We start from the raw sequence: 134388 nt of genomic DNA, 5'->3' as shown, positions 1-134388 counted from the left end.
GAGTACAATAACAGCTCGAGCTAAATTCCTCCCTCAAAAATGTAAATCCATAAGAATGACTCAAAATATTGGCCGGGGTTCAATGTTTTTCACAAAGGCATTACTGAGAAAATGTGGCGAGGGACATCCCAAGGGCCATAAAACCATTTTCAAACTAAAAAAAAAAACACAAGACAAGACAATGATGTTGTTGTTGTCTCCTTATCAGAATCTAAATCTCTGACTGCAGCCGAGATGATGGGCCATCTTCCACGACTGGAACAGGGATACCGACTGCCTACACCTGTAACCCGGTGCCAGGCAATCTCAAACACACACGCTGCTTTGTTTGGATGTGTTTGTCAGTGACGCTGAGTGTTGTTGATGGTGTTGTTTTCAAATGTCCTGGCCATACTTGGTTCTCGCCCACATGTGCGCTGGATGCAGATTATTAGGCCAGGGCTCAGGTAACCAACATGTTCCTGGGTAAAGGGTAAACAAGCATAAAAAAGACCTTATGACACGCGTGAGTGGAGGGGACACAGAATCTAATACGCTCATGAATAGCTTCATCAGCGTTTGAATGACCCACTGGTCCTGCAGGATCCCTCCCCCCATCCCCTGCCATTGATGAGTAACACTTTAAAACTCATGACTTATGGCAAGGTAAAGCCAACCAACAATGAATACCAAAGTGCTTTCCCTCTCTGGCGTGTCCATCCGTGTGTTGGCCGCACTGGCGAAAACTCAAGTAGACCCCTTAAAACCTAAATAATTGACATTTAAAAGGTAACCCCACTCAATTTAAAAGCTCAAATGTCTTATTTCTGTGGGTTACGGCGGCCAGTTGAGTACTTGTCACTATGAACAGCTCTTTTTTCAATGGTAAACCAAAGAACCACAGCTCCAATTGTGAAGCCATGGATACAGCCTGGAGCGCCTCCAGCCGCAATAAATCGCAGACTATCTTTTGTAGGCTTATTAAGTTCAGAGTTTTACATCCAAATGAGCTCTATTGTTGTGCTAGCAGCCCCAAAACCAGAAAATGTACCATGATCCATGGAAAATATTGTCAGAATTACACCACCTTGGGACAAATATGCCTCTCTTGTCCTCGGCCATAGGAATAGATGAACGTCAGGCTTACTCCCATTTGTAGCTTAACAGATGCCCGTTTGAGTGAATCATAATGTGAAATGTCAGGCTGCAAATATTCAGTCTTTATCAGTTATTTAGAAAACTGAGTGATTGTTCCAGTCTGAGTCACTCTAAACCCCAAGACACATATTCTTTCGTATTTCTGTATTGTGCAAAGCTCAGCATGAAAAAAACAGGCGCTGCATACAAATTAATGACCTGAAAAACTCCTTTCCTTAAATAAAGTGGCATGTAATTTCTCTTTCCCTCCCTCCCTCTCTTTCTTTTTTCCTTTTCTTCTTCTTCTCCTCCTTCCCCTTCTTTGTCTACTTACAATTCTGACTTCGAGACTGTGATGTTTTGATCCTGCATGACTTTCAAGAAGACCTTGTTTATTCTCACGAGTGGCAGTGTGTGCCTCTCTTACTATCATTCTGAGGGTGAAGAGGAAATACCAGGAGTCGCGTGCCAGTCTCAGCTAACCACAAACCCAAGCTGGGTGGAGAGGGGCATTTTTCATATAAATCATGGAATATGGCTGTGGGCGAGCCATTGCCAGGCTGAGTGAACAGCCAGAAATAGATTCCCATTGCATGTAGTGACAGCTATGAGCAACACAAAGGCAGACTGTAGTCACCATCGCCTGTGGTGGCTGGAAAAAAGGACTCGTATTGATTCTGCACACTGCCAAGCTGGTCATAAGATATTAAGAGTCTGTCAAGTTCAAACTATGAATTTTCAGAAGGGGGGGCTTTTGAATCTCCTTTGAATGCTTGAAATGCCCTGAATTTTTATTTCGGTCCTCGCTTCTCAGCCAGCGCTAGAGGGCTTGAAAGTACAAAAAGAAAAAAAAAAAAAAAAAAAAAAAAGCCTTAAAGATCCCCACTTAGGATGTCACGGACCTGCGGCTTCGACACACTTTCAACAAAACACAGCGCACAGACTCAACTCTGTCTAACTCCATCGCCAGGATTGCTTACATCACATGACAGAGTTGGAACTCATGGAAACATATATCTAACGCTATGATGATAGATCCTAAAAATGATGTCGGAGGTGATTAACGACCGCTCCTCCGGTGAGAAAGTATGACAGTACAAAGGCTGCCGGGAGCAGAGATTGATGTGGAATGTAACTAACCGGGAAGTTAAAGCCACTGGGCTAATCGGTTGCAGCGATGCATAAATTACAAAGAGAGCAATAGTCGAGATGGTCAGCACGGTCAGAGACAGTTAACATGAAAAGAAAGAGGGAGAGAGGGAATGGAAGACAGAGAGAGAGAGAGAGAGAGGATCAGTTTAGTGAATGTGTGTGTCTTGCCTGCTGGGTGCCTTATCAGTGCTGCTGGAAAGGTCAAGTCAGGACACAAATCACACCCCCAGGCTGGGCTGCCTGTTCTCAACTTACACAACAGTTGAGCTACATCTGTTTCTCTTTTTCTCTCTTTCCCTCTCTTTCCTTCTCCCTCTTCCTCGGTCCTCCCCCCAAAGTGTGTTGATTTCACAGTCATGTTTGTTGGTCTCAGCGTGGAACAGTTTCGGCCAATATGATGGAGACCAATAATTATCTCAGCATGGATATAAGGGTGGTGGTGGTGGTGGTGGGGGGGTGGGGGGTGGAGGGGGGGTGTCATGTGGCAAATCCAGATCATCCGATAGCTGTCAGCTATAAGACACTCAGTCTCCAGTCTGGACTTCTGCTTGCAGCCGGCAGCCGAACTCAACGGCTGCCGTTTCTTCCGCTGCGTTCCTTGCTTTCACTTTCCTGTACGTGGGGCTTCCATGAAAAAAGAGAATTATTTATGTGGCACCAAATCAAACAAAGGTGAAGCGGTGTGAGATGCCTGCTGCTGGTGCGCTATTGGCTTTGGCGCATGCGGGAGGAATGCAAATAGCGGGAGAATTGCACTTTTTACATGCACAAGGTCATCAAAGGACAGGGTTCATCCTCTGAGTCGCATGAAGGTGCTCTCCAAATTTTCACGGCAATCGCTCAAAAGATATTGAGATATGAAATTTGACATATGGGCCTCGGGGCAGCGCTAATGGGAAGCTAACGGGGTCATCAAAATCCAAAGGAATCCTCCTTTTAGGGAGTACGAGTGTGCTCAACAAATAGCAGGGAAATACACAAATTAGATTTAGTGATATCTCGTGCAAATTTGACATTTTGAGCCGAGGATGATGCGACAAGAAAGATCATGAAGTCACCAAAATTGACAGGCTTCATCATTTGGGGAGCGTGACAGAGCTCGCCAAACGTCATGGTTAAACCGCCCAATAGATTTCAGGGTACGCTGAGTTAGTACATGTTGAACGGATGGACATATAGACGGACCGACTGCAGGCAGGGCAAAAAAGAAACGAGATGTTAATCGGTACTTATAAATCTGTCCGCACAGATTCATATCCCAACCATACTGCTAAATTATGCTTGCATACCCTCAGATTTATAAACTGTCCGCTCAGATTTCCAAATGTGTACTCTCAGATTGAAGTTTAGAGTGAAAAGCACAACAAACACAAGCTGAACTATACAAATCCCCAAAAGGTTTATATACCTTTGTATGTAGATAAAAATCTTAAATCTAGATAAACTGGATTCTCTGGCTGATATTACCATCTGACTTTGGGCGGATTGAAAATCTCAGGATATGGTTGACAAATCCAAGGCGATGGATTTGTAATCTGAGCCTGGGCACAGTTTAAAAATCTGCAGGCATGGTTTACAAATCCAGAAATACGGCTCCCAAATATAAGGGTATGGATTTGTAATTTAAAGGTGTATTTCATGAAACGGCGCATGCAGATTTGTGAATGTTTACAGATTTGCACATTGTTTCTCGACCCCACAGAGATTCCATAAAAAACCTATAAAAATGAGAAGCAACAATAAAAAAAACAAAGATTTCCACATGCTGATGGTCCTTCCCTTTCTAACGTGTGGCATTCAAGCTCAGCTGAGTCTGGCAACCGCCCAGAGGCTATGCATGCACTCTGGCACTTCACTAGTTACAGGTCCCATCGCATGGCTTGGTGTCTTTTGGGCCTTGAGTCTGGCATAGTCTCCCCGGTACTTATTTATGTCACCTCCTTGGCCCTGGGGAACCCCATCACCAACACACACACACACACACACACACACACACACACTGGCAAGTGGGCCTGCATATGCTGAAAAAGTTAAGCACTACTTAGTAAGTGAGATCTTGTGGATCTGTGAATGTGAATCTTCTGTATCCCATAAGATTCTTATTGGGTCGTCCAATAAGAATCCCCGTGAGTTTCGGATAGACATCTCACAGGGATTTGTGCAATCCAAACTCGGCAGGACTTATGTCTAAATCAAATACTACGCTGTTAAGTGGTTTGGAACTATTAAGTAGGAGATGCAAGGATTGCGTCCAGAATGTGATTGATTCCATTTGGATGCGCTCATATTTTTGACCCAGCCCTGCCATTTTTTTTTTCTTCCACTTTTAACATTACAGCCCAGGACTTGATTAAGCTGACTGAACTCTGAGCCCATGAAGCTGTTCACCTCAGATGACCCAGGATCTGCACTGCACTGCATGCAGCTGAGGATAAAAAAAGAAGAGGAAATGATAGCCTGGTTTGTTTTTGTGATAACAAAGTAACCGTAACCTGGACCTCGATTCAACTCTTTAGCAGCCTTTTTAGGACATTTATTAATACTCAGGTTAAATTCTTAAAGCATCAATCCACCACAAATAGACATTCATAGGTGCCGTTGCTGTTCAGGACTGTTAGTATTGCAATAAAATAAATGGTCTTGGGTTGCAAAAGGCCAAACAAGCATTATGAATTAACAGAGTCGGTCTTCAGTTCACTTTTAGTGGAGCAGGACCAAAAAGTGTTGTTTTTTTTTTTTTCATGACATCACAGATTTGAGTATTGGTTACTAGCATATTGAATCTTGCATTCACAAATATTGACTCAACATCAATAGGGGCTTTTTCCTTTAAGTGTTTGATCTCTCCATGTTACAACACCAAAAAGCTGTATGGTCTTCACTCAGCTAGTCACCGGATAAGAGAGAAGTCAGGAGCTGCCATCAGCTCAAAACAGAGGCACATAGTGAACAATTTTGGAAAATGTGGGGGAAAATATGTGAATGCACAAATAAAGCAGAAAATGTGAAGTCTACAGCAAGTTTGTGTCCTCAGAGTACATCTGTGTCCTGACATGGCCCCGGCAGTCAAACCACATTTTGCCTCCTCACACCCAGGAGAACATAAGGATTGCATATGCCTTTGGCAGGAGTCCACACCCACATTCCTCAGCTGTGTGCTCACAAGCGTCCTCTCTGCCCCCCTCTCCCTTTTCCCTCCCTCCCACTTTGCTCTGACACCAAAACCCTGGCCCACACTGCCGTGCAGAGTAAAGAAATGAAAATACTCGCATTTTCCTTGGACACAGAGGGAGGTGAAATGTACAGTACGCCAGTGCTTGAACTCTGTTTTGAGCCCAACCACCTGTCCTCATCACAGGGCTCAACACAGCCCGGCTGAGCTGACTGCCATTCATGCAGACTGTGAAGCATTGGCAGGTTTTTGTGATGGGATTCAACTCAGCTACCTAGTTGCCAGTACGCTTTTCAACAAGAAATTGTTAGATAATGATAGTCAGCCCTGCAGGATCAGTAGGAAGAGAAAAACAGAGACAGTGTAGTTGAGGATAAAGCACAGGAAAAGTGCAAGAGCAAACACGCAGTTAACTTTTCTGGAGGGACACTTCTCACTTGGCGCTTTTTTTTTATGTGACTAGACTCAAGTTTTTCTATAACTTACAAGTCAAAGTCAAAGAGAGTGGGGCCAGAGGGGCTGTGCAGTTTGCTGTCTGGGGTGAGTGGGTTCAAGGGCAGGGGGGTTCATGGTGGGAAGAGGGGCTCTGGTACAGGGAAAAACCAGGAGGACTCATTACGGGGAAGTAACAGGATGCCAGACCTTGAATGACAGCATATGAGTGCAGGATTTTCAGTCTTTTATAAAACATGTCACTGTGCATGTCTTGTATGCCCGTTCTGGGCTCATGTACCTACCTGTAACTAATATGTCTTCTCTTCATTTTAGGACAAAGGAAGAAATCCACAGATATACTCTCTTCCCTTCCTATTTTTCCTAAGGCAGCAATTTTGAGGTTAAGAGCTGGTCTCTGACAAATTTTGATGAGTTTAGCCAAATGAAAAAGCTACTACCTGGCATGCTTTTCTATGACTAGCATGAACAATGTTACTCAATTTTTAAACAATGTTACATCACTCAAGTCCTATAAGATTCAATTGATAGCCCTCCTTAAATTTTCCCAACAGACCTGACATTTATTGTAGGTTTTAGCCCTGTTTGAGGCAGTTTAAATCACCGATGTGACCTCAGGCCAGACAGCCGCCTTATCGGCTCCTGAAATCAACACATTCTCCTCCTCAAGTATTTGTGCATGTATGCACAATCCTAGAAATGTCCAATATCAGGCAAACTGTAGTTAGCTATTGTTAAGAAGCCTGGCCATCTTGCTATTGATGTTAAAAAAAAAAAAAAAAAAAAAAAAAAAAAAAAAAGCAGTTTAACCATGTTAAATTAGCTGAGTCATTCTGCAGAAAGCGGACAGTCTGCATGTGGAGATCCTGACTTTTAAATTCTCATATTCACAATTTTTATACTGCGATGTGACGTACAAATATTGAAAAATGAGATGTAGTCGGCCAGCTGAGGCTCACACAATCTGTAATTTATACTAACTGGAATTTTGTCAGTTTTTCTTATTGGTATTCATTGATGTTCTCAGTGCAAACACAAAGAAAATGCTATATATTCTGAAAACGCATGTGTCCCCTTTCATATCTTATAGTTACAGATATAATATGAGGAAAAAACAGTGTTGCGATTCACTGTAGAATTGCCCTCACTTTGGCCAGTACACATAGTTTAATTGAAAAAAACACTTAAAAACAATGGATGCTTCAATGCTAACAGTTAGCCTCCTGCCGTTTAGGTAGCCGTCTGCTGGGTAATTACATAAAAAATAACCACCTTAATCCACTCATATTGTTCCCTAAACAAAATGCGAGTTTGTAATAGTTTTATAGTAAATAAGAGCTGTCAACGGCCGGACTACTTTCTCATTCTGAGCGCTGTGCTGTGCCTCGGTTACGACGGTGGCAGGTAAAGGTAGGCAGAGGAAGCTAGCCATGACAGCTGTCCTTTCATACTCCAGATAAAGTTGTTATTTTGGTCCTCCAACATACATACACACACATGTTCAATGAAGAAAACAAACAATAGGAAACTCGCGCAAAATCCCACGGAAATGTAATGGCTACCGCGTCTCTCGTGCGGAGGGATACACGAAAAAGTTACTGGATCTTCCTGGATGGTGGATACAAACAGTAATTTCAGCAAAAGTATTGGCTATGTGCATTTTAGTTTGGGAAAACGACACGACACAAGGTGATATCAACCCTCTTTTAGTGGATTAAAGCGATTATTTTTAAGATCGTTAGCCAGGGCGAAGTCCACCTCAACATCACGTAGCAAACAGGAAGCTAGTTCCACTGACCTACATTAACAGCTGGGGGTGTTTTCAAAACAGGTAAACTATCCCGTTAACGCTCCCCTACTGTATACTAAAGTTGAAAATTCTTTCGTTTTCATTGAATAGATTTTGCATGTTAGCTAGCGTAGCTGAAGTTTAAACGAGCAGTACTTGCGTTGCTATGTAAGAAGCTATTTAGGTAAGCTAATAGCGTTTTTCCACTATACAGAGCCGAGCCGTGAAGGCCCGTGCCGGGCTGAGCCCAGCACGGGCCCGTTTGGCCTTGGAGTGTTTCCATTGCTTATGGTACCAGCGGGTCGGCGTCATAGAATTAGAGAGGCGCGCTCGTTGCCATGGAGTTGTTATAGTAACAAGAGGAGCTGTCAGTTGTTACATTAGCTTTTTGCTACTTTTTTTATGGACAATATCTTGTTTGAATAAGTTGCCGGCCAGTGGCTTTTTTATGGGCTTGCCGCAGCACCAGTTGGCGTCAGGCGGGCCGGCCGTGGCACTGGTCGGTGTCAGGCGGGTCGGCCGCGGCACCGGTCGGCAACAGGCAGGCCGGTACCGCGCCCACCCGATGAGGTCTGCCGGATCTGACAGGTGAGCGGCCGGTGCCGCGGCCGACCCGCCTGACGCCGACCGGTGCTGCGGCCGACCCGCCTGATGCCATCATCATCATCATCTTCACAGATGCTCTGCCATCTGTGCTTAGTGGTCACATTTCCATTTCCATTTGTAAGAAAAATGTAAACTAGGCTACACAACAGAAAAACCCAACAAAAAACTCAGCAAGCAAATCAATTTCTTCCATAATCTCTCCAGAAACTAATGTTTGTAATAATAGCCTACTGGCTGAAGGTTTAATGGTTGACACTTGTCAGTTGTCAGTTTGTAGCAGCCTGGTTAACTGACATTCTAACGGACCAATCACGAAGGAGATCATATTTAGGCCCGCCTCCGCGGCCCCGCTCTAACCGGGCCAGCACCAGATGTCCAACCGGGCTGAAATCTTTCACGGTTGGTTCCCGGAACCAAGCGGGCTGGTGCAGTGGGAATGAATGCGGGACCGTGAATTTCACGGCACGGCGCGGCACGGCACTATAGTGGAAAAACGCTATAACTGGCTAGCCTGCTGACCGTCCAAGACCAGGAATACTATAACCATGATTCTAGCATATTCTGTGAGCAGGACTCTTATTGTGGAATAGGACGACATGATAGTTTCATAAATAATATTACTAATTAATGGAATCCCATGATCCCTGTCATTAGGAATGAGCATGCATGGAAAATGGATGGTTTTGCTGATGAAGCTCAAAAAAGAACGCCATCGTTAACACAGAAGTACATTTATTTAAGTCTTAATACATTAATGTTGAACAAGTTACATATCTTATTGATTGCAAATCACACAGCACAATTCCAATTTAATCCTGTACATAAGTTAAATGTAACAGAGTTTATTTCAAAATATGTAATGGGTACTCTTCCTCTTGTTACGAGGAGCACTTTGTTATAAAATGTAAGTAAAAGTGCAATATCTTTCTACTCATAAAATTACAAAAATTGGTCCAGAATCCGCCATCTGAGCAGGACTTATCCGACAGACTAAATATTGTTTTTTTTGTTTTTTTTTTCATTTTAATAATGTAATATATCTTTACATTTTTTCAATAATTTGTTTTTTTGAGCTATTTTTCTAAAAACTGTAGCTAAATAAAAGAAATACAACATTGTCAGTTTACAAAAGCTTAGCATATCAATCACTGCATCATCTATTTTCTAAATAAACTTCATTTTTTTCCCATATAACTATTTGGAACATACAATTTTGACAACAACAACAACACCATAATATCTCACAGCGCTATGATACAATAAAATATCTCTGTCATAAGTTCAAGGAAAATGAAAATATAACAATAGCAACATAAAATTAAGGAGTACAATGCATAGATTCAATCATTTGAAAATGCAGAGATATAATTTACTTAGTACAGCTCTTTTACTTTTCTATGTTTAGAGTGAACCCTGTGACACTGACTACATGGATTCATACAGTTCATCCTGACTTGAGTGACCGGCACAAATATATAATTCTGAACATATCACATGATAAAAATTCTAAACATATCAGTTTGACTTCAAAGGCAAACTTGGCTATAGTACACTATGGCATGTTTGGGTAGATAAAGGCAACACCTGGCACCAAAGCCAAACAGCAGCTTCTTTAACGGCTTCTATGCAGAGCCTTTTGAAATGCAAGAATTTCAGTTTCCTCGTCTGCGCCTCCTCCCATCTTTCTGGCTTTCTGAAGATCGGAGCCAGTGGTGTCCAATCATGTGCCGTCACGGGCCAAAGGTATGCGGGTTTCCATTCCAAACAAACAGCACACAAGCTAATTTCGCAAATGAGCTTTCCCCTCTCTGGTTGAAGGTGTGCTAATTAGTTCTTGTCGTGTTTGGCTTGAATGAGAGTCGTGCATACTTGTGGCCTGCAGCGGCACAAGATCAGAAACACACTGATCTGCATGGGATTTGGATAAATCACACTAGAGACAATGTTTGATAGGCAGTTTCAGTTTGATTTTTTTTTTTTTATCTGCAAGCCAACTAGTCTTTCACCCATCCAGCCAGTCGACTTCATAAGCAGTCAAGTTTACACACCCGATCTTTGCAAAGATCGCCAAAGTGATGTACAGTATTTGTGACTCTGCATAATTAGTCACTAACAGACTCTGACAAGCAAATTGTTAGTAAAGCGATAAGTGGGAGAAGCGCAGAAAATGCACATGTACAAGCTTTATAAGGAACTTAACACTTAGTGGCGCTTTTCAGGTTCAGGGCAACTGTAAAGATAAAGATAAAGATTAAAACAGGATCTATTATTAACAAAAGATGACTGGAGCAATCAAGTCACGAGTTACTGATATATCAAATTGTCAAATGTCACTTTTGGACAACGACAAAACCATGGACAAAGGGATATATATGTAGAGGTAAGAGGGGCACAGTGAGAGCTAAGCCTCTTTAAAGGCAGTAAAGCCAATCATATTGACAGCATCAAAGGGCTCCTCCGATCGAATACGCATCACACCAATATGATTCAATCGCACTTCGCCTATCTTTTGAGACAAAAAAGCAAATGAGGCAAATTTTGAAACTTAACTGGGAACGACCTGGATACTCACAGTGTCTTCAAAGACAATCGGTGGCTGGTGTTGGACTCAGCCGCGGTAGCACTGAGAAGGGCTTTTATCCGCTGACCTGGACTCATATAACATTCATAGGGCTGCAAAGCGCTCAGGAAACCCCGGACAAATTGTGATTAACTCGTGTATCCTCTCTCCTAAATAGTGAAAGCTGGGCACTGAAACTAAAGAATTCACTGTAAATTTCTTCAAGGCTGCTGGATTTTAAGTATCTTCTGGACCATGGACATTTACAATATAAAAACCTTCAAGCCTGCAGTTGTCCACTACTTTGTTAGGCACAATAAATAGGCCCCTGTGGTATTAAGGTTCAGAGTGACAAAGGACTCAAAGAACAATTCTGATGTCTCTATGCAGGTAATGCACCAGCATAAATCTATAGTAACCACAAATAATTTAGGTCTCAAATATATACTAAATCTAGTAAACATCAACTATATCATTTTAATATACATTCTGAATGTATGTACAAGAAATAAGAAAGTGTATTAACATTTTACAGCCTGATTCTGACAGATTTCTCAAGCACTTCGCCATCCACTCCACCACATTTGTCCTCGGTAAAATGATCCAGTTTTCTCTGTGAGCTCGTCTCTGCTGCCTTGATTTTTGTTTTCGTTCTGTAAACACTATGTACAGTCTTAGAAAATACACTACAAGATCGCATTTTACAAATCGTATGATGACATATGTACATTGATTCAGGCAATAACAAAGTGAGTTCGTATGTAACATCATCCAAGAATCCCTTGAGAAGTTTGTCACTTTACACCATTTCAATGAACGCCCCCCCCCCAACTCAGTCCCCACCACCACCAACCCAGTGAGGCATGAAAGCCAGGTTACCTTCATAATCCTGCTGTAGTGGTAATTAATTATCACTACGCTGTACATACAACAAATCGGATTGTGGAAACACAATTAAGAGTAAACAGCATGAAATAAGTTTGTGCAGTTCTACGGATTGTGCCGCTGTTGCTGGGATGTAGTTGGCAGTATCACATGCAGAAATAGCAAACACAACCAATATATCTGTAACCTTGCTGAGTAAACCAGAGAGGTGTGTTTCAGTTTGGCTCTGAAGTTAAGGCAATGAGTTTGGCACTTAGTTTGTACGTGATAATTGATATTTCAAAAAATAATTCTGATTTTGTCTTAACCAGTTCAGGGGACCTACTGCAGATGTGTTCTTAGCAGATCACAGCCATTATCAGTCTGTTGAAGTGATAAGCATTTTTTAAAACTGAATTATTGATGGTAAAGAATCTGCAGGTGATGAGAGTATAAGGATAGGCATCCTAGGATTGTTTGTTTTTTTGTTTCTTTTTTTATCTCAAATGAATTCTGTTTGTGTCCAGACAGCAAAAACAATAAGTCAGTTGAAAGGAGCTTGTTATCTGGCAGGTGGACTCTAGTCTCTACCCTGATACCCAGCTGTGTGTGGTGGTCTTCACCCCATGCGGGAAACCCTGCTGGGTCACCATAGGCTCAAAGTTGAAGTCCAGTGAGTCTCCGTCCATCAGAGTGTCATGGAGGACCGACTCCATGTCACACTCAAACCTTTCGATTGACATGTCGTCCAGGTCGCTGGGCAGCTTCTCCGGGTGCGGGGGCTGGGGCAGGCCTGGCCGGCCGTATCCGTTGGTGTTGAGAGGGCAGAAGCCGCCGGGCATGCCTCCCCCGCTGAGGTGGCTTGAGAGGCCATAAGGCATCTGCATAGGGCTTTTGGCTGTGGGCATACGAGTGTTGCCCCCACTGTGGCTCAGGGACATGAGCAAGCGGCCGTTCATCGTCGCTGATGTCGGAGGGGCTTGGTTGTGTACGTTGTGAGGGTGACTGTGAGAGAGGCCGTGCGGGTGACCGTTTCCTCCTCCCATGAGTTTGGCTCCGTGCTGGCCACTACTGTACGGAGGAAGCATGCAGCCTCCACTGGACTGAGACACCACCGTGTCCACCGAAGGCATGAGGTCTCCATGCTGGTCTGTGTCCGACGTCAGCAGTTCTTTCAGGAGCCCAGCAGGGCAGCTGTACTGGCCCATAGACGGCCCAAAGCTGGGCTTGGTCTCTGGCAGTGACTGCAGCGGCATCGACGACAGGGTGTTCATTCCTGCCTGGCCGTACACACACTTGCGATAGTCCTGCTGAGGCTGGGACCCCATGTTAGGGGAGCTGTAAGGGGGGTACCCAGGGCTGGCCTGCATCATAGGGGAAGGGGAGGACTGGGAGGAACCAGGGGTATTAGCGCCTCCTCCAACCTGGGAATTGTTAGGTGAGAGCAAATTGAGGTTGTCCAGGAGGTTCTCCATGACGTTCTCCGAGCTGTGTCCCATAGAGCTGGTCATCTCTGTTAGGCTGGGCAGCGTGGCCGTCATCTTGGCCCCGGACGCCCCCGGGTAGACCATATGCACATCTCCGTCCCCGAGGTCGTCTTCAGGCATGAAGGGTGAGAGGCGGCCACTCACAGTGCTGGCATTGGAGCTGGTGCGAGGCCTGAAGCTGTTCCAGGCATCAAAGTCATCGTTGCTGTGGGAGTTGGGACTGCCAGGCCACTTGGAGTAAGAGCCGGGGCTGTCTGCTCCTCCGTCATGACCGCCCTGTAGGGACAGCTGTGGGGACGAGGTGGACAAACACAGGGACATAGTCAGTCACTATGCACAATGAATAAAACGGCTGACAATATGTTATGTAATAATATACAGAATATGTATGCCAACATTTTTTACACACAACCTTACATGACTGAAGGTCGACCAACAAGCTCCATGAAACATGACACAGATCTGCTTACATTTATTGAGATGGATAGATGCCAGACTTGGTTCCATTTTTAAACTTACATATTAGCTAGATGCTAGCTAGCTAGCCTTCAGTTCCGTTGATTCAATTGAATCAGTTCCACTGATTTAGTTTAAAAAAACATTCAGTTCAAAAGACGTTCTCTAACTGCAACACTGATACACACTTTCTGTCAATGTCATTTCTATATTTGTGCAAATATCATTTCTGCATGTACAGAAATATAGAAATGGCATGTACAGAAATCTCATTATGAGCATACATTCTTGGTTCTGTGGGTGTCTAAACATTAAAAAGCGTGTTGTTGAGGCCTGCAGCTTGTTTGAGGTAGGACACGTTATCTGCGTTGCCACCAATAACAAAGCATGAAGGGCCACAATGAAACAGCTCAAATGATTGTGATAAAATGACGGTGGGGCGTCAAGTGTGAGGGACAATGCAGCAATTTTCAAAAGTAACCCTGGTGGAAATGAAACCCGTGGACAGAGTACAGAGACAGAAGACAGAAAAGACGTTTTGAGGTTTGCGAGCACACCTGGTCGCAGAAACCACTACATTAAACACTCCCCTATCCATGAAAGATAATAATTTCTTCATTTTATTTACCTTTTTCTTCGCGGCCCTTCCTCTGCTCTTTGTGAACTTGCTGTTGTTGTCCATGGAGGCCGCTCTGCGCCGCGGAGACTTGCCGCTCTTCCCCCCCTCCGGGTTCAACATCCACCACGAGCTTTTCCCGGTTCCCTCGTTCTGAACGCGAACAAAGCGGCTGTGCAGCGACAGGTTGTGTCTGATGGAGTTCTGGAGGGATGAGAGAGAAAGAAAAGATGGGTGAGGAGCAGACGGAGGGAGGGAGATATTTGTCTTTGCCCTTCCCCCCCCCAAAAAACATCTCATTTGACCGGAGATCTGCCTCGGCACACGAGTGCAAATCCAGGGTCAAAGAGAAAAAGTGGATTTAAGGTCCCTCAACAATCGAATGCCACTGGCTATTCATAGAACAAACAATGCACACACACACACGCGCACACACTCTCACAACAGGTGTCAATAAGTTTATTCCATGAGTAATACATCCTGAACAGAGTGAGTATTACTGCACAGACACACTCTTATCTGCAAGCATACTGTACACGTGGGCTTTATTTCCTCCACAAAAACACTGGGGCCCATTGTAAACCGCCATTGTAACAACACTCGGTCCACCTGACTGTGCTTCTTGTACTAAACCGGCACAGAATCAAAGAGAGGAAACAGACTAATCTTTCCTCCTTTACAGAAACATTAATACGCAGCTCTCACGTTGCTTAGTGACGCCCACCGATGGAAAAACTAACTTTCGCGCAGGAAGCAGCGACGCGTTATTAAAACATGGCAAACAAAAGAGCAAGAATATTGGGTCAACATCTGGCGCTGCAGCTCAACCACAAACGCGCGACGCCACTTCTGCCAGTCTGATGAAGCCAATGCGACACCATGCAGGAGGAAAAGCCCCGGTTCCTCCGTTGTTATTCAATATGTGAGACTCGGGTTTGTTTTTCAGGCCCTGTTATGATTTTGAGAAAGACACGACTCTAAATAAGCCCTAACCACTGTTTAAGTGTGACCGTTTCTCCAGAAAGAGTAATTTACACTCGTGTTCGGCGCGTCTAGCCCACTGTTTTGTTTTGTATCCGGGCCATAGATGAAGTAATGTGCCTTGGCCAGACATTACTGTGCATGCGTAAAGCTTGTTGTTTTGGAAGCATGGCTGAAACTCCGGGCACACACACAGAGCTTAGCGTGCATAGCGGCTGACGTCATCAACCCCGTTCCCGCTGTGACTCACTGCCTCACATCTGGTTCGCAGTCTGCCCTCGTCTGCTCCGGCTTCACCCCGCGTTCTCTTCTAATCTGCACTCTCCTTAACTGCACTCGCTTTTTTTTTTTTTTTTTTTTTTTTGTGTGTGTGTGTGTGTGTGTAATTTCTCAGCTCAAAAGTCTTGCCCCGTTCTCCTCTCTGCACTAATCTGCTCTGCTCTCCCAAACTATTTTCTCTTCTTTCACAATCCCTGCTTCTCTGAATTTTTCTCCGATCTGTGCCTGCTTCTGCTTCCTCCCCCCTCCTTGTTTCCTCTCCTCTCGTCTCCTTTGCGCTCAGCCCTCCTTGCTGAGAGCACCTCGGGCTCTAGGGCACATGAGGGCCTGCCTGAACACTGGCCCTTTACAAATGAATGAAATTAACTCCAAATCAAATGACCTGACTCACTCAGCCAATAGTCGCGGGCTAGTTTTGCATGATCTGAGGGACGTGACAGGCCTTCCCTGTTTAGCTTAGCCAATGCGCCCCCCCCTCCTCCTCCTCCTATGCATCGGCCGCTGTGACACAAGGCGAGAGGTAAAGTCTGGTCATGAGCCTCTCTCTCCCATGACCACTAAGAAAGCTGGTAATTTCAGCTGTGCTGCAACACGGAATGATTGCAATGTGAGAGCAGACGCCGGGATGTCCTGTTGCAGCCCTATATCATCCTGATGACAGGAAGGAGAAACTCAAAGCCCAAGTCTCTCCGACTTCGGAGACGGCGTTAAAGGAACAGGTCCCCCAAAATACAAATGAAGACGTTTTCCTGTTTACCTCTCGCGCAATCTATTTATCCAGATAGTTTCTGTGTGAGTTTTTTTTTTACCTCTCTCAACGTTTGTGAAGCTCAAAGTGTCAGAGAGAAATAAATTTTAAAACAGCTCTTTTGATAATAGTGATACGGACACCCGGCATAATCCTATGTGTTTCACTAGGGACTATTTCCTGTGGAAGAACACCAGCAAACTCTATCTATCCGCCTCTAATTCAGACTTGTTAGGTGCAGATTAGTTACTGTTTATCAGTGTTTGGCAGGAAATAGTTCCCAGTGAAACTTTTTGCCCATAAAGGCATGTGTGGATAATGTTTTTATGTATCTGTGTCACTGTTTTGAGGAAGAGCTGCCGCTGCCGGATTTTTCACACGTACATTTTTGGATGCTTGAGTTCCACACTACAAAAACTCAAAATCTTACCAAGATTATTTGTCTTATTTCAAGTCAAAAATGTCTTATTCCTAGTCAAAATATCTCATTACACTTAAAATAAGACATGATCACCTCAGAAGTAACTTGTTTTTAGACAATTGTCTCTTGTTTCAAGTGAAAATTTGCTTGTTTCATTGGCAAAATTTGTTTCTTGTTTCTAGCTAATTTTCACTTATTTCAAGTGAATTTTCACTTTTTCCACTGGCAAACTTTGCCAATGAAACAAGCAAATTTTCACTTGAAACAAGAGACAATTGTCTAAAAACAAGTTACTTCTGAGGTGATCATGTCTTATTTGAAGTGTAATGAGATATTTTGACTAGGAATAATCTTGGTAAGATTTTGCATTTTTGCAGTGCAGAAACAAATACCCATCCTGCCTCATTTGTACCTCCTTTTCCTCCTTTAATAACGCAGCCCCGCGAAGCAACGTGACCCGCTCCAGCCTGAAACCGCAAGTCCACAGACTGGATTTTGTGATGTACGACGGAGCATTTTCAAACCGTTCTGGAGAGCCAGTCTCAAAGCGACAGGGTAAGAGAAAGAGGGCAAGCGAAGGGTCATAAAAAAACGCTATGATGGGAAATACCAGTGCAGAACTCGGTGTGCCGTGTGGGGAGTGTGGCCGAGGGTGTCTGGTTGGGTGAATGGAAAAGCCTCGTCTCCCACTGTGTGTGTGCCTGTGTGTGTGTGTGTGTGTGTGTGTTTGTGTGTGTCCATGCCTGCTCATGTTTTTAAGCAGTGACAATAAGGCAAACAGCGGTACAGTATGGTTTTGATTTTGTCTCTCACTCCACTGCAGCCAATGGTATCGTGGTTTAAAAATGCACGCAAGCCGGGGATGCACGCATGCACACGAACACACACAGAGATGCACCCACAGACATGAACACACACAGACACACGCACCTCTCGAGGTTTGGGTGTTTGGGCAGCCCAAACCACTTGACAGGGCTAAGAGGGTCGCACTTTGTGATAATTAACATCACATATTTCATGTAATCCACACTTTCATTTATAAAGTGCTCGTTTTATATTCCATTTATTTCATTTTTTTTTTTTGGTTTTTGTCTGTTTCTTCTGGGACCTGAGACCGAATGTGACACTATTTGATTTATCTCTGGCCACAGTACACAGGAATCTTAACATTCCAGCTAATCACTGTGTGCAAAGTTCAAACGTAATCACAGCCAACTTGTTAGTATCTCTTAGGAAACAGAAAAGGCAGGATTCCCAGGCAGCCATCACAATCAACATTCCTCTGCAAGGTTACAAAACCCATGATTTCACAGAACTGAACTTTGATTACCGTGGCTGTAGGACACGTCTATCTCGCGCTGTATGAAAATATGACAATAACACCGTTCCACCTCAGAACGAGGACACCGAGCGTGGGTGAATGCAAACTTGTTTTTCTCGACAAAAATGCAACAAAATGTTTGGGACAAGTTTGGTAAAGAAACAAAAGATGATGGCAGAGCAGATTTTGAGAGGTCAGCTGTTGAGCATAATACCAAGACCTAATATTTAACCCCTGTATAGCGTGAATAGAAAGCTCGTAGCATTGAGGAAGTTAATGATAGGTAATAAATAACTTGTTTCCAGCGTCAAACCAAATCAATGTGAGTTCATCCAGGCAGGGATAATACAGTGTTCGCCGTTCTTCCTGAGCCCACCGCACGGAGCACCACCTCCTTTCTCTGAGTCAACAGAACAGAGCGGCGCTGGCAAAACACGAGGAAGTGACCACATGAAAGAGGACTGTGACAGGAAGCAGAGCTGACTTCCTGCCTCACAGGAAACGGCGGTGATGATGGAGAGAAAAAGGCATGGAATGCGAAGCCACGGCGGCCCGGGCCAAGTGGACACCGCAAATTTAGCTTTCGCCCTCCCCCACCCCCCCCTCCGAGGGAGTTTATGTTTAGCAACAGCACTAATCCTGATGTCACACTGCGTTCGCTCAATGAAAGTAATATGACTAGTGTGACTGCTGAAACCAAGCTGCATAGCTGGATATGTTATAACTCAACAAGTGGCCAGCGTATGTGTGTGTGTGTGTGTGTGTGTGAGAGAGAGAGAGAGAGAGTGTGTGTTTGAGCAGAGAGTATTAGAGTAGTAGAGAATGAGGGGTTGTGCAAATTGTGTGCGAGAGAGCGGGCATGGATCAGCAAAGGACACAGTGTGCTGGTTTTAACTCCCTCCCTGGCAGTGCTGCTGAAAGGCCACAGTGTTTGGTCCCATCCCCCCTCTGCCCCGCCGCTCCGAGGGCTTTCTCGTGCAGACGGGAGCCAACTACCTGCAGCAAACCTGGGAGTCGTGCAGACAAGTGCTGGCACACTGACCGAGGTTGCTGACGCTTTCAAAGCTGCTCAAATGTCAACTCTTCTAATGAAAAATCCCCATAAGTGCACACCACCACCTACATGCAGGGCTGCTTTGAATCAAGTGAAGCCGCAAAGTGAAACCTCATCTGCAAAAACCAGTGGAACTAAGTAGAAAGTGTCTGCCGCGACTCCTCTCGCTGTCTGAAAGCTTGCAGCAGCTACAACCTCGAAACGCCGGCAGCGCTCAGCTTCTGCGAGCGAGTTTCACATGAACTTATGAGAGATATGGAACTGATGAAAGTGAAGAAGAAAAAAAATGTGGTTTCTCTGCACTATTTCCATTGAACTCATTAACTAAACGGTGCTGTCCTGAACAGACTTTGCACTTTGCCTAACCCGGGCTTCAGTCATGCCAGTAGTTGTTCAGGCTGAACAATATGGCAAAAGAATCATAGTGCAATTATTTTGACACAATGTGTGATTGCGATATGATTCACAATTTTAGTGGGGATGCTAATTTTTGCATCACAATTTCCATTTTTACTGAAAAGACTATTAAAAATATGATGGTGTGGTTTTTGCTGGAGTCTATGCCAAACCTATGTTATTGTTTGTTGTGTTTATTATTATTATTTTTTGTGTGTCTTTTTCACGTATGCACAGAAAAACATTCTGCACATATGTTTCATGAGACAAGTGCGAAACAGAAAGAAGAGTAGATCAAAAGTTGCAAATAAACTTGCACATAATCTAACTTGCAGTGATACATTTAATGTGACGTTTTGGTACCAGACTACTTTTTGTCTCATGAAGGTCTACTACCGAAATGTTGCATTATTACAGTAATACTCCAATGTTTTGGGCAAAAATACCCTTTTTCCAACTTACCCAGACTGAAACAAGATGTTTGATGCCATTCTCACCTCTGTACGACCAGTGGTTTGGTTTCAATGGGTAGCGTTTTGTGTTAGCTTAGCATAAAGACTTGAAGTCTATGGGAGTCATTAGCCTGGCTCTGTCAAAGTGAAGAAATAAACCTTACTGCCGCTCTGAAGCTGTCTTATTTACACTGTGTGGCATGCGGATTTAAAATACATGTCTTAAAATTTAAAAAAGTGTTTTAGGAGAAGTTAATTAGTGCTGGCTCAGCGGATTCAGCGGGGCGTGGATCGCTGCAATAGACGTAGGGGTAAATGCGTTCAGCGGTTACAGTTCCACCATCTAACTTCTCCTAAAATGACTCTAATTTTATTTTAACAGTCCCAAGATGTGTGTTTCAAACACACTGTGTGAATAAGATAGTTCTGGAGTTGCTGAAAGGTTTATTTTTTCACTTTGATGGAGCTAGGCTAACGACTCCCATAGACTTCAACTCTTTATGCTAAGCTAACATGAAACGCTAACGTCAGGAACCAAACAACAGGATGTGCAGAGACGAAAATGGCATCACACATCTCGTCTCTGTCCGGGCAGGTAAGAAAAAGGGTCCGCTGCCAAAAAAGTGGAAGCATTCCTTTAAATGTGTCACTGCAAATCAGAGTTAGGGTTAGACAGAGACAGAGAGTTTATTTACAACGTTTGGTCTTTTTAATTTATAGTATACAATTTGTAGGCCAGGACATCTCTGTAAAACCACGATACTTGATTTATGATGGTATTTTGCCACACATTTTGCCTTTATCTTTTTTTTTTTTTTATTCATATTTCAACTATTTATACATGACAACAATACACACAGGTCCAGACCTTGACAAATACAAACAAATAACATTAACATATTCACAACAACACCACATAAAGGGGGGATCAGTGCATGCTCATACTTAAATAATCAATCAATTCATTGTCAAAATTGTCTTATACAGGGGTAGATGCAGTTTCAAAATCAGGACATAAGCATTAACTCAGTTTCAGTCAATCAAATCAAATTGAATCACATCAATACTGGCGACGATGATATATGCCCCCTCACCTGCTTCATTTAATGTATCTGTGATTCGCTCCATAGCCTAGAAGATTCAAAAAACTCAAATATCCATGTTTCTATAGAGAAACAGTTTGGTTTGTGAATTTTCCAGTTTGACAAAATCATTCTTTTGGCAGCCAAGAAGGCCAAACCGACTGTCTTCCTTTCTCGTCTTGTTTTTAATTGTACCGCCCCGTGACCCGACAGACACACAGATGGACATGGAGCAACGTTTACATTAATGATCACTGAAATTAACTTACAGACTTCTGTCCAAAATAAAGCCATAACATATGAATCAAATTTCCCACTTGTCCACATTTATGCCAACAAAGATTTGAGGCTCAGTTTTTTTAAAGTCTAGAGGGAGTAATATAAGCTCTATGAAGAATTTTCAGCTGTATTACTCTACCTCCGACTGATTTGGAGGTCGTTTTAATGTCACGCCAAATGTTTTACCTTTATCAAAAATCCGCAGCTCCTGCAATTCCAGTAATATTCTGACTATTTCTTCAACCCAAGGAGCCGTTCACTTGTACAACGAACTAATTTCTGTGTCATGTTTGTCGAGATGATGAGCTCAACCTAAACACGTCCCCCCACCGTTTACTAAGCAGTATTTCTCACCGCCTGCGTAAGTCGCCCTTAAGCTTTCGTTGGCTCACGTCTGGAGCGGTGGGCTTTGTGCTGAGTCGGGCTGAGTCGAGGCGGCGTGGTTAAGGCAGAAAATGTGTAGACCTGTTATTAGCCTAACACCAGCTCAGCAGGTCTCCCTCCTTAACAACAGCATGGGGCTCCAGGTAACACCAAGAGCTGGAGGAATACCACCAACTGGGATCACACACACACACACACACACACACACTCTCTCCCTCGAAGTCAGCAAAAGACACTCTCGCGACGGGTTTTCACCTTCTTGTCAGAAACACTTTTTTATTATTATTATTATTATTATTATTTTTTATGCTGTGATCAAAAGAGACAGATTTCAACTGATTCCATTAGACCTCATGAAAGCGAGGTCTTGCAAATGTGGCGGGCTGACATGATTGGGGAACGAAAGAAAGACGAGGCAGCGAAAACTGACAACACCTTCATCCAGGGGGAGAGAAAGAAAAGCAGGTATCAGCAAGAGTCAGGAGGAGGTAATTATACTGGAGAGGCAGCTCTTCGTGGCGGCAGATAAGTTGGCTCTTAGAGGCTTTTCTGAGTCCCGCAGAGCCAAAATTGCATCAAGCAGCATCCACATCAGACTGTTTTTGCTTTATCAGGCAGGAATAAAGAGTATATTAGTACAGAAAGGAGCATGAAATACAACGCAAACTGCTGCAGGTGATATGCTTGGACTTAAATGTGGGTAGCCATGTACATGAAATGTGACTTAGTTCACTGAGGCATAGATCATTCAGTCATTAGTCTTATGTAACCATGGCTCCCCTAAAGAGGCCAAAGACCTTATCTGGGAAATCCCTGTCTTGGCAACACTCACTGTGAGGTGCAGGAAAGAGACACTGCACCGCCGTGCCGGAGTGCAAACACACTGCAGCTTCAAAGTCTTTTTTTTCTTTTATCGATAATGGTGATCATTTCAGTGCGGTATACGCTTGGAGATAAAGGGAAAGCAATGCGGTGTTCATTTTGACACATTTGAGAATTAAGTCTAGTCTCAGGCGTTTGTCAGTGCGACTAATAGTTTCAGTCACATGTTAGTCATTTCATTTTCACTGAGCTGCTGTAAGTCAATTAAAGCTCTGACTGCGTTAGTCTAATCAGTGTCATTTTAATTTTGTCGCAATTCGGTCGTGCCGTTTACGGGCTTAACACTTTATCGCTTTGCTTGCATTGAGAAACGCGAAACCCGATTTGTGAACAGGTGAGCTCGTATTTGCCGCTGGAATTTGAGGAAGCGTGATTGCGCGGCTGCATGGAAAAGAAAATCAGCGAGAAAGCACATTTGGCAAATGGCAGGGTCACCATTTATGCATCATAAGCTTATTTGTGGTACATGAATACAAACGACATTGACCGAGTTACTGCAGAGCACAAACCTGATTGATGTTTTTGTTTCGCTACGCTGTAAAGCTCCACGATAGGGAATTTAGTTTTAGTTTCGTTTTTTTATTCAAAGTGTTTTATTCCGTCTTCGTCGTCATAATCTGCTTGAAAAATTGATGTTTTTGAGAGCAAGACCATTTTACTCATGATTTTTATTCACTAAATTTTTGTGTTTGTGTCCCATTCTGATTAGACAGATCTATAGTGTGGCCTTATTGATCTTAACATATGGAATATCGTCCCTTGTCCTTTTGTTTCTTTCTCTCCGTTTCTCTCTCATACACACACACACACGCTCATGCACAAACACAATAACATGAGTGAAACACATTCGCATTACCACATCCACGGGTTACATTCTGAATGGCCTATGATGACTTCATATGTTTGTAGTTTGATAGGTTATCATCAGAGCCAATATTGAACTGTCCGGTGATAATCGCTGACCTATTTACCAGAGTCAATACAGCAGTGATCATAAATGGCAGTGGAAATAAAGCGGCGCGCAGGAAATATAAAACCTCGGGGTGGTTTTTATTATTTACACCCTCGGTTTCATTAAAGCAGTCTGGAGAGAAGGAAATGACTGTTGTCCTTTAAGCTGCGAAGCACCGAGCAGCACCAGCGCCATCGCCCCGAGGTTAAACTGCTCGTGAAAGCATAGACGCGACACTGTTGAGCGCAACATAAATAGAAATCTGTTTAGCCATGATTTCTGTTTTTAAAAAAAGTCTCCGATTAAAAATGGAATCTGACCCTAGGATATGGCACAAGCCAGGAATAGGCTCGTCTCTGCCCTCTTCCTCCGTCCCTCCCCCTTCCTTGTCCTTTATTCCTTGTGCTTGTCCTTTTCAGTTTCTCCTCTGGGACATCACGCACGTACAGTACCGGCCACAGCTGATCGCACACTCGTGTTGCAGCAAAAAAGGGACCCTTTCTCACCGACTGACGTCAGCTTCCAATGATTCAATTTGGGAAACAGAGGGAGCGAGGAGGCCTGGACACAGAGCGCCCAGTGTGAAGCTCCTAAATTCACTTTAGAGTTATATGAGAAGGAGCGGCGTTCTCTCTGACTTCCAGGAAAGTACCTCTCTTCAAAATGGTCGCGGGCCCCCGCGCTGAATTTTTACGACTAGCGCAAGGTTACGGATGGGAAAGGGGCGCACTGATGGGAGCGCCGTCAGAAACGCCAAGTCATGCAGCGGCAAATCTGTCTGCAAATGTATTTAATGACGCCATCTTGGCAGGATCTGCTTTTAACAATCCTCTGCAAAGGAATCTGAGCAGAGCAGTGCAAACAATCGCCCCCCACCCACCCCTCCCCTCCCCAACACACAGCTGAACTTGGAAGACCGAGAACCGGGTGACTGGTAAGACTGACCGGTCCCACACACACACACACACACCGGTGATAAATGATAAATAGGGTGAGGGCATATACAGTACGTGAGCGGGGGAATATACCCTGTGACACTGCAGGACCTCTCGCTGCAGTATGATAGTGTGAGAAGAGTGGCAGAGTGGAGGGGCTATTAGCAAACTTCCTGCTCCATTGTATCCGCACAGGAAGAGCTGGCTGGTCCTGATACTGATCCCACTGATGCCTCTGGTTTCTATGCAAAACACCGGAGAGCGAGGCCCTGCTCGGCGCAGTGCAGGGGGACTCGCTGAAGAAACAGCGGGTTCAAGAGCCACTGCTTCCTAATCAAAACTGTGTAGTCTGACTGAGCAAAACAAGAGGAAAAAGGAAAGAGGGGGCCCTTATGCAGGTATTTTTTTTTTTTTTTCTTCAACAGAGTATGATGGAGGATAAAGCTCCACTGTATATCATTATAAACAATTCCCCTCTCAAGATGTGCCCTCGATAAGGCACCAAACCAAGAGAACACGGTGAGAGAGTGATAAATTAGCTGCTATTTCCTCTGGTGCAGCCACGTCTGGCATCGAGGCTAAGCTCTCCAAAACAACAGTTTGCTGAATTAGTGAGCGAGCGAGTGACCGTGCGTTCACATCGTGAGCGACATGATCAACAAGTCACCGGACGTCCATTCATTTCCGATGCAGCTCAACAACACGGGAGCCGCAGGCCGTGTGTGGACAGTCAACAAGCAGAGAAAAAAGTTGGCCATCGGATTTCCAAACTTCCTTGTTTCCCCCGATCGATGTCATTTAATGAACAATAGCTCAGCCTGGCAGGTGCAAAATTGACGAGAAGCCGATAACAGCGATCCAAAAGTTCTCTATGTAGAAGAACACGCATTTAAAACGTCTCAAAAACAACAGCGCTGACGCTGTAAGCCCCGGTGTCGTTTTGTTTGTTGCGTTGGATTTCTTTTAATGCGCTTTATGCCGACTCATGAAAATGCAGCGTCATCAAAAGGCAATAGAAAAGCAGCAACAGGAGCATCTCATACCACCCACAATCAGCCGGAATAAAGGCACTGCAGATGTGGCGCCAGGTGTGGTTGATGCAAGATGTGGTCGCCGGCCGCGATACCTGGTTTGGTGCCAAATCTGATGATGCCGGAGAGATCGAGTGGCCGTACACAAATAACAAAATATGCAGCACAACACCCAGAGATACTTGAAAAAGCCCTGTGATGGAGAGCTTGCGGGTCAGTTCTGCAAAGCTGTGGGTAAAGACGAATGGTCCAGTCAGGTGTTTCCAATTAAAGTCGCTGTGACACAGGAAAACGTCTTAAGCCCTCAGCCTGAGTCAGTGCAGTTAACATGAACATACAGCTGTTTGACATTTTTAGCGAGCCAAAACAGCCAGCGGCATATTTTACAATGCAACCGATGTTAATATTAACACTAATGTCTCAACTAGATGTACACTAGTTGTCAAATCAGATGTGTTAAAAGTAAGACAGTGAAGATTAACAAGTGTATCATGGGTGAAATTAATTAAAACACAGAAATTAGCCATTTTTTCTAGTTTTTTTTTTTTTTTTTAATTTTTTGAAGCGGCCCAATGCAATCAGTTGACCTCCAAAGGTGTGTTACCTCTGTATCAGACAGAGGCTGACTATAATGTACCTGAGGCAAACTGCCACCATGCAACAGCAATTACAGCACAGTGATTGCGTGTTGAGCTCTCTCTCTCTCTCTCTCTCTCTCTCTCTCTCGTGCTCGCTCGCTCGCTTCTTGTCACCGTTCAAGCGCCACGCAAACTCCTGTGCACAGACAGGGCCCGAGTTGTGCCGGCTAAGCTCACCATGGTAAAATATGTGCATGTGTTGCTATGTGCAACACAATGTGGGCCTGTGAGTGTGCACAGAGCGGTATCTGTGGAGCGGGGATATTTTCTGCCTGTGATCAGCCGAGCGTCTGGGCTGGGCTGGGCTCTACACACAGCCGTGGACGGGATAAAGATGCAGTGTGTGGACGACTGCTGGGTGACTGTGTGGTGTGAGTGAGTGTGTGTGTGTGTGTGTGTGTGTGTGTGTATGGGGAGGGTTGCATAGACTTGTTACCCCGGTTCAACCTGGCAAACATGGGGATATCCCGGAGCTGTTTACTACTGGTGGATGTCCATTCTGGTCCCTAAAATAAACCTTCATTCAGGTTCAGGTTGACAGAGCTAGTAGGCGGCTCACAGCTTCGATTAAATGATCCAGTGATTCCTGTGTTGTTTAATGACAGTAAGTGTAAAGCTTAGTAACAATCTGTTTAAAAGGGCTGTATAAATAAAGTTTGTGGTTAAGTAAAGCTCTTACTCACTATAATTAGCTCTATGTGAGCTCCTTTATTGGTAACGTAAAGTGGTGTGTGGGTAGTATCTACAGCGTAATGCGCTCCTTTACCTTACGCATGGCTCAGTGGTTGCCTGTGGATTATAATAACCTGCTAATTTATTACAATCACCTGTTATTTTCCTGGAATACTATGAGTAGTACTCACTTTAGACTAAACTCAGTTCTACTTCGAGGTATTAGCAGCAAAATATGACACAAAATATATGAAAGTTTCTATTTTGCTACTCTCTCGTGCCGACTGACATGATGCAATAGTGATTGAGCCGATATCCCCGTCCAGCTGTTTATACATTTGCATTTACAGCGGTCCCTCGTTTATCGCAGGAGTGACGTTCTAAAAATAACCCGCAATAGGCGAAATCCACGAAGTAGTCAGCTTTATTTTTTACAATTATTCTAGATGTTTTAAGGCTGTAAAACCCCTCAGTACACACTTTATACACTTTTCTCAGACAGGCATGAACATTTTCTCACTTTTCTCTCTTGTTTAAACTCTCAAAGTTCAAACCTTCGTAGAAAAATAAGTCCAGTGTTATAGAATGAACGCATTCTGTACTGTAGGAGATTGATTGACAATGGTCTACAGTCCCTTAGCCAATCAGGACGCAGAACACAATGCACTGTAAAAAAAAAAATTTAAAAAAAGGCAAAATTGCACTAAAAAAAATCCACGAAACTGCCAGGCCGCGAAAGGTGAACCGCGTTATAGCGAGGGACAACTGTACATTACTACTAAAAGTAACATTTACATTTTTATTGAATTAAGGTTATGTAAATTTCATTTACACTGCAGGAAAACCATGTCAGTGTTGGACAATGCAGAGCGCAGAATCACCACAGCCAAGACGGCTCCACACCAAAAATGTCGCCAGAATCACCCAAATAAGATTCTTGCAGGTTAAAGTTAGTAAAGATGGACACTGATGATGAATCTTGACAACCAAGGCAGTCACTGAGGTTGATATTTAATACTATTTACCGAGTTCTTCCTACCAATAAAAAAAAAAAAAAAAAATTCACTGGTGATAATCCCTTCTGTCAGGCATACACCTCTCTTATAATTAGCACAGCTGCCATGGAGCAGGTGTGCCTGCACGTCGGGATGCAGTGCACTTACCTGATTGCCATTTCTAACCTTTGTATGACTCACTATTCCACATAAAACCCTTTTCAGGGAAAGAAATCACAACAGAAACCTTGTGTGAGGTCCCGGAGCCATTATGGACCTTTTACTGCAAAGTTTTTTGTTGCTGATGGACTCATTATAAAAAGGAAATGACAGGAAAATTACACATCACAAACTAAATATGTACTACTATCTCAGAGGAGGGGGGGGGGGTGGTACTCTATTCAAGAGAACCGTGATATAAATCGGTGACAAGGCACAGACGAGTGTGTGCTTTTCACCAACGTCTTTGCCAAAAGTGTTCCGGTAAATTGCATGATTGTGGTATTGACCAGGATTCGCTGAGAGTGTGCTATTAGCGGCACAATGTAATAAAATTCCATCACTGCACATTTTGCATTGCAGAGACACACTTTGCTTTTTGCTTTTGGCTTTTGTCTGTCAAAAGCCAAGCGGTCCTTGTTGCTGCCACAGGGATGACATGACGTGCTCTGTTGACGTAACACGCAATCATGACTGTTGTGGCAAAAAAAAAAAAAAAAAAAAACATGGGCAACTCTGTCTTACAATGTGAAACTAGTTGGTACAAGAGTGGTTGGTTGACTGCTCTCTGACAATACAATACACAGGAGAGAAAGAAATCCCCGGCATTCAAAAAACGTCTCTTACTAATAGTGAAAACACCCTTGGGGTCACGGTGACTCAGGGCTCACATTGTTGTGCGGGGCAGCCGATGACAAATGTGACATTTTTGGGGAGTGCTCCTACTCAGGGCACCAAGGCGTGGGCGTGGCAGGGTCCAAAACCCAGCTGGCACCGGTGCAGGTCAGGACAGGGTTTGGTCATGGGTAAGCAAACCCTTACTCGAACTTTTGCCCTACTTTTTTTTTTTTTTTTTTAAGAATATCGTTGTGATATTTCTGTTACAGGAAAGGACAGTGGGGAGAGAGGCGGCGGCATGTGACAAATGTCGCAATTTTGACCCTATGACAGGCCATTCTGCTGCACGCCTTAGCCCACAGATCCACCAGGACCTTCCGGTTTGGCTCCATTAAACAAAACACTCAGGCTTCAAATGTGTTTTTGGGCTCTTCTCATTTTCAAATTTTAATTATACCTCAGTGACATTAGGCTCAAAACATGTATGTCCCCATCTGTATTCTAAAAAGCTATGGATGTGTCTATGGTAAGCAATAAGCACATCTAAATCTACTTTCTCTCTGAGTAACTGAACTTTGAAAAAAACAAAAAAACAAAACAAAACAAAAAAAAAAGCACCATGAGAAATCTTTATAAGTCTGGATGCTGTGAGAGGAGCGAAAAGGAAGAACGACCAAGCGGAGGAAACGCTGGAAGAGGAAGAAGCCTCCGAAGCGAGTGTCACGGATGGTGTTACTTCCGCTCCTGGTGACATCATGACCAGGGTGCCACATACCTCGCGCGGCTCTCAAAGCACCCGTTTCCTGTCAGTGACGGCTTGAAATTTGCATCTCCACCGCCTCAAAAGGACGGGGGGGGGGGGAAGAGAGTGACTGGTAATAGAAGGCTTGAGCAGAGCAGATAATTCACGCCGTCCCTGCACTTAAATATCACAGCTAATGCACTGTGCAGATGTAGCAGTGGCAGATATCCCACTTTTTTTTTTACTGCAGTCACTTAATGAAACCGTGCATTCCTCGTGTTTTATCAGAGAAGTCATATTGTCTCTGTTTTTGCCATCAGAGGTACCACGGTTATGAAACGAATGATATAAGCAATGGCTACCACCGTATACCATGACACCATGAAGGATACCACAGTAAAAGCCTTCATTTTGCTCGTAAGATTCTCACTGTATTTCTCAATCTTGGGTAAAAGCCAAGGAAACATTAAATGAATGAAACATGAATATGAAACTGAATGGAACACTGTGCTGTTTTTTTTTTTTTTTTTTTTTAAACAGAAATAAGGATTTCATTTGAATTCTTCACACCACAAAAAAAAAAAAAAAAAAAAAAAAAAAAAACTGTGTGAACACAATTTTCCTCACCTCGGTTACCTTTCTTGTGGATCGCTAATTCAACCAGTCATCTGCATAACATGAATGATTCATTGAGAGAAAAATGAGTCCACATGTGGCTGCACGTTTTCCTCTGCCTGACTGGCAGCGCTGCGTCCTTGGAATCCAGCAGGAGAACCCCAGCACGGGAGGCCAAACTGGACTAAACAGATGGCTCCCAGTTTACCTTTTAAATGCCACACACCATGCCCCCCCCCAGCACATCCCCCCCCCCTCCAAAATATGAGCTGCATCCTGTGCCTTGTGAGAAGCTCTGACGTGAACAATCTTGCTGAAACCCTCTCCAGAGACGTACAGTTTTGTAGATCTCAACTATCAGTTACTGAAAAAGATGAGATCACTGCTTGGAGAACACTTGCCATAGATGCTGCCTCCATAATTACAGTTTGGGCTTATTACACTCATCTATAATCAGGTTTTTTTTGTTGTTGTTGTTCTTGTATCTTGCAATACATGCACACAGGGGCACGTCTCAAGCTAAATTTAACTATTTGTCACCTTTCCTCCTCTACGTGTGAAGTCATTTCTCATAAACGCATCGCCCGTGAACTCCATGCAGTGTTGTAACACCAATGCTGCACCTTTTTGACGCACTTTGCCCTCACGCAAGCGACTGAGTTCCCGTGACGACAGAAACGGGGGGATCCTGTCGTCTTGACACGGAGCCGTAAAAAGCGCGTTTCGAATTTACGTCCATTGTCAGTGGAGTCGCGGGCCTGAATGAGGGCGCTTGTGTGCGATAGAAAAGGTTGAATGCATGTGTGACTGTGTCATAATGCTGGGCCAGTCTGACAGGCACCGTGCATAATCGCTTTAGGGCGGGAGTTGCACAACAATGTGGGTCTGGGTAATGCCTGCGGTTTGGGGCCCTCTGCAGAGAGCGGTCCCGTAACACTGTTGCTCTACGCAGCACCCTGTGTGTCTGTACTCAGCTCACACACACACACACACTGACACACACACACTTCTGTTATTGTTAGCAATGAAAAATAGATGGGACACCTAATCTCACACGTGCAAGAATTGTTGAGGCATTTTACTTCTCCTTTATAAGGTGAAATAACAAAAAAAAAACTTCCTCTTCTGACGCCGTAAAAACACAGCTGAGGTCATGCAGCAACCCCCCCCCCGTGATTTTTTTTTCCGACGTGTTTTCCCTGTGATTATGCTGACCAGAAGTTGTGATGGCAAATGTCCATAGAAACCCATTGTCAGAGTCCATGTGATAGGCGACACCACACAGCAGCAGCATATTCTGTACAACAAACTGCACCGGGCGAGCAGCGGGCCCCTGCCTGGGCAGACCCGATGCCAAAAGAGTCCGTCACGTGATCCGGTCCCCGCTACTACCAAGCCTGCACTCCGAAAAACACAACAACATTGTGACTCACTGCAGCCTGACTGCCTCGAAATCATTGTTTACCTGACCGTGGCCCTGGATGTCAGCGCTCTGCTTTTTTCCAGTAAACCGAAGAAAGCAATGTCAAAAACAGAAAGAAAAAGAGGGGAGGAAATAGTCTGCCGCTCTTAAATGAAAACGCTTTTTTTTTTTTGTTGTTTTTTTTTGCTCCTATCACTTATACCTTCTGAGCGAGGGATGATGAGGATATAACAACATGTCCCCTGGTCTGTGGCCAGCAAACAAACGGACAGGAGTGAATTTTAGGACGTCAAGACAGGTGGACGCAAACACTCACAAAGGTTAAAGAGGAACCAAGTAATCCGCGACCCTTTTTAACCTCAGCAGCATCAACAAGTCTCTGACACAGCCACCGGTATTGATCGACACGCTGATAAACAAGCCGGCCCGCCCCTGACGGTGGACTCTCATATGACTGTTTGGTTCGTGGGGCAGTAAAACTTCACTTATTGCCCCTTTAAAACGGTAGATTACATCACATTAACGTATTTTACAGAGGTTTCGGGACGCTGCCGAATTCGAAAATCATTATCTTGGTCTCACAGTCACTGGCTACTGATTTACAACAGACCCGACCGAATCTTGGTGTTTGAACTTGTCTTTGAACTCTAAGCCTCTAACACACAGAACACACACACACACACACACATGGCAAGCCCCTATTTTGCTGCCCATTTTGGACGTGCTGTCAAAGCGGTGACCCAGACTCCGCCGGCACGTGGGACAATTTGTTGATATTTGCCTCAGGTTCGATAAAGGAATGTGACTCGGTCGTATCGGAATGGCTGGAGCCACCGGATAAACAAAACGCGCACGTGTTGAGAGAGAGAGAGAGAGAGAGAGAGAGAGAGAGAGAGAGCGGTATCCCCACACCACATTGACCTGCTTTTCTCTCAGTCTTCCCTTTTTTTTTTTTTTTTTTTAAATTCCAATCTGTTGAGGTTTGCGTCAGTGATTAGCATTCTAAAATATTACCGGGTGAAAGAAGAGAGAGAGAGAGAGACGGAGTCAGACTGGCAGAGAGCGAGAGAGGAAGAAAAAAGAGAAAGAGGCCAGCCCTCCCTCACCGTCACTCGCTCGCCGCGGCGCTGAGAGGTAAACAAACGTGGAGGCAAGCAGGACAGGAGGAAAAACAAGGGGGTTGTGAAATCATCCGTTGGGCTACTAGTATTACTCGCTTGCCTAATCAAATCAGCCTGCATATATTACATCACTTGGAGCAGGACAATATTGTTCACAAATCTGCATATTTTTTTATTATTTTTTTTTTTTTTTGCAGCACTAAACCACAAGGAGCATACCAAAACAGAAAAAGGTAGGCTCCTTCAAGCGCACGCAGCTGCTTTTTTTTTAAAGACTGCTACCTGTGGTGTGCCAGGAATGGTGATTCAGCACATCAAAAAGCACTAAGCGATATGAAAAGAGAAAGGGGGCGGGCGGGGGGACGAGTTGTAAGAAGATACAGGATTAAAATCAGGCGGGGAGAAAGAAAGGAAGAATATCATGCCACAATAAAAAAAAAAAAAAAAAAAAAAAAAAAAAGATATAAAAGCCCGTGCTGGAATGTGCCCTGTGTCGGCTTGTCTGTCTGTCTGCCATCGTGTCTGTACATCTGCCAGCAGCAGGGCTTTAATTATGAGGCCCAGGTTATGTGCATACACAGGAGACCGGCGTCCCACATATCTCCAGCACAGTGCCTCACAGTTCCGCTGACTAACCAGTGGCACCAGACTTTGGCCTGCGGCTCCCTGATTCCGGTAAATGTCTCGTTATGCAACTCTTAATAAGTGTCACCCAGCCTGAACTTGGAGCGTTCCGGGTCTTGGCTGCCTGTTGTTGCTTTCTCTCCCTCTCTCTCCCTCCCTCTCTCTCTCTCCATCGCTTTTTCTCTGAAGACAGCAAGTGGTTTGCTCCTGAGGGAATTGACGGGGTTGTGTGTGTGTGTGTGTGTGTGTGCAAGGGGGGTGGTGTGAGGGATAGTAACTCTCCAAAACAGTGTGTCCCGGTCTGTGCAGAGGCAGAGGCAGAAAACCAGCGACGGAGAGGCAGGCAGGCAGGAAATGGGGGAGGAGGAGGAGGAGGGTGAGGAGGGCTCCTCCAGCGCTCCGCCTGAGAAACACAGCTGCCCCTCATGTCTTGGGGCCGTGCCAGCGTTGGACTCTTCCCGGCTGCCTCGGGGGGCTGGCAGGGAGGTGCGGGCGGGGGGGTCGATCCAGGAGACACAGGAGGACTGCTGTTCTTCTATCCAATACCCTGCCCTACTAGCACACATACAAACCGAGTGAAAAAAAAAAAAAAAGCAGAGCAGAAACCTTGAAGCCTGTCAGGCGGCCCCCGGTGAGTCACACACACACTCTGTAATATGCGCTCAATGCAAACAACTCCATTCTCTTTCTCAGTGTCGATCACCTCCACTTTTAAAAATTGCTATTTTGTCCCACCGTTTTTTTTTTGTTTGTTTTTTTAAAGAGTTGTCACATTGCTCCCTCAGTATTAAACACACATATGAATATGCACCGTGAGACGCCGTGCGTAACGAGACAGGGGCTTTCAGGCCAGACCTCCAGGACCCACACAAATCCCACATACTTGTTGAGCTCTTGTGCGAGCACGCCTTAATTAATCAAGCACTCCGCCAGGCCCCGACCAAGTGAGTCAGACATGCGAGCCGTATAATGGAACAGATATGTGGGGTGTCTGGGGGTCCCGCGGGGCTGGGCTGAACACCCCCTGTGACACAATGAAGCCTTTTCAGACAGGAAGATAAGCTTTGCAGATTTCAGCAATAGAACAATAAAATCCGTCTTGAGCTGATCATAATAATCAACACATGTAGGTATATCAGATTTCAGCTGGCCCACCCTGAAATGCAGGAAATTTATTTTAAAAAGTGAAACATTTTCTGGTGGTGGACTCCCAAGTTTAGATAGATAGATAGATAGATGGATAGATACTTTATTCATCCCGCAGGAAATTCGCAGTTTTTCAGCAGTATCCACAGATTACAGATTAAATAAGTCAATAAAAAAAAAGATAAAAAATAAATAAATAAATAAATAAAGAATAAGATCTAAAAAAAATAAAGAATAAGATCTAATAAAAAAATAAAGAATAAGATCTAAAAAAATAAAGAATAAGATCTAATAAAAAAAATAAAGAATAAGATCTAAAAAAATAAAGAATAAGATCTAATAAAAAAATAAAGAATAAGATCTAAAAAAATAAAGAATAAGATCTAATAAAAAAATAAAGAATAAGATCTAAAAAAAATAAAGAATAAGATCTAATAAAAAAAATAAAGAATAAGATCTAAAAAAATAAAGAATAAGATCTAATAAAAAAAAAAAAAGAATAAGATCTAAAAAAATAAAGAATAAGATCTAGTTTCCCCCAACCAAAAAATTTGTGCCCCCCCCCACCATTCGGGTGTTAGTCAGGCCCCCGCTCTGATGCACGACTTAAAATGGGTCATCTACAGTAAACTTTTCTCCGCTTCTCCTCTCGATACCTGCGGTGTTTACTGTAACACCAAGAGGGGCCTGGGAGTCAGCGGGTGCATTTACATGGTAACGACCTGCGTGTCGCTCGCTGTACAATCTGCTCGACCCCACGTGTTTGTCTGCTCCGGCGCTGTTTGTTTTGAGATCCGTGGGAGTGTTTACCAGCGTAGGCTAAGGAATGTCAGGTCAAGAGAGCACGGCGTCCAGAGAGCACCTACGACCGGATTGATCCCCCGTCCTGACATCAAAGAGCACCTGAGCCGTCCAGCTCCACCGGCTGAAATCAAATATTTATTCTGAGCTGACGTATATTATAGTAGAGAAGTACAAAAAAGAACAGAAATTTGGCAGGTATGTGACTCTGAGTGTGCACGTCCTCTCTGTTGCGCCGTATGAGTGTGTGCTCGTGTGTTTTGTGCCTATTAACTGTGCATCGTGAACTGTATGAGTGAATAACATGTTACAAATGAAATCATGGGAAAGCCTGGGCCAGCAGGAGCGACTGATTCACTCGAGAGCCGAATCTCGCTGAATTTTAAAAGCCGCAGTAAGCGCAGACTGCGAGGCAAAGGGATATATTGGAAGTAAGTAAATAATCAGTGCTGCAATAGAGGGTTTTTTGGTGCTACATAATTTGTGCCATCTGTTCTCCTTCCTGTTGGATGCCGCCTGCTGCCAGGGCCAGTGTCCAGTCCGCTTGGAGAGCTTTCTCCGTGCCGGTCCCACCTGGCACAACTGTCCTCGAAATTCACACCGCCGCAGACGGCCCGAGAAGTGTGGAGGATGTCATGACTCACCGCAAACACGACGAACTGTTGAGGATCAGGAGTGCTGTGAAACTGGCCAGGCTTAAAACCGATTACCGACGAGACAGCCTTAATAGCTTAATGAGAACTTTACATGCTTGAGCCTATCCACTTTCACAGCGGCTGGTCATCTTGGGACAGTCATGTGGACAGAGACATCTAAGTGACTTCAGAGGGATTTAGCCCAAAGTGAATCGTGACTGATTTCATAGTGGTGAACAGTCATTTACGCCTACGAGGAGGCGCAGAATGGTCGGTGGGAATTCATTTATGCCGCGCTAATCTCAGTTACATCGTTATGATCTCAGTTGTGTCTGTCTTACGGCACAAAAGGAGTCACCGCACGTTTGGATTTGAATTTGACAGAACTCCCAGTTGGGCTTTAACCAAGAGGCCTACTTCCACAAACCACACAACATGTACTCGATATCAACGCTGTTTGTGCGCTCGCAGAGTTGAAATCTGATGTTGCACCATTTGAGTGCCTCAGTTAAAATGTCTAGTGTCACTTTGCAAGGCCGATGTCTTTTGAATGAGGTCTACCATGAAATTTACATACTCTCATATTTCCAATCAGTCATGTCACCTCAGCGGAGGCAGACGAAAAAACAAGGCTCGTGCATGTCTGCATGTATGTGGAAACACCAACAATATTTCAAAGGAAATGTGCTAATTTCACACTAAAACCAGGCTTATTTATTCCACCTGATATGCCGTGTGCACTCAAAATAATCTGCTGTTGAAATGTGCGGTGAGGATTTAAACACTGATATAAAACCATGTGGAAATTCAATCTGCATCATTTGCCATCAGAGAAGAAACAGCACAACAGAAAAAAAAGCACATGGCCCGCTGCACAGCCATCACTCACACTGTCATCTGGACCACACGAGCCTCCTCCTCAGCTCCTCTCCAGCACTCGTCCCGGCTTATGAGCAGGCCAGCTCTGCAGAGACAATGTGTGATAGCCCCCCCTGAGTGGAGCCGAGGGAAGCTCTATGAATAACTCGGCCATGAGCAGTGAATGGTACTTTGCTTTCCCGCAGAATTACTCAATCCACACCCCCGACATGGCAGGGCGGGCAGCAGGTCCATGCGGTGGCTGAGTGCTCCTTCTCCGAGGCAGCCTGGACTGCCACTCACACACAACTACTGCTGAGCGGACGCCTACCGCAGGCAGATGGACTGATGCTGAGAGAGTTGACGGTTTGCTTAGGTGTTTCAGTAAAGATAAGCATCTGACACGCAGCAGAAAGAAAGATCTTACTACAATCTTTCTCAGCATTACTGACCACGGCTTTGATTTTATCTGCTACCCAGAAAGTAAATGATCTACCGATGGAGAGAATGTGGCTAGTTTCATATTAAAATAGGGCAGATGACAGCTTAACTCCCAAGCCTCTGTCTTAACTATTCGTTGCTATATAATAATTACATAATTACACTGTAACCAATGTAAGACGGTGACCAAAGCTCTGTTTACTGGCCATCGAGGGGGAGTTACTACTGCTGACATTCATGTGGCCGAGCCAAGCTGCTAAAACGTCTAGAATTTCTACCCGTGTGACTTTTCTTGATAGTTTTCGCACGACTTCAGGCCCACATTGGCCATTACCCATGTATTCGGAGGTGTTTCATTCAGAGTTGTCTTGCCTCAAACTGCCGGTAGACCTCATTCATTTGACCTCATTTTAAATTTCCGACGAAAGGCATCCTCCTCAGTTTTAAACCAGAGTTACTGAGAATTGAAGTTGTTCTCACCGTCTGCTGGAAAGCTAAATCCTCATCCTTTTCATGCAAGTCGATAATGGGCAGCAGGTTCTTGAATAAGCTGTATTTAAATCAATGAGTGTAACAGGACCAATGCATAGGGTCAAACTTCACTCCATACACGCTATTTACATTAGAAACATTGCAGTTTAACTCCAAATCTGTTTTGTGAGTGACTGTTATTTATTTTGTCATCAGAAAGTAAAATTTCAGTTAAATAGGACGCTGCCACAAAATGATAACAAAGCCATACATAATGGGAAAAAGTCTATATGGATAATGTAAAGTATAAATATGATGAGGACTTTAACCAATGACAAAGAAAACCTTGGTGTTGTCTTTAAAGGCGCAAAGCACAGTTGGCTAAAAACACGTTTTCCCACTACGAGCTGTGTTTACAGTGCTCATTTCACAAGACTGGAGGGATTTTTCCACTCTCAACTTTGTTTGACTGACAGGACTACGTGTGATAGCTAAACACGAGTTTTGTGCTTTTTGTAAACACTGAGGTCAAATATATGAATATGAAACAGGGCGTTGCTGAGAAAGCGCATGTGTGCTCAGTCGCCCTGGGTGAATAATTGCTAATAAAGGAACTATTTTGAGCGACATGAAAGTTGTGATTAAGCTATTTTTGTGACTATCGACTGTACGCCTAAATCACATTGGTGTTTTTGATTGCCGTGAGTGTGTCACAACACCACATGACCCAAACACAAGAGCCTGCTCTGCCAAAGGGATGCTATCCTGAGTTAAACCCAACAACTGCGTTTTTAATAGGCGACGCAAAGAGCCAGCACCAGAGGGATGCCATAATAAATCTCTCACTATGTGACTGCAGTCTGAATATGATTCCCTGCAGGGAGAGTGGACTGTCATCAATTTTTTTTGCCAGACACAACTGAAACTATGTGTTTCCAAAGCGAGGTTAACGCCCTTCAATAGCGTTCAGTGGGAGGGCTTGTCACACCACATCAGAAATTTCAAGTCTCCTCTTGTGTAATGTTTTGGACCGCGTCCAGGACACATGAATGCTTCTGGTATCTAACTAGTTTCTTAGCACATGGGAAGCACAACCACTGTCTCATTCAAGGCAGACACTCAGTTGTGGAAAACTGTGATCATTACCCAAATCTAATACTATGTAGTGTTTGAAATAACAGAGGGGAGATTACAGCTGTCTCGATCACATCCAGCTGGAACACACAGCGTTATGAACAGCACATTGAGGGAAGCAATAAGGCAGAGGGGGGAAAATACCCTGTTGAGTCAGCAGACTCGCATATCAAACACATACTGCAGGCACAAGTCAGATGACAGTCTAAGGTCACGGTAGTAATTGGTCAGTTTACTGAATTGCCATGAACTGAGTGGGTAACAATGAAGAGAGACCGTTTCACAACACCATGAATGAAGCGCACAATAAACAAGGGAACAGTCACTAACTCACCACACATGGTCTTTTGTCAAAGTGGAAACCCTCATGAAAAAGGAAGCATGCTACAGGCAAATATCCTCACAAAAGTACGGCAGGCACAGAAGGTGTACCATTGCAGAGAGCAAGACGAGGGCACGACAAACTCACTATCAAGTCTGACAAACAGCAAAACTCCCTACTGGAACATTACTGTGACTTCATGTTAATGGAATAGGAAATGGGCAAAAGTGTGGGCTCATTCATGTATAAATATGCTTGTTGTCTAGCAGTCAGATGTGGGTCTGTTTTAATGGGAGAAGCAACAGGATCCCAACCAATTACCTGTCAAAAGCAACTGGTTCATTAAGCATCAACACCATAAAATGGACATAAAGTGTCATTCATGCTGTGTGCAACCCCCCCACCCCCCCTTCCCCTTCTCATTCTCCCCTGAAACACACACGCACACGCGCGCACACACACACACACACACACACACACACACACACACACACACACACACACACACACACACACACACACACACACTATGCATTTCAAACGTGTTGGTGGTGGGATGGAAAGGACCAAGAGAAACTTACCTTCCACCCAGCAGAGCTATTACTGTCTCCTTTGTCCTTGAAATAAGGCACACTCTTCACCATCCAGTCATAAATCTGGGACAAGGTGAGGCGGTTCTCCGGAGAGCTTTCGATAGCTTTGGTTATGAGGTCTGCATATGACATATTCCCCCATGCGTTTCGCCGGGAGGAGCTGCTCTTCCTCTGGGCAGCGGCGGCAGCGGCAGCCGCGGCCGCCGACGACGAGGAGCCGACCGGGGAGGAGAGCAGAGGCACCTGCTGCTGCTGCTGCTGCTGCTGCTGCTGCTGATGCGGGAGTTGCGGGCTTGGGTGCTGCTGAGGCTGCTGCTGCTGATGTTGTTGTTGTTGTTGTTGCTGCTGCTGATGTTGCTGCTGTGGAGGTTGCTGGTGGACGCAGTTCTCCTGACACTGGAAATCACTGCACAAGATGAGAGGCTTCTGCTCCGGGAAGTCTTCGGTCTCCTCCAGCAAGCTGAGGTTGTTGAGGAACTCATTGTTACCGGCGGGCTCCTGCTTCACTGAAGGGACCGGCGAGGATGTGTTGGAGTCGCCCGGGTTGATGAACTCCGGCCGGGGCAGGGGCCAAGTGCACGACCGGGGCCGCGACAGGGGTTCAAAATCCGGGTCGATTTCCACCAAGTGTGGCTGAGCCGCTTCCGCCATGGTCGAGGGGTGACGGAGCTGGGTGTTACAATGTCATGTAATGTAAGAAACGGGTCGCCAGAAAGTAGCAACTTCGCGTGTGAAACTGTAAGCGAACACAAGATGATTCTGCTCAGGAAAAATACTCCGCCGGGCGCAACTCTACATTGAAAGTCACATCCCAAGCCGGCACAAAAATCAGAAATGACGAAAAGATTTGTTTGTGGAAAGGCCTGTCATTAAAAAAAAAAAAAAGTTTGAGTCTTAAGTGCAGTTTGTTTTGTTGTTATCCAGTCGTGGTGTTAGTCCGCCCGTTCTCTCTACAGCCTGTTGACTCTGTGTTGTACAGCGTGAGAGGACTTACTGGAACTATCATTTGTCAGCTGATACCGCCCATGGGTGATTGACACTACAAAAGCGCCAATGACAGACATGTAAAGTGTGGGATGTAAAAAAAAAATGGTCCCCGCTTTGATTCTTTCACCTAGTAAACATCTTGTGTGGAGAAAAAAATTCAAAACAACTTGGGACGTTTTGCCACCGCCAGTGTTTGGTTCGTAACTCAGAAAAGTAAAGTCGACTATCATTTCATTTCATCATTTCAATTTGCCTTTAACTCATTAAAAACAACCCGATGTGAAGATTTGTAGCCTATAACTATCTGCTGAGAGAACATAGGATTCATTACTGCCTCTAAAACTGCTGGTTGTATCCTTTGTCATCGTCAAACACCAAAATAACTCAACACAAACAGCGTTAATATCATCTGTTTTTATGATGGTTAAAAAAAAAAAAAAAAAAAACAAGTGGTGGGAATATTTCCATCCGGAGGAAATAAACTTTTCTACCATTTATTGTCCAAGCCACATCATTATGACTACTGGAGCACAGACGTAAACACTGATTTGGGATAATACAATCTGTATCTGGCATTTAGAGGCGGCTATAAGAAAAGCATTGTCATTATAGTTATTATGTTTCATTGGTAATGAATTTTATTTCTGAAATTCAAAAAAGTAATTCGATACACTAAGTCCCCTTGTAAGTGTAACAACAACAACAACAACAACAACATATAGTAATCATCACCATCATCATATACAATACACATAAAAACAACTGTTTACAACATTTTATAGAAACCTATAAAAGCAAATAGTCGCAGATCTGTCTTCATTTCATTTGTCTTCATAGATCACACAAGCTCAAAGCTCTTATGAACGAAACTGTGACAGGATAAGTCCACTAATCCATCAATCAACTACAAGTAAAGTCTAGAAAAGGGAGTTCTACGAACTGATAAAAATAAATTATAGGAAGTGTAAGTTCTAAGAAGAGAAGTGTGTGTACCTGGAAAGGCTTTGGAAGGTGTGAAAGACGGCGCATGTCTCAATACAGTCTCACACATCACTCTATAAACTGGATTTTACATTATTGTGGTTAGGCATTGGATCCAGTAAGTACTGGTAATCTCACCTGTAGTAAGCTAAATAAGCTCTGAGGAGAAAAAAAAAACATCCCGACGCTCCTGGAAGTAACAGAACAGAAGGAAAAATATTACTTTGACAGAAAAGTAATTAGAGGAGAGTTGTGCTATGTCGAGATAGGAGTCCAAACATGTCCTAGTTACCAGAAAGTGATGTATATGGCCAGCTATGGAGTGTGTTGACATCTTGTGGGCATTTCAAGGTATTACTCTTTACAGCCAAACATACATTTACACAGATTTGCCAGATATGACTAAGATGAGCGCCACACTGACATACGTGATATATAATAGGCCTATGCTTATTTATCCATTTCCCCATCAAGTAAAATGTGGCGTAACCTTTCAGTAAAAACGTTGTAAACTATATGTATCTTGTATATACCTCAACACCGGCGTCAAGTTAACTCTACTTCAAAAGAGAAGACAGAAAAAAAAAAATCCGGATGTTACTTTCAAAATAAAATGCTCATCTTGACAAACAGGCGTCTTGGGTACGCAAATACAAAAGTGGGAAACATTTTCAGGGGGAATCTACTTTGGTGTTTAAGTGAGAAATTTCCCATTTTTATCTATAATAAATAATAAATGCACAATAGATTCCTACAGCTACAGTGTGAACTTTAACATTTACATAAAGTAGCCTACACCACATATTCAATGCACTGATCCCGCTGAATAGTTTTGATTATTTATTGTCTTCTGCAACATAGACTCGATGGTTTACTATCCCTGCGAGGCTGCGACTAGTTCGACGCTTTTACTTTGAAGACAGAATCGGCTGTCGCGTTATACGCACTATAAAGGCGACTTCTTAAGACCAGACAACTTCTTAAGAAAACGGAAGAAGGCAAGTGATCTCAAGCAAGTGTGAATGGAAAGGTAAATCATCCACCGGGGCGGGTGGCTTTTGCAGGCTGGGGATGCTTCGTGCAAGGTTATTACATGGTAACTCCACAGTGTAGTCCCTCTGAGGTGAGGTTAACACACTTATAACTGCACATTTAGGCATCAGAGTTACATAACGCGCGTCCTGTGCGTAAAGAGAGCTGCAGCCTGTTGACTGTAGAAAGTCAGCACTGCCACGTAGAGAAAAGTCTTCATAATATTTCCACACGGACTTGTAGCAGCCACAGCACTGACTCTGTACCATGGTCACATCATACAGTGACCGTTTTTGGTTATCTCTCCCATAATATTTCCGACTTACTATATTTTGGGCATATTCTGTTTGTTGCATGATTACAAAGTCTGCTTTTCATGAGGGGATTATTTGAATTGAGTGTGATTTAACTGCAGAGTCTACATTCTGCATTCATCAGGTGCACCACATCCGCTGAATCATTATGGCACCAAAGCCCATCATTCAAGCAATCATCGACTTCTCGGCTGGAGCAGTAGGTGGGTCACCCTTCAGCTCGCCCCGCAGAGCACACGGGGGTTCATGTACCTTTGTTTGGTTGGAGTTTCCTCTCTCACCCTCCCCTCCATGTCCTGTGATGCTGTCTGTCCCAAGGCGGCACGGCCTGCGTGCTCAGCGGGCAGCCGTTCGACACCGCCAAGGTGAAGATGCAGACGTTCCCCTCCATGTACCGGGGCTTCGTGCACTGCTTCGTGTGCACCTGCAGACAGGTGGGGCTGCGCGGCCTCTACAAGGGCACCAGCCCGGCCCTCATCGCCAACATCAGCGAGAACGCCGTGCTCTTCCTCAGCTACGGCTTCTGCCAAAACGTGGTCCGCTACGTGATCGGGATGGACAGAGGCGCCGCTCTCAGGTGTGACCCTGCACCTTGTCTACATGTGGAGCTGACTTTTATTTTATTTATTTATTTTTTTCTGATTTGGTCTTTAATCAGCAGTAAAGCCCCAAAGGCTTTACTGGCATGAAAGTTACAAGAACAGTTTTGCCAATGCATCAAAGTACAATTTGTTCAACAGTACATTAAAACATCAAAGAATACATTAAGACATTTCAACAACATTAGGGTTAATACTTGTTAATTATATATACAGTATATCCTATGCATCTCTCTCTCTCTCTCTCAATTCAGGTTGATTAAATTCAAAGGCTTTGCTGTCAGAAATATATACAGAACAGGCCAAAAGTTTGGACACACCTTCTTATTCAATGCGTTTTCTTTATTTTCATGACTATTTACATTGTAGATTCTAACTGAAGGAATCAAAACTATGAATGAACACATGTGGAGTTATCTAAGGTGAAATAACTGAAAACATGTTTTATATTCTAGTTTCTTCAAAATAGCCACCCTTTGCTCTGATTACTGCTTTGCACACTCTTGGCATTCTCTCGATGAGCTTCAAGAAGTGGCATTTATCTGGTCTCTGATCTGAGCTGCTGTTAACTTGCGATTTCTGAGGCTGGTGACTCGGATGAACTTGTCCTCAGAAGCAGAGGTGACTCTTGGTCTTCCTTTCCTGGGTCGGTCCTCATGTGTGCCAGTTTCGTTGTAGCGCTTGATGGTTTTTGCGACTCCACTTGGGGACACATTTAAAGTTTTTGCAATTTTCCGGACTGACTGACCTTCATTTCTTAAAGTAATGATGGCCACTCGTTTTTCTTTAGTTAGCTGATTGGTTCTTGCCATAATATGAATTTTAACAGTTGTCCAATAGGGCTGTCGGCTGTGTAGTAACCTGACTTCTGCACAACACAACTGATGGTCCCAACCCCATTAATAAAGCAAGAAATTCCACTAATTAACCCTGATAAGGCACACCTGTGAAGTGAAAACCATTTCAGGTGACTACCTCTTGAAGCTCATTGAGAGAATGCCAAGAGTGTGCAAAGCAGTAATCAGAGCAAAGGGTGGCTATTTTGAAGAAACTAGAATATAAAACATGTTTTCAGTTATTCCACCTTTTTTTGTTAAGTACATAACTCCACATGTGTTCATTCATAGTTTTGATTCCTTCAGTGAGAATCTACAATGTAAATAGTCATGAAAATAAAGAAAACACATTGAATGAGAAGATGTGTACAAACTTTTGGCCTGTAGTGTATATAAATATATGTACAAACAAGTAAAAAAAAAACTAAAATAAAAAACAGAAAAATGCATGCTTGCAGTTAAAAATGTATATAGACACAAATAAGTCAAAATTATACAAACACTGCAACCTTTCTTTAACAATCTTATTTTAAAGATATTTCTGTAAGTATGTCTATGTACAAAGATCAGTCTCTCTCTATCTCTCTCTGTCTCTCTCTCTGTATACTCTATAACTGGACACTTGAGGGCACTAAATTAACCAATATTTGATGAAATAACAAATATTTATGTGAGACGAGGCTGAGGTAGACTACTTGAATCCATTTTTCGGAGGTCATGGGCTCATCTGGTTGGCTGCCTGCTTCGTCTTGTTTTCTGTCACCATCGGATGTTGACTCAATGTTGAGAAAAAAAAAAATCAGACAGGTTTTTCTTCACATGGTCTATCTTTGTTTATTTTGTCCCCATCACTGCATACATTAGCAGGCTATGTGATGCATGGGTCTCACACATTCGTAGGCCTACAGGATATTGGTTAGTCAGAAGCAAAAACAGCTGAGCACCTTAAGCCAGCGACTGTCAGCTCCTTTTAGTCGTTACTCTAGCACAGTGAGAGAAACAACACCACCAGGAACTTATCACCTGGAGTGTTTTACCCAGAATTATCAGCTGAATCTTTGCATTGTAAATTGCATTGCTTCCACCAAGAAGAACATGACTGCAGCCCTTCAGCATTTTTTATACTAATTTGCATTCAAGGTTTCTATTTTGTATATTTTCTATGACAAGTTAGCAAATGATGGCCTGGTCTGTAACTCACATGATATTTGATCTCAAAGCAAACCTTACTCATCCTGGAAATCATAACTCAGTGACTCCCTTATGTCGCAGAGCGTATTTGACTTTTCCATGTCGCACCAAACGTGACTGAATCTGCACTTAAACCTGGCTTGGTCTTGGTCCTGCAGTCTTGACGTTGGCTGTAGTAATGACACTGTGTCTGGGTACTTTTTTTAAGGAAACAATGTGAATACTTAAAGAAGTTCCTGTCCTTAAATTAGCAGAGCAAGAGAAACAATAGCAGCAATTTTCACCTCTAGATGTGAGGTGAAACACTGAAATGTAGTCAGGAGTGATTCTTGTAATTAGGATATAAAATATTAAACAGCAATAACACTCAGTTTAGGAAACACATCATTCTGAGTAGAAACTAGAGAACTCTGTCTGCACTGCAAAAACGCAGACTCTTACCAAGATTATTTGTCTTATTTCAAGTTAAAAACGTCTTATTACTAGTCAAAATATCTCATTACACTTAAAATAAGACATGATCACCTCAGAAGCAAATTGTTTTTAGACAATTTTCACTTGTTTCAAGTGAAAATTCCCTTGAAACAAGTGAAAATTTGCTTGTTTCATTGGCAAAATTTGCCAGTGGAAAAAGTGAAAATTCACTTGTAATAAGTGAAAATTAGCTAGAAACAAGAAACAAATTTTGCCAATGAAACAAGCAAATTTTCACTTGAAACAAGAGACAGTTGTCTAAAAACAATTCACTTTTGAGGTGATCTTGTCTTATTTTAAGTGTAATGAGAGATTTTGACTAGGAATAAGACATTTTTCACTTGAAATAAGACAAATAATCTTGGTAAGATTTTGCATTTTTGCAGTGTGATGACATTAGAGTGTACAGTCTGGAGTTAGTCCCTTGACAATCAATAGGCAGACTTTGGCACTGAGCCTTAAATAAGTGCAAATTAAACCCCTGATTGGTCAGGAAAATAGTTTGCACCTGTCACAAATCTTAGTGCGGACTTTAAAAAGTTTGGTACCCACTGATGGTTTGAATAGTGTATTGGAGACTCTTTGTTTATGTTCTTACAAACCAGTGAGTTTCATTTTAAAACACCTCAGCTATATCTCGTTTACTCCGCCATATGCCTCATCTGTTCCCAACAGCGATTTTCAGAAGGCCTGCGCGGGGTCAGTAGCCTCCATTTTCTCCTCCATGGCATTATGCCCCACCGAGCTGGTGAAATGCCGGCTACAGGCCATGCATGAAATGGAGGCATCTGGCAAGATCGCAAGCGGACAGAAAAGGTCAGTGAGATGTAAAAAGGGGTTTTGGAAAGGAGCAGAGCGTGGTATGCAGGAGCTCGTTTCAGCTAATGTGGTGTTAACTGCAGTGTTTGTCCTGGTGTGACTCCAGCACCGTGTGGACGGTCGTAAAGACGGTGCTTAAGACGAACGGCCCCCTGGGCTTCTACCAAGGCTTGACCTCCACCATCGTGAGGGAGATTCCAGGCTACTTCTGCTTCTTTGGAGGCTACGAGCTCAGCCGCTCTACGTTTGCCCAGCACATGGGCACAGACAAGGATGGAATAGGTATGGTATGGAATTTTCCAAATGTGTAATTACAAGGCATTGGAACATGTAATTAAATGACATACAGATAGTTCTGTGGACCGCTTGCACAAAACAGTTCTTGTCTCGGCAGGTGTTCTTCCTCTCATGTTCAGCGGCGGGTTTGGGGGAGCCTGTCTGTGGCTGGTGGTCTACCCCATAGATTGTGTCAAATCCAGGATCCAGGTGTATTCTTTGGCCGGGAGGCAAGAGGGTTTCATCAAGACCTTCATGAGCATTATACGCAGTGAGGGTAAGACCGAACGTGGATGTGATAAAGCTGAAATTTACTGTTTCTGATACTCAACAGCACAATTGTGGTTAGTTCGTTTTTCATTTTTTCCCAGTTTCTGTCAGTGTATGTCTGTGCGTTACAATACATTCAAGATTCAAGTGATATCCGTGAAGAATAGGACATAAGAAGTAGTCCGCTGGTTAGATCACATGGCCATAAATTATGCCTTGAAGAGCAGTGGTCGTATAATTATGGGTGTGGCTCATCACCAACCTCATCACTAGCAAGGAAGCAGTGGTGACTTTAACACAGATACGCAGTCAAATTGCTCTCTCCCATTTTGCTCTTATGTGTCAAACTCAAAAATAAACCTGTGCCAGTGCATATTTGAAAATTTAGAACAAAATTTGAGATCTTGAGAAGGCTACACGTGCAGCACCACTGTTTCAGTTTTGCTGAAGGTTGGAAGGAGGATGTGTGTTGTTACCTGCCTCTTTTCTAGCGTTCAGTTGTTCAGTTGTTTGGCTCTCCTCTGTCCCACAGGAGTCAGCGCTCTGTACTCCGGCCTAACTCCCACCATGATACGGACTTTCCCCGCCAACGGAGCTCTGTTCCTGGCTTATGAGCTGAGCCGCAAGATGATGATGGAGAAGTTTGATGCTTGATGGGGAGTAGCTCCTGTTGCATCAACTTGAAACACAGCCTTTTTTTCTCCTATCTGCTGTTTGGGAGGTTAATTAACTTAAAATTTTGTTGTCATTTTAAACTCAGGTTATCCCAAAGATGGTGCTTTTTCAATATGTCTGTCAGACGCACACATTTTTCTGTGCTGTGCTGGACACAGTCATTTGAAATGGGTATTTCTATGTTAAGATTCTGGGTATACATTTTTATTACCTGTAATATTTGTGTTTGGCATCACAAGGCTGTACTTTGCGATGTCTTGAAATTCACGGTTCCACATTGATTGGTCGTGGGTCCAAACCGTGAACGATCCCGGCCCGGTTTGATATCTGGTGCTGGTCCGGTCATAACCGGGCTGTGTGAGCAGGCCGCTTTGACGTAACTAAGCAACACTGTTGCACCAGAACCCGTGAAGCAGAGCCGCTCGGGCCCCAGATGTGGTGGAAACACAGTCTGGAAACATCCTGGGCTCAGCACCACATGGCCCTTCACAGCACAGGCCTGAAAGTGGAAATGAATTATTTAGATATCGTCTGGGGTTTGATTACTGTAGTATTGTGATGTGATGTATGTCTTATCTTTGTCTGGTTTTAAAAGCTGCATTCCATTAAAGGGATGATATATCTTGAACTTCTTCGACTGGTGTAGCTGGTAATTTGCCTCTACCTGCTTGATCATCATATCCTTACTACTAATGATTCAAAAATGTCTTGTCTGCAGATCTCTTATCAAACATCATCACCATATTGGTATCAAGGCATTCAGTCAAAGACAACATGACATTTGATTTACTCCATATCGCTTAGCTCTTCATTGATATAGCCCTTCACCTGAAGCAACTCTCAAATGGACCTGTGTAGATCTATTCACCAAAAAAAAAAAACCCCATCATGCGATACAGTATTGCACATAAAACAAAACACCAGCAAAGTAAAAGCAGACACTTAGGTTATGTGTTCTACTGAGCCAAGCCTAGAGGTATTTGCTAGTCAAATCCTAACAGGAGCAGATCTTTGTGCTCAGAGACACCTGCAGCGTTCAGGTGAAGACTCTGAAAGTAAGAGAGCTTTTCAACTTTTCCCATTTATTTCTTGTAACGTCTTAGCTAGAACTGTTGTCCCACGTAGATTGCTCAGTGTTGTATGCATTTACAAATCCTATTACCCTTTGCTGCTCCAAACTACTCACTTTAAAAGTCCACTGAGTGTCCCGCCGACAGATCCTGATGAATAAAGCTGAAATTCAACATCTGGAGTTACCTGGGGGGAAAAGGCTTTGATGTCTGGCAAAATGATGGATGAATGCTGTTTGAATCAACACTTAGAGAGACTTAGAGAGGCTGTGTTGGACTTGTTCATTGCAAACTTTGATTATTCGTCTCCCTGTTTGAGGTTAAATTGTCTCAAAAACTGATCAAGTGATCATGATCAAGACTTTATCTGTACGTTATAGGTTTTCTCTCAGAGCTGTTTAAAGTCCGAATCCCTTGCTGTGCTTCCCTGCAAGTATGTCAGATATGTTGTTAAGGGGAATTATCAAAATGCCAACATCATGTGTAGATTGCGTCATTCAGGAATAGATGGCATTTGATTCTTCTCCTGAGGTATCAAAGCTGAAGGTCATCAGCTTGAATCCACCAAGTGAATCTTCCATGAGCCCGAGCCACATCTGTGAGGAAGTCAAGAAACAAGGGCTAAATTCCTTCTGTTTTGGCTCTCAAAATTCATATGTTCATATGCAACTCTACTTTAAAAAAAAAAAAAAAAAAAGGAATATAACCAATAAAACAATCACAAGTAAATGTGCTTTAAACTAAATCAACTTTTGCTTAATGAACTGTGCAAAAAGGCAAAATGAGCCAAATTCTATTGTGAGAAACCACCTGGAGTCACATGCACATCACCACACACGTGCAGCCATCATATGATAGTTCATTAAAGGGACCATGCTCACAAATTATGTATGTGCTGAGGATAGCCATCCAAAATGTGAGAGATGCTGCCCAGGTTTCAAAGCCCTGAACACTCAAATGACGATTGTGTAAATACTCTGAAGATACAAAAGATACTGAAACTGAGAGCTGATGCATCTTGAAGGCCCTGAAGATGGTGGAGACCCTGCCAGTCACCCGAGCGTCATGGTGATGCTTCATGGTGATGTTCAGGCCACATGTCAGCTCAAATAACACAGCGCGTCACAAAAACTCTGATGACAAGTAAACCATGGCTCAAGAAAGTAAACTGTATGCCTGTGGTTACTACTGAATAAGCTATAAGCCCTGCTGTTTGTAACTGAATGCATCTCCACATAAGGACAAGGACACACACACACACACACACACACACACACACACACACACACAAACCAAATCAAATTAGACTACAACCAGGGCTGAAAGTAACTAATTGCATTTATTCATATCACTGTAACTGTACTTTTTAGTATTTTTAAAAGTTAGTCATTAATTTAAAACTAGTAATGATACTTTTACCAAAGTACATATTTACTTAGGTTTTGCACTTAAGTATTGCATTTTAAATCGCATCTGAGTACAAACTCTACATGCTCTCTGTAAGCATCAGAAACTAGACCTTCAGAAATCGTCGGATTCTGCGGCCTTAAACAGTAAATGGGCAAAGATTAGAAGAGTCATCTGTCTTCACGGTTCAGGTGCACTTCCTTGAAAATTCCAAATTTCCAGTTAAAATAATCAAGTTTGAACTTGATCTCCTTTTAGAGTTTCACTGGATCTAACAAATTAAGTTATTGTCTCTAAAAAGCAACTAACTTCTACTCTGAGTACATTTCAAATCAATTACTTTTTACTTTTGTAACAGTACTTTTATTTCTACTTAAGTAAAATATCACAGTAACAATACTTCTATCTGAGTAGCAATTTTCAGTACTCTTTCCACAGCTGGCTACATACAGCTTATTTCTTGCATGTGCAGGAAGCCGAGTTCCCAACAATAATTCAGAGTCGCCTGGGATTTACACACATTTCAACAAAGAGGAGCCAGTCACTCACTCAGTGAGGACATCTGCTATTTGATGATAAATGTTGCACTTTTCCTCATGACAAACAATTAGTATTAGTTGTACCACTAATAGGGGAAAGTGGGGTAAGTAGTACCAATTTTTACTTGAAGTGCCTTTAAAGCGAGGGGATTACAGTAATGCCTCCAACTAAAATATGCACATATACACTATATTACCAAAAGTATTCGCTCACCCATTCAAATGATCAGAATCAGGTGTCCTAATCACTTGGCCTGGCCACAGGTGTATAAAATCAAGCACTCAGGTATGCAGACTGTGAAACAAGACATTTGTGAAAGAATGGGCCGCTCTCAGGAGCTCAGTGAATTCCAGTGTGGAACTGTCATAGGATGCCACCTGTGCAACAAATCCAGTCGTGAAATTTCCTCGCTCCTAAATATTCCACAGTCAACTGTCAGCTCTATTATAACAAAATGGAAGCGTTTGGGAACAACAGCAACTCAGCCATGAAGTGGTAGGCCACGTAAAGTGACGGAGAGGGGTCAGCGGATGCTGAAGCGCATAGTGCAAAGAGGTCGCCGACTTTCTGCACAGTCAATTGCTACAGAGCTACAAACTTCATGTGACCTTCAGATTAGCCCAAGTACAGTACGCAGAGAGCTTCATGGAATGGGTTTCCATGGCCGAGCAGCTGCAGCCAAGCCACACATCACCAAGTGCAATGCAAAGCGTCGGATGCAATGGTGTAAAGCACGCCGCCACTGGCCTCTAGAGCAGTGGAGACGCGTTCTCTGGAGTGATGAATCACGCTTTTCCATCTGGCAATCTGATGGACGAGTCTGGGTTTGGAGGTTGCCAGGAGAACGGTACATTTCAGACTGCATTGTGCCGACTGTGAAATTTGGTGGAGGAGGAATTATGGTGTGGGGTTGTTTTTCAGGAGCTGGGCTTGGCCCCTTAGTTCCAGTGAAAGGAACTTTGAATGCTTCAGGATACCAAAACATTTTGGACAATTCCATGCTCCCAACCTTGTGGGAACAGTTTGGAGCGGGCCCCTTCCTCTTCCAACATGACTGTGCACCAGTGCACAAAGCAAGGTCCATAAAGACATGGATGACAGAGTTTGGTGTGGATGAACTTGACTGGCCTGCACAGAGTCCTGACCTGAACCCGATAGAACACCTTTGGGATGAATTAGAGCGGAGACTGCGAGCCAGGCCTTCTCGACCAACATCAGTGTGTGACCTCACCAATGCGCTTTTGGAAGAATGGTCAAAAATTCCTACAAACACTCTCCTCAACCTTGTGGACAGTCTTCCCAGAAGAGTTGAAGCTGTAATAGCTGCAAAAGGTGGACCGACATCATATTGAACTCTATGGGTTAGGAATGGGATGGCACTTCAGTTCATAGTATGAGTAAAGGCAGGTGAGCGAATACTTTTGGTAATATAGTGTAGTTTAGGATGTTGTGCATCCCTGGGAACAATCACTTTGGATCTTATTTAAACTGTTTGAGAAATATAGCTTTTGAAAAAAAAGTGGTTTTGTGGCACAACTTGCCCCCGGTGTGGGGTAAATTGTGCCATTAGAGAGAATACACTGGGGTAAATTGTGCCATTGATAATTGAAGTAAAACAGATCATTTTAATCTCACAAATGATAATGCTATATAAAACCAAAGCAAATTCAATACAAAATTATTTATTTAACATTTATTTATTATTTTAACAAGATCACAGGCCACTTTTCTAGAACAAGGCCGAGCGCCACATCAACACATACCCAGAACAAAATAAAAAGTCCAAAATGAGCACCTGCAAATCATCTTTATCTGAATCTGAATAGTTTTAGTGATCAAAGGTAAGAAGACAATGTACAATAACAATAAAATACAATAAAGTAATATATAGTATATAATCACAAGTTGTGCCACTGGCACAATTTACCCCAGGCCCTTTGGCACAAATTACCCCAAGCCCACCATTTTGAAAAAAAAAATGCATCCCCCAGCTGTTTTGAGCTAACATCATGCTAACTGTATAGACTCATGGTGTAGCTTACTAAAGTACTAAAACCTGTGTGAACTGTTTTCAGAGTTTTCTATAATTGTTCAAACACAGCAATCAAAAAACCTTGATCATAGAAATTTTACTTTGGAGGGCAAAAAAATGTTTTTTGAACTGAAATGTGCTTTCCTCTCAAGCCATGTGTCTCCCTTCTTTGCAGGATGAGTGAAATCGATGCCTCTTCAAAAATATGTGGTCACATGACCAACTTCTTCTATGGTTTTCTAGATAACAGGGGTGGCACTACTTGCCCCTTGGCACAAATTACCCCACTCTCCCCTGTGTATCTCTCTCTCTCTCTCTCTCTCTCACACACACACACACACACACACACACACACACGCACACTCATCTCTTTCAGCCCAGCCCTCTCCTCCTCTCCTTCTCTCCTCCTCTCCTCCCTCTCTCATGTGTTGTATAAACTAAACTAAACTCTCTCATGTTTGTATTGTACCTAATACCCTAATAAACCCTAATAAATGTTAGATGCCACACATTCAATATTATGTTTAATTCAGCAAAGATATAATTAAGTCACAACACCAAAGTCTCATGTTACCATATTACACATTTAAAATGCAGACAAAATTCGAGTAAAAGGCAGGGCAGACCGGACACATGATCACCATCACGTTGTGCTTGTGGCGGCGATCATGTTTCGCCTGGTTTCAAGATACCATCTATTGTTTATTCATAAACTATTCTCAACAGGTGGCTGACTCATGGATTTAGATATAAGGGTATAAGGGAAAAACACAAAGTCTCAGCATCAGGCTTTTTGAGAGCAGATTGATTGGCAAGTAGTTTAGCAGCTGGTTAGTCCCTGTGTGTTATCTGTTGCCAGCCACAAGGTAAAGGTAAGGAGCATTCAGCTGAGAGTGTGTGAGTGTGTGTGTCACAGGCTCATGGGCAGCAACAGGTGATGAGGAAGTGGGATAGGCCACACCCCACTGGGAGGGAGACCAGGCAGGTAAACAAGTCCCTCGCTCCATCATACCTGCAGCTCACTCAGTGATGATCTCAACCACCAGCAGCACCGCAGAGATGGTTACTCAGAGTAAAATTCAGATCAGCGCCCCAGACAACATAGAAGGTATGTAAATGCTTTTTTTTTTTTTTTTTTTTTTTTAATAAACACTTTTCATTTTTTTAAAGTCATTATTCAACTTTGACTATCATAAATTATTATGAGGAACTTGTAAAGATCTTCTCATGCAGTTTACATTTTTTAATTTTTTTTTTTTTTTTATTACTTTTACTATTCTTCAATCACAGTTTGAGGATTTTGATGGGAAATATTCAACAGTTTTACAACACAGCTGCAGCTCAAAAGTATCCGTTTAAGTGTAACATATTTTAGCATCAGTAATGTTACTTTTTATCTTTTTTTCCTGTGTAATCAATAACAAAACAAAATGAATATTTGGAATAATCTACCCTCCTATAGGGAGTTGTTACATCATCGGTAGTAACTGAGAGGTATAGATCAAGTTCACTGCCTGGGCGGCTTTGTGGCACACCCAGAAACGTGTCTTCCCATTGGATTTGTGCATATCGCGTTTTAATGTAGCTGTTTTCTGATCAGAACTGCTACATTAGGACTGATGAGATGGGAGGGAATCATTTAAATGTTTTCCACTGTGTAGCAGAGAAATATGCAAAAGCCATGCTGTGCTAAAGTGATGTGTCCCTCCTCTACAGATAAGTCATCGGGGAGGCTGGGATGTTGCGGCTGGCTGCTGGTCGTCATATCCCTGATTTTTGTTACAGTGACCTTCCCCCTCACAATATTTTGTGTCTTAAGGTAGAGTATCATCACAGCCATGTCTGATCGTCAAGTGATTTGCGTCTGATTGGTGTGGGGGTTTGATGCTAATGAAGCTAACGATCTGACCATGTCCATGCCCAACCAATTCCAAAACAAATACAACGATTTGGTAACTTAGAATACACAAAACCCAGTGATCCCCCCTTTGACAGTTGTTCTTGCCTCTCCAACTGCATTTTTACCCACAAGTAATATTAAAACTCTCCATTAGTCTGTATCAAATGGGTGAGCAGCCTTTTTTTGTTGTTTTGCCATCTCTGAGTGGCGTAGCAGCTCTTTAAAGGACTTTGAACTTTGAAATACAAAAACTAAACTTGTATCATCTTGACACACGTGGGCAGCTTTAGAGCAATGTGCCAGGCCAGTATTAAATAACATCGCTATAACCTGCCTTTTTCAATCATAATGTAGGCCTGAATCCTTGTAACAGTAACCGGTCCTATCCATAAGTGAGCAACAATGATCTAAATTATTTACTCCTGGTGTTCATTGTTTACATCTTCCATTGGAAAATGTCATTAGTCCAGCTTCTTGACATCTCAGCAGACACATACTCACCATCCAAACAAAAACACATGGTAAATACGAGTTGGTCATACCATGTACCCTTTTTGTAAATTTGTGAGTTGACAAAGATCACCTGAATGCAGCATAGCATCAGGTACCCATGTTGTTTGTATCATATTCTTCCAGCATGCCATGAACATGGAGTGTGACATGTTACAAATGCCAATATTAACAATAAAGTGTTCAAAATATTCCAAAATAAGGGTTGGAAAATGTCTTTTGGGGAATGAAATGCATGTTTATCAGGACAGACACCATGTGTGTTTTGGTGGGACATTTTGAACGTAGAGAAGTGGAATGTGTTTATAAGGAAAACTACATGAGGAAACTTTAAGGCAGGATGTCCCACAGCAGCTACAACAGCAGAGAGTCTGGGACACATTACTCCTTAAACATGTTACAGCTGTTAGTACTACTATTAAAGACAATAATCATATACAAAAAAGCATAGGTGTACAATCAAATAAATGAATAAAAAATGTGCCAAGATCATATCAGAGGGGGATAATACTAATTAGCCAGTATCTGATATTTAGTGAAAGTCAAGCACTGGCAAACTTATAAATTGATCTATCTATCTATCTAACCCTAATATCAATAATTGCAATGATTTTTTTTTCATGGTCCTTCTGATGCTCTGTTTGTGACGGCCTCTTTCTCTACCATCTAGATAGTCAACGAGTATGAGCGGGCTGTCATTTTTAGGCTTGGTCGTATCGTGGACAAGAAACCCAAAGGACCAGGTGCGTCCCTGCTTTGTGTGCTGTAGTGTGCGGCGAGGCGTTCCTGTCCAGAAACTGGCTGGAGAACCTCCGCTCAGAAACCAAATACAACTATTTACCTCTCACATGTATGGTGAAAACTCTGTAGGACTCAAATAGCACTTCCTGCGTTAAATTCGATTCTCAAAAGACTTGGATGGATTCAATGAATGTGGGCATTTATCTTCTTTGTAGGACTTTTTTTCGTGCTGCCCTGCACTGATACGTTCACGAAAGTGGATTTGAGAACCATATCATTTGATATCCCTCCGCAAGAGGTAAACTTTTCTCTCTCTCTCTGTTTTCATGATGCATCGGAAACCTGAGAACTCTATTTGAGTCTCTCCAAACCCTCTGTGACTGTGGCTAGAGTGTGTCTGTGTCTTAACATTTTTCTGGGCCATCGCACCAGTGAAAGGATCACGGTAACAGGTGTTTTCCCCTCCGCAGATTCTTACCAGAGATTCAGTGACAGTGTCTGTGGATGGCGTGGTGTACTTCAGGGTACAGTGCCCCATCTCAGCCGTGGCCAACGTGTCCAACGCCCCCTCGTCGACACGCCTGCTGGCACAGACCACCCTGAGGAATGTGCTCGGCACCAAGAACCTCGCAGAGCTGTTATCTGACAGGGAGGGCATTTCACGCAGCATGCAGGTGTGTTTTGTTGTAAGGTTTATGAGGGGGTCAAGGAATGCAGAATGGGCAAAACTTACTTTTAGCACATTCGGAAAGCTTTTGAAGAAATGGATAACCTCGAAATGATAGAAACTCCATCAAAGCTTGCAAGATCACCAAACACAAAGCCAGGGGTTACAGCTCTGCTTTCCCCCCACACTTTACAAATTTACAATAACAGGACCATCTTTTTTACAGCTCCGCAAAGCTTTAAATGTTCATCAAATCTAAATACATAAATACATACATAAATAAAAAAAAACTCACAGTTTAGCTGATAACATAGTCATTAGCTAATCGTCCCAGGGTCCACATAAAACCCATGTCAGTGTAAGACAATAAAAAATAAAATACGACAATAACATAAAAAACAAAGTGGTTTGTAGTCAAATAATTACACTCAGTCCAGTATCTCCTTTATTTTACTCACTGAGAACGCTCTGGTTTAGTGCAGCCTCGAGCACTCAGGTGGAAGACTCTGCTTGTTTGGTTTGTCAGGTTTGTGACTGTCAGCACCTTTTAGACTCAGTGATGCATCAGGTCTGATGTAGATTTTAATTTTACTTTGGAGCCATGAAAAGATGGCGCCAAAAACTTTAAGATATACTTTAAGAAGGATGAAGACGGCTTCCCGTGACTAGAATGTTCTTTCTGAAACTGCCGCTTTAAAAAAAAAAGATGGCCTTACATGACCCAAATGCTTGGTGTTCAAATTTTACCGGCAGGAATCCCTGGATGAAGCCACGGATCCATGGGGGATCAGAGTGGAGCGTGTGGAGATCAAGGATGTGAAGCTGCCTCACCAGCTGCAGAGGGCCATGGCAGCTGAGGCGGAGGCCAGTCGAGAGGCCAGGGCTAAGGTGAGGAGGGCAGCTGGGGATTAAACACTGGATCAATAACGCCTGAAGGCTGATGACTGTGCCCCAGCCGATGGTCTGCTGAGAAGACCTGAGGAGGGATTGCACTCCATTCCTTCCCTCATGCACAATATCTGTGCCTCTGCGGGCCTGTTTTGGATGAAACTTGGTTGAATGCTGAATTTTGACACTGGAGTTTGGCATTTTCAATGTAAACCTGGCTGGCTCACCAACAGTGCCACTAACAGACGGTTGTGTCTAGTTGATAACCGTATATTTGCGAAACTCTCTCTCTTACATGTGATTCAGCAGAGTAAAACTTGACTCTGCCTGCACTAACCATGGAAGATTATACCGGGAGCTGCTTCAAAATACAGTGGTGTAAAAACGTTTTCGGACACCCCATGCATTTGTGAAATATTGCATTAAGAATCACTCTTAGGTCTTCAAGTGCAATTTCTTTTAGTACAGTCACAGCCAAAATACTAAACAAATCCTAAAAAAGCCATTAAAAACTTAAAATTCATTGGTTCCGTAAAAATACATAAGAAATTCTGAGTATTGGGTCATTTTGGTACCAGTGATGAAGGTCGTTCTTTTTATTAAAAGACACAATTTTTGTTGCCAAGCTTCGTGTCTATATAAAGCAGCACATCTGAAAGTTCTTCAGACACAAAAATGGCTAAAACAAGGAGCCTAATGCAGGAAACACGCCTGAAGATAAAGATTCTCAGCCAGGAAGGGTACAGCTGCTGCCAGATAGCCAGGAAGTGCAGATGCAGTCCTTCAGCAGTTGGATCCACTCTGCAGAAATACAGACGAACCAACAGCTTGGAAGACAAACCAAGATCTGGGCGTCCAAGGGTTTCTTCAGCAAGAAACGACCGCATCCTGATCCGCATGTGCAGGTTAAACCGCCGAATGACATCACAGGAGCTTCAGCAGCAGTGGTCAAACCAAACTGGTGTCCAGTGTTCCACCTGCACTGTATGTGACCGACTTTTAGATCATGGCTTAAGGTCCTACAAGGCCATCAAGAAGCCCCTGATCAATGAGAGACAGAGGTCAGCCCGGCGTCGTCGGCCCAGGCACACAAGAACTGGACAGCCAGGAACTGGAAGAAGATTCTGTGGTCAGAAGAATTTGTCAAGAATTTAGTTTTGTTAGTTTTTCGTGTAAACAATGAACAAAAAAATATAATTTGTATTTGTTTGTATCTGTCTAATGTTGCCACACCTTTTGAAACACAAAAAAGATTTTTCCACAAATATTTCATGATAACATTTGAGATTGTGAAAATTTTAAGGGTGTCCGAAAACTTTTTTCCACCACTGTATTCTTGTCTCGCTGAGTTTGTAGGGTTATTGCTTAAGGTTAGGGTTAGCGCAGTACACAAGGACAAACAAAGCCCACAATGAAGAAACAACATGTGAAAAATTCCCAAAGGGGTTTTGCAAATCTAGACACGACCCCAACAGGCCAACAGGGCACCAAGCTTTTTTTTTTTTTTTTTCAATATCACAGACACTGCCTGGTCAAATCTGATCAACTTGTTGGGGAATGATGTGTTTGTGTTTTTACGCTGATATGAAACCAACTGGCTCATCACTGTGCCACCAGCAGGCCAAAAAGTCCCCAAGCCACAATAAGCAGCAATGCCTCAGACACAGCAAAATAAATCAATGCATGAATAAATAATTACACCCAGGGCAACTTCAACCAATCACGGGAGATAAATGACAAATCGTACATCATCTCAGAATGCCAGTCGAAGTGAGCAGTGTGTGTGTGTGTGTGTTTGTAGGTTATTGCTGCTGAGGGAGAGATGAAGGCCTCCAGGGCGCTGAAAGAAGCCTCTCTGGTGATTGCTGAGTCACCCTCTGCTCTGCAGCTGCGTTACCTGCAGACCCTCAGCACCATCGCAACGGAGAAGAACTCCACCATCGTCTTCCCTCTGCCGATAGACATCATGCAGAGCTTTATCAAGGGATGACTTCATCGGATGGCGTGTCCTGCACTCTAAAAGCTGAATTAAGTCTGAATTTCAATGTTATTTAGATTCAGTTGTATCTTGATTTTTTTTTTTAAACTGCACTTGCACTGCATACAGATTTTTCTACTTTTAATGTGACAGAGCGCTCTTTCCATTGCCCTATTTATAACAATGGCAAATGTTTAACGGTGTAATAACGGCATTCAGGTATATTCAGTGGTATATCCCAACCAAACAGAACTTTTGCGCACACTTATTTTCTTCCTGTGATTTAATACTTAAATCCAAAGTGCAACATATACGGTACAGACATTAGTGTCTCATCACTGACCACAATATTTTAATCAACTAAGCTACAGTCGCAGTTGCAAAAACAAAGAAACAAACAAAAAAACCAAAAAAAGACAAGACATGAAAAACAAACAAAAACAAAGACATTAAAAAGACTTTAAAAAGACATGCTTTCATATGAACTTATCCAGAGCATAATGATTTCGCTGAAATACTGAATACAATCTTACAACGCAAGTCCCGTAAACAATCAACAGAAGTATCAACAGCCACGTGATACATCGACCGTCTTTGACACTGGATTTACTGTAAACAAAACCTACTCTTCTAGTGTCGAACAAACATTCAGTAAATGAATACAAGGTCATGTCCACAGGACACAGAGGCGATCAGTGCAGTTGGAGTACCTGATAGAAAGTCAATATCATTTCCACGACCTGTCAGTATACACAGTACAACCCACCGGTGACCACGGTTAAGCATTGAGCTCGGCGTCCAAAGACAGCACATGCGACTCCACGACAGCAAAAATCTTTGTTTCAGCAGATTTCAAGACTGAGTTTCTTGGGAGAAGAGATTCTTCATTATATATCAGTTAATAAAGCGATATTTCTCTAATCTATTTGTTTCTTCTTATCGTCACTGACTGCACTATGCTCTTTAAAATGCTCTAAAATATTCTGTGTGTCCAAATACATGGGAGTAATTTGACCCAAGGGAATGGATATTTGCGGCAAAACAGACAATTAAGCTGAGAGGTTATGTAAACATGAGCCAAAATTAAAACATATACATATAAATAAAATAAAACACAGTTATTAAGAAATAAATAAAAAGCTATGGCAGTTGCTTCCCCTTGATGAGTCATAATTCTCCTCAAGACCTGAGTTTATTCTCTACTGTGAGAAATGAGGTAACAGCTTGCACGATTTCATGGTTGTCACGTTGGCGCATTTCATTCGGTGTCAATTATTCATCGAATTTTGGATTTTTTTTTTTTTTTTTGACAGGAATTTCCCTAAAAGTCAAATGGAGATACAAATGGAGCGTGTGAGGTTGGAAGCCACGTATGAGGTTGTCTGTGGTGAGGTTCAAACCCCTTCCGATAACGTATGATACAACTCAGTTAGCCAGCAATGCAAACAGCTTCAACCAGCTGCTAAAAAGAGATGGTAAGGTACACTTAAAGAAGTTAGCATGAGGAGGAAAAAAAAAAAAGAGTATCACGTTGTTTAAAGGAACAGTTCACCCAAAATACAAAAAAAAGCTATTTTCCTACTTACTCCTTTTGTAATCGGTCTGCTGTGAATTCATCCTCTTTAAGAGAGGACAGAGACAGTTTGCTGACGTTTCCACGCAGGAAATAGTTCCCAATGAAACTCTTTACTCCCAAGGACTGTGGATTATCCTGGGCATCTGTGTCATTGTTTTTTGGAAGGAGGTGTTGCTGCTGAATTTTTCACATGCTGACTGGAAATCTTGCCAAACCACGCAAAAACTGGACGGATGGATTGGACTGCAGTTAAGTGGAAGATTTTTAAACTGTATTTTGGGTGAACTGTTCCTTTAAGCTATATCCTTGCGTTATGACATTCTTAAAGGACTTTCCCCAGAGATCAGCCCCTTTATTTTCCATATGCTTGTGAATGCCAATTGTTCTAGGCAATTTTATTTCACAAGGTTTACACACAACACATCAGTGCCTAGATCCTTTGCAGCTAATTTTGCATTTTAAATTGCATTACAGTAAAAATGTACTATTTGGAGGTTTCATTATATCAAACACCTTTTTGTGAGAAATACTAATAAATTAGCTTGCACTCTTAAAATGGTTTTGTTGATTTTAAGCGGGCTGCAGGTGAGGGGAATCCTCCAGAATGAGGTGAGAAGTTGTGTCTGTCCGTAACACTACAGCTATGGTACATGATGAACTATGACTGGGTGAGCTGACCCTTGGGGGTTTATTCTAAAAGATCCTGGACGTTTTTTTTTTGTTACAAATGAGAGGTAATTTGTGTTGTCCATGCGCTTTGAAAAAAGTTGTTAACCTTGAGCTGAACAGTTTGTCCCTTTCCACTCCATACCCTAATGCTGCAATTGGAAGACAGTACATGCTATACAGAGAGCAAAAATGTTGAGATACATGTACAGTAATTACAAATGAACATCAATATTACAGTAACATTACATTGGCAGTTCAGTGGTTTTCTGAGTTATGTCGTTGTAACCATACATGTCAGAGCTGCTGGGATGGCGAGCTGCTTGAGGAGAAACGTAGGATGAGTGGGAATGGCTGAGGTTAGATGGCCAGGTAGTCACCGATCCAAACTTGAAGTCCACACGAGAAGGTAAACATGCCCCGGAGAAGAATCCAGACTTTGACGTCGAGCTACGGTTAGGTAGTTTGTTTTGCGATGTGACTCAAAGCCTCGCCTGTGCCTTGAAAGACAATGCTGGTGGGAGAAAATGGATGGCAAAGGCGCTTCTTGTGTTCGTCGTTGCACTTTTTGATGTTTCCTATGTCTCATACATCCATCATCCTGAGCACTGGGCGAGGAGGTGGAGATGGAGATGGAGGCGAAAACATGGAAACGAGGCACCGTGACTCTGATCCTGCTCTCTGATGAAGTCTACTATGACCAAGTCTTGTCATCTACTGCGGTATCTCGGTGTGTCTGCTTGCTTTGTGGGGCATTACCGTAGAAAAGGACACATAGCGTGGAGAGAATCCCATCTGAATGGAAAAAAAAGGGGTTTGAAACCACAGGCTTGATCACAATAATACAATTTTTAGGCCAAGAGATAAAACTCCCTGTGGGTTTGATTTTGGAAATGCATCACATGAGCGAGGGGCACTTTCCAAGTAACTAATTTGTGTCTCGTCACCTATGTAGTGTCATGTTGTACACTGTTTACGGAAAGGAACATTCAACACAGAGTTAAAAAAAAAGGAGCTTCCAAGTTGTTGTTTTTTTATCATATGGCAGATAAAAGATAAAAGAAAAGTGTCAAGAGATTCCAGTGAGTCTCATTGATGGTAGGAGTGCGGGCGTGCAGGGGAGCTTGTTCCCGACGAGGAGCGGTGGATGGGGGAGGAGGTGGGGGACATGCGAGGGCTCAGCTCGCCGGTCTGGAGTCGCCACAGCAGTTCCTCGTTGGTGCGACTCAGCCGCTTCTTCTCATTGCTCTCCTTTTCCACGTGCACTTGCAAGTTGGCGTTCTCCTCAGACAGTTGCCTGTGGAGGAAGAGGGAAGACGTTAAAGCACACTGCAGCGACCTGACCCTAACCCTAACCCTAACCCTAACCCTAACCTGCTAGTGCTGCAGTCCTTTTCCAAGACAGAGGCCAAACATGTGCAGCCTCTGTGCATACCAGTGATTCTGCCTGATAAAACAAGAAAAGGAAATGTGGACACCCCGAAATATGTATTTGCCAGTTGCAAAATACTGATCCCCCTGCAGTAGTTAATGTTACTGCAGTGATAATCGATGTTTGTCAGGATATAAAATTATCACAGGGACGTTTTGACAGATTTAAAGTCATGTGATACTGAGCATTGAGGAGAAATTCACCCGAACACACTGAAAGTCTATAAACAGCTGGTTTGTTTCTGGATGTTTCCAAGCATGTACACTACTCACAAAAAGTTAGGGATATTTGGCTTTTGGGTGAAATTTATGGAAAATGTAAAAAGTTCACGCTACAGTGATATTATATCATGAAAGTAGGGCATTTAAGTAGAAGCATACACTGGTGATTTCCCAGCAGCCGTTCCCTAATGATGCGACCTCGATGAGCTGGAGCATCAAACACCTGATGTGAATTTTGCCGTTAAACTCCTTGTTAGAGAACAGCAACTTGTGCAAAAAGTACTGAAACACTGAACAGTTGGACATGTGCATTCAAAAGTTTACAGAAGGTCACATTAAGTTCACCTGTAAAGGTTATAATGCATTTTAGGTTCATCCTGAAATTTCACCCGAAAGCTGAATATCCCTAACTTTTTGTGAGTAGTGTATATTTCCAGCACCGGTATAATAAAGTTTGATTGTTTCACTTATGTCTCAGATTATCAATGATATGAATTAGGTTTAGGTGATAGTCACCCAGAATAAAAGGGCAAGGGCTTCTTTAGATCCATACAAATCCATCATAGAAGAGGCAAAGACACCAATGTCTCCACTGAAAGCGGCCGCATCAGACCGGAAAGCAATGCAGTCACATGGCATTTCGCATTTTTAGGGACACAATTCATTTTTTCTCTATTGAAAAAAAAAAACAAAAAAAAAAAACGGCCAAAGTCATCCTGGTAAATGCAGGAAACGGTCACAGCAGAGGAAAAGAACTCCTGAAATGCATTGCACATGACATTTTGATTATATTTAAGAGAGTAAAAGTGTCTTAGGAGTGGATTTTTCGATTAAAAGTAGTACTGTGTTGACATAACTCCTGATAACTGAAACCTTTGGCTTTATAAATCTCGCCTAAGTTTCCCATTGAGGATTCCATCTTGATGGGCCGCTCTGTGGCATTCGTTCATTTTCCAAACGGCTTATCTGTGAGAGTCACGTATGGCATTTGTTCTTCAAACAGGAAGCAGGAATTTCCTATTTATCTCTGGAATGCAGCCCGAGTTCTTAAAGGTTGCATACTTGTAGGATTTCACGGGTTTGACGCTAGCCAAATGCAACAGGAACACTGACATTTGTCTGCAATGTAAAAATGATGCATCACGAAAATAATAAGCAGAGGAGCTGTAAAATATTGCAAAAATACTAAAAAAAAAAGGCAAATTGTTTTACCTGCAGAACTTCAGACTTTTAGCTGTTCTCTTAGGGCTTTGAATTTTCAGCATGCCTGATAAAATCACCTAAATTCACATTTGGTTTGAGCTGGATTGAGATTAAATCTCCAGCGGTGTTTAAGCAGAGCTGACCTGGACACGGCGAGGTTCTTGTCTATTCTGGCCTTCAGGTCCTCGTTCTGCTGCTGAAGCACTTGGACCCTCTCCTCCAGGTACACGTTCTTTTCAGCCTGCTCAAAAACACAGGGGAATAAAGTGCACCACATTAAATTCTTCATATGATCTGTTCATTCAAAACTAGTGAAAAACCGGACGGACAGTTGATCCAAACAATATCGGCTTACAAAATGTAGACATTTCACGCTGCGCTGCTTTCTTACTCATTTTTAGAGTCCTCTGTATTATATCTTATACATACATTTTTTATTTATACTTAATTTTTTTGCACACTGAGCATTTGTTTTAAATGGAAGCAGCAATTTGGAGCCTACCATTTTCTCCAGTTCTGAGATCTTCAACTCCTGCTGATGGATTTGTTGATTCTTCATCTCCAGAACTTCTTTCAGGCTCTTCAGGTCTTCCTCGATATGCTGATACGGCGCCAGAGCGTCCTGTGGACAGCAGACGCCGGCAATAGCCAGCAATGCATTTGTGAGTTTGACCACAGCAACAAACGTATTAGTCCAGTAATTTTAGGCCAAAATTGGGGTCAACCTAGGACAAATTGCAAGAGAAGCAAACTCAACTGATTTTGTATCCTCAGTTTGTCCTGAGTGAGGGAAAAAAAATCCCAAGAAATCCCATTGGTGGAAAGTTTTGAAAAACACCTTTTTATGACTACATATTACCAAAAAACACTGTTTTTAACACACAGGGGAAAGGGGTTAAAAATTTTACTTTCAGATATCACTATAAAAATTCACAAGTTGATTACACACACAAAGACAAGAAAAAAAGTCAATTACAAGTTCTTTGAATTATTCTGTTTACACATGCATATTGCACATTATCTGATTTGATATGCGCTAATAAGGAATATAAGGAATAAATGCCAGAACAGACATTTAAACAGTGAATTAAAAGGTTACTATATATATAGTAACCTTTTAATTCACTGTTATATAGTAACCTTTTAATTCAAGGTTACTAAATATATAGTAACCTTTTAATTCACTATTTAAATATCTGTTCTGGCATTTATTCCTTATATTTCTCATTAGCGCATATCAAATCAGATCATGTGTGATGTGTAAACAGAATAATTCAAAGAACTTGTAATTGACTTTTTTTCTTGTCTTTGTGTGTGCAATCAACTTGTGAATTTTTATAGTGATACCTGAAAGTAAAATGTTGAACCCCTTTCCCCTGTGTGTTAAAAACAGTGTTTTTTGGTAATATGTGATCATAAATAGGTGATTTTCAAAACTTTGGGATTTCTTGGGACTTTTTTCCCCTCACTCAGGACAAACTGAGGATACAAAATCAGTTGAGTTTGCTTCTCTTGCAATTTGTCGTAGGTTTTTTCATAAAATGACTGGACTATATTGTACGCGGCCGATCACGGGACAGAGCTGCACATTACCACGATCTGTTCGTCGGTGCTCTTGCGCAGAGCCTCCTCGAAGCGCTTGGCTCGGTCCCGCAGGCTTCGATTCTGGAATGTCAGCGTGTCCACCTGATCCTGATCACCAAGCAAGACATTTAACATATATATAACAATGTATAATACAGCTTATTTGTAAAAAAACAAACAAAAAAAAACCCAGAACCACCAAGGAGCGTTGTTTACCTGCAGTGACAGTCTGAGCTTCTCAAACTCCTCCTCTAGAGACTTCCTCTGCTGTTCGTGGGCCATCTTCAAGTCTGGCACGAAAAAAACAACAATAAAACAAAACAACAGGAGAAAGTTAGTTCTTTTCCCGGCCTGGTGCAGCGCTCGTCTGTACGGCAGAGTGTTAAACGCGGGGCTTACTCTTCACAGTCCTGGCGTGCTCCTCTTGCAGCGTGGCCAGTGTGTCATTGTGAGCCGTCTCCATCTCCATTAGGGATGCCTCATGGTTCTCACTCATATCCTCAATCTGGGCCAAGAGGGATTCAATAATGAAATAAAAAATGTGGTGCAATTATTCTTAATTTATTTATGCTCCTATTATCTTTTCTGCTTTTTTGTTTGTTTGTTTATTTGTTTGTTTTTTTCTATTGTTTTTTCTACTTGTTCCTGTATTCTGCTTGCTGTTTCAGGATATTAACTCAGGGCATACATCTAACAATTGTGGAAAATATATTACTGTCAATTTTTCTTTTTTTTTTTTTTTTTGAGAAAACCAATACAGTTTGCATTGTTAATTTCTACTGTAACAGATATTACTGTATATTTTTGTATACGTACCTGTCCTGATTTGGGCCTGTAAACTTTGAAATTGAACTATTGATACATGTATGCCCTGGAAAATCTCAATAAACAAAAATGAGAAGAAAAAAAAAAATAATAATTGTGGTGCAATGACATACATGTTTGTGCACTTTTGTGTCTGATGGGGCGACAACATTTTTGGAATGAAGCTGGAGCTTATATTCTTCCTATATTCCATGTATTTAAATTGGTTTAAATAAATGGAATGCTGGCACTGTAAAAACTCTTGACGTGAAAACAGTACTAATGAAATTCCTGTGGGTGTGTTACACTGCAAAAAGTCAAAATCTTACCAAGATTATTTGTCTTATTTCAAGTAAAAATGCCTTATTTCTAGTCAAAATATCTCATTACACTTAAAATAAGACATGATCAGCTCAGAAATAACTTGTTTTTAGACAATTTTCACTTGTTTCAAGTGAAAATTTACTTGAAACAAGTGAAAATTAGCTTGAAACAAGAAACAAATTTTGCCAATGAAACAAGCAAATTTTCACTTGTTCACTTGTGTCACAAGTAAAAATTTGCTTGTTCCATTGGCAAAATTTGTTTCTTTTTTTTTTTTTTTTACTTGAAATAAGACAAATAATCTTGGTAAGATTTTGACTTTTTGCAGTGTAGCAGCTTTTAAAGGCAGAGTGACTGTGTACATTTTACAGACTTCCACCACCGGAGCGGTTCAGTGAAATCATTTCCTCACTTCTCTGATATGGAGGAGACACACACCTGCTCCTGCTGCTTGATACGTAACTCCTTCAGTTCTGCGCGCTGTTGGGCCTGCAGGCGCTCGCGCTCGGCTGTGTGCTGAGCCCTCAGCTGCTCCTCCAGGGCTCCCAGCTCGCTCTGCTGCTGCGCCCGCAGTCCCTGCAGCTCAGCCTCGAAACGCCGTTCCAGTTCCTCCTTGTCCTGCTGCAGATGCTCCCAGCGTGCAACACTGAAAGCTGGACCACAAGGTAGAGCTGCGGTTTGCTTCACAAGAGCCAAATTTGGGTCATGTACTGCACCAATTACAGAGGAAACATCTCGGTGTCAAGAAGATACACCAAAGTGAGCGGTCTGTCTTCCACCCACAAGCTCTTTGAAAGCGGAGGTATAAACTCACAGTGCAAGTCAGCCAATTTGTGGAGGAGTTTGTCGGGGCAATATTTTTATACTGTGCAACTGTGTGTGTTATGACCTCAGACGAAATCCATCGGCAAAACGCACTCTCAGGGCATATTTGTGTCTCCCTTCCTTTGTGGCAACACACTGTATAATACATGACATGCAAGCCGAGAGTGACTCACTGCCTTCCCTTCTCCCTATGGTGCAATATCCGTCATGCTGTATCCCACTTACCCACTTCATCCCTGATTCTGGCGAGCTCCAGGGACAGTTCCCTCTCCTTCACAATGGCACTCTCGCTCTGAAATGGAAACACACACACATGGCACTGAAGGTCTGAGAACAGCGTAAGTGGAACACTTAAAAACACCGCACTGGAACATGACTGCCGTGACAGCCCGGGCTGCTGCGGCCGTTATGAAATATTAGCCGGCAGCTGATGAGCACGATTAATCGTCAGACAAACAGTCATGGTAAACAATGTGTCTTTTTCAAACTAATATTGCAGCATAAGCTTATTATCGCTGATAAACACACATTTAAGGCAAATTAGTTTATTGGTAATGAACATTGACAAGAATGGCTGACATTAAATGGATTTAGACAATTTTTTTTTCTTTTCCTTCCTTTCCTTTAAACAAAAGATCATTGCAAAGCTTTATATTGCAGCTCATCATATTATATACCATTATCCCTCATCTATGCACATTGTATACATCGATGCACACTGGTTTTATTGGTTTTTTGCACATTGTTTTTTTGCACATTGGGTACTTAGATCTTTAGATCTCGAGGGTCATCTTTTATTCTTTATTTTTGATTTACTTATTCTTTATTTTTGATTTACTTAATCTTGTACTCTGTGGATACTGCTGAAAACTGTGAATTTCCTTCGGGATGAATAAAGTATCTATCTATCTATCTATCTATCTATCTATCTATTAGTTTGGCCTTACTGCATCCCACAGTCCCTCTCGCCCCACATCAAGGCCAATATAACTAACAGGTCACAATAATAAAACAAGCAAAAACAAGTTTCTCTCACTGTGCCTGCAGATGGCCATACTCCATCCAAGTATTCATTTTTCCACTTTAAATATAAATATATAATACATATTAGTCTCTGGCCCAGTCTACGTCTTTGGTAGTTAGCGAGGTCACAGAGGCCACTTGGTGTCAGTAAACATTAGAGTATGCGCTGCGTGCTCCAGTAATTACACATGATCTCGTATTATTAAAGCAGCGAAACAGCAAAAGACAGGTAGGACACTAGGAAATGTGTATGAACGTGACAGTTTGTGAAATCAAATGATTATGCGACTTAATTGCCCGCACTTCCAACAATCATGACCATTCGACTGCACAGTAACTGGCAACCGGCGCTACAGCTGAAGGAAAAGACGCAGCAAAATGCAGCTTAGTGAAAAGGAGGAAGGAGTTTCAAAGCCGTCTTCAAACCAGAATTAAAACTAAATATTCTTTTGGTGTGCTGTTCCCTGATGGCAGCCAATGCACGGCTACAGCAGATCGCAGATGTTTTTTAAGATGCTGATTTGCACTCGCCCTGACGTCAAGGCTTGTTAAACGTTTGCTTAAAGAAAGTCAAAGAATTCCTTCTTTCTTCACTGAGCAGCAGCTTCAAACCGAAAAGCACCTTCAACAAATGCATCCACTGATGAACCTCGTATTCTCTAGATAGAGATACGCTGCAAAAACTCAAAATCTTAACAAGATTATTTGTCTTATTTCAAGTCAAAAATGTCTTATTCCTAGTCAAAATATCTCATTACACTTAAAATAAGACATGATCACCTCAGAAGTAACTTGTTTTTAGACAATTGTCTCTTGTTTCAAGTGAAAATTTGCTTGTTTCATTGGCAAAATTTGTTTCTTGTTTCTAGCTAATTTTCACTTATTTCAAGTGAATTTTCACTTTTTCCACTGGCAAATTTTGCCAATGAAACAAGCAAATTTTCACTTGTTTCAAGTGAATTTTCACTTGAAAGAAGGGGAAATTGTCTAAAAACAAGTTACTTCTGAGGTGATCATGTCTTATTTTAAGTGTGATGAGATATTTTGACTAGAAATAAGACATTTTTGACTTGAAATAAGACAAATAATCTTGGTAAGATTTTGCGTTTTTGCAGTGTAGACGATAGGTAGATTTGTCATGATGGATCTCCACTGCTAACAGGCAAAATGATTGACAGGAGAGGGGCGAGGGCCATGACTCAGCAATAAACGTGACAATTAATGGTTCAACAATATCCACTGGGGACTCTTCACGATGTCACCCCCTCAAAGCACTTCCTATCCACAGAGCGACACCTCAGCCTGGTCAATGGCTGCTGATCTCCACTCCAAAAGCATCCAATGCAAGGAGGAGGTTTGTCTTCCCTGTTGCTGAGAAATCGAGCATCAAAAGATCAAAAGTGCAAAAACCAAGCCTGACGAGAGGCACTTGAGAGAGAAAGAGAGAGAGCAGGTGAAATATGCATGAGGTGGTACATTGTGTGTGTGTGTAGGCGGCAATGATGTCACCCCTCTCAAAGGTCTTCCCTCTAACACTCTGTCATCAGGCGAGCTTGCAGTTACCTCACAGGGTGTTGGAGGGTTGTTTTTTTTTTTTTTTTTTTATCCCTGACTCCCCAGCTCCACCACTCCTCCTACCCATCATCATCCCCCACCGCCGCCCAGGCCTCCTAGTCTCCAGGGAGTAAATGTGGCATGCATCCTGATTTTTCCATCTGATACCCAGCCTTCACCAAGGCAACGTAATCCATTTTACTTCCAGGAAAAAAAGAATAAACACGAGCTGGGGATTCTCAAGGACATCGGCTGTGTCTAATAAATGAATTAATCTGCACCCACAAGCCCACACCTCCACACCTACCTAACTCATCGGCCCAGAGTCGGCGGTAAACAACTTACAATGTGCAGCAGCTTAATTGCATTAACTTGATCTGACAGGGGAACCAGAGTGAAGCCAAAAAAAAAAAAAAAAAAAAAAAAACAACGCACCCACCCTCACCACAAGCTGTAACTGTGAATTCTGTAAAGCAGACCACACAGAAATGCAGCAATATCAAATCAGCAGTGGGAATGTGCATGATACGTCTAGTAAAAGTGATGTCTTTACTCTGTGCAGCTGAGATCACGCATGCACTGCAGCGTAAATAACAATCATATGGACACAAGAACACGGCACAGTAGAAATAGCGTTATGCAATGGCACTGCAAACTCTAACAGAAGGAAGAAGGGACGGCGTGACAGAAAAAGGGGGAGAGAGGGAAAGCCTGCTTTGACTCAGCAATAATCACCCACAGCTAAACTCACTCACCGCTCGCTCACACACTCCGGCAGCTGGGGAACAAGTCAATATAATGCTCACACAGACACCCAATGACACACATGCGCGTTCACACGAGCAGAAGGAGTCCTCAAGACCGCGGCTGCCTTTACCGTGAGCTCCAGACAGCGCAGTCGGTGGAGAGGAAGCCTACAGCAGCAATGGCCCATACTAGGCTAGCAGACAGCATCCCGGAGCCTGCTGGGGAGGCAGCGCTGACAGATACTGGTGCCAGAGAGAGAAGACAGAGAGGAGATGGGGGGATGCAGAGAGAGAGAGGAGGAGGCGGAGGGAGCCGGGCAGAGGAAAGAGAGGGGAGGAGAGAAAGGGAGGACTGAAGCCTCACCTCGTTTCCTGGTGCGTCCGGCGTGATCCCTGCTGGAACAAAGACTGCCAGCCCCAGCCCAGATTTGCCTGCCTGTCCTCCCGTAAGCACCCACCCCTTCCTCCATCTCACACACACACACACGGCAGGGAGCAACACACACACACACACACACACACACTCATGCACTTTCCATGTTTGAAGACAGAATGGAAAAGAAGAGGATGGGGGAGGGAAATGATCAATAAGTTGCCAATTACCTGGTGTGACACGGCTGTGTGCAGGCTTTTCAACATGCACAGAGCCCACACACGCTCAGACACACACACACACACAATTTATTTTAAGGCAGCTCATTAACTTTCTAATTTCAACGCAGGCTGACTGATGTAACGGTGTCTCCGTATCAGTGTCAGCGATAAAGTGAAGTGCATAAAAACCAAACCGCAGAGCCCCAGTCAAAAACACATAAAGTCGACTGATGCCCTTTTTAAAGAATAGCCATCTGTTTGCACTATCATTTTTATATTTTTATTTAATTTCTACTTAATTAGGAACATCCCCTTGGGAATAAGAATCTATTTCAGGGGTGACTTGGCTGAGACACACTTTATAAAAAAAACCTACAGCAGAACAGGACAGTTTTTTTTCGCCTACATGTCATTAAACGTAGTGGCAATCTAATGACATTGTTTGAATTTTTTTTTTTTTTTAAAGCATTCATTAACATTCATTTGTTGAATTTCATATCATTCACTAAGCTATTCCAGGCAGTGGATGTAAAGTGAACAAAGGGCTCTTTTTTTTTTTTTTTTTTTTTTTCCAAACTCTCGCCTTATACATAAAACATGACATCATGGCATCAACCTGTCTCACAAACATTAATTAAACCTTTTAAAAGCCGATCAATACACCGAGCCGAGGCTTGACTCTCAGACACCGCCGGGGACGGAATCCAGTAAAACAAGAAGCCGTGTCTCCGTTATTCCCATCACGTCATTCACTGCAGGGACTATTATATCACTAAGTGGCTCATTCTGGGATGATGTCTGTGATGTACAACTGGGGATTAAAAGAGCGGCGGTGCTGGATTACAGGGTGGAGGGAGGCGGTTAAGAGAGGGAGGTGCTAGGTCTTGACAGAGCAAAGACTTTATTGGCCTTTCCAAGATATACTGGCACTGAAAAACATGTTGTATTCCACCAGAGAGGCTCAGGAAAATATATGGGAGAAAACCCTCATGGCTGTCCAAGATTTCTTTTAGTTTTCTTGTAAAAAGTAACAATTCCCCAGTAAAACCAATGAAATACAGCCAAATTTCAGACTGATTTGAGGTGGGGCATGATGATGGCGATTTATTAAATAACAGTAAGAATCCTTATTACTGGAACACCCTTTAATACAGTTATTTTATCACAATTAGTGTCCAAGAGAATTTACGGGAGACTTTCCAGCCGGAGTCCTATCTCTCCTTAGTCCTTATTTGCAGATACGTCCATTTGTTTCAAAATGCTCCGTGGGTCAGATCATAGCGGATACTGGGTCTGCAGTACGTCTAGCCATCAGTCACACTAACAGCATAGCCGGGCAGTCAGCTCTAATCTAATTCATCATCTACATCCGAGGACAAAGCCCATGGGTGGGGCCGGGAGACGGCTGAACGCGAATATGCAACGTTCACCGAGCCGTTAGGAAGAAATATGAGCAAAACACCAGGTAATCACGAGGGGATAAATACAGGTTTTACAAGCAAGAACACACTGAAGGAAACCAACCAGGCCTCTATCATCGGATGCTGTGTCAAGATGAGCGTGCCTGCCTTAGTCACTGCAGTGATTTGCCTGTTGCATGATCTGGAGAAGACACAAAAACAAGCATCGACCAGCCTCTTACGCCGCCGCGACCAGACAGAGAGAGAAGTTGCAAACACTTGAGTCAGTTCAAACCACACAATCATACCCACAGCAAAGCTCGCCTGCGTATGAATGCAGACGAGGAAGGAAGCCGCCGAAATTAATTAATAACCATGATGGCCCTGTAATTATTTAATTTGAATGAACAGCAGCCGGGAATGTGTGGGACATGTGGTGCAACAATAATGGTTCAGATCCCATTAAGTAAAACAGCCAGTGGGTGTGGGATAGACTTGCACAAGAGTTACTCAACTTGAAATGCCGCACGCATATGCATACCCTCACACACACACGCACACACACACACACACATGTTGGTTCCCATCACTTCTGGGGACATTACATTGACTTACATTCATTTCCTGGAGATTTATCCTAACCCTAACCCTAACCACTACCTGCCTAACCCTAACCCTAACCCTAACCTTAACCTAACCCTTAAGTTATCTTAGCTTTAAATTAAGTCTTCACCCTAAAATTTGATGATTTTCACTTATGGGGACTTGCTTTTTGTCTCCATAAGGGAGGCGAGTCCCCACAACGTGACTGTGTAAACAGATTTATGTCCCCACAACATTAGCAATACCAGGTACACACACACACACACACACACACACACACACACACACGTGCACAAGGCATTCATGCGTCTCCTTTTGTTTTCTATCTTCGTTTTAACCGGGGAAAGAAGAAACCTTTGAAACTCCTCAGGATTTCCCTCTCGCTGACAGATCCGTCTGATTCTGATTCAAAAGGCCTCAATTTCAGTTCAGGCATTAAAGGAAAAGACCAGCTAATGAACAAAGCAACGCTGACAGCAAAAATCAGGTGCTACAGGTGTCTTTTATTCTAGTGAGGCCTCTGTAGTCCTCACGAGAACAGGCCCTAAAAAAACAGGAACCTTGGATTTCACTTTCACCAAGCGTCCATCTCTGGTTAATTTTTTGGTCCCTGCTTGACATGTGGGACACCCAGGAGTCAGCAGCATCCTGTGGGCAGGACGACTGCACTGATTATTGCTGAGTGGCTACACACTCACGCTTCACCGGAGCGACTGATGGTGGGAGCCAGTAGCTGTGATGTTTAAATTCATGATGATTTATGAGTGTGTTGTTGTTCGCTGTTGAGTATTTGAAGAAGACAAATGGAGAAAAAAAACACACGGCACCATGGGAGCCACAACAAGGGGCTCGTGTTTGGGCTTGAGGAAATGAAAAGAACCAAGAGGGCAATGTCCCTGTGTCTGATGTTACTGCACCGCTAGTGTGGTCCTCATCAGTGCTGAGTGATAATAAAGCTGCATGGGTTTAAAAAAGATGTGTAACCATGACAAAAAGATTGTTACATTGTTGATTTGTAATGAAGTGCTGTGTTACATTTGTCACAGTCGGCTTTTTCTGTCCTCACTACAATCATTACTGTTTCCCCTGAAGTCAGCTAAAACACAAATAATAACTGCAGCTGGATCTGGTATCATGTCCTGGTTGCTCTCATTTGGGCTCGTGCTTGTTTCTTGTTAAGCAGTGGAAAAGGGCCCAAAGCTATGCAAGCACGTTTTGGAGGTTTGCTGGCCCCAAGTGGCAATGAGGAGTCACTGCCTGAATGAGGAGGGTGCAAGCAAACATATTGAAAAAAAAAAAAAAAAAAAAAAAAAAAAAAATGAAATACTTGCATCCAGTTACCATCAACTATGTATAAAAAGCAAAAAAGCGGGGTTTTCTATGATAAAGTGATTAATTCATGATAAATTATGATAAATGAACTAGATCTATAGCACTTCTAGACTGTCCATCGGGTGGAAGTAAAGGAAAAGCCACCAGGCTACTTGCTGCACTGACCGGTGCTGCATTATGTTAGTTTAGGAAATATGCTATTAAAAAAAAAAAACACTGACATGGAAAGTAGAATTTTTCAAGAAAGATGGAAAGAGCAGCTCTTTTCTCCTGGGAGGTGAGTGACAAACCTGTGTGCTGTATACTGGCAGCATTTCTCTCTTCTGCTTTACGTAATTCTGCATTAGGTGTTATTTTTACGTACCAACATGCAATTTCTCATTGGTTGGTAGGCTATAAACCGAAAATAATAAATCAGAAATTAGCCTAAAATATTCATATGTTGACTCGAGTCATATTGCCGTTAGCAGAAAAATGATCGTGCTCCCTGTGAGGTCTCATTGGAACGAATGTGGCCCACTACCTGATATGAGTCTGACGCCCCTGCAGTCGAGGGCTTCACACCAAGGGGAACCCATCTCAAATGGGGTGATTGAGTTTGATGTATTTTTATGAAAAAAAATCTTGCCCAGCACAACTCTAAAGCACAGAGGAACCTCCTCCTGAGCTTTTCTCAACATGGAAAGGTAGGGCGAGCCACAAGTCTCCTCCTTTCGGCCTTGCCTGCCCAAGAGCTCTGCTGTGCTGGAGCCTACCTTCTGACAGAAGTGCTGGGTGGTGATGGCGAACACCTCCAGGCCCAGGGAGGCCTTCTTCAGCTGGGCCTGGAGGCTCTGCAGCTGCCAGGCCTGCTCCTCGCAGCGCTCCCTCAGCTTCTGGACCAAAGCCCGGTCCGACTCCTGGGACTTCTCAGGCCGGATGGCACCGCGGCCGACGGCAGCCCGCCCACGAACTACAGGGAATGAGACCACAGAGACAGGCACAACATATTCAAAGATACGGGAAGAGACTTTTTACTCTTTAAATTAAACCTCTCGAACCCCCACCAGTCCCCCCAGCCCTCCTCAGGACGGCGCCTGTGAAGACCTGTGGACCCCGCAGTATGTCTCCTCCCACTTCCAGCACAAAGCTTGGCCAGGAATCTGTGAGCTGTCACTTTTGAATGCAAAGAATGTTTATCTTTATAATTAATTTTATTACAATGAGAGTGAGCGAGATACTGATTTTTGTCAATATATGCATTATTTATTTGACTTGTATTTATCCACTGGAGCCGTGTGTTATCAAGTCCAGCAACTCGAAAAACAAAGACAGGGGTGAAAATGGGCGGGGCACAGTGACCTATACAAAGGTCAGTGTGGACATTAGCAGTAAATGCAGTGTGACAGTAGTCATTGTGAAGAATGGTTACCTTCAGTGTTAAATTACTGCTCCATGGCTAGTTTGCACTCTAACAATGCACCAACATCAGATTTGATGTTGGTGCATTTAAAAGCCTGTTCTGTAAAGTCACGTCAGATCAATGTGGTGCAGGATAAAGGACAATATTTCCTTGTAAAATGTAACACAGTTGTCCCTCGCTATAACGCGGTTCACCTTTCGCGGATTTTTTTTTAGTGCAATTTTGCATGCTTTTTTTTTTTTTTTTACTGGATTTCTTTTTCTACGAAGGTTTGAACTTTGAGAGTTTAAACAAGAGAGAAAAGTGAGAAAATGTTAATGCCTGTCTGAGAAAAGTGTATAAAGTGTGTCGTGAGGGCTTTTACAGCCTTAAAACATCTAGAATAATTGTAAAAAATAAAGCTGACTACTTCACGGATTTCGCTTATTGCGGGTTATTTTTAGAACGTAACTCCCGCGATAAACGAGGGACCACTGTACAGTAAAAATATCAAGTCTAACACAATGGAGTAAATACTCAAATAAAGTGCCAGAACATCAAAACTTTACTTAAGTATAGTTTTTCAGGAAATGCAATTAGTTACTTTCCACCTCTATTACACACTAATGATTCTGAAAAAAAAAACAAAAAAAAAACTCATTCACACATAATCTTCACACATCCATACTCATGCACACACACACACACACACATGCAAACACAAACACATGGAAAAATAGATGAGAAATGAGGACAAATGTGCTCCACTGGTTTATGATAAAACAATAAACTACTGCATTACAGCACATCTGTTTCATTCATGTTATACAGTTATTTCACATAGTTTGTTAGTTGCATCCATAGCCTCTGTTGACACTTGTATATAATCACTTGCACAATGAGCTGCATTTCCTGTAATCACCCTCTTTTCACTGAGTGGCTGTAAACTCAGAGGTCTGTATCCTGCTTCATAGTCAACTGGTTTTCCAATTTACTCTTTCTCAGGCACGCTCGCTACCCAGACCACTCAGAAACAAATTTCCCCGTTGGCTCGAAACACTACCCCGTCTCAGGTAGCAGGGGTCTTAATGCAGCACCTATGTGGAAGCGCAGCGTTTGGCACGAGGAACCCGCCTCAGTGAGACGGGGTTTGTCTGGCCTCTGAGAAAAAGGGAAAATGCTGACTTGTGTGTTGGTAAGCTGACCCAGAGGTAACACTGCAGCAGCCGTCGAAGCATTACAGCTAAATTGGTCTCTATGACAACAGCAGGCTGCCACGGCTCATGTAATCAAGTGTGGAGAGAGCGAGAGAGAGAGTGAGAGAGAGAGAGAGAGAGATGCATTTCGCTCCACTGGTGACAGTCGGTCAATACTATGGACAGAAAACAAAGATGGTGTTACGCTATCTGCCTCTTTCTCTCTTGAACATACCCAGCACACAGTATCAGATACACATATGCACATGCACACACACACATACACACTGAAATTTGATATGTAGGCACTCACCAGGAGACTGGGGCTTGGGCGAAACCACTGCAAACCTTTTGGGGGAGGACGCTGGTGGCTGCACTGCCTCTGTGTCCTTTGGAGTCTCCTTCCTCGAGGCTGTGGAGTAAATAGATTCTGTCAGTATCTGTGAAATAAAAATACTTGCACACAACACACGATGAAAACAAGAGTGGGGGCATGACAAGGATTGCAGAGCTGCACCCCAATGCTTTCACCTTGTTTCCTAACACACTGTTTTTACGGATACAAGATTAAATTTGCAATCTACACACAAGCGCACGCAGTGTCCCGCTCTCACCTGCAAACGCAGCGACTCAGCATACACTGCATATTGCAGAATGTACTACTGAAAAAAAAAAAAACTGCATGTGAGATACAGTGCTGCAAACTGACCACTAGCTGGCGCCGCTGCTTCACTTGTGCAAACACATTTTCTGTGGCAGGAACCACCACAGCTCACTGAGGCTCCCTAAGCAGAGCCTCCTCCTGGCTTACGCAGAAATACACTGTGGCCACCGGAGGGCGCTGATACACCACATTCATATCAGCATGCCAACAGAGAGAAGCCACTCTTATTAAAGGGGCCAGCATCAGCACAGGGAGCACACATCCCAACAAATGACACCAAAAGTACCTTAGGTGTTATTTTTATATATATATATATATATATTTTTTTTTTTTATTTTTTTTTTTGTAAATATCTTTTGTAAAACTTCCAGAAATAACATTTCATTGTGAGATGATGGACTCACTTAATCATATTGTTGTAGTATATTAATCATGGTGATGCCAACTGTAGAACTTTATAAGGTATTTCTTATTATATTAAAGTAATTTATGGTGATGATACATTCCACCACAAGTAAAGGCAGTAAAATCAAACAAAAAGTAGCTGTTCGCCTATTTCATGCATACATCTGGTAGAATCTAAGCGTTCTTGATTCCTGGTGGAATTTAAGAAAACTCAATTGGCAGAGCGGTAGGTTAAACAGTGACGGCTGTATTGGTGGGACCCACTTAAATATTCCACTAGAAAACACACACAGAGGCGACTGAACATTGATATTCACAACTTAATACTTTGAATAAATCACGTGGAAGTTGCTAGAAGGAATTATCAAACTGTCATGTCAACTGAGCCATTTGCACATGCATGCATCTGACATGTAAAATCAATATGACACCAAAAACCACAGTTTCCTTCCATATTTGCCCGTTCGCTCGGGCAGCAGTGTTGTGGTCGAGCTGCGGGCACGTGGGTCTGCAGCTCGCAGCACAATGACATTCCTCGCACGACTCACAGGCAGGTCCTGTTACATACTGTCCACTACCCACCAACGCCCACCCCCCCTTTTGCATTCTTAACATGTCTTGGCTCCTGCCTGCATTATGCAACACAAGGACAACACAGATCAGCAGCGTCAGTGGAGAAAAACAACACTTTCAAAGCATGGTCGTTTCTGTGAATTGCATGCTGAAGTGCTACGGCGCTGACCTCACAGAGCCGGGAGGTTCTGACGGATGAAAACTAACATGTGAGCGCCTGTGATGGTGAATGACGTCGCCGCTTTGGCAGCTGATGACGGCAATCAATCAACATGTACATTCCACTGCCAGTGTGAAGCCCCTCCCCCCTCGTCCCACCCACCCAGTCCACCCAGTAGACACTCGGACATCCCGTCTCATGAATCATGTGATCAGCAGACAGGATGACCTTGACGTGAGGTAGCAGTAGGACGTAGCTCCAGCACAGCAGCGGTGACAAGCGTGTTATTCCTGGACATAACCCAAGACTGAATTCACAAGGACACCGGTTTCCACTGGTGGAAGGAGGGAGCGACGTACCAAGCGGGGAGCACCGTGGCGGGGGCAGAGAGCGGCGCTGGAGGCTGGGAGCGTTGGGAGGCTGGGGGCTGCCGCGGCTGGGGACACGGGGGGCTTCACTGGGTGGCGCTGTGGCCTTGTGGAGAGGCGTGTCCTCGCTGCCGCTGCCGGGGTCTACAGGGTGGAGTGATGACAAAGAAAAGCACAGTGCTGTGAATGATTTTTTACACATTTTTAAGGTAGATTCCCTACCTGATCGGGCATATGAACTGGTTTTTATGTTAAAGGAACACGTCACCCAAAACACACAAAATGTTTTCTCCATCCAGATGGTTTCTGTGTGATCTGGCGAGGTTTCCACTCTGCTGCCATCTTCCCTGTCTTCGATCGCCCCAGTACAGTGGGGCTGGGTCGGTATTCTTTTGTGGAGCTCAAACTGTCAACCATCAAATTCATACTCACTGGAGCAGACAGATACAGTTTACTGTTATTCTCTGGCAGGAAATAGTTCTTTATGATACTTTGCCTCCCAGAGCTGTGCCTTATGCTGGTCATCCGTGTCACTGTTTTTGTAAAATAGTCCATGAGTCAAGACCAGGGGCGGATCTAGACAAATATTCATGGGGTGGCAAGAGGGTGGCATGGAGACTTTAAGGGGTGGCAGAAATATATATGCTGATTTAATACCAAACGATCCCATATATCAGTATTTGCTTGGAAAACCCCCAAATGAGGATATTTTAACTCAAAAACATATTATTGTGGTACATGAGTAAAGCATTGAATAGAAAACCAAAAGGTGGCATTAGAAATATTTATTTATTTATTTATTTATTTATCAACCCCTTAAATAGTGGGAGTGTCATCTTTTGCTGCATTTACTTGCACTCGGACATTTGAGTCTCGTAACAGCGAGTTTCCGAACAGCCACAATTAAAAAATAAATAAATAAATTGTCTGAAATTGGGGTGGCAACTAGGGTGGCAAGGCATTTTTCTAGGGTGGCAGCTGCCACCCCCTGCCACCCCCTAGAACCGCCTATGGCCAAGACCCCAAAACTGACCCCCAACAACCGAACGGGTGGGCAATTTCTAGTTTTTTTTTTTTTTTTTGGATGCTACACATCTCTAGTTCACATTTTCACATGATGGCAGCTTAGTGATGGTTATCATGCATTGAATATATGGATCCCTATAGCAGAAACCAGAGGATTTCGTATAGTGCATGTTTGGTATTATGAGGCTTGTTGACTTCTTGTGGACTACTCAGGCTGCCTAAATCAATCCAATATATTCTCAAGATATAAGATAACTCAAACAATGGTATTATTAGTTGCCCGGATCATATTTGTGGCAGTTACAACTTTCTTTATTGAAATTTTGCATAGGCGGAAATCAGAATTAAATTTTTCTCCTGTGTATCTATTCATATTAGAGAAACTACGTAATGTTAACATTCTTTTTGGGACCAGATTTGAAATCCCACAAGTCTTAACTTTCATTTGGTACCAGACTTATACATGTAGCGCTTATAGTTTTGGAGACATACTCTTTTAAATATGTGCATGTTGTTTTTGGCAGAACATGATCAGGTTGTAATAGTGACCATATGATTCAGCTGCATGTTTCTGAATTTGATGAAAATGACAACATACTCATGAAATAAGTCTTGCACATTGAGTTTTTTTGATGGTTTGAACTCGACAAATAAACACCCATCATGCCCCGCTGTATTGGGACGAAGGGAGACGGGGAGGAACATAGCAGAGCAGAAACCTTGTTAAATCACATGTGAACGATCCAGAGATAGACTTTGCTGGGGGTAAGTGGAAAGTATCTTTTTTGTATTTTGGTTGAACTGTTCCTTTAATGCAAAGGTGCCCGTTCTCTCACAAAAATGGGATTTTTCATTGGAGCCTGGCAGCAGGGATGAGTAAGGTTAGCATCACAGCTGGTGTAAGGATGTCCTCCCTCACTCTGACGGGTGTAAAAGCCGTCTAGTGAGTGTTATAAAAACACAGAATGACAAAGTCTCACATTTTGAAGCCTGGCTCATGTTGGTCAGTTTCACCGCAGAATCATCACATGGAAACGAACAGAGATGTGGTATATCTTCACTGCATGTTTTATTCCCACAAACATAATGATAGTGTCATAATTTGCATTCGATCTGTGCATTTTTGTTCGGGGGGATGGAAACGGTGAGCACAGCACAGCTTCTGATTGCATCACTGTATAACGAGGAGTGCAAGTACTGAGCAATACTCGGCTCCACAAACAGAGAAAACACTGGCTGTGTGAGCCATGAATGAACCGAAAAATGTTGTAGTAATAACACTAATAGGGTTTGTGATGTTTACAGTGATTATGGAGAAAGCCTACTTTGTCTAGCCTACTTTGATCGCAGTGATAATTTTGATCATAATCTGGTGCACGTAATAATAAGTTGATCTTTTTCAATAATTAAGGCTATTTTGATCTCAGCAAAATCTTTTTTGGTCGCATGTCAGACAAAACAAACCAGGCGACTTTTAGTTTGTTCCCTGAAGTCGCTGCGCTGCGTTTTCCCACAAACCTGCAGGCAAGCCAGCCAAGCTCAGATGTGGGTGTATTACGCCCTTGAAAATACATCTTTCACATTTCACATTGTGCTCATACCAATGAGCAGGAAAGCTGCACGAGCGGCACAAGGCGAGTCTCTTCTAATCGTCGCTTTAATGTGTAAAAATGGTGCAGGGTGGTGTCACTGTGAGAAATGCAGTTTACTAACAGAGTACTGGCTCAAGAGAAAATCAAGCCCCTTGTTAGTGCCACTCTCTATCTCCATCCTGTCACCTATACATGCAATGAATATATGCGGCATGTATTTACATAATAGGGGTGGTTATGGTGGGAGGCAGCTGGACTGAACACATTGTGATTTTTTAATGCATACTAATTGCTTTTTGAAATATCTCAAGTGTTTTTATGTTATATTTTATTTATTTATTTATTGTGTGTCTGATGTCTGTGTGGTACTGCTAACTGTACCACAAAAGATAAAGATATACTCGATCCTTGCTCCTTATATAGGATCAGCAGATATACTATGAGCACGGTTCTTTGGATTATAGTTTTTCCAAACTGTAGTGATTCACAAGGCCAAGCACAAATGCAGAAAGATGAAAACATTTTAATTATTCATAACTGCTGTTATCTAGCATGACGCCTCTAGGTTTGTGTGGATATTAAATTCTTTGATTCATCGAAGCTAAGACTACACCAGCGGTCCAACAAGAGGACGACATCAAGAACAAACACATTTTCGCTTCATTTAATTAGGGAAAATCATTTGGGTTAATGCGTTCTGTGCTTAATAAAATTTCTTGAAGATAAACTTAATAAATTAAAAAAAAACAACAACAAAAAAACAAAAAGAGAACTACCAAAAAGGCTAGAACTGCAACCCAGAGCTCTCATTACCTGCCCCATGAAATATTCAGCCCGGCCTCTTCAATCAATAACAACATCAGAAGTGCTGACACACACCTGTGGGAACAAGGACACGTTCCTGCCCTTGAATTAAAACAACATTATTCAGATTGGAGAGCGATAATGTTAACGTATCAGAATAAGCTGGAGGAAGGTTCAAGGAAAGCCGGAAACCTGCGATTAAGCACCAGGATGCTTCAGTCCGACATGCGGTGCAGTATCACAGTGTTTATTGGCTGTTCCAGGCTACAGCATTAATAGTTATCTTGTGAAACTAAGTGGTTGACTCACTTGCTCTGAGCACTGTGTCAGCAGAGGAATCTTGAATGGGGCGGAAAAGAGTGAATTCGACTTTATTAAAAATTAGACGTGGCATAATGAAGTCAGATTAGGAACAAAACACAAAAAGCTTTTGATCTCGAAATGCCAAGAGCCGGTGTGAGACCCTCAGCCAGAGAGTGAATTCACCTGGGACAACCAGCAGATGCTTTTTTTTTTTTTTTTTTTTTTCTCCCCTAAGGCGCCCTGTAGAATCCGAGGCCGAGCTAAGAAGCGGATTGGCTGAGGCAGACGGTCGGAGGCTGACTCACAATGCAAACCGCTTGTTTCTACCCGGCATGCACAAATCCTCCTCCTGCTGTGAGCATCCTCTGTTCAGCCTGAGAGAAGCTCTCCTCTGCTGCTGAGTGATTCGAGAGGTGAGAACAAACAGTCCAAGAGCCTCATATGAAATACAATCACTCTGGCACACACTGGCTATCATTAATAAAGAGAAGGAGTATCTGTATCTACCACACAAAGCACACACAACACCATTCCTCTATTCTTCCTGATCTTTCTCAATTCAAACAAAAACATACTGTACATATTTTGTTAACCTTCTTCCCATAAGCCCTAAGGTGAGTTTTTTTTCCCCAGTTAACCCTCTGAAACCTAAATGAAATGACCTATTTTCTGAAATAACAATAACAGTATTAACCCTATTAAGCCTGAACTATGAAAGAATTGGCAGAAAATTCCATTTTTTTTTAAACTGAACCCTTTATTTAGTCCTATAACAAAATATATATATAAAAATTTTTTTAAAAATGTGTTATTACACGACCTTTCTGGTGTATGATATATGATATGTACTTGAAGTGCCAATGGTATGGTCCAGGGTGAACAGGGGACGTGTTCAAAGGTATACAACAGTATTTTGGTCAAGTATTGATTAAACTGAAAATGAAAAACGGAGTTGAAAATGTGTATCATATATGATACAAATGGCTTTATAGGGTTAATAAAATTGCTGGCACAAAAAAAATGTTTTTTTTTTTTTTTTTCGCACATATCTGTTTGGGTTTCAGAGGGCAAATGTTTTCGTGACGTGCGTTTAAAGGATTTCCAAGGCGTCTTACTTCTGCGAGTCAACGTGTTTCCGTCTGAAACAGGATGTGTAGGTGGAACGTGGGAATATTTAAAAATTGGACACCTTGGACCCCAAAATGAATCAATTCCAGCCACAAGGATGCAACTGGGGTGTCTTATGAAAGGGAAACTGCATTCTTCGTGGGGAACACCCCAAAATAAATACGATGCCGTGCAAAGCTGCCATATGGACTTATGAAGCTCAGCTCAAGTCTTAATCCCAGAGGGCATAAGACAGAAAGCAGGCAATGACGAGTAAAACAAAGGCATACGGTATAGCAATATGAAAAAAAAAAAAAAAAAGCCAACCCACAGCAGAATACAGTATGCAGTAATTAGCGGGCTCGTGTGAGCATCAATCAAGGTGACGGCTTAGCGAACAAATGAGTGTTGGAGTCTGTTCTGAGCCGTGTGAGGGGGCGTTCACAGTCCGACAGGAGATTTCCAAGCTCAGGACAAAATGCTGTCGTATGATAAAAACAACCAGCACATATGGGGGTGTGTTAACTCTTTTCCTTTTTTTTTTTTTACATCATGCATACTGATTAACCGTCGCTCTCACAGCATCTTGGTCAAATTTACACGTCTGTAAATATGTGGAACATCTTGAACAGCAATAAAAGATATGACATTATCTGCATGTGTGTATGTATGTATGGCCCTGCCGTCTGCACGAGGTGGAGGGCAACTGCTCACACCTGGAAATGGAAATGCACATAATTTTGAATATGAAAAGGGGGTATGCATGAATATAAAAGTGGAACAAGGGTTAGACACTTACAACTACAGCTGAACTCTTTACCCAGACCATGAGAAGCACAGCGATATTAATTATTATTCATATTATTAATATATTATTATTCCCTAAGGCTTGTGAATGACTATGAGCCTGTTATGGCAAGCTGGACAGAGGAGAGCTGTATGTGCACTGTATGTGTGTGTGTGTGTGTGTGTGTGTGTGTGTGTGTTTTCTTCCATTGTCATGTTTGTACTGTGTGACTGCACTTGTTTTGTTTATGACAGGAATGCTACAGATCAGAATTAATGTATCTCTGGTTAATTAATAATCAATTTCCATGTTCCTTATTCATTATTTTACATTACTATGTATTATTAACAAACATCTTCCCTCCTCCTTTGCTGTTGCACTTTTTATTTGTGCACTCCTTTGCCCTCTCTGCCCTCATGTTTCACTCCAGAGACCCCACCCCACCCCACCCCTTGGCTGACGATACGGTTCAGCGCCTTTCTGCCTCTAACAGCCAGCTTACCAAAGCAACACAGAGCAGAAACACTGACTCTATAAATGTCCAATAAAAAAAATGTCTTGCCTTGTCAGTGTCAAATGACCTTAGCTTCCTCGCACAGTGCAGACATTTTTGACCTTTCTTGCACAGCCCGTCACGACTGGCATTAAAACACAGCTTACAGTCAATAACAATCCACACTCTCCTCCACCCGTCATGATCAAACTTTAAAATATGGCCGTTTTCATCCTGACTGCGGCAACCGTTAGTCCGACAACAGATTAACACCTAAGTCAGGCGGCCTTTACCTTCTAGAGTCAATGTGTTAAGAAGTCAAATTATCCATCCTACAATATTTAAAATCTAAGTGAAAGTTCTTGCTGGCAAAGATATGAGGCTGGATGATATTAAACGCAGATGCAACATTGTAAAATTGATGTGTCTTTCATTAGTAAAATCAAAGACAAGCAAGATTTTGTTCTTCAGTGATAATAACCCAGACAGGATTTACACTTAATTCTCTTTTCTAGCTTCTTTTTATATCCTTGCTTTGCCCCTGAAAGTTCAGGATTTGTGATTTCTGCAGTATATGCTCATCAGTCAACTTCCCCGGGTGCTAAGCCCTAGTTGCAGGTTTAGCATAAGTAGAGGACTGTTACAAAAAAAAAAAAAAAAAAAAAAAAAAAAATCTGTGATGCATTATTGTTTAAAATTTTTATGGGTCCCTTCTGGTAAAGGACACTATAGAGTTACTACAAGTAAAACTAACTAACTACTACCCAAAACTACACCCTTTTCCCAAGAGGCAAGGTGATGACCACTTTGAAATGAGAAAACAAATATGATATTTATTTGTTGGTATAAATAGTTGTAGGGTATAATATTTTAAATTAGCTTACAAGGTGAAAAAGTCTGTGACTTTAATAACATTTACAAGCTCACTGTGGATTGTTTCTAGACAGAATCTATTAACCATCTCCTATGGTACCTGGCTATCTGTGGTATGTACAAGATAAATGTGTATATGAATGTGAGTTTTTACAAAATATCAACAGTTCTAAACCAGGACATTTACCCATATCATCCTGTGTCATAACTGCAGCAGTATTACAGAATTGTGATCCTCTTTTTCATTTGAGTTGGAGGTGATGTTTTCATGTATACATAAATCTAGACCAGGCCATCCAAGATCACATGAATAATGTAAACACTGTTTTTTTTGGTTTTGTTTTTTTAGTTCATTTGATAATATTCCTTCACTAATCACATGGTATGTAGAGGGACAGGAAATTAAAGCAAGAGAGGAGATGGCATGCACCACTGATGAAATCATAAACAGGACTTGAACCCTTTGCAAGCACATGGTACACACCTCAGAAACTACTGCAAGACGCCAGAATGAATTCTGTGACAGCTTACAAGATCGGGGATCATTTCAGCTCAATTTAAGGCGATAAACCGCTCGGTGCATGGAACTGAACTGAGACGAAACGGGCCAAGGAGACGCTTCCATTAAAAGGTAGAATGCAGCGAAAATGAAATGATGAGAAAAATAAGGAGGGCATGGTTTTTAAGCATCCCTCACGTTGCTACGCCAGTCAGTGTTTGTCTGCATTGTTTTTTAGGCACCGCTGCTCCGTCGAGAGCCGGGAGAGGAGCCCTGACGAACGCATGACAGCAGCCGACAGAAAGCCCTTCAGCAGGGAGTCAAAACAGCACGTCGGATCAGGCAGCCACCTGACATTGAAACATTTACCTCCAAAATATGCCCACAGAGAGGATTAACAACACTTCCCACCCTGGCCACACACAGCGCTGTTTTCCAGCTTGCCATGCGGAAAGTGCTGCTGGTGCATTCAAACACACACCACACTGCAAAAACTCAAAATCTTACCAAGATTATTTGTCTTATTTCAAGTCAAAATGTCTTATTACTCGTCAAAATATCTCATTACACTTAAAATAAGACATGATCACCTCAGAAGTAACTTGTTTTTAGACAATTTTCACTTGTTTCAAGTGAAAATTTGCTTGAAACAAGTGAAAATTTGCTTGTTTCACTGTCAAAATTTGTTTCTTGTTTCTAGCTAATTTTCACTTATTTCAAGTGAATTTTCACTTTTTCCACTGGCAAATTTTGCCAATGAAACAAGCAAATTTTCACTTGAAAACAAGCTCAGAAAACAGTTTCCTCCCCTGGACCATCACCCAAAAGCCCAACTCCTGCTCACACACATGCTGACACCTTCCACACAAACACACACACAAACACACACACACACACACACACACATACACATACACATGCATGAACTGAATTGAGATTAAAGACACGGACACGGTGCCGAGGTCTGCACTGAGCACTTGTCACACCTCATGCCGTCCTCTTGAGAGGAGAAACTAAAAAAAAAAAAAAAACAAGACGTGCCCTGGACAAAAAGGCCGTTTCAGTCACCGCGGGGTGCCTGGAGGCTGTGGAGAGAATCACGTCTGGAGAGCTGTTTTCCTGCAGGACGTAACGGGGGCGGATTGATCTATTGAACGGAGAAGGCAGAAGAAGAGCTTGTATTCATAACACCCCACAGAGATTTGTGCCATTTCAAATAGTGCAAAGCCTGACTTATTAGAGCTGGTGCAGAAAAAACAGTGTCCTTTTTACGATTATTAATTATTTGATTGATTGTATTATGTATATAAATACATAAATGCATCATAAAATGCATCCTTGCCTGTTTCTCATAGACCCAGAGAAACTGCTCTGGTTGTGCAGGTAATACTTGTTTTTGACTTTTATCCATCAACTTCGTTCCTTGGTTATCTCTTGGTTATAAAATAAAAAATACAATATACAACTATAAATGAATGAATGAATGAATGAATGTTGATCAAAAATTTACAGAAATTAATAGAAACACAATTTGAAGATGGAAAAAACAAAATCCACTCCTTTTTTTTGCACACGAGCTTTCCAAGTGCCTTTGTCGCTCTACCAAAGTCATGAAACTCTGTGACTTTACAGCAACTGAAACCAAAGGGGATCCTGGGAAATGGAGTCAAATGTACCTGACCGTTAGAAAGTTACACAGCAGCGCTTTCAAAATGCCTTTAACGCCTTTAACGACGACTTCCGGCCACGCTCAGTGCAAGAGGAGAGACACGGCTCAGAACACACAGAACCTAACAGTTTATTACAATTTACTCACAATTTACCTCGCAGCAAAACCTTTTGCATGCAGGCATCCTAAAAAAAATCCACAGCATATAATGATCTGCACTCGCTCCTGCTGTGCAAACTGGACAGCTGAACCAGATCTGCTGTCAGCGCCCTGATGTTCATTACACCGTAGGAGGATGTACTCATTTACCCCCAATCCCAACATCTGTAGACCGCTGGTGTGAATCCCTGGCGACTGCAGCTACACGGAGGCATACGGCAGCATATTAATAAAGCAGCGCTGTCTGAGCCAAAGGCCTGAAGGGATACACCGCCATGCAAGCTGCCAGTCATATACACACCGTCTGTGCTACCCTCCAGCATTTCAATATCTGGTACAAAAGCATGTAGTAAGTGCAGCATGCCTACAGAGCAGACGTCCATTTTTTTTCCCCCGTGAATGGAATCCATTAAATTTGAAAATGGCTTTTACAACAAAACTGAACAGTTGAACTCCGGAGAAAGCGGCAAGGAAAACACAACACAAGGCGATGCAGGTCACGCAGAGATGAAACACTTACACGGCTGCAGGTCCTCGTCCCCGGTTGTGTGCACTTTTTGGAGGATCAGTGATAGAAAGGGCGCAAAATAACCGAGTAACGTGTACATTGTGAGGAGCCACCGAGTTGGCTTGTTTGGAGGGATGCCACAGTGGAAGTGGTGACCATTATCTGGCCCTCCAGCCCCGGGCAGGAACATAAGCTGGTCAAAGGTGTCCTCAGCCAAACAGGCGGATTATGTCGTCCCGCCACACCCCTGACTCTCTCTTTTTGACACACACTGTAGCTGCCGGCACCACATGTTTATGGAGCACAGATTATAAATAGGGGAAAGTCGACTGTGGCAGAGACGTGAAGCTGTTACAGAGGCTGAGGGTGGGTGGGGGGGGCCACACCCTGCATGGGACAACAGCTGTTCCTCTTCTTTTTTTTTTTTTTTCCCCCAGTCTGGCAGCTTCGGGAAGCCTCTGAATCCTGCAGGGCTGTTGGTCTGCAGGTCAGAATAAGACAGTGCAAGAGTCTAGCAGCAAAAAAATCCCCACTCAGGAGCTCCCAGCTGTCAAAGGCAGCGAGCAAATGTGGCGACACTTGAGCAGGAGCCAGCATTAAGCCACCATCATGTCTGCCGACTGGAGCAGCCATCACACATGCCACAGAGGCAGAGGCAGCGGCTCGACAGGAACACAAAATGCTAATGTCCACCAATTAGATGATTGATTTGATTTGACCTTGGACTTAAAGAAATTCAGAGACTGATTTGGATCTGCGTTAAAGAAAAAGGCAGAGATATTTATTATACATCACTCAGCACCTTAACTGTTTATTTATTATTTATTATCTATATATTACATCCTAGGTTAATATACATTCACACCGTTTTTCAGACTGGAGGGGAAGGGATGATTCCTTAAGAGGCCGAATCAAGTCTGTTAGTTCCTGGATCCCAATACCGGGCGTCGGGTTCTGCCACTTGGTTCTTGGTTTCGTGGTTTCATGCTAACTCTCCTTATCTATACAATCATGTATATACTTCAGTTCCATCTGTATATTGTCATATTCATTACCATCTGTATATTTCACATCTCATATCTCTTTTCCTTAGGTTAGCTCTTATTGTATATTTTAGTTTTTAGTCTTTATAGTCTTTATTGTTTCCCTGGTTGGGATCAATAAAGTATATCTATCTATCTATCTATCTATCTATCTATCTATCTATCTATCTATCTATCTATCTATCTAATATAGAAAATGATTCAGTATGGCCAGCTGTCTTTGGTATATTCTGTCTGATCGAGTGCCTCCCTGTTTAAATAAACATGAAAAAGGTGAAGGAAGCACAAAGCAATTTTTTTTGTCAGATGTCTCAGCGTTTTTCAGACAGAGACTGGTCTGAGTCAGCACTTGTTAAACCTGCAGTAAAAGAATAAGAATTGGACCGCCTGGGCCTGGCTGGTGTTCACAGCAGGACTGACCTGGAACACAAGCACTGATAGAAGAACATATATATACGCATCACCTAAATATTTTCCTCTAATAAAGAAAACGCTAACTGATACTGCAAACCATTCGGATTCTAATAAAGCTTGAAGTCCTGATACATTTCTTTATCTCTATTCTACAGTCAGGCTTTGATGGAGATCATCAGCTTGACAAATGAATTTCACTAGCACTGATTTGTGTAAATGAGGGCTGCAGGAAGCTCCTGAGAGGTGGAGGTGGACTGAGCACCAGGATTTGATCTAGATAAAGTGCTGCAGTGGGCGGACTGAGGAGAGGCAGCAAGCGGAGGACTGCGACTTCAACATTTCTTATCAAAAGCTTTGTGGTTGGTGCAGTGGATGTGAGTGCATACTAGTGATACATGAATGAAAGATGAAAGCAAGCAAGCGGCTGTTACTATAGTAACTCTGGGTATAAGGGGCACAGCCAATACAGCTGGCGAACTAATGCGAGCGAGATATGCATGCTGTAAAGCAAAAATGTGGAATAATCTTTCAATCAAACTGAATACGGCTTCATCTGGTCCCTCTGATGTTAAATATTTTGCCTGGGATTGGATTGAGCTGGACACATGTCAAGATGAATGACTGCTTTAAATGTATGAGTGATCAGGATTCACATTCACAACCATTTGCTACAGTGGATTCATGTGGTCTATTTTTAGCTGGATAGGAGAAGAAAACAAAAAAATGGGGGAAGTTTGGCAACAGAAGGAAAAACACTAAGCTCCACACTGTTTGCCCACAATCATCAGCAAATAATAACTAAAACAATGAACGCTGAGTGCCATGCTGTTGTATGCCTACTGAATATGATACATGACCACAAAATATTACATTGCAGGAATTTATGAGCATTAAAAATGTGAACAAACTGTAAAAACCAAATTCAGGTCAGATAAAGCTGAATATGAAATTGGGAAAAAAAAAAAACACACAAAACAAAATGGATTCTATAGAGCCCTGGGTGTGTGATTTTGTGTGTGATTCTGTGTGTGTGTGTGTGTTTGTGTCCGTGTTGGGCTGAGATTGCGTGCAACTCACGCTGGGAAGGTCGGCAGGGATCGCTGTGGGTGCTGTCATTAGATTGGTTGCTGGACACAGACGAGACGCTGCCGCTCCGGACGAAGCCGAAGGCGGCCAGACGGGCAGGTGGCAGGGCGGAGAAGCCTGGAGGACGCAGCCCAGACTGGCCCGGCTTGAGCAGGAGGCTCTTCGGGGCCGTCTCCGGGCCTGATCTCCTTTGCTCTACAGGAGAGAGAGAGAGAGAGAGAGATGGGAAAACATGCCGCGCTAAAGCGTTAGAGTGTGAATATCAGTCCAAGACCCAGTGACACTGAGAGGCTACACTTGCTGCTTCAGTGCTGATTTTATCATCGGATCGCTCCAGGACGGACTGACTCAAATCAGAGCTGGAAAAACAGGCACAGGAGTGTGGGCCAGATTACTCAAACAGTCAGCCAGCAGCAGATTATTCAGCTGGGCTTATTGATTTTATTGATATTTACTTACATTTAATTCACCAACACTAATACAATATACACTGCGTTCCAACTTATTATGCAAATGATATTTTTGTCCAATTTTCCTAAATAGTCAAATGAAAATGACAGTCAGTATAATTTTCAAGTCACCAACAGTTAGAGTATAATTTGATTTTTATTGAACAAAACTCAAAATGATAACAGTATTTTTTTTAAAAAAATAAAAAACTCAAAATACACTGTTCCAAGCTATTATGCACAACAGATTTTCAAAACATTTTGTAGGTTGTAAAGAACTGAAAATGGTCATTTGTTGACTTTGCAGCATTAGAAGGTCATATTTCAGTCAAAAACATCTTAACAGGCCAAATTACATGTTAACATAAGAGCCCTTCTTTGATATCACCTTCACAATTCTTGCATCCATTGAACTTGTCAGTTTATGGACAGTTTCTGGTTGAATTTCTTTGCTGGATGTCAGAATAGCCTCCCAGAGCTGCAGTTTTGATGTAAACTGTCTCCCACCCTCCCCACCCTTGCATGATCCCATCAGTTTCATAAAGGTTGTGAGAAACTGTCTTAGAAACGCTCCATTGTCTTAGAAATGCTCCACGCAGTGTGTACTTTTTAACTACACACTGCGGATTTATGATGCCTTTTATTATTCTACTTCTTTTCTTCTGTTTTATTTCAAAGTTCTCATTTTTAGTTTATCACTATCACACAATTCTGGCATGAAAGGTGCTATACAAATAAAGCCACCTGTAATACACCTGTATGGCACCTGTAATACACTTGAATGGCGACCTGTATGACACCTGTAATACATCTTTATGCCTTTTATTGTTTTATTTTCATATCCTTTTTAATGTTTTATTTTTATTTAATGTGTTAATTGACTGTTTTTATTGTTTTAAATTGTGTCTCGTTGCTTTTAATGTCTCTGTAAAGCACTTAATTACCTTGTGTTGAACTGTGCTATACAAATAAACTTGCCTTGCCTAAAGTTTCAGCATAGGTGATAAGATAAGATATTCCTTTATTAGTCCCACAGTGGGGAAATTTCACGCATTACAGCAGCAAAGGGGATAGCAAGATATGAAGCATAATTTACATTATAAACAGTATAAACAGATAATAAATAGCAAAAAGCAATATAAACATTATAAAAAAAGGAATATAGAAAAACAAAATAGAAATATGAACAATGTTAAACAACAGAAGAAAAAACCTAAACCTGGGGAACAACACGCTCCGACGGAGGTTCAGGGTTAGTGTGAGACCATGAGACCAAGTGGCAGAACCCGACGCATCACACAGAAGGCAGAAATAGACCTGAAAGATCGACTGCATTTCTCTTCATTTTAGAACAAATGTGCTTGGCATAATTGTTAAGGAGCCCAGGAACATCTTCATTCTTACGCAGAGTCACGGTGCAGTCTATTTTAAATCAGGGCCTTTTTTAGAGCCTGTGTAGCTGACTAATCTTTTGAATAACCCACCAACTAGCCAACCTTGAAAAAAAAACAGACTTCTGCACATCCCTAATGTGAGAGGAGAAAAGATTAAAGCAGCCACACAAGGCGCCGGCCTAGTAACAACCATTTCAGGGCCAAGTGTGTATCTCAAATGCCAAATTTTACACTAAAATGACGTGTAACTGAGGCCAAACATAACATTTCATTCTTGAGCTTGTGACTTTAGTGCAACACTATTTGACTCTTTTGTTCCATCCAACTTACTTCCTATATTCCACTTGTTTGCCTCACTAACTGACTATTTCCTGCCAGCTTTGACCTGAAATTAACTTCAGGATTGTGCTTTTTTCCCTCATGGCTACAGGAATGACAAGAATGACAGCGTTCTGTATAGAGACTGAACCTTCATTCATGCGCCTCTGACATCTTTTAACTCCGATGAGAATTTTTTTCTCTCTGATTTTTAGATTTATTTAGATTTTTCTCCGATCAATTCTATGGAATTTCTTGTGTGCCCTTTATTGAATGCGCATTTAGACATTTACCTCAAAAAAAGCACATCTACTGCAGTGCAAATCTACTGTTAGACGGAAAAAGTAAGAATTTGTATCATTTTCAGTTTACTCGTGTTGCTTAAAAGCCAACAGTCAAGTCATAATTTCAGATAACTGAAAATTTTAAAGGTGGAAAATGCAGTGTATGACAACTCTGATTCAGCAGTGAACTGGCTCGTAAATAGGCCAACATCACACGGGGAGGGTGACTGGATTCTGCCTTATGAAGCGAGTGGGAAGAAATATGCAATGCAAGCTGGCAGAATATGCGAGTTACGCTGCTGTCAGGTACTTTGCACTTCAAAGCATGTAGGTGCCAAAAGCCTCATCCATAAGCATGACTGAAAATAATTTGAGTAAATCATTCAGCAGCTCACGGGGGGATTCTCACCCTGCAGTTTGATCTCTGGAGGATGTGATGCGCACAGAATGGGAAAGTATGGAAGGGAAATGAGGAAGCCCATATAAGTTCATTTTCAAGTGTGTAATGGATTGATGACTCAATCAGAAAACACCTGCTTGTTAACGACATATAAGCATCCACACGTGCAATATGTAGAATAAGCTTCTACTCATATGTACTTACCCTCTACTTATTTGTACTTTTTGTATATTGTTGTATATTGTATACAGGTTGTTCATTGTATATAGGAATGTCATATATTCTTTCTATTTTATCTTTATTTTTATTTTATTTTATTTTATTTTATTTTATTTTATTTTATTTTATTTTATTTTATTTTTTATTATTATTATCGTTATTATTATTATTATTTTTATTTTTTACTTGCACAGTGCTGGAGTTGTTGCAATTACATTTCACTGCTGCTGTACCTGTACATTCACGCATGTGACGAATAAATCTTGAATCTTGAATCTTGAATCTCTCATTTCCCAAAGTATACGACGACATGTGGAATGGAGCAGCTATATAACATTAGATAACCTCAACACATTTTTTCCCCCTTACTGCGATCACTGACAGCAAAAGAGGCACATTACACTCGAAGCAACATGTGACACAGCCTTTGATACTATGAGTTAGAGATTCACTTTGAACCTGTTCAGTCAGAAAGACAGCCATCTCACCTGCTGGGTCCTGGCTGCTGTGGGTGGGCGCTCCGGTTGCCTGTGCGGACTGGTTCAGGGTCGCGGCCGACCTTTGACCTGTTTGCTGAGCTCTAGTCTTGGCTGCAGGCTGCCTGGTGACCGCCCCTAAGCCCAGCTGAGGCCTCAGGGCTCTGGGGGAGCGGTAGACACCTCCTGCTTCTTGGGGAGCTTGCTATGGAGGCACATTGTCCAAACAGGGTCAGGATGTGAACAGGTGATAAGGATGTACACGTTTCTTGATTTAGAGCTATACTACAAGTAATAAGTCAAAGGAAACTGGACATCCTGTGTAATCTTGAAGATGTTTTGCTACTCAGTCAAGAAGCTTCCTCAGTCCCTGAACTGAAGCTTCTTGAATGATGGTATAATGTCCTCATGATTACACAGAAAGTCCATTTGACTGACTTCTTGTAGATGCAGCATGACCTCAATGACTGAAAACACTGTGATTTGAAGTTACACTAGGCAAGGTGTTATGCAAAACTTGACCTGCTTTATCACTCTAAAGGACAAAGGTGCAGCAGTGAAAGATATCCCACCTCCCCTTACTGAGACCAGTAGGTTTGTTTCATTTGCCCAAATAAATTTCAGGCGTCTGATATGGGGAAATTCTCTGCCCACAGGAAATGATAAACGAAATGATACTGAATACTAAACTCAGCCCAACACAGCAGTGAGCAAGTGCTGTGTGCAGAGAAACCTGGACTCACTGACGCATCTTTTGCCTCTTTTTTTGGCATCCATTTGAATATTATGAAGTGATCACAGATCAGTGTGGCAGGTACGAGTGAGAGAGCTGTGTGCAGTTTAATGACGTCATATGAATTCTGGATATTGTAGTTACCTCTTACTACCATTTACAACCACCAACATGCAAAGTTGCCCGGTGCAGCTTCAACCACAAATGACACAGGAATTCAGTAATACATATTGTAATTGCAAAACACAATGTTAATTCATATATATCCAGAATTTTCGGCACATTGCCGCTCCCTGGCAACGGACTACAGGAAAGAGGGGCGAGCATTTCATGTCTAACAGAGTGAAAATGTCATTGAAGAACCAGGTAATGCAAACTTGAATTTGCCATTTGAAGAAGTGTGTCAGTTCACATTATCTTAGAGTTTCTGTGTATTTCACTCAGGTTTACAGTTTAATGGCTCTGTTTCGAACAGATTTTACTGGTAGGTGTGTCACGATCCATCGATCTGGAACGATCCATCGATTGAATCTTCAATGATGCAATGGGATCGATGCAAAGTGAGCCCATCGATGCCACCTTTATTTTGAAATTCTCATGGTGCACTTACGTCACTGTTTGCACCTAAGCGCACCTGAGACTGTGGTAGTAGCTGCGAGCTAGCGTCGTGCTAATAATGGCATTGAAGATAAAGATGAAGAGGATATTCGCTCCCTTCTCAGAAATAAATCAGCTGTGTGGAAATACTTACAAAATATGTGTTACATGCAAGCAGTGCCACTGCAGATAAGAAACTCAGGTAAGGCATAGAAAGCTATGAGACTGTGGATGATTATATACAGGACTTTGTGAAAGTGTTGAGACTGTGACGCTTTACTGTGAACAGCAACTCTTTTTTCTTTTTTCTTGAAAATATTTTACATTTCTGGCAGAACTGAATAAACTTGTCACCACAGTAGTTTTGTGAGTTGATGTAATGTACAATACTAAATGTGTTAATCAGAATATGATATCGTCTGATATCGATCGCAGGCCCCTGAATCAAATCAAATCGAAATTGAATCTTCATAGAATTTGTAATATCTGCAAATATGATATTGTTGTACAAAGAATTGATATAATATCATATTTTGATGAAAACGTGTGATTTACACCCCTATTCACTGGTACTGTCAACTGGGACAGGTGCGATCTGACAATCCTGGAAAGATTCTCCCAACATGCCAATTGTTCAAACATACAGATGGATATCATAACAAAATATCAATCAAGAAACATTATGGATTTCAGCTTTAAAACAGTGGCACATGTCTCACCTCCTGTAGGTATTTGTCAGGCAGCTCTCCATGAAAGCTTTCTGACTTCCCACTCAGCTTCTGGGGGACGGAGCTGCTTGGCGCCTTCATGCCTGGAGGATAGTAGCTTGTCTTGTGCATCTCTTGACGATATTTGTCAAACAGCAGGTTGGAGGAGCATAGTACCGACGTGCCTTTGTGTTGAGGCCCGACTTTATGAGTCGGAGGGCTCGGGTAAGAGGATACTCTTAGTGGGAGTGTGGAGGCCTCATGTGGGGCATCCGTCATTTGCGGCTTGGCCTGAGGATTCTTCCGAACATAGGTAATGATTTTTGGGCGGACATTTTTTGGCTTCTGCGGAGGAGACGACCTCCGGGTATCAGGCTCCTTCTGTTGAGGGCTGACAGGCTTGGGGATGCCACTGCTCACACACACTCTACCTGGCTGTTTGGCAGGGGTGCTGCCTCTCTGAGGGGAGTCACTGCGCTCCAAGCTCAGCGCTCTGATGCCCTGGACCTTCGCTGGAGAGCCAGGGGGTCTTCTTTTGGGGGAACAGGTGGTTTTGGGGGATGTGGGAGTTGCTGGTCGACTAGGACTTCCCCAGGGCTTCCTCCTCTCCAGGCTCGAGGAACTGGAACTGAGGGCGTTCTCAAGGGAACCCTGTTTCTTTAACGTGTTATCAAAAGAGAGCTGCTTCTTTAAAGTACTTTCAAATGAAGGCTGTTTTTTTAGAGTCTTATCAAAAGAATTTTGTTTATTTAATGTTTTATCAAATGAACTTTGTTTCTTTATGGCTTTCGATTCAATTGATGACTGAGTTCCCTTCGTGCCTGTTTTGGGTGGATTGCAGTTCTGGTCAGGGGCCTCATCAGCTTGGGTGCTTTTATCCATCTTGGTGCTGGTTTCCTCATGTGACTTTGCTGCAGTGTGTAAGGCCTGCTGCTGAGTGGCCTTTTCAGTGCTGCCTCCTCTATGATGATGCCCGTCTACCTCTAATGAAACAGTATTCCCTAGTTTATATATCTGGTTAATGTTTTTCATGTGCTCTTCAAGGTGGTCCTCACATGGAACAACTCCATTACTCACTTGTGCTTCAATAGCCTCGGAAAGAACGGCTGAATTCAAATTCACATCCACATCTTTCCTGTGTATTGTGCTTATTCCAGAGGAGATGGAATGGCGCTCAGCTTGGTGAGAGGCCTTGCCTCTGTCGGAGATGGTGTTGCAGGACTGAGAGGCCAGAGTGAGGTCTTCTGAGATGGTCCTGTAAGGACCTGAGGGGACGTGCCAGGAGTCTGTGGTCTGTGTCCTGCCTGCAGTGTCCAGAGCGCTGGCCAAGCTTCCCCCGAGACTTGACATGGTGGACAGACAGGACACAAACACGTCGGTTTCAGAGCTGAACTCGGTTCCAGCCGCCACTCCTCTGCTCTCAGATACATGAGAGGCATTGACTTCCTGCTCACTGGCACCACGTTGCACAGGCTTCCTCTGTTCTTTGCTCTTACTCGCAGCCACCAGTGGTTCCACTGTGGCTCTGCTGCAGGATGAGGGTTGACTGAAAAGCTCTTTGCGATCTCCAAGCCCGACAAAGTCCTCTCCCTCCTCCACCAGGTACGCGTCCAGCTCCTGACACTCCAGCATCTCGAACTCGGCCAGCTCCGGGTCGTCGCACTGGGAGTCTGTGCCCCAGATGATGACCTTGTCCTGCTCTGACATTTCAGCCGTCAGTCTGGACAGCGACACCGGAGTTCTGGTATCACCTGTCCCTCCTCCGTCCTGCGTCCGGATCTCGTTGGCGTTGGCATCGCCATCAGGCAGCACATCATCCTGCGGGTTATTATTCCTCAGCTCCCCTTGGCCGAAGGGCTCTCCTCGCTCGCTCATTTTACAAACAGCTGTGGGTTCGCACCGGCCCTCAAGAGCACTTCAAAAATCACTCATCCATTGCATCAATTACAAAAGTCTGTCTACCCACGCAGGGTCTTCGTGGCACTGCATGAGCCTGGAATTATTTTTCACATATCTCTCCTGTGTTCTGATCATCAGGGGCTTGAATGTGATCTCTCATTAGGAGGACGGCTTTATCTTCATGGCATCTGGGGTCTCTATCCTGTCGAAAGAAAGACAAACAAAATCAAAGACTTGTCAGACTGCAAAATACGAGCACAAAGGATTTAACAGGTGTAGGAGTATATAAATCAAAATAATGTTGCCTTTAAATTTTCTGATGAATATTTAAGAGGCAAGTCAGCCGACTTACAGCTTGGGGGGATTTACAGATGTCGATAATACAAGCATTTCATCACCCAGCAACAGCATCGACATTACACAGCTTATACTGTGAGGAACCTAACAATGTAATGGCCAGCTATTGATCCAGCATATTTCAGAGAGACTGTAGGCTTATAAAAAATAATAATAATAATAAAATGTTTACTGCTCAGCCAGTTTTGTGTTTCCTGACTAGCCTCATAATTGGTGAAGATTACTGTATCACTAGTTCCTGCATCAGTTTTTGTAGTTTCTTGACTTTTTAACTGACTTTTGTCCTAAGATACAAAGCATAAGCATATAATCTGCTTCAGTGTATTGTTAGGCTTTCTGTATGGGCCTCATGGGCGTTTCTTGGACCTCAGGACATTGGGGGCTGATCCCACTGCCTTGTAGGGGGGTCCGGGGGTATTCTCCCCCGGAAAAAAATTGATAAACAAGCTCTATTTTTATGCTCTCTCATGCATTTTGGCACCTTTTTTTTACTTGCAAAAAAACTGCAACATGTACTTTAAAAACACCCATTTATTTTCAGAATTAACAATGAACAATATACAAATGTCTCTCCAAACTTCTGCTCTCTCTCAATCTCACTCTCCATCTCCTCCTCTCCATCTTCTGTGCTCTCTCTCTCTCTCTCTCTCTCTCAATCTTATGCGCTAGCTGTAATGATCTGCTTAAATGCAATAATTAAGCATTATAAAATGGGTGCTTCCCATGTGATTGGCTGAGCCGCGTTCCATGCTGTTGTAAAATCAGTGTAACCCACTGGCAGACCGCAGCACAAAATATCCCTGCGCCAGTGTAAACGGACATGGCGTTGCCTAGCAACCAACTACTGTGCGCTCAACTTCCTCGTTAGGTTACATTTGTTTCAAGACTTTGTAAACAAAATGTCAGACTTTGTGGTGAATTTTGATTTGCTGAGTGGCCTGAGCCTGGATCAGTGGTTGGTGTCTGTTAAAGGATGCTGAATTCACCACCAGCAACAATGTTTTCGCCGGTTTGATAAAGAAACTCCGCCGAGAAGGACGTGACAAATCTTCCCACCACCACCAAGCCATAACCGAGGCAGACTGCCAGAAGATGAAGCACTTTCAGGCACCAAGCTCAGACACACCTTGAGGGCTTGTCTGTAAAGTCCGGTTTGACGTGCAGCTTCATTTGGGACGCAGGGCGAACGAGGGCAACCGCAAATTAAAGACCGACTCCTTCAGCATTCGCCACAACGACAATGGCCTAAAATATGTCACCCTGTCTTTCAACGAATGCACAAAAAATCACAAAGATGCTGCCGGAAAAACATAGACAGCCTGCGCGGATTCATATTTGAGCAGCCGGGTAACCCACTGTGTCCGGTGGCCTCCCTGGAGCAATAGCCTACCTCTCCCTGCTGCCTCCTGATCCACCTGCCTTTTATCTCCACCCAAAGCGGACACAGTGTGACAGCGCCGATGTATGGTAAATAAACAGTATAACTTTATTAATGTTGTTATTGTTACATCCGACGTTAGGCATACGTCTGCGCAAAAACGCACCTGTCGCGAATGCCGCTTGAATAGCGCACGGTGATATTATATTCCTACTCCGTAGTAAACCGCAGAGAGGAGGAAAAATTATCCGGGGCTAAAGAAAAAACATTCGGGGCTAGAGCCCCGGATGCCCAGGCCAGGCGACGCCACTGATGGGCCTTATTTTCTTGAAGATTTTTTTAACTTCATGTAAGCACACATACAGTGGTGGAAAAAATTTTTTTTCGGATACCCTTAAAATTTTACACAATCTCACAATCTCAAATATTCTCATGAAATATTTGTGGAAAAATCTTTTTTGTGTTTCAAAAGGTGTGGCTGCATTAGACAGATACATACAAATACAAATTATATTTTTTTTGTTTATTGTTTACAAGAAAAACTAACAAAAGTAAATTCTTGACAGTTGAATCTTTATCTTCAGGCGTGTTTCCTGCGTTAGGTTCCTTGTTTTAGCCATTTTTGTGTCTGAAGAACTTTCAGATGTGCTGCTTTATATAGACACGAAGCTTGGCAACAAAAATTGTGTCTTTTAATAAAAAGAACGACCTTCATCACTGGTACCAAAATGACCCAATACTCAAAATTTCTTAGGTGTTTTTATGGAACCAATCAATTTGAAGTTTTTAATGGCTTTTTTAGGATTTGTTTAGTATTTTGGCTGTGACTGTACTAACAGAAATTGCACTTGAAGACCTAAGAGTGATTTGTTAATGCAATATTTCACAAATGCATGGGGTGTCCGAAAACTTTTTTCCACCACTGTACATGCACACACACACACACACACACACACACACACACACGCATGCATGCACAATGGTACCATCAAGCCGTTTTCAGTAGTTATGAAAGAAACACACTGCATACAGCAAAATAGAAAAGACGACTAACAAAACAAGGCGACACACAGTAAACGGCTGAACCAAATTCAGTCCATGTTGGCTTCACGTTGCTATCAAAATTGTTTGAGCACATTCAGGACCTTATCATGATTTATGCATAGAAGTGGCTCTCTTTATTCTGTGGCATGTCTCAGACGAGCTGTGTTGACAGGATTTATAAGCGACCCCGTGCAAAGCGCTCTTCAGAGATGCTAGAGATTAAGAGGCCACACCTTAGGCTGGAAAAACACACACTCGACATCTCCTCTGCTCTGCGTGCTGTGCCCAACTATATCATAAAATCAGCCTTTTTTTTTTTTTACACTTTTGAATTTGATGACAAAAAAGAATCTATTGGGGGGAAAAATTCAATGGCATCTTGATAATCAGAGGTAAATTTCACATCAAGTTGCTGGCCCTTCAAAATGATGGTCCCTTCCTAAAATCAGGTCTCTGGGTACAATTTTTACACGTTTGCACATCTGCACGATAAAATACACTTCTGTCCGATCCAGTTTCAAATGCCATACTTGAATATATGACAACATGGCGTGCAAACAAAATCTCAAAACTGGGGCAAATCTCACCAGCAGTTAGTTATTTTTCCCCAAATCCTTTTCCTCAGTGACAGACAGCAGGCTGTTCCTAACAGGAAGGACTAACAAGGAGGACGCCATAAAGAGGACAGTCACCGGAGGACCACAGAAGACAAAAGACCATTAGCCTCTGCGATGTCGGCAGGCAATTTAGTGCAGTTCTTACATTTCCATGGAATTATTATTTTGATTTCATCCTGAAGTCTTCAAATGTCGAACAGTGGATTGGTTGGGGTTTTGGCCTGTTTCTCCTTCACATTCACATTTACTTTGATTGTTGAAGTGCATGTTCCTGCAGATATGCATCAAAGACAGAGATGCAGGGATACCATTTTTTCAATGCCGATAATGAGAAGAGAACTTTAAATATCAAGCGGTACTGAGCACTAATTCCACCAATTACCTTCACTGAAAAGTACAGGCTTGGAGAATTAGTTGCCTGGGGTGCCTGGATGAAATAACTAACATAAATTCTTATTTTTGCCACCACTAAAGTCTGCTTTATTTCTCACACGTTATTCAGAGCTTTTGGTATCAGAATCAAAAGTCTTAGGTAAAATCTTCCAGTGCTCTTTTGGAGTTCTGCTGACTTAGCCTACTTTAATATTCAGTCTACTTATGTTTATAATTTATAGAGGTTTATGGAGGTATTTGACTCTTAGGATTTCATAGTGCAGGTTAATGTGTCGGGGACCTCCGGCACAGCTGAACCTCAAAGGTTTTAGCCTGCCAAAACAAATTTTAGACAATTTTTTGACATACTATTTCTTGCTAAAACAAATTTTAGCTTCACTTTTAGGACAAATATATTAACACATATATATTTTTAAAGATGCACATCGCACCAAAGTTTGGCTGATCAAATGAAAAGAGGAGCTCATAATACGTGCTGAAATGACCCTTAAGGATCCATAGCAGGAGTGTTGACTGGTTCTGGTTAGTGGCACAGAGGGTCTCTACAGGTACACACCTTGTGACTTTGGGCCGTCCCAGACAAAAGATCACCAACATGGAAGAAACGTGACAATATCTTTGGTCATGTCTCAAAAATGGAGATCTCTCATCGTACAGGAGAGAGGTTGTCACAGTCTTGCAACCAAAGAGATTCAATTCTGACAGTGTCAGAAATTTAGGGTAACCATCTCACAATGTGACTGCTGCCACGACCTACATCAACGAACCAATCAACAGCAATGCAGCATAAAATGACACACTGATCAACACGACACCAGCGCTAAAACGAATTATGGAGGTAAAAAGTGCAAAATGACTTGTTTGGGATTCCATACAGTCTATAAGCATCAAACTTTATTAGATCCATGTCGCACACTGTGACTCGCAATAAACTTACAAGATTGCTGAAATCTCACAGTCTGTAGGTGCCATAAAGGAACCTGTGGTGCTGAATTTCTGTTGTTCCCCTCTAAAAGCACATAATGGTAGAGGTTCTCAGTAATTGACCTGTTTCCTAAGTGGACTCTTTCACCAGCACTTTGACACTCGATGTGATCTGAGCCGCACTTCCCGTCTGACAAAAGCACCTGCACATTAGGTTTCCTCCACAGCCGCTCGGCCATTATGCAGCTTTGGCAGCCTAGTTAAGTTAGCTGCCTTAAATTACACCTCCAACCACAGAGCACCGGCTGTTCCTGCACAAAATGAGAGTTTTCCTTGAAGTAGTCACCGGTGCTAATGGAAAGCTTTCATATTTCTAGGCACAGAGGTAAATCTATACCAGCAACACTTTAACATATAAGAAAAAAAGACAAAGAAAGAACAGCTGCAGCGTTCACAGCCAGCTTTGATTTTATTTACAGTAGTGGCTGAGATGAATCATTAGTGAGTGACAGATCATATGGCCTCAGACCATGTAACTGCAACTGCCCTGGTGGTTTTTGGGTCTGCACAGTCATTTTTGGGTCTGCACAGTCATTTTTGGGTCTGCACAGTCATTTTCGACTCACAATACAGTTTGTTCTTTTACCAGACATTTCATGTGCTGTGAACTGATTCAGCAAACTATGATGTGGCTACGGACAGCGTGTCAGTTTTGTCTCTGATAATACACATTTTTTGTGTACGCACAGAATTTCTATTTAAAAGCTAATGATTTCACATATGGATATATATCCTCTGAAGACCCGAGCTCTTGTTTGATATGCATATGATTCTATTTTGGCTTATTGGACCCTGATAAGTATAAAAACTATGCATCGTCTTTCTACATGGTGTAGTTTAGAGAAAAATGATGTCCAAATATGTGGACACTGGGTCTCAGTTTCCTTAAAACACAATAAAGTCACCTTTGTGTGATAGAGTGCAAAAGTCTTTATTTCCAGCCTGAACATTGAAGTTTTTGTCCTGACTGCTTCGTCTTGCGTTAATAACACATACAAACATATTTTTGAACATGTTTTGAATATCACAGTGCAAAAAAACAAAATGAAGAAACAACATTTTTGCCCCCTTTGGACAGTCACAGCTACAGTAAGGCATCATATGCTTGTAACAAAATATAAAACAAGTAGTGTTAGGTAGTGTAAGGGTCCACATACGCGGCCAGACGGCCCCAGGTAAGCAGAATTAACTACTACAGTAATATAACCCAAAATGTGATGTCCACGCATGTGTATGCCAGGTCCTAAGAGGATATAGTTAACAGTGATCGAGTATTATCAATTGCATCGGGAATTCTGGTGCAGCATCATTTTTACCTGTCTGCTGGTACTTTCATAAGATGTTAACACAGGAGGCATTTTTAATTAGAAAAAAATCATTAGTATTGTGGCTAATATCAACAAGCAGGTAGAGGCAAATCATAGAACAGCTACAACAGCCTAGCAAGTTAAGAAAACTGTATCCCTTTACTGTAATGCCATCTTCTAATGTTACAATATCCAAAACCCCAGACAATATCTAGTCTTATGTGATTATACAGTTATAATATCAATGTATTGTGCAGCCTGAGCTGTAACAATAATATAGAGAACAGTTTGATAACATTCATGTTTTCTCTTGTGTGTTTAGCTGCAGTGCCAAATCCAGTCCAACTTGTGTGAGCGTTATTGTCCGGCAGGGAGATAAGCCCCGACAAAACACTCCCCTTGAGAAAGAGCTAGGCACTATTCAGCACTCTGCAGGTCTCAGCGTCTCCTTTTGAGGTGCACGGCCATGTGCTGCATATCAATGCCACGGCTGAGAAAAAAAGGGAGAAAGAGGAAACAACAACATCCGATCGAAGGTTTCCTCTCTGAGGTCTGAGGTCAGCATCAACAGTTCACAAAACTCCAGCCACTCCTCCTCAGGACGGTGTGATGGGTGTGATCAGGTTGAAAATGAAAGGGCACAGCAGAGCCCCCATTGTAAAGTGATTGTGGTGAAAGCAGAGATAATCTAATCTGGAGGATCATCTCCTTGTTCTTTGATAAGTCATCAGCTGATCAGCCTGACTGATTACTGCTCCACCTCTTCCCCTCATCACCCATCCCACTGCTTCCTGAAGGACTGGGAAATAATGATTTGACACACACAGTTGGAAATGGCACCATATTTTCCATCTTAGAAGACAAAAAAAATGATGCTGTTGCATGCACTGTGGCTCCCTTTGCTCATCATCACATCAAAACCATCTTTACTTTGAGCATTTGTTTGGTGTTACAGTTTGCTGCAGGTGAACACTGCAAAAAGTCAAAATCTTACCAAGATTATTTGTCTTATTTCAAGTAAAAACTGTCTTATTTCTAGTCAAAATATCTCATTACACTTAAAATAAGACATGATCAGCTCGGTGATCAGCTCAACTTGTTTCAAGTGAAAATTTACTTGAAACAAGTGAAAATTAGCTTGAAACAAGAAACAAATTTTGCCAATGGAACAAGCAAATTTTTACTTTTTCACTTGTGTCACAAGTAAAAATCTGTCTAAAGACAAGTAATTTCTGAGGTGATCATGTCTTATTTTAAGTGTAATGAGATATTTTGACTAGAAATAAGACATTTTTACTTGAAATGAGACAAATAATCTTGGTAAGATTTTGACTTTTTGCAGTGAAGGAAGACGCTGCTACCAACTTCAGTATCGTAATGTTTAGTTCTTCTATCTGATATATATTTTTTAATTTCTGAAGGTATCTGAAACATGAACGCAAGGAGGGCTAAAGAAGACCTCAAGTTTTGTGCATGGTTCAATTTGAGCAAAATATGCTTTCGAGAGGATACTGTGGGCATGCCAAGCAACTAGCGGTGCCAGACTTGCAGAGCAAAGGATCAGGCTAACACACTACTGCTGTCTCAGCACCTGCACTGCAGAACACAGAGCAGTGAATCAGACTGCCTTACACCTGCCTCTCTCCCGCCTCCATATCAGGTCTCACACAGCACAGCACAGGCTGCATGTACTGCTATTCTACCACACAGAGCTGCATGCTGTCCTCTGGCCAACCAAACAACTTACATGCACACATTCAAAGAGCACAATACCTTTTACTGCATACCTCAACATCGGTTTTGTGGAGGTACTGTAGAGATGACTATCACTGCTTTCATAAGATACTCACGCAACAGAGATTCTTCATAAACAATCATTAGTAATGTGGAGATGATGATCACACAGGAGGAGGCAAATAATAAAACGGCTATAACACTCCAAGTTCAGAAAAAAAAAAAACTGCATCCTGTTATGGTAATGCAGCCTTTAAAACCAGGAGAAGACAACACTTCTCACAGATGATGCAATCTGAAATGAAAACACTGATTTAATATCCGGTCCTGACGTGGATTCTAGCGAGTAACAAAACCTGAGAAGCAGCAGATGAGATGAAAAATTGGAGGAATGAAGTTGTACTCGAAAGGAGGACGTACAATCTCCAGTCTCGATTGCTTCCACTGCAGCCAGGAGTGCTCCTTCACTCCTTAAATTGATTACCGCCGTCGAATCGATACAGCGCAAAAACCACAGCGAGGCCGCAACGCGAAGCTCATCAGCAAAGGAGCACCGTGATGGATGGGGCTCACTTGTTGTGAGCCTTCCAATATGCCTCAATGACAAGTTCATGAATAAGACTTAAATACTTCTGTCAGAGGAGCAGGCAGTCCTGCACGAGCAAGCTGCTGATCCGAGGAACTGGAACTGAGACACACTTGGGAAGAGAGACGAGGAAATGAAAAGGCAAATGTATCACATGCATGAGGAAGAAGGAAAGCTGACATCAATTACACAAACCCAGCCTGTCACCGCATGATTCCTGGCTTAAAATGATAGTTTTAGTAAAAACATGGTAGATTGTATAGTAATCTTGGAAATAAATCGTGGTAATCTTATTTTATCTTACATGCAATTTGCCTTAAAGCTACATTTGTTCCCTGTAAAGTGAGGCAAGCACGGTGTTTTCCTAATTTTAGTTGTTCTGGGAAGAATTTATTCTGGGAAGAACCTACAAAGAAGCCCATCAGGCAGGAGTCCTGCTGCTTCTCTGTAAGTTTTTATTTTCTCTGCTGTTTGTAATTCTTCCTCAGTTCTCTTTGCCCGTCACCTGCCTGCGCTCGGTTCGTCTCTGCGCAGGCCACATTGCTTCAGCCTCCTGTCATACCCACCTGTCATCTGTCCTGTGTGTTTTCCCATCATTCATCTGTCTGCATCCACCTGCACTCCACCTGAGCTGCTCGTCAGCCAATCATCTGCTTGTCAGTCTGCTCGCTTTCTCACGCCAATTTTTGTTTCTTGCCCTTTCGCCTGCTGGACCTCTTCGTTTGCCTGTTACCTTCCCTGAAGATCTTTGCCTGTTGCAGGATTATCCGACTTCCTCTTCCTCATGGAATTGTTTTGCACGCATGGCCCTGTTCCCACCTGGCACTAAAATGTGTCACAGCCCATCCATTCACACCTAGCATTAGAAATGCATCTCCCCATGCATCTTGCCTGCCCATTTGTGACTGGAGTAAAACAGATGGTTACACCACACAATGAAATTCTTACGTTGCAAATCAAATCAAATTCAGCTCAAACAAAAATAATGAGGTAGGATATATTTCTGTTGGAAAAGTGACAGTCTGGCTGGTGTTGGGGTGTTGGCCTGGACCAGAGCTTAAGACTGGGGATGTCATTGTTGTAGACGGTCCTGGGACACACGTCTGTTTACAATTCACATGTGATGTGCACTGCAAAAACGCAAAATCTTACCAAGATTATTTGTCTTATTTCTAGTCAAAATATCTCATTACACTTAAAATAAGACATGATCAGCTCAGAAGTAAATTGTTTTTAGACAATTTTCAAGTGAAAATTCACTTGAAACAAGTGAAAATTTGCTTGTTTCATTGGCAAAATTTGCCAGTGGAAAAAGTGAAAATTCACTTGAAATAAGTGAAAATTAGCTAGAAACAAGAAACAAATTTTGCCAATGAAACAAGCAAAGTTTCACTTGTTTCAAGCAAATTTTCACTTGAAACAAGAGATAATTGTCTAAAAACAAGTTACTTCTGAGGTGATCATGTCTTATTTTAAGTGTAATGAGATATTTTAACTAAGACATTTTTGACTTGAAATAAGACAAATAATCTTGGTAAGATTTTGAGTTTTTGCAGTGTGGACAAAAGCGTCCTGGGCCACCTCTGAATGTGCTGAGTTTTTTTTTTTTTTTTTTTTTTTTTGAGTTTTTGCAAGTAAAGACTGAAATTGACATTATTCCTACTTGTTGCCTTGTCTGTCTTGAGTCTTTCGTTGTATCCTGACAACCCGTATTACGATTTATTACCATTCATTTGCTCAGACAGCTGATACAACCACTTGGGTCTCTTATACAGAATGCTAGGAGGGCTCATAACTGCGTCTTGCTCTCCCTGCCTAACATACTGTGACAAGTTTGGCTCTTTTGACTTCAAGACTTTTTTTTTTTTTCCTCCCAGAGGATAAGAAAGGACAAGTGCATCCAATCTCTTTCAGCTTTATTCTGTACCAAAAACTAAGAACCAAAACCATCCACAACAGCAATCGATGATAACAATGTGTAATACACGCGAGTGCTGATGATTTGATTATCCTGTTAGGTTTATGCCACCTCGTGCCCCTCTCGCATCCCTGGAGTGCTGAGTCTGACAGAGCAGAGGTGCTACAGTGCACTCCCTGTGAGCATGGTGTGAATTTAACCCTCAAGCTCGCTGGCTGTGGAGATAAGGCAGCCACGGCGCATGTGGCCTGGGTGACTGATGTGGCAAGGCTGGTGTCGAGACAGATCCCATTTTGCCACGTCCACCCACACGCTTCATACAGATACATACATGCAGCCTGTCAGCGCGCTATAGACTCAGTCCTGCAGCGGCCCTGTCACTTCCTAGTTCCTTCTTTGTTTTTTTTTTGTTTACCACATTTTGTGTCATCGTGTCCCCGCTGCTGCCACAACAGATAGTGCTCCTGGTGTGACACAATCATGGCACGAGGGAGAGGAAATTTATGCTCGCCCAGCCAACACGCTTCCCTGAGCATTATTCCCCCTTCCCCAACCCCCCTCCCGCTACACCATCCAACAACTAACCTCGCCACCTGCCTTCTTATATGCAACACACTTGATAAGACCTTGATCACTGCCTCTTGTCACATAGCGCCTCCAGAGTGAAATAAAAAAAAAAAACCCCGCTGTTTACTGAGCCCACTCCTGAGCCGAAGCACAGATCAAGGCCGTCATTTGCTCGTGGATTTCCAGTGTTCTGCTTCAGCTGGAGTCCTCATGAAATATTGAGGATGAATGAAAATGGAGGCACAGCTCTTTGCCTCCCATTCTCCTGCCACCGTCGCCCCGCCTTCTTTGTCTCATCTATCAAAGCTTTTGCAGAAGACTCTCAGTTGTGATATGCAAACTTGAGATACTGAGATATGTGTGTGTATTTTGGGCCTACAGGTGAAGCTATGGCCGGCGTAGGAGCCACAGATTTTGTAAAATCAGCTGCATTCACGAGGCAGCGCTCCACACATGACACATTATTAATACGTCTCACCTCAAAATCATGTGCACTCTGTGATTACTAATGGCTTTAATCACAAAACACACAGACAGGCTCACACACATACACACCGCTTCCTCTTAGTAACTATCCACTGTCTTGTGCATTATGGCCCTACAGAGCACTGATCAATCACCGTGCAGATGAAGGCAGCAGAAGTTGTGGAGGCTAATTCACACTGTCACAGTCCATGTGGTGAAACAGAAAATTAGGCCCTTTGGAGGAATGTGATCCATCAGTCCAGCACAGAGGAAACCAGTCACTTGCGTGCTGCTGGTGGCCGATTCATTCCACTCACTGTTCCGCATTATTCAGCTGCTAAATATATAAAGTCCATCCGCACACATGACCGACCCAGCAGAGTTAAAAGAGGAAACGGGCCTTGTTGCGCGTTGCATGGAGAGATTCAAAGTCTGACTGACCCCCCACGCGCGCGCACGCACACGCGCACACACACACATTGAGGTAATCCCACCTATATTCAGGTTCCCCCTGTCAGCTCCACCATAAGCTACAGCCTCACCGTAGGCGCGCGCTGGTGAAATGAATGTGACCTGAAAATATCGACAACAGCAAAAACAACATCAACAACAGAGCGATCATCTGCAGTGATGCATTCATTTCGATACAGCCAATTATCACAGACCGATCTGGGGTTAGTGACAGAAGGACGAGGGGGTGGGGGTGGGGGGTGGCCTCGCTGCTCGCGGTGTTAAATGGAAACACCTTACCGTGAATGTCCAGGTAATCCGCCTGAGGAGCGCGCCGAGGCAGAGGAGGAGGATGAGGAAGAGGGCTCATCCACATCCAACATCAAATGAGTGTCACTCCGCAGCATCGCTGGAAAACAGCGAGGCTGGCCAGAGGAGGAGAGGCGCCTCAACGCCCACCTGAACATGAGCTGAGGTCGCCCCCCACAGGTCAACCCGAGAATTTATTTTCCCTCAGGTTTTTTTTTTTTTTTCCCTTCAGTGGAACATATAAAGCATGAAACGCACAAGAATGATTGAATGAATGAATGAATGAATAAATAAATAAACAAATTATTCTTCTTAATTATTACATTACATAAATTATTACGCAAAGATAGTTTTCATTTATTTATTTATTTATTTTTTCATTTTAAGGTCTATTTTTTGTTAATTAAAAAGATAAGGTTTAGGTATGGATCCATTCTTCATATGTACAGCATTAATCAGTTATTGTGGGGAAAGATCCGGTCAAATTGGACAAAATTTTTGTCCAATGAGATTTTACATTAGTCACCAGATATGTCATAATAGCAAAACCATGCAGTGAAATAAATCAGTCTCATTGGTTTAGTTGTTCTTGTTAGTTTATATAATTATATAGTTTCCTTCATCAGTCCAAATGCATCTGTGACAAAATTACACAATTAATCAGAGATTGTTCCTTTGGTTATTTCAAATAAACTGTCAGCATGGTTTTCACTTTTTTTTTTTTTTAAACCAGTGTAATATTGGATTGGGATTTTTCTCTGTTTTGTAGAGAAACCAGACTTTTGCATGTGAAAAGCTCTCCTCAGTGTGAATATGAGGCTTGCAGAAAGCGTTCTCAATCCGTTTCTCGCCATTTGACTTGTGGAGCATTCATTTTCCTATAAAAACATTGCTTTACACGTTTAGTTTGCATATCCACAGCAACAATACAGAAAGCCACTTGAGGCCTACTCAAACCATTTAATGTCCGTTTAATGAGACTTTTGTTCTACTAGATTTCAAGTGTATTTTTTTATTCCATTACACTGTGCTGGCACCTTATGTTGCCAGTTACTTTGCAGAACCAGGTTTTGCATATAAAAATTAGGCTAAGTTAATAAAATATGACACATTATTAAAAATTTAACTCACCCAACAGAAAGAGGGAGCAGTGAAATCTGCAGCAGTGCAGCGGCTTAAACCTAATCACCACAGGTTAATGCATAGAAAATGTAAATGCAACACATAAATGGAGGACTATCTCTGAATAAATTATTTCATGTACAGATATTTAAGTTGATTTAGTTCACAACTTTGAGTACTTCTTCTCACACTAGGAATTCTGCAGAAATCATGAATGAAATAAAATCAAATGCATGACGTTCATCAGTGTTGTGTCAGTCTGTGACGACGACCAAACCTTTAAGCACGTCCGCTCCAATCAGAGACCAAGCCTGCGCCTTTACCATTCACCATTGTTTATTTACAGCATGGACTATATAAACCTCAACCACTAACAAGATGATACATGTTGACTGACACAGAATGCAAAACCTCACCTTTTACCATCGTGACAGAATATAAATGAGTTTACAATGTAACAGTTCTGTAAAATCTAAGTCTTTGTTCAAACGTGGTAAAGCTTTCAACGCTTTTTAGCACATGCAAAAGTATTCACAAAATACAGTGTCACAGACAAAAAAAAAATCATACAAGGTCTTGTTTCACTTGCAGGGATGAAGCCTAAAACTACAACAACATGACGATTTAATGAAGTGATGAATGAGAAAATGGCATCATCTGTGACCGTGAAGATTAATATGTTACATCACCATGAACCCAGTGAGATCAGATACTCATACTGATGAATCACATATAAGTCTGCTTGCATTTTTTTATACACATATACATTGATTAAACAGGTACACCTGTTCCCATAATGCTTATTACCATTGATGGTATTTTTCTCACAGCCATTACAGGCAAAAGCTGTGGGCTAGTACACATATCTCCCTTCAAATATTGTCAGTAACTTCAGAAACATTGTGTTACATTTGAGAAAAATCATGACTGTATATACAAGAAACCCCAAACCAGTAATAAAATGCTGGCAGATTGCATTGTGACCCAGGTAATGCTGAATAAACCTGAATAAACCCCGGCTACAATTTACGGCTAGTTGCTGTAAGCTTCCATGACGGAGAAGGCACCAACAGTAATATATTACAAAAACACTGTATTTACAAAAAAGATTGTGATGAACAAGAAAACGGTACATAACTGCAACACAATCTTACTTGACACTGCTGTTCAGTTTCTTACAATTAATTTAGATATGTTTTGTACAAAATTGTTCACTCCATCTCCCCTGGCTGTACTTTGGGTGTTATCTGTAGAAACGTCTCCACCGGCCTCGCCAATAAAATAGTTAGCAATGTAAAAATAGGCTTCGTTCTGCAGCATAACCAAACACTCAAACACTATGTGGCTCAAACCACAGCCATATTTGCCTCGCAATCCCGACTGAACATCGTCCGGTTTGCGAGGCAACATCAGAAGCAGAAAAACAGCAGCAAAAACACGTTTTACTGTATTATATTGTACCAATTAAAAGGGACTTATTAAAGAGATATTACAGTTTGGGCCATTCTGAATCTCTTTTTTTTTTTTTAACATGCATACCTCAATACCGTATGTCACTGTGATTTTAGCTGCCTCTATCATCAGTTTTTATTCACAAGTTTAGACAATTATTGCTGTCTGGAAAACTGACTTGAAGATATTAATATGAGTTATAGTTTACTACAATTAATGTACATCTTAAAACATGATTTTTTTTCTCTCTGTGGGGTTTTCAACATAGAAGCCAGTGCCATCGCTATGGAAACCCCTGGTATTCAATATCAGCAGGTGACTTTGCATTATCCCGTATGGAGGAATGCATGCTAAAAAGTGAAAAACTGCCAACTCAACTGAAATATCTCTTTAAAGATTAATTAAATATAGGCTTTTCAAAATACACAGTGTACAGTATATACACACACAATGTATATATTTGACAATACTAGTCTGTGATAAGAAACTATCACAGGTCAGTGGGGTTGACATGTGATTATAGGGCTGGGTATTGGAGCTGATATCCTGATGTGATTCACAAGGTGCTGAATTTAAAGGGATATTCCATATAAAATGCTTTGGGTTTGTCCAACTCCTTTATATCATCACAGTTATTAAATCCAAAATTCATCAAGACATCTGCTCTCAGGCTTTGGCGGCGCAGGCGTCAGGAGGGCAGCTCCCGCCATCGTTGGCTCATTCGTCCAAAACATAATTTAGTCAAATGAGTTTCTGTAGGCCCAGCAGACGATATATATCTGCAGGACAGGAGGCACCTTACAAATGACTTTTAGCAAAACTATTTACACATCGACTTTAAAAAAAAAGGCACAGATTAAAAGATCAATCCTGGGATTTCATGAACCGGTAGAGGATCACTCGCATGAAGATCATGAGTCATTGGAAAAAAACTGATATTTTTACCCAGCCCTATTTGATTTGTGGAACAGGCACTTGGAAAATAGATTGCTGATATCGCGGGTGGAATTCTCTCCACTATACTTTCTGATAAACCATATCAGAATAAATCCAATATTGCACAAAGGCAGCAGGCACATTTTCTCTGTTTAAATTATAAAAGGTTCAGTTCCCCCGGAGAGACATGCCAGCTATGAAGTTATGATGTATTTGTTCTCCAATAAATAAGTGTGTGATGAGGCAGCCCCCAACTGGTTAAACGCAAATTCAAATACCATCAACCCTCTTACACAGAGACACACTGCCTGCAGATTACTGTGGAGCACCAATCCACTTATCTCTGGGTTACACTAATGACACCAAAGCAGACACAGTAATACTATCCGTACTGTAACCGAGTGACAAAACGCATCACTCGCACACACAAAGTTGTATCTTTGAGGTAAAGGTTCACAGAGTCGGACAGAAGGCCCCGGGAATACAGTTAAACACCGCTACTGTGCGAGAATGATGACGAGCTGACTGAGGTACATCTTGTGCAGCTCTTGTCGAATGATTTTAAAGTTTTAAACAGGGGTGTATATTTCAGAATAATCTCCTGAGGGCTTGGGACACAGCAGCCAGCACTGTGCCTGTGCCCCTCGCTTTTTATTTATTGGCACTAATACACCAAGTACGAGTGTGAGGCGTTTACCGTGACACCCACCGGTGGCCTGAACTCTCGAGAAGGTATGCAAATTTTCCAAAGGATTTGATGGACCTCAATCATTTAAAAAAAAAAAAAAAAAAGCAGATTTCATGATTCATAACGTGTCTTTTGTAAACAGCCGTTTCACTGAAATCAGAGATTTTCGATTCTACATACCTCTTGGTGTGCGCGTCCATAATTTCAGAGGACAAATCAGCTTTTGAACGTGCTAAACAATTTCCGGCCAAAAGTACAGCGACAAATGCTAAATATGATGCTCATCTTATTGACAAGCTTTGGATCCGAGTCTTTGTTTGAAAAATAAAAGTAAAAATGTGTAACTACCGTAGATATGTACGAGTAAAACTTTGTTAAATCTGCATTTAATGCCCTGCCTTGGGTTGTTGTCCACAGATTTGGTGCTACTTTAGGGGAACTGATCATATCAAAGTGCAAAACATAAAAAAAGTGACTTTTAGCTAGACTATTAGCTAGTTATCTGAAATAACGTTTGTTTTTCAGTGGTATGGAGGAGATTCTTGTTATTGCCTTCCTAAAGGGTATGTATGTGGCCTTAAGATCTAATTAGCCTTTTTGCTTCTCTCAAACATATTCCTTATCTGGGTGTTAGCAGCCAAATTAGGCAACATTTCTGGCGCCAGTGAGGAGACTCATTCCTCCCACTGGAGGAGTGCCACACAAAACCCCTTAAGTCTCCTGGATTTGCAGCCATTTCTGAGAATTTAAGATGTGGGTGTGGAAATATTCAGAACACGCTCAGACGGGATTACCGAGCCTTTCCTTAGGACTCTTCATCATCCTCTCCTGTGGCATTTAGTCCGTTGTGCAGAAAGGCCTCCTTCTCCGGGGCCATGGGCTGTCCACTGAGTGTGCAGGCGGGTTTGTAGCTGTCAGGGCTCGAGCTGTTCAACACTGCCTCTGCACTGTTTCGAATACCGTAGCCAAAGTAGATAACGAAACCTAGAAACGGGGTGAAAACATCAACGTTTCATCCACAAGCGAACCACAGAGAGCGTTATGCAAATACCAAATGCGAGGCTTTCAGGCTTTTTAGTACGGTTGGACAAAATGAAATGAAACGCACCAAGAGCCATCCAGATGGCGAAGCGCAACCAGGTGCCTCTGTCCAGCTGCATCATCAGGTAGACATTGATGAACATGCTGGTGACTGGGACGAAGGGCAGCAAAGGAACCTGTGAGGAGACATGCATTTCATAACACAGTAAGAAAACACATACTCCTAAAAGTGCTTAAGTGTGCATGGTGACGGGCAGGAGGATGACGGGGGCGGGACTCATAAATAATGGCCGGCTGGAGGAGATAAATGTTGCAAGGAATTGTCTCAAATCCGTCGCTATCAAATAAAATGAGCCACTTTTACGACACCTCACGTGTGTGTTAATCAAGTTTTCAGTGGCAGTCTTCCATTTTAGCAAATGGCTTGTTGACGTTTGCTTTGTTCGCTTTCTTTTCCAGCCCTCAACAACGGCAGTTAAACTGCACTAAAATGACAGGCTCTTGGCTCTTTTGTGAAACTCTCAGATGCACAGATGGGTTATTGAGCTCTGCAATGCAATTTCCACATTATGTTCATCACACCCTGACAATGCCATATGTGCCACTGCAGCAGAGACGTGTGTGAGAAAGCACTTGGATGTGAGCACGATGGCCAAGTTTACCTTGAAGGCGAGCTTGGCCTTGCTCTCGGGCTGCCTCCATATGATGAAGGTGATGACCAGACAGACGACCATGCAAACACTGAGGATTGACACGGACCAGGCCGCAAATCCTCCTTGGACTGCTACCACACAGAAGACACACACCAAAACACCTGGGGGGAGGAACAGATACAATAAAAAGAGGATAAAACACATAATATTGTACAAAAAACAGGTATGTTTTCACTAGAGGGGATGCATTTTCACTCAGTAAGTCCTGAGCCGTGTGTGTGCCTCACCAAGTACACTGGTGCAGATGTTGACCGCTAAACCAGACAGGGGGGAGGGCTCTGTGTTTGCGGGGTAAAGGAGGTTCTTGACAGTGAAGTGATCGTCTGGCTCTGGCAAGAAGCCAGCGGTCCCCTCGTTAAAGGATTCAGGATTTTCAGATTCATCTTGAGTGTTGGCCATCTCATAGGCTGCAGCCGGCTGTTCCGGCTGGTACCTTCAGACGATGAGACAAACGGTCAACAACAAAGGAAGAGATCCTAGGAGTGCCAGCAGTGCTGGGCTACAGGGCTGAGGACACACTGGAGGACTTTGAAAGCCTCATCCGACACACTGAATCACACCCATAACAGATTTCACAGATGTTTGTTGTCTCTCACACTAGACATTTAGGTAAGAACAAGGTATGACACACTCATGTCACAAAATAAAGAGATTATCCTGCCAACTCCGGTCCATTTCTGACAGCAGGTCCTCTAATCTCACAGGAACTTGTGATACATCTTAAATCAGTATGTATTAACATGCATAATAATGCAATGAGCTCAAAAGAGGCTGTACTGTGCACTTGTCAATGTGAGTTGGAGAATTTAACACTTCCGTCTCACTTTACTTTAAACTTTGCTCTTATGAGCCGGTGGCAGCCTCCACTGTTTAGATTGAGTCGGTGATCCACATAAATTTCAGAATCCGCTCAGAAGCTGATTTGTAAATATCAGACTTATTTGACATGCCTGCAGAAACTCCGATGAGTCTACATCAGGGGCGGATCTAGACAAATATTCATGGGGTGGCAAGAGGGTGGCATGGAGACTTTAAGGGGTGGCAGAAATATATATGCTGATTTAATACCAAACGATCACATATATCAGTATTTGCTTGGAAAACCCCCAAATGAGGATATTTTAACTCAAAAACATTCCATTATTGTGGTACATGAGTAAAGCATTGAATAGAAAACCAAAAGGTGCATTAGAAATATTTATTTATTTATTTATTTATTTATTTATTTATCAACCCCTTAAATAGTGGGAGTGTCATCTTTTGCTGCATTTACTTGCACTCAGACATTTGAGTCTCGTAACAGCGAGTTTCCGAACAGCCACAATTAAAAAATAAATAAATAAATTGGCTGAAATTGGGGTGGCAAGGCATTTTTCTAGGGTGGCAGCTGCCACCCCCTGCCACCCCCTGCCACCCCCTAGAACCGCCTATGGTCTACGTCCAGAGAGTGTTGTTAACCTTCAATATGTAAACTCTTGAAATGACCAGACAATGTGGACCGGAAAATGGTCAGAGCAAGCCTCTGATCTATGGCTGTGCAAAAAAAAAAAAAAAAAAAAAAATCAATAACATCTATATTTTAGTGCACTTAATATTGTTGTAAATTTTGTTTCTCTGCCCAGGTGTAATGCAGTGGGCTGTAATCTCTTTGTTCTCTTCTGTTTATAAAAATTTAAGCTCTTTTACGGCCTATTTGTACAATTTGCAATTTGTGCAATGTATCGTTAGGTCCTTGCAGATACCAGTTCTACAATTATTTCCCTGCTCAGATGATGGGATGGACAAATATGCTATTAATCCGCTGATTTGTGCTTAGTGTGTCCTCTGACTGAAGCTACGTGTACTGACTGAGGGATGAGGGACTACCTGAGGACGAGCACACACGCAGCCACCAGTGTGTATGCCAGCAATGTGCCGATGGACATCAGATCTACCAGGTCCTTCAGGTCAAACAGGAAGGCCATCACCGCTGCAGGAAAGGGCAGAGAAAAATAAACGTCACCAATATGCAACACAGTTTTTACAACTAATCAGAGTGGTGATGTTTCTAAACAATTAACTAAAATGCAGAGAGGACATTGAACAAAGCATAATACAGATATTGATCCACATCACAAGATAATTCATACTGAAACAATTGCTTCAAGACTGCTTTCATTTTGTGCTATTGCCACCATCCTCCTTCCACTAGTGGGCACTGTTACCATTCGCCACTTCACAACCACCTACCAGACATGAGCCCTGCCACCATGGTGGAGATGATGGGTGTCTTCCTCTCACTGACAGTAGCCAGAAACGAGAAGAGCAGACCGTCTCTAGCCATAGCAAAGATAATGCGTGGCAGTGGAAACATGGAGCCTAGGAGACTAGGCCGAGGGTGAAGGAAGGAGGAGGAGGAGGCAGAGATTTATAACTCAAATATATGCAATTTAACTGTGAATTCACACAAGGCCTCAAGTGGTGCCCTATTCAGCCCAAAATGTCAACAGCAGCTCATGATGATATGCTCAGAGTTGCTGTGCCAGCCTCGTACAGGCAACGGGCTAAAGTGGAGACAAAAGACTGAATTTACAGGGCTTCGCCCATGAGTCCACACTGGTTTTTGTTGCAGGCTGAGGGCACAATGCATGTTGAGTTTTGAGGCGATGTGAGACAAGAGTGTCCTGGGATTCTGAGAGGAAAGCAAACCAGTTAGTGGGTTTCGGATCAGACCTCACCTGCCACAACGCCTGATGTTACTGTAGCTGTTAGGGGGGTTTTGGTTCTTGGGTTGATTTTAGCTAAACATTTGAAGAGCAGGCCATCCTCTGACATGGCCCAAATCACCCGGGGCATTGGGAACATGGAGCCAAGTAAACTAGTAGGGAAGAGAGAGAAAACCATGCCGTGCAGGTGAATGCACACTGTTAGAAATATAGCAGGGGACAGGTATCAGTGCAAATAAAATCCACACCCCCGTCCAGCAGAGATGCCCCCTAAAATAGAATTCATGTTAGTCCATTGAATCAGTATTTGTGTACACGGACAATTCTCTGTCCGTGCTAGAAAATAGTGAATCAAGGACAGAATTTGTGGAGACATCAAGAAATAATATCTGAACCTCCACTGACGAGTTGTTTTGAAGCAATGCATACTCTGCTTCTGCTTTTTCATGCAAACTGAATTCACTTTAAAACTAAGATTTATTTCCGTATATATATATATATATATATATATATATATATATATATATGTGTGTGTGTGTGTGTGTGTGTGTATATCGATATAAATACATACATATACATAATAATAATAATAATATATATACATATTATATATATGTATATGTATGTCTGTGTGTGTATGTGTGTATATACATATACATATCTATATATCTATCTATATCTATATATCTATAGATATAGATAGATATATACATATATAGATAGATATCTATGTATATCTATAGATATAGATATACATATATATATTTTTTAAATCACTATGGGTATTGTCACTGTGTGTGCAGTCTCATATTCGCCGTCAGTGGAACAGGTCAAGAATTCATCACTTGATGATATTAAAAGTTTTGCCTCCAATTTTCTGATTTTGCAGGAGAATTCATGTCCAAAAATCTTCATTTTACTGTCCATAAAAAATTGTGAATTTGATTTCAGATTGAATTTTCCCTTTGAGGATGAGTATGGAATTAACCAACAGAATATTCAACAAAAAATTACATTCGGTGTACTGATTTTTCAGCTGTCAAAATACATACACAATGATTACAAAGTGGTACAGAGCTCAGAAAAGTCTTCCGCTCTCATGCTAAGAGGCAGAGGAAAGCTGTCCTACCTGGTAGACAAGGCACACAGAGAGCCGATGGCCACCGCATAAGTGGCTCCCTCCCAGCCCACATACTTAAAGGCCACAGGCAGAGGGCTGTTCTTGTCCAGCAAGTAGTAAGGCATCATCATAGTAAGGGCTGCAGACACACCAAAATAGGCCACAAAACAGATGAGGAGGGAGGCCACAATCCCAATAGGAATGGCCCTCTGGGGATTCTTCACTTCCTCTCCTAGGGGGAAACACAATGGGATATATCAGAGGAATTGTACATGTTGATATCAATACGCAATTAAATATGGCTGAAATACACAGAGAAAACTATTAGTATTGGCAATTACCTGTGGTGGCAATGCAGTCGAATCCTACAAAGGCGTAAAAACATGTGGCAGCACCAGAGAGGACTCCACTGAAGCCAAAAGGCATGAAACCCCCCATGCCAAGCCTTTCATCTAATGGTTCAGACTCGGACACACTGAAAGGAAAAGGAGGCCAGAGTCTGCTCATTTGTGTTATGAAACAAGGCTAAAGCAGGTTTTCAGACCGGCAGGAAATACAAGAACAAGCTTTGCATTTCAGACACTCACTTAAAGCTTGAGTTGATGGTGGCATTTCGAATGACGTCAGGGTCCAGATTCCAGTTTTTAAGGCTTCCTTTGACAAAGCCTGAGATGACCACAAACAGCAGCACCAGGACATTGATGCAGGTGAAGACTTTATTAACCATAGCCGACTCCTTCACGCCAAATGCAAGAAGTCCTGCAGGACGGTCGGAAAAAGCATAAGAAAGCTTAAAAAGATGAAATTAGGCCGCCTAAGCCTCTTGTTATTAAAATGTCTTGGGCATCAACATGAAAGAGAAATATGCTCGAGCTGCGTCTGACCTGTCAGGGTAATGATGATGAAGACAGCAAATATGTCTGGATACTCTGCCAGGACTCCTGGCGCGTTCATGGTCATGTAGCGCCTGCAGAATTCCTCGATGTGTCTTCCAATCAGCTCATCAAATGTTGCGCTCCAGGCTCTGGCCACGCTTGAAGTTCCTGCGAGGAACAAACTAATCACATAAACCGAATAATATCTGGCATGGCAGCCGCAAATCACCCCTTTCCTGGAGAAATTTGAAACGTCTCACCAATGATATACGAAAGGATGAGGTTCCAGCCGGTGATGAAAGCCCAGAGTTCTCCAACGGTCACATAGCTGTAGAGGTAAGCTGAGCCAGTTTTGGGGACGCGGGCCCCGAACTCAGCATAGCACAGCCCGGCCAGGACAGAGGCCAGGGCGGCAATGAGGAACGAGAGGACGATGGCAGGTCCAGCATTGTCCCGGGCCACGGCGCCGGCCAGCACATAGACGCCCGCTCCCAGCGTGCTGCCGACGCCCAAGGCCACCAGGTCGAAGGTGTTGAGGCATCGGGACAGGCGGGACTCCTCCGTGTTGCAGTCCACAGCCTTCACCCTCAGAAGCTGCCTCCCGATGCTCTTCAGCGTCGCCAGAATCATCCTGGCACTCACTCTGCTCCCAAAGCACTAGAGAGGATAACACACCTGTTGCCAAAACAAGAGCAAGAATGTCAGGGCTTTGAATTTGTAAAAACGAAATACCCAATGTCGTACACTCCACATGAATGGAATCAAAGCATTATCATATTCCTTGTGCTATATATATATATAACTGTATATATCTATATCTATATATCTATATCTCTCTATATATATCTATATATCTATCTATCTATATATCTATATCTCTAGATATAGATAGATATAAATAGATATATATCTAGAGATATAGATAAATATATAGATATATACAGATACACTGCAAAAACGCAAAATCTTACCAAGATTATTTGTCTTATTTCAAGTCAAAAATGTCTTATTACTAGTCAAAATATCTCATTACGCTCAAAATAAGACATGATCACCTCAGAAGTAACTTGTTTTTAGACAATTGTCTATTGTTTCAAGTGAAAATTTGCTTGAAACAAGTGAAAATTTGCTTGTTTCATTGGCAAAATTTGTTTCTTGTTTCACTTATTTCAAGTGAATTTTCACTTTTTCCACTGGCAAATTTTGCCAATGAAACAAGCAAATTTTCACTTGAAACAAGTGAAAATTGTCTAAAAACAATTTACTTCTGAGGTGATCTTGTCTTATTTTAAGTGTAATGAGATATTTTGACTAGAAATAAGACATTTTTGACTTGAAATAAGACAAACTATCTTGGTAAGATTTTGCGTTTTTGCAGTGTATATATATATATATATATATATATATATATATAACACAGCACTCCTGTATAAACCTGGCTTGAAAAAATGAAATACAATCAATTACTGATGAGAAAGAGGTGCACTGAGTGATATTTGTACCTCAAAGCCTCAAAGCACAACATCACCACAGTATATCTGAAAGGGGTTGACAGGGTTGTTGGTCACTGCCAATGACCCAGTGATTGCATAAAAAGGTGTTAAAGATATTTACCGGCGCTGCACGTGTAGCAGGTGAGTGCTTTGTAATCACTCTCATTTCTAACTCAGATAGTGTTTGTCAACTGGCTCAAACTTGGCAGGTTGGTTCGGGGTCAGGTCAGGACCTTTGCTTGCAATTTCTGTTTTTTTACACACTGGTTAGAGGCCGAGGTCAAGCCAGCACATCAAAGTTTGCCACATGATAAGACAAGCAGCATACATAACCATCTAAAACATCGCTCTGAGCCCATACAACAGCTCCTCAGCCACTGGTGCTTCAAGACTCCCTGACTCTTTACACTTTTAATTTTAGCAGCTCAGTGACGGAGAATGGTGCTACTTTCTCTCATCCGCACATTTCCATCTCAAGCCAAAAAAATGCAAATGAAAAGCAATATTATTATCATCTGGATATGCTGCATCATTAAGGGTGTTTCTGCCCGATCCCCGGCTGTAACCAGCAAGCTTGTTCATCTCTGCTGTGAAAATGTGACGCCACTGTTTGGGTCAATTACCGCCGTAATTCAAGGCGAAGGGGAGGGCGGCAGTTTGGCGCTGCGCCAGAGATTGTCAATTTCAATAGAAGTCACAGACTACTTACTGCCGTTTAATATCGCCAACAGGAAGAGCAGCAGTTTGCTCAACTGAGGACAGGAAGGAAGGAAGTTACACTCATTTATCCCACAATAATCAGTCTCCTCTATGTCATTCAAAACACCGAATCTGAGCACAGCGGGAAAAGACTCAAGATGCACAAACCAGTCCCAGTTTTTGAAACACTGCACAGGGTCCCAACACTGTAAATGCTATTAATACTCTACAGATACGACCAAGGGAGATGATGAGAAGGCAGGCGGCTCGGATGCACACACACACCCTGCTCACTACTCCTATTTCTTGGACACTCCAAGACACACTCCTCAGGTTGACGCCACAGTATGGTCGCTGAAATTTCTCCCTTTAAAAGAATCCTCAGTCTTGACAGGCAAAACGTCAAATGAAGTCAATTAAACTGTGCAGTGCTGGATATTTTAAATTCATTTTCATAATACCCGTAACTGATGAGCTAGATAGGTAGGATAGGAAGCATCTGACTGGCATGCCTACCGTGGATTCAAATTAAATAATGAGAGGATATTCATTAATTGATGATGAGAGCGCTCAGTACTAAACTCAATCATCTTTCTAGAGTCACAGAAAATGTTTCAAAAGACTTGACTAGAAATCAGTGTTCAAAAGTCACTCTCTCAGCCATTTCACAGTGCAATATCTCTCAGAATAATGTGTTATTTTGTCAGTATCTGGCAAACGGTAAAGCTGGCAAACAATTAGGTTCAACCTGACCCATTACCCAGTTTCCTTTGCTAAAACATCAGGCACAGATCTGCTCAGCATTTACTCACACACGCCGATGTGACTCAGTCAGTCAAAGTTGCTTACAGTCTCAAGTACTCACAGTAATTTTCAATCCGCTAAATGAATGGATCTTTTTCTTCACAGATGCACACGGTCACTCTTGTCCTAAATTACACATTCCACTCAACAACTTTCTCCATAGTACAGGCTAACTTCCGTTCACGTTAGGATAAGCAGAGGGGTATCTGAGAGCCAAGTTAACGTGTAGCAGTCTGACACATTATTCAGGCGGAGTGCGACCCATTCACTTGGCGGCTCACAAATAGAATCGTGACACATCACATGGCCCTGGGACTCGGAGCAGCCGTGACGACAGCACGGCCCTCCACTCCTCCTCCTCCTCCTCCTCCTCCTCCTCCTCCTCCTCCTCCTCTCCAACCTCCCTGTTCTCGCCTGGCCCTGTCTGGCAGAGCTCACTCACTGTAGTTGGAATTGTTATAAATCAGTTACACAAGATAGCTATAAAAAAACATCACCTGCGTCAATATTTTCGTCCCTTTTCAGTACGAATACCGGTGTTTTTCTTAAAATCAAAATATAAAAACCAAGGCCCTAATTGACAAGGGTTTCTTAACATGAATCGCTGCTGTCACTGAAATGATAATTAAATGAGATAAGATGGATAGGAGCAATCTGATCAAAGTTCATAACTCTGAGGTGCTTTGTTAAGTGGCTGCAGTGTAAAATTAGGCATAGTTATGCTATGCATCAGGAATTTTACATCTGCAAAGAGAAATGCCTTCAAAAGAGAACAACACTCAAGGACAAAACCAGCCAAATACCAGACACTTCATGTGCCAAGGTTGACATTTTTGAATTTGCTTAGTTATTATAACCTGGGTAGTTGAAGCCAAAAAAAATAAGAATATGGATTTGAGAAATCTTGACGCACAAACCAACATACCACAGAAGGTCAGAACAACCTTGATGAGCTTAAGTGAGCACAAGGCCATTCCCTTCACTAGAGACCGAGACCAAAGTTGAACAATTACAGATTGACACTAACGTGCCGTGCACACATCAAAAGTAAGGAGGACGGGCATGGGAATACATGTGCAAATTCACACTGGCTGTGGCCACGTGCACACATGCATCCACGCGTGCATGCATGCATACACACTCACACAACCTGACCAACAGTTGGTGTAGGATGGGAACAGCAAGTCTAAAGACGCTTCCCACAAGACCCAGGAGTTATGAAAGGGGGCCTGATTACAGTACGGGCTAACCTTCACCAATGAGAGAGAAACTCTGATGAGTCCAGCGATGAAGTGTCCACAACAAACAGTTCATGAGTTATGAAAGGACATGCAGCAAAATGGTGTGTGTGTGTGTGTGTATACATATGCATTTATGTCTGTTTGTCTGTGTGCGTCCTTCTACACACTTTGGCCACGTTACGTGAATCCGTTTGCACCTTTTTGTTTTGGGCCACTCCTACTGCCACAAGCTCTTTTTCCAATTGGAATGAACACAAAGACACACCTTTAACACACACACACACACACACACACACACACACACACACACTCAACCTCCATGTCAAATTTCAGCCTCCTAGACTGCAAAGTGTGATCGCGAAAAGGTGGTGAAGTTTTTGTGGACTGACTGACTGACGGACAGAGCGAGTTATAGAGAAAAAAAAAAGCCCATTCACTGTCAAAGAAATGGGTTTCTTATCGTGAATCACTCCTGTCACTGAAACGAGATACGATGGAAGGAAGATGATCACGGCTGATAACTCTGGTGCTTTCTTAAGTGGCTGCAGAATAAAAATCAGGCATATCCGCTGTACAAATACTGGACTTGACATATCTGCATATGCTGTCTGGGTTATTGTGACCTGGGTAGTTGAAGCCCAAAAAAAAAAATAAGCATTTGGATGTGAGAAATCTTGAAGCACAAACCAACATACCACAGAAAGTCAAAACAACCTTGAGGAGCTCAAGTGTGCACGAGGCCGTTCCCTGCACTAGAGACTGAAGCCAAAGGCGAACAACTGCAGCTGAACACTAATGTGCCGTGCACACATCAAAAGTGAAGAAGTGGGGCATGCAAATATGACCTTACATGTCGTGCAACGGGAGAACATTTGTCACTCTGCCACCGGGGCGAAAGGTGCGAGAACAGCGAGTGGTTCAGGACTAAACACAGAGACACTTCACGCACATGCACACATGACTTGACATGCGGCGGCTGAGCTAAAATAGGAGGGTGGGCAGAGAGAGACCCTGCCCTCTTCTCGTCCAATCACCTCGCTCAATGCCTGCTTGTAACACCGAGGCGCATGGTGGTAAATTTGGAATAGCAGTTAGTCACATGCACTTTTTGGGCTTCGCCAAAACATTGTTGCACCTTCAAAGATCTACTGGCTGCAAAACTATGTTTAATAATAAACTGACTGCAAACTGAACTTCAGCCACCCACATTGATTTTGTAGACTTTGCAAATTCAATTACCTCTGTGACTTGAGGTTAAAAATGAAAATTATACCCTTAAAATGTAGTTCTGTCATGATTCACACTCAGCTGAGCATATACATTGGATACTATGGATACTGGAGCACATGATGACGTGCAACTTTACATAGGCTACACCAAGACAAATATTTCACAGCTGCAGAACCTGTGACTGGGTAAACACTGAACCCCAGTCGCAAGACCTCACAGGACTTGAACTTAACATTTAGGATACGAACCTTAACATTTTGCCAAAAAAATAAAAATAAATCAATAAAAAATGCTGTTTTCCACAGCCTGAACGGTGCTGAAAGCAGGTAGCCCAGTTCAGAGATCAACTGAACCCCTCCTTGTCATGTGAAAGGTATCTAGTGGCATTACAAAAAGCCCACCCGCCCTTGTGGTGCAACTGGGCATGGAGCAAACAAAATGCCATGTGAGAGCAATCATAAAACAGTCAGCTTGCATGTGCTATGAGACGTTCCATTTCCAAGGATTCGGCCCCTGGACACCTCTGGGGCCGAGGCTGACCTTGCACAATGAAAGCCCAGGTAGTAAACATCAACACCCCCTTATTTATCAAAGCTCACAGAGAAGAAACAACAGCTCTGATTTACACCTTCCTAGACCTGAGACATTCAGACCTTCGGCAACGGAAAACTCAGAAAATCAAGGGCAATCTTGAACACAGCCGATTTTAACAGATACAGGTTTGCGAATGATTCTAGTCCCCTCTGGAAAAGATCTTTTTTTTTTTTTTTTTTAAAAAAAAAGCATACTAAAACCTAGAAAGCAGAGGGAGAAATGATAAAAAAAGGGAGTCATACAGAGACCTTAGAGTTTCTTTCTCAAGCTAAAGCAAGCCGGCAGAATAATGACCACTAGAGGCTGAATCGCTCTCCACTTTCATTCCTGAGGGCAAAAGTCAGCGAGGAATGCTCTAGCTTTTGTACACTTTTGTGTGATGGATAAAAGGCATTACACATGTTTGCTGTGTTTTATTTGGCTTAGACCCATGGTCCAGCTGGATGGTTTCAGCGATGGAGTTTTGGCATCTGAAATTTGAACTACCATGATGTTGAAATGCTGTTTTAGATGCTTTTCCAGCCTGACATTATTAAAATGCAGAGAGAAACACTGAATAGTTGTATTTTTGAGGTTTTTTTTTTTTTTTGTATGACGTGATTAAGATAGGATAAGATAAGATAAGATAAGATATTCCTTTATTAGTCCCACGGTGGGGAAATTTCACGCATTACAGCAGCAAAGTGGATAGCAAAATATGAAGCATAATTTACATTATAAACAGTATAAACAGATAATAAATAGCAAAAAGCAATATAAACATTATAAACAAGGAATATAGAAAAAATAGAAATATTATATATATACATATATACATATATATATACACATATACACACATATATACATATACACATATACACACACACACACACACACACATATATACACATACACATATACACACACACACACACACACACACATATATACACATACACACACACACACACACACACACACACACACACATATCTATCTATCTCTATCTATCTCTATCTATATCTATATCTATATATATGTATAGATATAGATAGAGATAGATAGAGATAGATAGAGATAGAGATAGAGATAGAGATAGATATAGATATAGATAGATATATTTAAAAGATAATTTTACATTTTAGCACAAAACATATTCAGGATGCACAAACAAAAAACAAAAAAAAAAAAACAAAACAAACAAACACGAGGCTCAACACACACAGCCAATAATAGCATCATCCGTGTACGAGACTGGATGAAATGTTGACAACCCTGTGTAAAGCCAGGTGCAGTGTCAAAAACAGTCCCCTTGTTAGAACATGAACACCGCTTACATGACCTTGCATGCTTCACACTGATTCAGTGTGTTTACAAAGCCGCCTCATGTTTTGTAGTCAGCGGGTTTAACTTAAAAATCAAAAGGCGATGTCGCGGTGACAGCAACTACAGCAGTGTGCCTATATCGAAAATTTAATTACCAACTCTTTTTGTTTGGTATTCCACAGGCTACATCTTAAACTGAGAGAAAGAGAGAGAGAGAAAAGAGAGAGAGAGAGAGAGAGCAAATGTTTCGTCATTGAAGAGTAACTTTATTTTACCATATGCACCTGTTAATAATTCGGGTGACCAGATGTCCCTGATTTGCAGGAACAGTCCTCGGTCTCAGATTTGGAGTGTCTCATCCCCGGTTGGCATCGAGCCCAAATTGCACCTCTCAGTGAACAATAATTAAATAAATAAATAAAGAAAGAACCCATTCACATTTATTCAGGAGATAATCACACTGCCTATTTAAAATTCCACAGACACATCCCAGTGTGTTTTGAAAGCGTCTTTAAGCCCAATTGGCTAACCTGTCAGGAACATCTAATTCATTATTTCATTTTCTAACATACCAACAGGCCACAAGTGAACATGCTTGTTTTTCCAATCAGCAGAGGTGGAACTAACTCATTACATTTACTCATGTTACTGCAACTGAGTAGTTTTTGTGTGTGTGTGTGTGTGTGTGTGTGTGTGTGCTTGTGCTTTTTGGAATAAGTCAGAAATTTTAGTTTTACTTAAGGACGTTTTTACTGGAGTGTTGTGCTTCACTACATTTTAAATCACATGCATCACAGAGAACAGATGATCAATGACAGATTGTGGAACCTTTCACAATAAAAGCTCAGTCGGCGACGATTAAGAGGAATCTGCTTCTACTTTGTTGGTTCTACTTTCTGTAATTTCCAATAAAAGGAGCACAGTGGAAAACTGCAGATGGTCGATGAAAGCGGGGATCGTGTAGTCTCAACGGGCAAAAAAATGTGGAATAAGTGTGGAGAAAAGGAGAATAATATCAGTGAGTTGGTCTTATGATGAGAATCGTGTAGACTCAACTATCATCTAAAGAGTCCTGACTTCATTCAACCCTCGGCAATTTTGTGCAATGCACCTTTAAAAGGATGCAGTTTGAAGCGTGTTCTCTTCTCCTTTTCTAACTGCATGGAAAATATGACACCTAACAGTAACTGTTTCAAAACAGGAACTCAGTAACCTTTACTCTGAGTACATTTTAAATGAGCTACTTTTTATTTTTATTTAAGTCGATGTTTACTGCAGCACTTCGGCCTCTGCTGCAGTAAAATAACAGCAAAGTAACAGTACTTCTACTTGAGGAGGAATTGGTAGTACTCCTTCCACCACTGCCAATCAGATAACTAAGAGTTAATTACACTGTAAACAAGACATGGAGCATTCAAGATGAACACAGGCGACTGGAGCATTGTACTTCATGAAAAACTGAGATGCACAAAGTTTCATCGGTGCAAAATGGCACTCAACAATTTCGCTGATACGAAATATCAATACCTCCAATGAGGGTCTGACGATCAGTACTAATATTTGTGGGCTAAAGCTGCCAATACCCAATAAATAAATAAATAAATAAACGAATAACCTCTCAAAAAATGCACGGGTGAGTGCTTGCTCGAGGTTTTTATTCTCAGGATGTTGGAAAAGTCCCAAAAACAGTATTTGGACCATCATGGGGCGCCAGCACTCTCCATTACAACCGATCTGGCCTGTGAAGCTCTGCTCCTCCATCAGAACAAAAAGCCCATCAGGTTCACAAAGGATAGGCATAGAGTACGAGGGAAGATGGATGACACCAGACAGCCAAAACTAGATGCCAAAAAGTTTTGGAAGGGTGTGTTCAACAGAAAAATCAGGTCGCTCCTGGTTCTCAGGTTAAAAAAAAACAAAACAAAACAAAAACAAAAACAAAGCCAAGGAGGAAGTGTGGAGCTCTAGTTGTCACATAATGGTGCACAAACACCTCTTTACTGTCTGTGTTATGATTTGAATTTTAATGCGAGAATATAGTAAAATCTATAATAAATTTAGAATAATCAATATCTAGTCTATAGTTAGCTTTAGGAGAGGACTTTTCCCAGATTAAGAGCATTTATGTGTTTGTTCGCGCTCCAGTTTGTGTGAATTTTGGCCATTTGGAATGTAGGGGAGAAACCCCAAAACAGCAAATAAATAAATAAATAAATAATTAAATAAATAAATAAATAAAACAAACAAACAAACAAACAAAAAACAATGGAAACCAGATTCACACTGTCAGTCCAGTCAGTCGTGAAGGGAAGCCAGAGGAGTGTGTCTGCTTCATTTTATGGACTAGCTGCTGTGCTTTGACCATAAACGAAAAAAAAAAAAAAAGAAAGAAAAAACAAGTCAGTGTGTTTTGATTGGGTTTCTATTAAGTTTCTTCAATGGCTTTTTCTCTCAAAAAAAAAAAAAAAAAAAAAAAAAAACACATGAAATGATAAATTACCTTATTAGTTAATAAGCTTACTAACTTATTAATTTATTTTAAAATCTGTTAAAAAAAATAATCTGTACAAAATAAACATAACTAGTCATTTACTTCATGTACGTATTTATTTATGCACTATTTTAGCCTAGAAATGGGTTGCTGACATTATTCCTGAAAAAAAAAAAAAAAATGCCATATGAAGTAGCCTATTGTGGCTAAAATGATTATAACCAAACCAATCATAATGTGCTCGTACAAACTTTGCTAAAAACCTAACATTTTCTGCACTCCAGAGGATATTGTCAGATGTTTCAAATGACACAAACTGGCCAAAATAAATGAAGCATTCAGGGCGGGCTAAACAGGTTACATTTTGAGTGACCACAACATGATCTGACATATACCTGAAACATTATGTCATACAGGAAAAAAAAAAAAAAACTCACATTCCTCAGTGCAAAGTGGGTACAATTCTGCGTGGGCCTAAATATCATCAGCGTGTGTTCACAGCTGACGTTTTTGAATATTTCCATTTATATTCCCAGATGTATGTGAAACGCACTGCCAGTTCTATTCACGTTTTGATTCATGCACTTACAATATGGGCTCTACCGTATTCACTACCGGTGGCAGTGACACTTGTGCAAAGTATGTGGCGCTATAAAAGGCAATGTTTCGCCTCTCTCTCCGCTCAGCCGCGACCCAGCGCTCACAAACCCCCAGAAAAGCTCTTTTCCCCGCAGTCCGCTGTATCTTCAGCGGGGATCTTCACGCCCTACTACTGCTTAGTCAACTCGCAGTTAACGTTTTCCCTGCGATATGCTCAAGTATTTGTTTTCTTCTTTTTTATTGCATCAGCCACATCGCTCCTTCCTCCTTACAGACCATGTGCGCGGCTTCCTTATGCCCTCATAGCAGTGAAGCATCGCTAGTGCGGCTATCGGCTCTCTCTCTCTCTCTCTCTGGACACACGGGCTGTATAAACGCGGTATTTGCGGAGAAACAACTTTAACTTCAAAGACAGAGGCTCGTTATTAAACTCAAAATGTCTTACCCTCCTCAAACGGCTGCCAGTAACAGGCTGCTGTGCTCAGTTATACCCGCAGCTCAACTCCTGACATTCACCGCATGTGGCACTTTCATCAGCCTGTAACTTCTGACAGATGGTGCGCCGGGGGAAGGAGGGACGCGGACGAGACGTCAACTTCCCACCCCGTGGCTCCGCCCGGAGATCGTTATTAAGATGAATATTCCGTCTCCACGTCTCCCTCTCTGCAAAGACGACCTGCCGCCATGAGATGGCAGTCTTTACAAGCGCATGTCTCCCCCGCTCCTGCTCGAGGGCAGCCGAGCCCCTGGGCCCCTGTGAGCCAGGATGCTGATCAGAAACAGCAGCAGCAAGCTTAGGTTTTAATTTTTAGTTAAGATGTATTTACACTTTTGCATATCTTTATCTTGCACGAAGCTCTAGATTAAGTGTGCTTATTTTGGCACTGATGGCATCTTTCCATGCCATTTCTCTCATCATGGATGGAGACACATTGATGCATTTTAATGGAGATGATTATGGATTGCTTGCA

The 134388-nt window shown here is 42.4% G+C and overlaps 5 protein-coding genes across 7 annotated transcripts; 2 read left to right on the top strand and 3 right to left on the bottom strand.

Moving 5' to 3' along the window:
• Window positions 1-9218: 9218 nt before the first annotated feature.
• foxo1a (forkhead box O1 a) lies at window positions 9219-40547 on the bottom strand. Its single transcript, XM_030067008.1, has 3 exons — window positions 39525-40547; window positions 14284-14475; window positions 9219-13487 (listed from the first exon to the last, which is right to left on the bottom strand). Exons 1-3 carry the CDS (start codon window positions 40185-40187, stop codon window positions 12300-12302), a joined length of 2043 nt encoding a protein of 680 aa, XP_029922868.1. The 5' UTR covers window positions 40188-40547; the 3' UTR covers window positions 9219-12299.
• Window positions 40548-42465: 1918 nt separating this feature from the next.
• slc25a15a (solute carrier family 25 member 15a) lies at window positions 42466-48583 on the top strand. 2 transcript variants are annotated; one of them, XM_030067063.1, is made up of 7 exons: window positions 42466-42534; window positions 42975-43053; window positions 43169-43427; window positions 46626-46766; window positions 46876-47051; window positions 47164-47322; window positions 47848-48583. In XM_030067063.1, exons 2-7 carry the CDS (start codon window positions 42999-43001, stop codon window positions 47967-47969), a joined length of 912 nt encoding a protein of 303 aa, XP_029922923.1. In that variant the 5' UTR covers window positions 42466-42534; window positions 42975-42998; the 3' UTR covers window positions 47970-48583. The 2 variants fall into 2 exon arrangements, with proteins under 2 accessions (XP_029922923.1, XP_029922924.1); XM_030067064.1 differs by lacking the exon at window positions 42466-42534 and adding an exon at window positions 42584-42627.
• Window positions 48584-54073: 5490 nt separating this feature from the next.
• stoml3a (stomatin (EPB72)-like 3a) lies at window positions 54074-59829 on the top strand. The gene is made up of 7 exons (XM_030067067.1): window positions 54074-54147; window positions 54756-54858; window positions 56120-56192; window positions 56406-56488; window positions 56661-56864; window positions 57611-57745; window positions 59547-59829. Exons 2-7 carry the CDS (start codon window positions 54778-54780, stop codon window positions 59733-59735), a joined length of 765 nt encoding a protein of 254 aa, XP_029922927.1. The 5' UTR covers window positions 54074-54147; window positions 54756-54777; the 3' UTR covers window positions 59736-59829.
• Window positions 59830-63054: 3225 nt separating this feature from the next.
• On the bottom strand, window positions 63055-100172 carry mtus2b (microtubule associated tumor suppressor candidate 2b). Its single transcript, XM_030066427.1, has 16 exons — window positions 99375-100172; window positions 98310-98954; window positions 96273-96465; window positions 93534-93557; window positions 92712-92900; window positions 80349-80501; window positions 78501-78599; window positions 76366-76562; window positions 68584-68650; window positions 67972-68186; window positions 66805-66910; window positions 66622-66695; window positions 66415-66513; window positions 65324-65443; window positions 64965-65062; window positions 63055-63262 (listed from the first exon to the last, which is right to left on the bottom strand). Exons 1-16 carry the CDS (start codon window positions 100170-100172, stop codon window positions 63055-63057), a joined length of 3285 nt encoding a protein of 1094 aa, XP_029922287.1.
• Window positions 100173-113745: 13573 nt separating this feature from the next.
• On the bottom strand, window positions 113746-133969 carry LOC115370409 (high affinity cationic amino acid transporter 1-like). Of its 2 annotated transcripts, none has more exons than XM_030067421.1 (12): window positions 133863-133969; window positions 123218-123632; window positions 122967-123125; window positions 122670-122841; window positions 122424-122557; window positions 122092-122314; window positions 120975-121114; window positions 120124-120226; window positions 118485-118690; window positions 118207-118358; window positions 117612-117720; window positions 113746-117487 (listed from the first exon to the last, which is right to left on the bottom strand). In XM_030067421.1, the coding sequence occupies exons 2-12, from the start codon at window positions 123585-123587 to the stop codon at window positions 117309-117311; spliced, it is 1947 nt and encodes a 648-aa protein (XP_029923281.1). In that variant the 5' UTR covers window positions 123588-123632; window positions 133863-133969; the 3' UTR covers window positions 113746-117308. The 2 variants fall into 2 exon arrangements, with proteins under 2 accessions (XP_029923281.1, XP_029923282.1); XM_030067422.1 differs by lacking the exon at window positions 133863-133969 and adding an exon at window positions 126015-126111.
• Window positions 133970-134388: the final 419 nt, after the last annotated feature.

This window comes from Myripristis murdjan, chromosome 13 (genome assembly GCF_902150065.1).
Source record: "Myripristis murdjan chromosome 13, fMyrMur1.1, whole genome shotgun sequence".
Lineage (NCBI taxonomy): Eukaryota > Metazoa > Chordata > Actinopteri > Holocentriformes > Holocentridae > Myripristis > Myripristis murdjan.
This window is presented reverse-complemented; position numbering and strand designations above follow the sequence as displayed.

Excerpts from the sequence above, each read along its gene's own strand:
- foxo1a (XM_030067008.1), bottom strand. The coding sequence starts at position 40,187 with ATGGCGGAAGCGGCTCAGCCACACTTGGTGGAAATCGACCCGGATTTT. Across the intron at positions 14,476-39,524 it reads ATAGCTCTGCTGGGTGGAAG|AACTCCATCAGACACAACCT; the intron begins GTAAGTTTCTCT and ends TCATCCCTCCAG. Across the intron at positions 13,488-14,283 it reads GAAGGGCCGCGAAGAAAAAG|CTGTCCCTACAGGGCGGTCA; the intron begins GTAAATAAAATG and ends TCGTCCCCACAG.
- slc25a15a (XM_030067063.1), top strand. The coding sequence starts at position 42,999 with ATGGCACCAAAGCCCATCATTCAAGCAATCATCGACTTCTCGGCTGGA. Across the intron at positions 43,054-43,168 it reads CTTCTCGGCTGGAGCAGTAG|GCGGCACGGCCTGCGTGCTC; the intron begins GTGGGTCACCCT and ends GTCTGTCCCAAG. Across the intron at positions 47,052-47,163 it reads CACAGACAAGGATGGAATAG|GTGTTCTTCCTCTCATGTTC; the intron begins GTATGGTATGGA and ends TTGTCTCGGCAG.
- stoml3a (XM_030067067.1), top strand. The coding sequence starts at position 54,778 with ATGTTGCGGCTGGCTGCTGGTCGTCATATCCCTGATTTTTGTTACAGT. Across the intron at positions 54,859-56,119 it reads ACAATATTTTGTGTCTTAAG|ATAGTCAACGAGTATGAGCG; the intron begins GTAGAGTATCAT and ends TCTACCATCTAG. Across the intron at positions 57,746-59,546 it reads GTCGAGAGGCCAGGGCTAAG|GTTATTGCTGCTGAGGGAGA; the intron begins GTGAGGAGGGCA and ends GTGTGTTTGTAG.
- mtus2b (XM_030066427.1), bottom strand. The coding sequence starts at position 100,172 with ATGAGCGAGCGAGGAGAGCCCTTCGGCCAAGGGGAGCTGAGGAATAAT. Across the intron at positions 76,563-78,500 it reads GCCCAAGCCCCAGTCTCCTG|TTCGTGGGCGGGCTGCCGTC; the intron begins GTGAGTGCCTAC and ends CATTCCCTGTAG. Across the intron at positions 63,263-64,964 it reads AAGAACCTCGCCGTGTCCAG|GCAACTGTCTGAGGAGAACG; the intron begins GTCAGCTCTGCT and ends CTTCCTCCACAG.
- LOC115370409 (XM_030067421.1), bottom strand. The coding sequence starts at position 123,587 with ATGATTCTGGCGACGCTGAAGAGCATCGGGAGGCAGCTTCTGAGGGTG. Across the intron at positions 123,126-123,217 it reads CATCCTTTCGTATATCATTG|GAACTTCAAGCGTGGCCAGA; the intron begins GTGAGACGTTTC and ends TGTTCCTCGCAG. Across the intron at positions 117,488-117,611 it reads CGCCATCTGGATGGCTCTTG|GTTTCGTTATCTACTTTGGC; the intron begins GTGCGTTTCATT and ends CCCCGTTTCTAG.